Consider the following 123,656-nt stretch of genomic DNA (forward strand, 5'->3'; position numbering starts at 1 on the left):
CTTTACCTTCTTTCATATTGGTGACCATGTTTCTGTGTTTCTGTGTGTAACACATCTTTAAGTATCTTTTGCAGGGCAGGATGAGTGGCAACAAATTCTTTCAGTTTCTGTTTGCTATGAAAAGTCTTAATTTCACCTTCATTCACAAATGAGAGCTTTGCAGGATACAGTATTCTGGGCTGGCAGTTTTTCTCTCTTAGTACCTGGGCTATGTCTCGCCATTCCCTTCTAGCTTGTAGGGTTTCTGATGAGAAGTCTGCTGTGAGTCTAATTGGAGATCCTCTAAGAGTAATCTGACGATTCTCTCTTGCACCTTTTAGAATCTTTTCTTTATGTTTCACTGTGGTGAGTTTGATTATGACGTGTCGTGGTGAGGATCTCTTTTGGTCATGTTTATTAGGGGTTCTATAAGCTTCCTGTACTAAGATGCCTCTGTCCTTCTCCAAACCTGGGAAATTTTCTGCTAGTATCTCACTGAAAATGCCTTCTAATCTTTTCTCCCTCTCCATGCCTTCAGGAAATCCTAGAACCCGAATGTTAGGTTTTTTAATAGTATCCTGTAGATTCCCGACAATATTTTTTAGATTTCTAATTTCTTCTCCTTTTCTTTGGTTTGCCTGTTTCCTTTCCTGTTCTCTGTCTTCTAAGTCTGATATTCTCTCTTCTGCTTCGCCCATTCTGTTTTTAAGGCTCTCTAATGTGTTTGTCATTTGATCTATTGAATTCTTCATTTTATTATGATTTCTCGTCACAATCACCATTTTTTGTTCCACTAGTTGTTTCATTTCATTTTGATTCCTCCTTAATATTTCACTTTCACGAGAGAGATTTTCTATCTTGTCCTTAAAGGATTTCTGTAGTTCAAGAATTTGTTTTTGAGAACTTCTTAATGTTCTTATCAATTTTTTGAGATCCGCTTCTTGCATTTCTTCTATCTCATCATCTTCATAATCTTGAGTTGGGGTGTCTTTTTCATTTGGGGGCGTCATAGTGTCTTCCTTGTTCTTGTTACCTTGTAAGACCCCCAGAAAGGTGTCTCACGATCCGACCAACGCCAGATGCACGAACTCCACCCCAATCGATGCAAAGAGCATGAGGAAGTTTATTGCATTTGCGCAAATGGGCCGTCTCCAAGACAACAACACCCTCGGGTGCAGTGCAAAGAGAGGCCCCGATCATCAATCACACAAAGTTTTTAAGGCTTAAAACCACAACATTAGCATATTTTCACAGTATTATGAAAGATTACAAAATAAAGGGGTTTTTCAGGGTAAAAAGGAACAAAGTACAGGGGGTTTCCAAAAGGGAACAAGTTACAAAGTACAGGGGGTTTTCCAAAAGGGAACAAGTTACAAAGTACAGGGGGTTTTTCAAAAGGGAACAAGTTACAAAGTACAGGACATAGATTGGGTACATTTTCGGTTAACTTCTGTCTTTATGGTTCCTAAAAACTTAACATAGTTCCTAAAACGGTTATTACATGCCACAAGTTCAGCTAAAGTTCTACCATCTTATGAAAGCATTTTGCAAGCCCAGCCATTTTGCACAGAAGCAAAACAGTATGCAGTTAGCTCAAGCAACTCCATTTTAACCCTAACCCGCCTAATTCTTTCACCCCCCCTTTTCTTTTTGTCAAATTTTAATCTTAAAATTTAAGTTAAACCATGGGGATGAGTTATACCATTTAATATGATGCACCACAGCCATTAATATTAGGCCCAAGAGGCAGTCCCCTGTGCCCAGCCGCACAGCCAGAGACGCTGTCGGTGCGGACGATGCAGGTGGGGCGGCGCCGGGTCAGCATGAGGATCAGCTGCTGCCGCTCCTGCTCCAGCTCCCTGATCTGCGTCTTCAGCTCCGCGTTTCTGAGCTCCAGTCGCTCGGACTCCCGCTGCAGGGACTCTTTGCGCTCCTTCTTCCGGGCTGCCGCCGCTTTGTTCTTTTCCGAGTGCCTTTTTCTCTGCTCCTCTTCCTCGTCTAGCTCACTTTTTACAGGTTTGGGCCTCTTGCCCATTTTTACCTCGTTGGCGTTGCCGTTGGCGGGGGCGTCTTTCCCATTTTCTGCCTCCTCCACCATTTTCTTTTTTTCTTTTAAGTCCTTGGTGGTGATCTCGGAGCTGGTGTCCACGGCCGCGTCGGACATGCCCAGTTTTACCTCCAGGAAGTGCAAGGGCGCGATTATGGTCCCGATGTATTTCAGCTCCTTCACGATCAGAGCCGAGCCAGGCAGTCCGGTCGGGGGGCCGAGCCCTGGCAGAGAGCCCGCGGTCACAAAAGGGTCGGAAATCTGCCCCGGCATCATAGCAGGAGAAGCAGCAGGCCGGCCAGGCACAAAGCCTGGAATGAGCGTGGGAGCACAAAACTTTTCCTGTGATGGTGAAGATTAGGGTTGTTAACCAAGGGGATAAATTAAATCAACTTTAAAGCCAATAATGTAATTAAGGGTCCTGCAATGGTGGAAATTAGGTCTAAGAGGCGGGTTTCTTGTGCCCGGCCATAAAGCAGGAGACGAGCAGCAAGGACTCACAGTTTCCTCCATTGTTAGGGAGGGTGGAGATGTCGGGGTTGGGGTGCGAGAGGTCGGGGGTTGGTTCTTAAATCTTGGGGTTGTAACCCTAGGCGCAGGCTTTTGAACAAGCCTCGGCCTCCGATCCGCCAACCCGGCAACACTAGGTTGGGGCCTGTAGACCGGGGGAGAGCTTCCTCTTTAAGTCGGATTGTAAACAGGAACCCGGGATCGCTGCCAGTAAGGTGAAACCTCAACCCCCAAGTCCTTCCCAATTTCCAGTCGGCGATGCTGGCCTTTTTCCCTTGTTCTGTAAAGGTAATGTTTAGGGGCACACAAAGTGGTTGACTGGAACAGGGCTTTGTTCTTAGATCTACGCAGTTTTCCCCTGTGGGAGTGAAATTACGACCCACAGAGATCCAACTGTCTCGGGAAGATGGCCTCCAGTAGGCTGCTCCGGTGGTTTCGCATCCCCAAGCCTTACAATAGAAGGATTCTGGCCCTCCACATCGCCACTTATCTGCCGCAGACCTGCCATCCCCGGGGCACACATAAAACTCAGATTGTCGGAGATAGCATCTAAATTGTGGATTCCTGCACCCGGGATTATTTGCATTGGTTAAGTACACGCCCCCGTCCGGTCCCTTGTTCCATAGGGCTATCTGATCATGAGACATGCTAGGGATGTCCCAGGTGTCTAATCCTGCAACCAATTGACAAACATCCGGGTGCAAGGAGGGCCACCACGTCCCAGAAGGGGCCACGCTGGTAACGGACCACACGACATTGGCGGTGGCAGACTTCACCTCCCACGTGAGCCTCTTTGGGATATGCGGGCTGCCCACAATAGGGGTAAGGAAAATTAAAAATATTACAAGCACTAAACAGTCTTTAAGAGTCTTATCTTGAGTGGGTTTTGAGTGCGTTGTGCCTTCCATACTGTCTGGTCAGCAGGGCAATCGTCCTGAGTTTTTGTCTTTCTCCAGTAGGGCTCGCTTTACACGAAACGCGTGGACCCAGGTGATGAATCCGCACCGCTGTTGGGGTGGTCCAGCGCGAGGACACCGTCTACGCTCGCAGGCACAAAACCACAACCCCTGAGCCGCGAACGCAGTCGGTATCCTCAGCCCGGAACGAGTGTGGAAGCACGAAACCCCTGCAAAACCTTTCTTGAAGGTCTGAAATAAAAAAGAGAGCAGGGTGTTTCTCTGTAGGCCCGTCACTCACCCACAAGCTCATAACTGGCTTCCTGCCTAAAATTTTTTCTCAAGAGGAATACCCAAAATTTTTGGGATTATGGATGAAGTTCCGTCTTCTGTAACTTCTTCAAAGCTGACATGTGGGCGTCCAGGGAGATTTGGGTATTTCCTCTTGCTATCTGTCTTATGGTATGTGACAGTGGCCCTGGAAACACTGTGCTGCTCGGTCCAGCGGGATGGGCTGGAAGCTTCATTTAACGACAATCTGGAGTTTAACAGCTCTTAGTCTGCTAGAGACAAAACAAGCAAAGGCATTAAAGACACTCAGTCCGAAAAAAAGAAGTAGCAAGATTGCAAAAGTTATTGGGCCAAGGAGAAAATAGCCAGGATTTTCATAACTAGATGCTAGGCCAGAAATTATCCAAAAGAGTCAGTTAAAATACCCCTTGGAGCAGCAGTTAGTAGGGTTAATTTTTTTTTATTTTTTATTTTTATATAACTTTTTATGACCTTTACACACCCTCTTTAACTTACTTTAAACATTTTACCGTTTTCATTTCAGTCTAGAGTAAACTAGCCATCAGGATAAGGTCATTCTTACAAACCATGTCCTTTTTTTTTATTTAAAAAGCTCTTTTCTTTTTTTAGCCCTTCTTACCAACAACACTTTTTACCAAGTACACACTTTTATACTTGATGTTTTCCATGGAGCCTGGTTGGCTCCAACACTCAGTCAATTAAAACAGATAGTTAACTTTAGCTCCTTTTCAGATTTAGTCCTCGGACAATTAAAGTCTAGCAACAGTAATATTATGAGCCTTTGACAAAGCCATCGGCAGCAACTTGACCCAGTCCCCAGAGCCAGTCTTTATAATTAATTTAGTTAATGTTTCTTTAATTATTTTGTTTATACGTTTTTTTTTCTTCTGACCCAAACTCTGGGGTCTATTTACACAATGTAATTTTTAGCCGAGAATGGCCTCTGTCTTAGTTGTCCTCAGTCATCACTGCCCTTACCCGTCATCGGTAACTCTGGCAGCTTGGCCTAGAGCCCTGTCTTAGGTTGGTGCAGGATGCTGAGTGACTTACCCGTCTTCGAGTACCATTCCAGTCCAACATTAGGTCCAAATATTATTTATTTTAAAACATACCTTAGCCGAATTGATAGGGCGTCCTCCTGCCCTTTAGAACCTGTTAGTCAAAGTCTGGCGATAGAGACGGAGTCGTTTCCTACCGACTGTCGTTTTTATCTGGACAATCTTTATGCCAATGTCCTCTTTTTCTGCAGGATGCACATTGATCTCGATCCAGCCGCGATTTTTTATTGTTCCCCGAGACGCTCTCTTGAGCCTCCGCAAAAAGAATCTGTAAAAGCTTTTCTTCCATATTTAAAAGGGCCTGAAAAAGCTTCCAATAATCATCCCAGGTCAATTGGCGGGTTAAAAGTATGGATTCAAGCAACTCTATCGCAAATAGGGGCGTAGTGGATTTGGGGCCCATCCCCGCCACCGGGGTGGCCGTTGGCGGCTCTGGGCTGGGCTTCAATTTTGGGGCGGTGACGGGAGTGGCAAAATCGCGCTCCGCCATTACTCTGTTGGTTACCCGTTTTGGGGGATTTTTCGCCTGGTTCCGCGCCTCCTGCTTTATTTTGGGGAAAAGAAAATAAATCATAACCATAACACAAAACATAACTCCAAAACACACAGAACACACAAGCATACTGCACACCACAATAAAACAAAACAAAACTGAAACCAAAACTCTCAATGAAAGCGGCTGCCTAGACAGCCTTCTCCCAACGGAGAAGGTTTCCCCTATCAAATGGTGAGAGCGGCCTAGCCTGCCTCTCCCACAGACCACCACTGGAGCGTCCTCCAGGGCCCGAGCCAGGGGTCTTGGACACGTCTGTCCTTACCTACTACTGGCTCTACTTTTTCGGCGCCTAGCGCCCGGACACCTAGCGCCCGTACAGCTAAACAATAAAACATGCAAAAATACACATAATAATAAAGACTTACCTCCGATTGGAAAATGGAGCGTGGGTCTGGGGTCTCGAATCCCGGACGAGCCCCCAAAATGTAAGACCCCCAGAAAGGTGTCTCACGATCCGACCGACCCCAGATGCACGAACTCCACCCCAATCGATGCAAAGAGCATGAGGAAGTTTATTGCATTTGTGCAAATGGGCCGTCTCCAAGAACAACAACACCCTCGGGTGCAGTGCAAAGAGAGGCCCCGATCATCAATCACACAAAGTTTTTAAGGCTTAAAACCACAACATTAGCATATTTTCACAGTATTATGAAAGATTACAAAATAAAGGGGTTTTTCAGGGTAAAAAGGAACAAAGTACAGGGGGTTTCCAAAAGGGAACAAGTTACAAAGTACAGGGGGTTTTCCAAAAGGGAACAAGTTACAAAGTACAGGGGGTTTTTCAAAAGGGAACAAGTTACAAAGTACAGGACATAGATTGGGTACATTTTCGGTTAACTTCTGTCTTTATGGTTCCTAAAAACTTAACATAGTTCCTAAAACGGTTATTACATGCCACAAGTTCAGCTAAAGTTCTACCATCTTATGAAAGCATTTTGCAAGCCCAGCCATTTTGCACAGAAGCAAAACAGTATGCAGTTAGCTCAAGCAACTCCATTTTAACCCTAACCCGCCTAATTCTTTCAACCTTGGTTTTTGCATTTGTTGTATGGCATGTTGGAGATATTTGGTTTCTTCACTGTGGTGTTTTTTTTTTCTTGTTATACTATGACTCTAGATTAAGTGGACTGTCTGCTTTTGGTGGAGCCTTAGAGGCTTGAGATGGGTGTGGACTGAGAGCTGTGTTTGGTTCCTCAGGGTTGAGGGTGTGTCAAGATGACACTCCCAGGTTAGGTGTGGTAAATGTCTCTTTCTTTTGTTGATTCAAAAGGGAAGTAATTCCACACAGCTGAATGTAATTGGAGGTAGTTAGCAGGCAAATGATATACCCACAGGAGCCAGAGATTGGAAGCTCTTTCCCAAGGACCACACAGGGAATCTCTGCTGCCCTCGGTGTGGGCTCCAATTCTCCTGCAGTCTCCCACTGGGTTGCCAAGTTAGATGCTAATCTCCAGTTATTTCACCCCTACCCCCAGAGTCAGGTTTTTCTGCTAGGCTCAGGCCCGGTGCAGACCTGAGGTCGCCCTGCTTATGACGTATGTCCAAAATGGCACCTGCTCTTTGTCTTGCTCGCCCTTGAGGGGTGAGCGGAGAGAGAGAAACTCGTGTCCGTTTCGGTCACTTTTTTTTTTCCCTCTCTCTCTTCTATTTAGCCTGGTGAACTTTCCCCCACGGAGTTTCAAGCCTTGTTCCCTCTCGCCTCCTCTTTCCACTTGCCCGCTGGTGTCTCGGGCTATGGACGTTCGGCTCACCTCGCGTTCCAGCGCTGGTGCGTTGAGTCTGCTGCTGGTGTCCCGAACTTGGGCTCCCACGCTCTCCACGCAAGTCTACTGTGAATCACTAGTTCCGGAAGAGTTTTCTCTGCTGTTTCTTCCCCTACTCTTCCTTGACCCTGCAGTATCTCCACTTTTATTAACCTGTGTCTTGCCGAAGAATATCAATGTGCTCCCTTCCTATTCCGCCATCTTGGATTTCTCCTCCTATCCTTGCCTATTTTTGAGGGCTTTAGTTTAGTTTTTTTTTTTTTGACAGGCAGAGTGAGATAGTGAGATAGTGAGGGAGAGACAGAGAGAAATGTCTTCCTTCTGTTGGTTCACCCCCCTCCGAAGCCAGGAGCCAGGTGCTTCCTCCTGGTCTCCCTTGTTGGTGCAGGGCCCAAGCACTTGGGCCATCCTCCACTGCACTCCCGGGCCACCGCAGAGAGCTGGCCTGGAAGAGGGGCAACTGGGACAGAATCCGGCGCCCCTAGCAGGACTAGAACCCGGTGTGCCAGTGCTGCAAGTCAGATGATTAGCCTATTGAGCCACGGTGCCAGCCAATATGGTTTTATTTAATTATGGATTTATTTTGCTTATTTATGGATTATCGGTATGGGTAGAACGAAGACTACTGCTGTGGTTTTATTTATTTATGGATTTATTTAATTTATTTATGGATTATTGTTATGGGTAGGACTAGGGTTAACCTGGACTAGGGGTAGAGCTTGGGTTAGGTTGAGCAAGAAGGCCAGGGCTAGAAATAGGTTTTGGGCTATGGCTAGGGATATGACTGTGCTTAGGGATGGGGTAAAACTATTGATAGGGTTATTAATAGGTTTTGAGTAAGGGTCATATTTAGAGCTTGATTTAGCTAGGCTAAGCTTAAAATTAGAACATCTAGGGTGAAAATGATGTCTAGAGTTAAGCATAGGGCTCAGATTAGTACTAGGATTAGTAGTGAAAAAAGGGTCAGCTTGAGGTTTATGGTAAGAAACAGAGTTAGTGTTAAGATTAAAGTTAACTAGAACTGAGACTATGGCTAGTTTTAGAGTGAAGGTTAGGAAAGGATGTAAGCATAGGTTTCAGGCTAGAGTTGGGATTGTTATTAGGCATTTTATTATGACTAGCATTATATTTATGGTTAGGATTAGTTAGAGGGGTAGATACAGAGCTCTGTTAGGTTTAGTGTTAGGATTACGGTTTTTATCGTTCAGCTAGTGTTATGATTAGGTTGCTGCCTAAGATGAAATTTAGGACTAGACTTATGTCTAGAGCTACAATTTAATATAGTACTAGGTCTATGCTTCAGTATAGTGTTAAGATTAGGAGTAGTACTAGGTTTAGACTAGGTTTACGATTAGTGTCATGATTACGGTTAGGGTTATATTTAGGATTAGAATCAGTGGTTTTATTTATTTATTTATTAAACTTTTATTTAATGAATATAAATTTCCAAAGTACAGCTTATGGGTTACAATGGCTTCCCCCCTCCCATAACTTCCCTCCCACCCGCAACCCTCCCATTTCCCGCTCCCTCTCCCCTTCCATTCACATCAAGATTCATTTTCAATTCTCTTTACGTACAGAAGATCAGTTTAGTATATATTAGGTAAAGATTTCAACAGTTTGCCCATATAGCAACACAAAGTGAAAAAACTACCATTGGAGTACTAGTTATAGCATTAAATAAGAGTGTACAGCACATTAAAGACAGAGATCCTACATAATATTTTTTTAAAAATTAATTAATTTTCTATGCCATTTCCAATTTAACACCAGGGTTTTTTTTTTTTTCATTTCCAATTATCTTTATATACAGAAGATCAATTCAGTATATAATTAGTAAAGACCTCATCAGTTTGTACCCACACAGAAACACAAAGTATAAAAATACTGTTTCAGTACTAGTTATAGCATCACTTCACATTAGACAACACATTAAGGACAGATCCCACATGGGGTGTAAGTACACAGTGACTTCTGTTGCTGACTTAACAATTTGACACTCCTGTTCATGGCGTCAGTAATCTCCCTAGGCTCTAGTCATGAGTTGTCAGGGCTATGGAAGCCTTTAGAGTTTGCTGACTTTGATCTTATTCCGATAGGGTCATAGTCAAAGTGGAAGTTCTTTCCTCCCTTCGGAGAAAGGTACCTCCTTCTTTGATGGCCCCGTTCTTTCCACTGGGATCTCACTCACAGAGATATTTCATTTAGGTCTTTTTTTTTCCAGGGTGTCTTGCCTTTCCATGCCTACAATACTCTCATGGGCTCTTCAGCCAGATCCGAATGCCTTAAGGGCTGATTCTGAGGCCAGAGTGTTGTTTAGGACGCCTGCCATTCTATGAGTCTGCTGTGTATCCCGCTTCCCATGTTGGATCCTTCTCTCCCTTTTTGATTCTATCAGTTAGTATTAGCAGACACTTGTCTTGTTTATGTGATCCCTTTGACTCTTAGACCTATCAGAGCCATCAATTGTGAACTGAAATTGATCACTTGGACTAGTGAGATGGCAATGGTACATGCCACCTTGATGGGATTGTGTTGGAATCCCCTGGCACATTTCTAACTCCAACATTTGCGGCACGTCCGATTGAGCATGTCCCAAATTGTACATCTCCTCCCTCTCTTTTTCCACTCTGAAATTTAACAGGGATCACTTTTCAGTTAAGATTTAAACACCTAAGAATAATTGTGTGTTAATTACAGAGTTCAACCACTAGTACTAGAACAACAACAACAACAACAACAAATACTAAAAAGGATAAAGTATTACATTGTACATCTAGAGTCAGGACAAAAGCTGATCACGTCATTATTTCTTATAGTGTCCATTTCACTTAACAGGTTTCCGCTTTGGTGCTCAGTTGTCACCGATCTGGGAAAACAAATGGTAAGTGTCTCTTTGGGACTGGCTTAATTCACTCAGCATGATGTTTTCCAGATTGCTCCATCTTGTTGCAAATGACTGGGTTTCGTTGTTTCTTACTGCTGTATAGTATTCTATGGAGTACATGTCCCATAATTTCTTTATCCAGTCTACTGTTGATGGGCATTTGGGTTGGTTCCAGGTCTTACCTATTGTCAATTGAGCTGCAATAAACATTAATGTGCAGATGGCTTTTGTATTAGCCAAATTAATTACCTTTGGGTAAATTCCAAGGAGTGGGATGGCTGGGTTGCATGGTAGGGTTATGTTCAGGTTTCTGAGGAATCTCCAGACTGACTTCCATAGTGGCTTAACCAGTTTGCATTCCCACCAACAGTAGGTTAGTATCCCTTTTTCTCCACATCCTCTCCAGCATCTGTTGTTGGTAGATTTCTGGATGTGAGCCATTCTCACCGGGGTGAGGTGAAATCTCGTGGTTTTGATTTGCATTTCTCTGATGGCTAGTGATCTTGAACATTTTTTTATGTGTCTGTTGGCCATTTGGATTTCCTCTTTGGAAAAATGTCTATTGAGGTCCTTGGCCCATCTCTTCAGTGGGTTGTATGTTCTGTTGTTGTGGATTTTCTTGATTTCTTTGTAGATTCTGGTTATCAACCCTTTATCTGTAGTATAGTTTGCAAATATTTCTTCCCATTCTGTCGGTTGCCTCTTCACTTTCCTGACTGTTTCTTTTGAAGTACAGAAACTTCTCAATTTGATGCAATCCCAAATGTTAATTTTGGTTTTGATTGCCTGTGCTCCTGGGGTCTTTTCCAAGAAGTCTTTGCCTGTGCCTATATCTTTCAGGGTTTCTCCAATGCTCTCTAATAATTTGATGGTTTCAGGTCGTAGATTTAAGTCTTTAATCCATGTTGAGTGAATTTTTGTGTAAGGTGAAAGGTAGGGGTCTTGCTTCAAGCTTCTGCACGTGGAAATCCAATTTTCCCAGCACCATTTATTGAATAGGCTGTCCTTATTCCAGGGATTAGTTTTGGATCTTTGATCAAATATAAGTTGGCTGTAGATGTTTGGATTGATTTCTGGTGTTTCTATTCTGTTCCATTTGTCTATCCATCTGTTTCTGTACCAGTACCATGCTGTTTTGATAACAACTGCCCTGCAGTATGTCCTGCAATCTGGTATTGTGATGCCTCCGAATTTGTTTTTGTTGTACAAGATTGCTTTGGCTATTCGAGGTCTTCTGTGTCTCCATATGAATTTCAGCATCATTTTTCCAGATCTGAGAAGAATGCGTTCGGTATCTTGATTGGTATTGCATTGAATGTATAAATTGCTTTTGGGAGAATAGACATTTTGATGATGTTGATTCTTCCAATCCATGAGCATGGAAGATTTCTCCATTTTTTGGTATCCTCTTCTATTTCTTTCTTTAAGGTTTTGTAGTTTTCATCATAGAGATCTTTAACGTCCTTGGTTAAGATTATTCCAAGGTATTTGATTGTTTTTGTAGCTATTGTGAATGGGATTGATCTTAGAAGTTCTTCCTCAGCCGTGGCATTGCCTGTGTATACAAAGGCTGTTGATTTTTGTGCATTGATTTTATATCCTGTTATTTTGCCAAACTCTTCGATGAGTTCCAGTAGTCTCTTAGTAGAGTTCTTTGGGTCCCCTAAATAAAGAATCATATCATCTGCAAAGAGGGATAGTTTGAGTTCTTCCTTCCCCATTTGTATCCCTTTAATTTCTTGCCTAATAGCTCTGGCCAAAACTTCCAGAACTATATTGAATAGCAGTGGTGAGAGTGGGCATCCCTGTCTGGTACCAGATCTCAGCAGAAATGCTTCCAGCTTTTCCCCATTCAATAGGATGTTGGCCGTGGGTTTTTCATATATTGCTTTGATTGTATTGAGGAATGTTCCTTCCATACCAAGTTTGCTTAGAGTTTTCATCATGAAAGGGTGTTGTATTTTATCATGTTTTTTCTCTACGTCTATTGAGAGAATCATATGGTTTTTCTTCTGCAGTCTGTTAATGTAGTGTATTACGTTGATTGTTTTGCGAACGTTGAACCATCCCTGCCTACCAGGGATAAATCCCACTTGGTCTGGGTGGATGATCTTTCTGATGTGTTGTTGCATTCTATTGGCCAGAATTTTATTGAGGATTTTTGCATCTATGTTCATCAGGGATATTGGTCTGTAATTCTCTTTCAATGCTGCATCTTTTTCCGGCTTAGGAATTAAGGTGATGCTGGCTTCATAGAAAGAATTTGGGAGGATTCCCTCTTTGTTGATTGTTTTGAATAGTTGAGAAGAATTGGAGTTAGTTCTTCTCTAAATGTCTGGTAGAACTCAGCAGTGAATCCATCTGGCCCTGGGCTTTTCTTTGTTGGGAGGGCCTTTATTACTGTTTCAATTTCTGTGTCAATTATGGGTCTGTTTAGGTTTTCTATGTCTTCCTGGCTCAATTTAGGTAGGTTGTATGTGTCCAACAATCTGTCCATTTCTGATAGATTTCCCTGTTTGCTGGCATACAAGTCCTTGTAGTAATTTCTGATGATTCTTTTTATTTCTGTGGTATCTGTTGTTATGTTTCCCTTTTCATCTCTGATCCTATTGATTTGAGTCTTTTCTCTTCTTTTTTTACTTAGTTGGGCCAATGGGGTGTCAATTTTGTTTATTTTTTCAAAAAACCAGCTCCTTGTTTGGCTGATTTTTTGTAATGTTTTTTTTGGATTCAATCGTGTTGATTTCTTCTTTGATTTTAATTATTTCTCCTCTCCTACTGGGTTTGGGTTTGGTTTGCTGCAGATTTTCTAGATCCTTGAGATGACTTGAAAGCTCATCTATTTGGTGCCTCTCCAATTTCTTGATGTAGGCACCTATTGATATAAACTTTCCTCTTAACACTGCATTTATTGTATCCCATAGGTTTTGGTATGTTGTTCTTTTATCCTCATTTACTTCCAGAAAATATTTGATTTCTCTTTTGATTTCTTCTATGACCCATTGTTCATTCAGGAGCATGTTTTCAATCTCCATGTGTTTGCACGTGCTCTAGGGATTCCCGAATTGCTAATTTCCAATTTCATTCCTTTGTGGTCTGAGAAGCTGCATGGTATGATTCTAATTCTTTTGAATTTGCTGAGACTTGCTTTATGGCCTAGTATGTGGTCAATCCTAGAGAAGGTTTCATGTACTTCTGAGAAGAATGTAAAGTCCTTAGATGTAGGATGAAATATTCTGTAGATATCTGTTAGATCCATTTGGGCTATAGTGTCGTTTAAATCTACTGTCTCCTTGTTGATCTTCTGTCCTGTTGATCTGTCTATCTCTGAGAGTGGAGTATTGAAATCCCCCAGTACTATTGTATTGGGCTCTAAGTCTCCCTTTAAGTACCTTAACAAGTCTTTTAAATAAGCTGGTGCCCTGTGATTAGGTGCATATACGTTGATAATTGTTATATCTTCCTATTGAATGGATCCCTTAATCATTAAATAGTGCCCCTCTTTGTCTCTCCTAACAGTTTTTGTGGTAAAGTTTATGTTGTGCAATATTAAGATGGCTACGCCCGCTCTTTTTTCATTTCTGTTGGCATGGTATATCTTTTTCCAGCCTTTCACTTTCAGCCTGTATGCATCATTGTTGGAAAGATGAGTTTCTTGTAAGCAGCAACAAGATGGGTTTTGTTCCTTAACCCAATCAGCCAATCGGTGTCTTTTAACTGGACGGTTCAGGCCATTAACATTCAATGTGAGTATTGAGAAGAAGTAACTTTGCCCTGCCATTTGCCAAAGATACTTTCTAATATATGGTTTGAGATTCCTGTGATCCTTTGCTGTGATGTTTCCTTCCTTTACCTTCTTTCATATTGGTGACCGTGTTTTTGTGTTTCTGTGTGTAACACATCTTTGAGCATCTTTTGCAGGGCTGGACGAGTGGCGACAAATTCTTTCAATTTCTGTTTGCTGTGAAAGGTATTTCTTTCACCTTCATTCACAAATGAGAGTTTTGCAGGATATAATATTCTGGGTTGGCAGTTTTTCTCTCTTAGTACCTGGGCTATATCTCGCCATTCTCTCCTAGCTTGTAGGGTTTCTGAAGAGAAGTCAGCTGTGAGTCTAATTGGAGATCCTCTGAGAGTAATCTGGCGTTTCTCTCTTGCACATTTTAGGATCTTTTCTTTGTGTTTCACTGTGGTGAGTTTGATTACGACGTGTCGTGGTGAGGATCTCTTTTGATCATGTTTATTAGGGGTTCTATGAGCTTCCTGTACTATGATGTCTCTGTCCTTCTCCAAACCTGGGAAATTTTCTGCTAGTATCTCACTGAAAAGGCCTTCTAATCCTTCCTCTCTCGCCATGCCTTCAGGAACTCCTAGAACCCGAATGTTGGGTTTTTTAAGAGTATCCTGTAGATTCCTGACAGTATTTTTTAGATTTCTGAATTCTTCTTCTTTTCTTTGTTTTGCGTGTTTCCTTTCCTGTTCTCTGTCTTCTAATTCCGATATTCTCTCTTCTGCTACACCCATTCTGTTTTTAAGGCTCTCTAATGTGTTTGTCATTTGATCTATTGAGTTCTTCATTTCATTATGGTTTCTTGTCACTATCACAGTTTCATGTTCTACTAGTTGTTTCATTTCATTTTGATTCCTCCTTAATATTTCATTTTCACGCGAGAGATTTTCTATCTTGTCCATTAAGGATTTCTGTAGTTCAAGAATTTGTTTTTGAGAACTTCTTAATGTTCTTATCAATTTTTTGAGATCTGCTTCTTGCATTTCCTCTATCTCTTCATCTTCATAATCTTGGATTGGGCTGTCTTGTTCATTTGGGGGCATCATAGTGTCTTCCTTGTTCTTGTTACCTCGGTTTCTATGTATGTTGTTTGGCATGTTGGAGATAATTTATGTTTTTGTTTTTTTGTTTTTTTTTCCCTGTGGTGCTTTTTTTTCATTATACTATGCCTCTAAGTGGGCTGTCTGCTTTGATGGATCCTTAGAGGCTGTGATGGGTGTGGCCAGAGAGCTCTGCTTTATTCTTCACGTTTAAGGCTGTGCAAAAAGTGACTCACCTAGATTGTTCTGTCCCTTGCTCCTTACTGGATCGCACTCTCTGTCTTTGTTTTTTTTTTTCACTCAGTCGGGAAGTAATTTGGCACAGTTGATTGGAATTGAGGGTAGTTGAAATCTGGCCTCTGTGAGTATTCGTTTGATCTACCCCTGGGACCACACAAAGAGTTTATGCAGCCCTCAAATTGTTCTCAAGTTTCACCAAAGTTCCAAAGTTACTGAGTTTGTGTACTAGTTGGCGGCGCTTTACATATGTAAAATGGCACCTGCTCTTTGTTTTGCTCCGTGAGTGAAGAGAGAGGTTTCTGGCTTTCCCCGCCAATGTCTCGGGTTTCTGATGTCTTTGTCTTACCTTCTGTTCGTTCCCGCGCTGACGAGATTCTGCGGCTCAGCTCCCGTGGTTGGGTTTCCATGCGGTGGGCTCCCTGTAGGTCCTCTGTGTCACATCCACTAGATCCGGAAGCGTTTCCTCTGCAGTTTTTTTCTTGAGTCTTTTCCTGAGGCTATAGTAATTCCACTTTTATGAAACTTTATTTTCCCCAACTACAGCGCACGTCCTCACTATCTGCCATATTGGCTCCGCCCTCCTCCCTCTCTTTTTCCCACTCTTATGTTTAACAGGGATCACCATGAGAAACAGTGACTTGATCAGCTCTTGTCCTGACTGTTGATGTGCAATGCAATAATTTATGCAGTATAGTATTTTTTTGTTCTAGTACTATTGTTTTTTTTTTGTTGTTGTTGTTCTAGTACTGTTGTTTGAACTCTGTAATTAACACACAATTATTCTTAGGTGTTTAAATTTTAGTTGAAAAGGGCCAGGGCTAGGTTTATGATTAGAGCTAGGGGAAGGGTTAGGGTTAGCATAAGCATTAGTGATAAGGTTAGGGTTAGGGTTATTTTTAGGTCCAGTGCTAGGGATAGGTTTACGGATAGGTGTAGGGCTAGTGCTAGGGTAAGGTTAGGTTTAGGACTAGGGTTTAGGGTTAATTTTAGGGCCAGGGCTAGGGTTAAGACTAGGGCTAGCATTAGGGTTATGGTTAGGGCAAGTGTTAGGGTTAAGGTTAGGGTTAGGGTTAGTTCTAGGGCTAGAGTTAGGGTTCAGGTTCACATTTGGGTTACGGCTGGGGCTAGGGCTATGTTGAGGTTTACAGTTATGGTTAGGATTAGGTTTAGTGTTAAGGTTATTGTGAGGGTTAGATTTAGGGCTAGTATTTTGTTAGAGTTATTGTTAGTGTTCAGGAAAGTATAGGGTTAAGGTTAGGGCTAGGGCTAGAACAATGGCTAGGGTTAGGGTTAGATTTGGTTTAGGGTTAGGCTTGGCGTTTGGCCTAGGACTAGGGCTAGGGCTTGGGCTAGGGTTATGGTTAGGGATAGAGTTAGGATTATGGCTAGAGTTAGTTTAGGTTTAGGGTTATGGTTTTGTTAGAGTTAGGGTTAAGTTTAGGTTTAGGGTTAGGTTTAAGTTTAGGGTTAGGTTTAGAGCTAGGGCTAGAGTTAGGATTTGGCTTAGGGTTAGGGTTAGGTTTAGTGTTAGATTTAGGGTTAAGGTTAGTGTTAGGTTTAGGGCTGGGGTTAGGGATAGGCTTAGGGCTAGGTTTTTGGTTTGTGCTAGTGCTAGGGTTAGGGAGAGGTTACGAGCTAGGGCTGGGTCTAGAGTTTTGGTTAGGATTAGCACTAGGGTTAGTGTTTGGGTTAGCATTAGTGATAAGGTTAGGGTTAGGGTTATTGTTAGGGCTAGGACAAGGTCTAGGTTTATGGATAGATGTAGGGGTAGCGCTAGGGTTAAGGTTAGGGTTATGGCTAGCTTTGGAGTTAGGGCTAGGGTTATGATTAAGGTTAGGGCTAGGGTTAGCGTTAAGACGATTGCTAGGGTTATGGTTATGGTTAGGGTTAGGGTTAGGCAAGAGTTAGGGTTAAGGTTATGGTTAAGGTTAGGTTTAGTGTTAGATCTAAGGATAGAGTTAGGGTTCAGGTTCATGTTCAGGTTAGAGCTTGGGCTAGGACTAGGTTTAGGGTGAGTGTTAGTTTAAGGGTTAGCCTTTGGCTTAGGGTTAGGGCTTAATTTAGGGCCAGGGTTATGGTTAGGGATAGGCTTAGGACTAGTGCTAGGGTTAGGTTTATCATTAGGATTTTGGTTAGAGTTCAGATTAGGGCTAGATATAGGGCTATGGTTAGGGTTATTGTTAGGGCTAGGGTTATTGTTAGGGCTAGGGTTAGGGTTTAGGTAAGGGCTCAGTCTAGTTCTAGGCTAGGGCTAGGGCAAGGGTTAGGGTTAGGGTTAGGTTTATGAATAGGGCTACACCTTGTTCTTGGTCTAGAGTTAGGGTTAGGTTAAGCACTAGGTTTAGGGCAAGGGCTTGTGCTACAATTAGGCTTAGGATTATTGTTGTGTTAAGGCTACATTTAAGTTTAGGGTTAAGGTTATCTTTAGGGTAAGGGTTAGGAAAAGATTTAGGATGTAAGGCTAGGGCTAGGACCAGGGCAAGCTTTCTGGTTAGTGCTAGGGATAGGGAAAGGGTTAGGGTTACTGTTAGGGTTAGATTTATGGATAGGGCTACGTCTTGTTCTCAGTCTAGGGTTAGTGTTAGGTTAAGTTCTAGGTTTAGGGTAAGGGCTTGAGCTATGGTTAGGCTTAGGATTATTGTTGTGTTAAGGTTACTTTTAAGTTTAAGGTTAAGGTTAGCTTTAGGGTAAGGGTTAGGATAAGATTTAGGATATATAAGCCAGGCAGCAAGATGGCGGAATAGGCAGGAAGCACACTTAGTCCGGGGGGAGAGAAAGTTTAATATAAGTGGAGATACTGCAGGGTCAAGGAAGAGTAGGGGAAGAAACAGCAGAGGAAACTCTTCCGAAACTAGTGATTCACAGTGGACCTGCGTGGAGAGCGTGGGAGCCCAAGTTCGGGACACCAGCGGCAGACTCAACGCACCAGCGCTGGAACGCGAGGTGAGCCGAACCTCCATAGCCCGAGATACCAGCAGGCAAGCAGAAAGAGGAGGCTAGAGGGAACGAGGCTTGAAACTCCGTGGGGAAAAGTTCACCAGGCTAACTAGAAGAGAGAGAAAAAAATAAAAAAAGTGACTGATACGGACACAAGTTTCTCTCTCTCCGCTCACCTCTCAAAGGCGAGCAAGACAGAGCAGGCGCCATTTTGGACATACGTCATAAGCAGGGCGACCTCAGGTCTGCACCAGCCCTGAGCCTAGCAGAAAAACCTGACTCTGTGGGGAGGGGTGAAATAACAGGAGATTAGCATCTAACTTGGCAACCCAGTGGGAGACTGCAGGAGAATTGGAGCCCACACTGAGGGCAGCAGAGATTCCCTGTGTGGTCCTTGGGAAAGAGCTTCCGATCTCTGGCTCCTGTGGGTATATCATTTGCCTGCTAACTACCTCCAATTACGTTCAGCTGCGCGGAATTACTTCCCTTTTAAATCAAAAAAAGAAAGAGAGATTTACCACACCTAACCTGGGAGTGTCATCCTTGACACACCCTCAACCCTGAGGAACCAAACACAGCTCTCAGTCCACACTCATCTCAAGCCTCTAAGGCTCCACTGAAAGCAGACAGTCCACTTAATATAGAGCCATAGTGTAACAAGAAAAAACACCACAGTGAAGAAACCAAATATCTCCAACATGCCAAACAACAAACGCAAAAACCAAGCTAACAAGAACAAGGAAGACACTATGACACCCCCAAATGAAAAAGACACCCCAATTCAAGACTATGAAGATGATGAGATTGAAGAAATGCAAGAAGCGGATCTCAAAAAATTGATAAGAACATTAAGAAGCTCTCAAAAACAAATTCTTGAACTACAGAAATCCTTCATGGACAAGATAGAAAATCTCTCTCGTGAAAGTGAAATATTAAGGAGGAATCAAAATGAAATGAAACAACTAGTGGAACAAGAAACTCTGATAGTGACTAGAAATCATAATGAAATGAAGAATTCAATAGATCAAATGACAAACACATTAGAGAGCCTTAAAAACAGAATGGGCGAAGCAGAAGAGAGAATATCAGACTTAGAAGACAGAGAACAGGAAAGGAAACAGGCAAACCAAAGAAAAGAAGAAGAAATTAGAAATCTAAAAAATATTGTCGGGAATCTACAGGATAATATTAAAAAACCCAACATTCGGGTTCTAGGAGTTCCTGAAGGCATGGAGAGGGAGAAAGGATTAGAAGGCATTTTCAGTGAGATACTAGCAGAAAATTTCCCAGGTTTGGAGAAGGACAGAGGCATCTTAGTACAGGAAGCTTATAGAACCCCTAATAAACATGACCAAAAGAGATCCTCACCACGACATGTTGTAATCAAACTCACCACAGTGAAACAGAAAGAAAAGATCCTAAAAGGTGCAAGAGAGAAACGTCAGATCACTCTTAGAGGATCTCCAATTAGACTCACAGCAGACTTCTCATCAGAAACCCTACAAGCTAGAAGGGAATGGCGAGACATAGCCCAGGTACTAAGAGAGAAAAACTGCCAGCCCAGAATACTATATCCTGCAAAGCTCTCATTTGTGAATGAAGGTGAAATTAAGACTTTTCATAGCAAACAGGAACTGAAAGGATTTGTTGCCACTCATCCTGCCCTGCAAATGATGCTTAAAGATGTCTTACACACAGCAACACAGAAACATGGTCACCAGTATGAAAGAAGGTAAAGGAAGGAAACCTCACAGCAAAAGATCACAGGAAGCTCAATTTCTCTTTGATATAGAATTAAACTCTGATGCTCTGTTAAAGCAATGTGTTAAAGTAATCTATTATGTTCTCTTGATGTCTGTTAAATTCTAATTGTTCAAAAACAGCTGAATTTTTATTAAGAGCTATGGGTTATTTAAATATGTGCTTTTTTCAAAAATTTGAATAATCACCTTGTAACAATGATCAAATTTGGTCTATGTTATGTCATGATTTTAAGAAATCTTATTCAACCAGATATTTTGGAGACATGATAATTATCTTAATGAGAAAGCCCCAGAGGCTTAAAGGGTTAAATACTTGTAAAATCCTACAGGTGCTTTCAAAAATACTGTGAAGTAAGCAAGTGCCTCTTGTTGGTTGATGAGTTTATAATTTTAAATTGTCAGCAAGCGATCTAGGACTTGCTCCCTCATTTCTCTATTCTAAGCCCAACTTGTTCTTTCATTTCTCTATTCTCTTCAAGGTAGGAAACTAACTCTATTATGAAGGAATCTGTAGGATGCACAATTTAATCTTTAGACCTTATAAAAGAGATGGCTAACATTTTTCTGCAATAGCATAGCCAAAATAAGAACTCAAATAATAATCTCATAGCTAGATTCTCTTCGCCATCAGCAAAGTATACAGTAAGTAGAAAAAACCTCCCTTTCAGACCAAAGGGAAAGAAAGTTTTTAAGTGAGAATATAATTTTCCTCATGGGCATTGTCTACCTTAGAAAAACTACTACAGAACATGCCTGTGACTATAGACTTGAAGTTCAGGTCACCGAAGATTAGAGATGGGAAACGGGCACTCCCTTGACTTGCATCCTCTGGTCTGCTTTAACACAAACCAGGAGGAAAAGAAAGCTCGGCATCAGAAGCAATGGGTGGCAGGCCTATTAATGGCTGATCTGTACAATGATCTGCCCTCAAGGAGACCCAACAGGCCAGTCCACTGCAGTGGCTTTCAATGTGGTAAGCCTGGGCTTCAGCAGAAGTCAGCTTGTGAAGAGCCCTGGCAGCTCTGCCAAGTGTTGGGTCACTGGAAATGGACCTGCCCTGGAGTCGAAGGATGCCCAGGTCAGAGCCACAGATCTTATTGGCTCCAAGCTGAAAAGCCCTTCACTCAGCCCAACTTCCAAAGTGACCACTGCAGCTGAGGGGATGGTCAAGTAGGGTCAGCAACATTGCAGGCAGAACTGTAAATTTCTTGTTAGAGATGCCCCCTGCCTTTACCTGGCCAGCTCTCCTCCCAGGCCAGCCAAGTAATGAAAGTCAACAGAGTGCCTTCCCCTAGGAGGTTCACACCTCCCTTAGGATATACCCCATGTGAAGAGATAGATAGGTCTGGGCCTCTGAATTTACAAGGCCTGAAGCCCACCAGATTATTATCAAGCCCCTTCTATCAGGTTCTATTTGCCTCTCAATCAGAAAACTTCATTGTAGCTTAGACAGCACCTTTCTTAGCTCCTCTAATAATGACTCTGTCCTTTGTTCTAGGCCCTGTCTAGTGCACTTGGGCCTCATTCCTTTGTAATCATAACCTCTACTCTACCACCAATGGCTCTACTCCCAACCTGTGTGTACTGATGGTCCTCTTCCCCACTTAATGCTGTATAATTGTTCAAACCTGGTAAATGCCACTCTTAGGATCATTGGTTACTATCCTCACTCTGTCTTTTATGACCTTGTCTAAATATGATCAGAGTCGGTGAACTTGGAAGGCTTCCATAGCCTTGGCAACTCATGACAACAGCCTAGGATGGTTACTGGCGCCATAAACTAGAGTGTCAATTTGTTGGGTCAACAACAGGAGCCACTGTGCAGTTGCTCCTCATGTGGGATCTCTGTCCTTAATGTGCTGTCCATTTTGATTTAATGCTATAACTAGTACTCAAACAGTATGTTTCACTTTGTGTTTCTATGTGGGTGCAAACTGTTGAAATCTTTATACTAAATTGATCTTCTGTATATAAAGAGAATTGAAAATGAATCTTGATGCAAATGGAAGGGGAGAGGGAGCGGGAGAGGGGAGGGTTGCGGGTGGGAGGGAAGTTATGGGGGGGGGGAAGCCATTGTAATCCATAAGCTGTACACTGGAAATTTATATTCATTAAATAAAAGTTAAAAATAATGATTTAGGATATAAGGCTAGGGCTAGGACCAGGGCAAGCTTTCTGGTTAGTGCTAAGGCTAGGGCAAGGGTTAGGATTAGGGTTAGGGTTAGGTTTTGCATTAGGATTAGATTTATGGTTAAGGTAGGGGCTAGTATAGGGCTAAGGTTAGGGCGAGGGCTAGGACATCAGCTTGGGTTAGGGTTAGGGTTAGGATTAGAATTTGGTTTATGATTAGGCTTGGTATTAGGTCTAGTACAAGGCTAGGACTTGAGCTAGGGTTAGGATTAGGATTAGGATTAGGTTTCGGGTAAGGGGTAGGGTTATGGTTAAGACTAGGGCTAGAGTTAGGGCTATTATTAGGTTTAGTGTTATGGTAGTGTTATGTTTAGGGTTAGGTCTAAGACTAGGGTTAGGGCTTGGATTAGTGTTCGAATTAGGGTGCGGTTTAGGATTAGGGTTAGTGTTATTATTAGGGCTAAGGCTAAGGCTAGGGCTAGGGCTAATGTTAGGGTTACGGTAAGGCCTTGGGCTTGCATTAAAACTAGGGCTGGGTTAGGTTTAGGTTTACATTTAGGGTTAGAGCTATGGTTAGGTTAGGGATATGGTAAGTGGTAGTGCTATGATTAGGATTATGCTGAGGGCTAGGGTTAGGGTTAGGGTAGGTATTTTATTTTTTTTTATTTTATTTTTTAAAAATTTATTTGACAGGTAGAGTTATAGACAGTGAGAGAGAGAGAGAGACGAAGAGAAAGGCCTTCCTTCCATTAGTTCATCCCCCAAATGGCTGCTATGGCCAGTGCTGTGCCGATCTGAAGCCAGGAGCCAGGTGCTTTTCCTGGTCTCCCATGTAGGTGCAGGGGCCCAAGCACTTGGGCCATCCTCCACTGCCTTCCCGGGCCACAGCAGAGAGCTGGACTGGAAGAGGAGCAACCAGGACTAGAACTCGGCACCCATATGAGATGGTGGCACTGCAAGTGGAGGATTAACCAAGTGAGCCACAGTGCCGGCCCCTAGGGTAGGTATTTTAAGGTTAGGGTTATGCCTAGGGCTAGGGCTAGGGCTAGGGCTAGGGCTAGGGCTAGGTTAGGTTTAGGGTTAGGGTAAAGGCTAAGTTTAGGGCTAGATTAGGGTTAGATCTAGGGCTAGGGCTAGGGTTAAGGTTAGGTTTAGGCTTAGGGTTAGTGTTAGGATTAGGGTTAAGGCTAGAGCTAGATTTAGGTTTAGGTCTAGGGCTAGGGTTAGGGTTAGGGTTTGGGTTAGGGTATGTGTAATGCTGGATACTGTTAGGGCTAGAATTAGGGTAAGGGTAAGTGCTACGCATAGATTAAGGGCTTGGGTTAGAGTTAGTGTTAGGGTTAGGGTAAGTGCTAGGTATAGGTTTAGGGTTATGATTTTGGTTAGGGTTAGTTTTAGGACTAGGGTTAAGGTTAGGTCTAGGGCTATTTTTATTGTTATGCTTAGTGTTATTTTTAGGGTTATGGTTAGGGTTAGGATTAGATCTAAGGCTTGGGTTAGGGCTATGGTTAGTGTTAGGATTAGTGTTAGGGCTAGATTTAGGGTTAAGATTAGAGTTAGGGTTAGTTTAAGGTTTGGGCTAGGGCTAGATTTAATGCTATTGCTAGGGCTAAGACAACAGCTAGGGTTAGGGTTAAGGCTAGGGTTTGATTTAGGTTTAGGGTTAGGCTTGGGGTTATGCCTAGGACTACAGCTAGGGCTAGGGCTATGGCTAGGATTAGGTTTAGGGTTAGTGTTAGGGTTAGGTTTAGGTTTAGGGTAATTGCTAAGTTTAGGTTTAGGGTTAAGGTTAGAGCTAGGGTTAGGGTTAGGCTAGGGCTAAGATTAGGGTTTGGTTTGTCTAGGGTTAGTGTTAGTGTTAGATTTAGGGTTAGGTTTACGGTTATGGTTATGTTTAGGTTTACAGCTAGGGCTAGGGTTAGTGTTGGGCAAAACTAGGGCTAGGGCTAGCGTTAGGTTTAGTTTTAGGGTCAGTTTCATTGTTAGGACTAAGGCTAGGGCAAAGACTATGGCTAGGGCTAATTTTAGGGTTAGGGTAAGGTTGGGCTAGGTCTAGGGCTAAGGTTGGGTAGTGTTAGGGTTAGGGTTAGGTTAGGTTTAGGGTTAGGTAAGTGCTAGCAGGGTTAAGGTTTTGGTTAGGTTAGATGTAGGGTTATGGTTAAGGTTTCAGTTATGGTTAGGGTTAGGGATAGTGTTAGGTTTAGGGATATGGTATGCGCTAGTGTTAGGATTATGCTTGGGGTTAGGACTAAGGTTACAGTTAGGGTTAGGGTTAGGTTAGGTCTAGGCTAAGCTTAGTGTTAGGGCTAGGAGTAGTGCTAGAGTTAGGGTAGTGTTAGTGCTAGTTAAGGTTAGGGTTACTACTAGCACTAGGACTAGGTTTAGGGCTAGTGCTATGGCTAAGTCTAGGGCAAAGTTTAGGCTTAGGTTTAGGGTTTGGGTAAGGGTAAGAGCTAGTTTTAGGGTTAGGGCTAGGGTTAGGTTTATGGTTAGTGTGAGGGTTAGGGTTAGGGTTATGGTTGGGGTTAGGGTTCAGGTTAGGGTTAGGGCTAGTGCTAGGTTTAGTGTTAATATTAGGGCCATGGCTAGGATTAGACTTAATGTTAGGGTTAGTTTTAGGGCTAAGGCTAAGGTTAGGGCCTGGTTTAGGTTTAGGTTTAGCATTAGGGTTAGGATTAGGGTTAGATTTAGAGTTAGGGTTAGTGTTAGAGTTAGGGTTAGGGTTTGGGCTTGGGTTAAGGTTATGGCTGGGGCTAGGACATATCTTGGATTAGACTCAGGGTTAGGTTTAGATTTAGGGATATGGTTAGAGTTAAGATTAGGCCTAGGACTAGGGCTAGGGCTAGGGCCAAGGTTACAGTTAGGGTTAGCGTTAGGGTTAGGGTTATGTTTAGGGTTATGGTACATTTTAGGGTTAGGATTAGGGTTAGGTCTAGTGTTAGGGTTAGGTCTAACGAGTGGTTTAATTTTGGGGGTTGGTTTATGTTAGAGTTAGGCTTAAGGTTAAATTTAGGGTTAGGTTAGGGCTAGGGCTAGGACTAGGGCTAGGCCTAAGAGTATGGCTAGAGCTAGGGTTAGGTTTAGAGCTAGGTCTAATGCTAGGGATATGGTTAGTTAGGTTTCAGGTTAGGTTTAGGGCTAGAGCTAGGGCTAGGTCAAGTGATAGGATTAGGGTTAGGGAATGGGATACAGCTATAATGAGTGCTAGGGCTAGGATTAGGGTTAGTGTTATGGTTAAGACTATGTCTAGGGCTAAGTTTTGGTCTAGGTTTAGGGTTATGGTACGGGTTAGTGCTAGGGCTAGGTTTGGCTTAGCTTTATGGTCAGGGTTAGCGTTAGGGTTAGGTTAAGTTCTACGTTTTGGGTTATGATTATGGTTAGGGTTAATATTAGTGTTAGGTTTAGGGCTAGGTTTAGGTTTAGGTATAGGTTTATTGTTATTACTTGGGCTATGGCTTCTGCTAGGGTTAATGCTATGGCTATGGCTAGGGCCAGGGCTGGGTTTATGGTTATGTGTAGGGTTAAGCTTAGGTCTAGTGGCAGGTTTAGGGTTAGGGTAGGATTCAGGTTAGGGCTAGGATTATTAGGTCAGAAATAGGGCTAGGGCTAGCATTAGGTTTAGTGTTAGGGTTAGTGTTAGTGTTAGTGTTAGTGTTAGTGTTAGGGCTAGGGCTAGGGTTAGGGTTAGGGCTAGGTTTAGGGTTAGGTTTAGGGCTAGAGTTAAGGTTTGGGTTAGGACTAGGGCTAGTGATAGGGTTAGGATTATAGGAAGCTTTAGGTTTAGGGTTAGGTTTAGGTTGAGAGCTAAGGTTAGGGTAGGACTTCTGCTAATGTTAGTGCTAGGGCTTGGGTTATGGTTAGTGCTTGGTTTAGCATTAAAGTTAGGGCTAGTGCTGGGGCTAGGGTTAGAGATAGGGCCAGGGTAGTGATAAGGTTAGGGCTAGATTAATGGTTAGGTCTAGGGCCAGGACTAGTGCTAGGGCTAAGGGTATGGCTAGAGCTAGGGCTACGGTTTGGGCATGGGCTAGGGCTATTTTTAAGGTTAGGTTTAGATTTAGGGCTTAGTATTTAGATTTAAGGTTTGGGTTAGGGGTTAGGGTTAGTTTTATGGTTAGGGTTAGTGTTATATTTAGGGTCGGGGTTGGGTTTATGGTTGGTGATAGGGTTAGGATTAGTGTTAGGATTGGAGTTAAAATTAGTGATAACTTTAGCAGTGAGGCATCGTGTCAGTGTTAGGGTTTGGGGTTATGGTAATTAAGTAGGGTTAGAATTTAGGGGTTGGGGTTAGGTTTAGGGTTAAGTTTAGTGTTAGGGTTAGGGTTAACATTAGGTTTAGGCTTACGGTTAGTGTTAGGTTTAAGTTTGCTGTTGGGGTTGGGGTTGGTGTTAGGGTTAGGGTTAGGGTAAACTGTAGTGTTAGGGTTAGGATTATGGCTAGGGCTAGGGCTAGGGTTAGGGTTAGGGTTAGGTCTAGGGCTAGCGTTAGTGTTAAGGCTAGGGTTAGACCTAGGGCTAGGGCTAGGACTAGACCTAGAGCTGGTCAAGTCTTGGGATAGTGCTAGGGCTAGAGTTAATTTAAGGGCTTGGTTAAATTTAGGTTTATGGTTTGGGCAAGAGTTAGGCTAGGTTTAAGGTTATGGTTAGGGTTAAGTTAGGGTTAGGGTTTAGGGCAAAGACTAGGTTTAAGGTTAGGGTTATGGATGGGTTAGGGTAGACTTAGGTTTAGAATTAAGGTTATTGCTAGGGTTATGGTTAGTGTTGAGGCTAGGGCTCAGGTTAGGGCTTGGGATAGGGCTAGGATTAGGGATACAGCTAGGATTTGAGCTAGTGCTAGGGTTAGGGTTAAGGCTAGAGCTAGGTCTAGGTCTTGGACTAAGGTTAGGGTTAGAGTTACAGATTAGATTTATGACTAAGTCTAGGGCTAGGGTTACTGTTACAGTCAGGGTTAGGGTTAGAATGGGGTTGTGGTAGGGCTTGAGTTAAGGTTAGGGCTAGGGCTAGGGCTAGTTTTAGGGTTAGGGCTAAGACTAGGGCCAGGTTAGTGTTAGAGTTATGGTTAGGGTTAGGGTTTAGGGTTATGGTTAGTGTTCAGGATTAGGGTTATTGTCATAGTTAGCATTAGGGTTAGGGTTAAGATTAGGGTTAGGGTTAGGGTTAGGGCTATGGCTAGGGCTTGGGCTAAATCTAGGGCTAGGACTAGGGATAGGGTTAATGCTAGAACTAAGGCTAGTGTTAAAGTTAGGGTTAGGGTTAGTGTTCAGTATCAGAGTTAGGGTTAGTGTTAGGGTTAAGGTTAAGATTAGGGTTAGCTTTAGGGTTAGGTTTAGTGCTCAGGCTAAGGGTAGGGCTTGTGCTAGGGTTAGGGTTATGGTTAGCATTAGAGTTAGGTTAGTAAGGTTAGGGTTAGGGTTATGCCTAGGCTAGAGCTAGGTTAGTGTAATGTTAGTGATTGGTCTATGGTTAGGGCTATGTTTAGGGTTAGGGGTAGAGCTAGGTCTAGATCTAGGGCTAGGGTTAGGGTTGGATTAGAGTTAGGGTTAGGGCTAGGTCTAGGTCTAAGTCTAAGGTCAGGGTTAGGTTTAGGGTTAGGATTAAGATTAGGTTTAGCATTAGATTTAGGGTTCAGTGGTTAGAGTTAGTGTTAGTGTTTAGGGTTATGGGTTATAGGTTTTTGTATATGGGTTATAGGTTTTGTATATGGTTAGGGTCAGTGTTTGGTTTAGCATTGAGGTTAGGGTAAATGTTAGGGTTATGGTTAGGGTTAGGGTTAGAGTTAGCCTTAGATTTCAGTTTAGAGGTTAAGTTTATGGGTTAGGGTAATTGGTTAGGGCTTCGGTTTTGGGGCTTATGGTTAGGTTTAGGGTTAGGTTTAGTCTTAGTTTTAGAGTCGGTTTGGGGTTGGGTTTGGAGTTAGGGTTAGGGCTAAGGCTAGGGCTTTTGCTAGTGTTAGGGCTAGATTTAGGGTTAGGGCTAGGGCTAGGGCTAGGGCTATATAGCTAGGTGTAAGTTTAGGGTTAGGGCTAGGGCTTGGGATAGGTCTAGTGCTGGGGCTAGGGCTAGAGATAGAACTAAGGCTATGGTTACTATATAGAACTAAGGCTAAGGGTTAGGGTTAGGTTTATTTTTAAGGATGGGGTTAGTTTTAGCACTAGGGTTAGGGCTAGGGCTCAGGTTAGGGTTAGGTCTAGGGTATGTTTAGGGTAAGGGCTAGGGATAGTGCTAGGTCTAGGCTAGGTTCATGGTTAGAGCTAGGGTAGGGTTAGGGCTAGGACTATGGCTAGGTTTAGGGCTAGAGCTAGAGCAAGTGCTAGGGCTAGGGTTAGAAATCTGGCTAGGCTTAGGGTTAGGGCTAGAGCTGGGTGGAGGATTAGGGCTAGGGTTATGGTTAGGGCTTGGGTTAGGTCTAGGGCTATGGCTAGGGTTACAGCTAAGGCTAGAGCTAGGGTTAAGTTCAGAACTAGTGCTAGGTCTAGGACTAGGGCTAGAGTTAGTTTAAGTGTTATGGTTTGGGTTAAAATTAAGGTTTTTGATAAGTTAGGGTTAGAGTTATGGCTAGGACAAGGGCTTGGGTTTATCTAGGACTCAGGGTAGGGCTAGGCCTCAGTGTAGGTTTAAGGTTAGGGCTTTGGTTAGGTTTAGTGTTAGTGCTAGATCTAGTACTAGGGATAGGAGTTGGGTTATGGTTAGGGCTGGTGGTAGGGATAGTGCTAGAGCTAGGGCTGGGGCTAGGGCTGTGGCTAGGGCTAGGGCTAGGATTAGGGATAGGCCTAGGGCTAGGGCTAAGGCTACTGGTAGGGCTATGGCTAGGGTTAGGTTTAGGTTCATGCATTAGGGTTAAGGTTAGGGTTAGGGGTTATTAGGTTTAGGGTTAAGATCAGGGTTGGGGCTAAAACTAGGGTTCAAGATAGGCTTAGGGTTAAAGTTAGGGCTAAGGATGTGTTAGGGTTAGGTTTAGGGCTAGGGCTAGGTCTAGTGCTTGTGTTAGGATTTTTTTATGGTTAAGGTTAAGGTTAGGGCTAGTGTTTAATTTAGGGGTTAGTATTTAGGGTTAGTATTAGGTTTAGGGGCTAGAGTTAGGGTTAGGTTTTGGGTTAGGGTTAGCGTTAGGTTTGATGTTTAGTGGTTTGTGTTAGTTAGGGTTAGGTGTTAGAGTTTGGGTTAGGTTTGGGTTAGGTTTACACTTAGGGTTAGTGTTAGGTTTAGGGTTGGGTTGGGGTAGGGGTTTTTGGTTAGGGTTAAGGTTAGGGTAATGGTTATGTTTAATGTTAGGGTTAGAATTAAGGTTAATGTTATGTTTAGGGGTTAGTGTTAGGTTTACAGTTAGGTTAATTGGTTAGGGTTATGGTTTATGGTGTTAGAGTTATGTTTTAGGTTAGGTTTGGTGTTAGTGTGGGTTGGGCTTAGGGATAGGGGTTAGCTTTTGGTAATGGATAGGGTTAGGGTTAGGATTAGGGTTAGTGTTACCATTAGGTTTTGGGTTACAGTTAGTATTTGGTTTAGATTTGCAGTTGGGTTTGGCTTTGGGGTTAGGGTTAAAGTAGGGTTAGGGTTAGGGTTAGGGTTACAGGTTGGTTTAGGTTTGTGGTTAGGTTTAGATTTGGGTTTGGGGTTGGCGTTGGGGTTAAGATTAGGGTTAGTGTTGGGTAAGGTTTGGGGCTAGGGCTAGGGATACAGCTAGGGTTAGGGCTAGGGATACGGCTAGGGTTAGGGTTAAGTGTAGGGTTAGGTCTAGGGCTAAGACTATGACTAGGGCTAGGAAAAGGCTAGTGCTAGGGATAGTGCTAGGGTTAGGCCTAGGGCTAAAGCTAGGTTTGTGGTTATGGTTAATTTAGGGTTCAGGCGGGTTAGGATTAGAGTTAGGGTTAGGCTTAATTTAACACTAGTACTAGGGCTTGGGTTAGAGCTAGGGCTAGGTTTAATACTACAGCTAGTGCTAGGACTAGGGTGAGGTTTAAGTTTAGGGTTAGGGCTAGTGTTAGGGCATGGCTAGGGCTAGGGCTTGGGTTAGAGTTAGGGCTAGGGCTAGGGCTAGGAGAAGAATTAGGGTTAGCATTAGGGCTAGGGTTAGAGTCAGTGCTAGAGCTAGGGCTAAGGTTAGGGTCAGGGTTAGTTTTAGGGTTAGGGTTAGTGTTAGTGCAAGGGCTAGGGCTAGGGTAAGTGCTAGGGGTAGGGCTAGGGTTAGTTTAGGGTTAGGGTTATGGTTAGTATTGGATTCGGGTTATGGTTAGCATTAGTGTTTGGGTTAGGGTTAGGGCTAGGGCTAGGTCTATGTTTGGGGTTAGGGCTTGGTTTAGTGTTAGTGTTAGGGCTAGGGCTAGGACTATGGTTAGGGCTAGGCCTTAGCTAAGGTTAGGTTTAGATTTAGGATTAGGGCTAGGGCCAGGGCTTTGGGATAGAGTTATGTTTCGGGTTAGGGTTATGGCTAGGGTTAAGGTTAGGGCTAGAACTAGAGTTAGGGCTATGGCTAGGTCTAGGTTAGGGCTATGGTTAGGGTTAGAGCTAAGGGTAGTGCTATGGCTAGGATTAGGGATAGAGCTAGGTCAAAGGTTAGGGCTATGGCTCGGGCTAGCATTGGGCTTCTGATAGGCAAGGCGCTTGATCTATTGTTAGGTGTAAGGCTAAGGTTATTGTTAGGGTTAGGTTTAAATTTGGGTAAATTTAGGTTTAGGTTTAGAATTAATATTAGGGCTAGAGCTAGGGTTAGGGTTAGATTAAGGGTTAAGTTTATGGTTAGGGATGGTTTAGTGTTAGTGCTAGGACTAGTGCTAGGTCTTGGGGTAGATTTAAGATTAGAATTATGGTTAGGATTAGTGTTAGTGTTAGGTTTATGGGTTACTGGTTATAGTTAGGGTTAGGGGTTAGGGTTAGGATTAGGTTTATGGTTAAAATAGTTACATTTATGTTTGTGTTGGAGTTGGTGTTCTGGTTAGGGTTAGAGTTTGAGTTAGAGTTTAAGGGTTGGTGTTAGGGTTAGAGTTAGGGGTTAAGATAATTTGTTAGTGTTAGGGTTTAAGGATTAGGGTAGGTTTAAGGTTAGGTTTAGTGTTGGGCTTAGGATGGGTTGGAGTTAGTGATAGGGGTTAGGGGTAGGATTAGGTTTATAGTTACCATTAGGTGAAGGGTCATTGTTAGTGTTAGGTTTAGGTTGGTTTGGGGGTTGGGTTTGGTGTTAGGTTTAGGGTTAACTTTAGGGTTAGGGTTAGGGCTAGGGCTAGAATTAGGGTGAGGTCTAGGACAATGTTTGGGATTAGGTCTCAGGTTAGGCCTATGGCTAGGGTTAGTGCTAGACTAGATCTTGGTTTAGGGTTAGGTTTAATGTTATGGCTAGTGCTAGGGCTAAGGCTAGGGTAATGTTTAGGGCTAATGCTAAGCTAGGGCTATGGCTAGGATTAGGGCTAGGGCTAGGGTTAGGGTTAGGATTAGGGTTAGAGTTCGGGCTAGAGCTATTGCTAGGGCTAGGGTTAGGGCTAGGGCTAAGGCTAATGCTAGGTCAATGTTAGCACTAGTGCTAGGGCTAGTGTTAGGGTTAGAGTTAGGGTTAGGGTTAGGTTTAAGGTTAGGGTTAGGACTAGAGCTAGGGCTTAGGGTTAGAGTTAGGGTTAGGTTTAGGGTTAGGGTTAGGTTTAAGGTTAGGGTTAGGACTAGAGCTAGGGCTATGGCTATTGCTAGGGCTCAGTCTAGAGCTAGGATTAGGGATAGGGCTATGTCTAAGATTAGGGTTAAGGCTAGGTTTATGTTTAGGGCTAGGGCTTGCTCTAAGGCTAAGGCTAGTGCTATCATTAGGTTAGGGTTAGAGTTAGGGGTTATGGTTAGGTTTAGGGTTTGGGTTATAGCTACAGCTAAGGCTAGGACTAGATCTAGGGTTACATTTAGGGCTAGAATTAGGGCTTGGTGTAGGGCTAGGGCATTTGTTAGGTTTAGATCTAAAGCTAGGTTTCGGGCTATGGCTAGATCTAGGTTTAGGGTATGGCTAAGGCTAGAGCTATGGTTAGGCTTAGGATTAGTGTTCAGGTTAGGGGTTAGGGTTAGCATTAGGGTCAGGGTAAGGGCTAAACTAGGGATAAGGCTAGGTAATGTTCTAGGGCTAGGCCTCAGGCTAGTGTTAGGTTTAGTGTTAGAATTAGGGCTAGGGTTATGTTTAGATTAGGTATAGGGTTAGTTTTAGGGTTAAATTATAGTTGGGACTAGTGATTGGGTTTGGTTTAGGCCTAGAGCTAAGGCTAGGGTTAGGATAAGGGCTAGGGCTAGGTTTCATGTTAGGGTTAGATTAGATTAGGGCTAGGGCTAGGGCTAGGATTAAGGCTAGGCTTAGGGTTAGGATTAGGACTAGGCTGAGGCTAGGGCTATTTTTATGTCTATGGCTAGAGCTATGGTGGGCTTTGTTAGGGCTGGGTTAGTGTTAGGCTTAGGGTTAGGGCTAGTGCTATGGCTAGGGTTTGGTTTAGTTTTAGGGTTTGTTTAAGGCTAGTGCTAGGAATAGCATTAGGGTTAGGGTTTGTATTTGGATTAGGTTTAGGGTTAAGGTTAGGGCTAAGGTTAGGGCTATGGCTAGGGTTAGCATCAGGTTTAGATTTAGTGTTAGGTTTAGGGCTAGAGCTACAGCTAGTTCTAGGGCTAGGGCTACAACTAGGGCTAGGGTTAGGTTTAGGTGTAGGGCTAGGAATAGGCCTAGGGTTGGGCTGGGCCTAAGGCTAGGGCTATAGCTAGGGTTAGCGTTAAGTTTAGGTTTAGTGTTAGGGCTATGGCTAGTGCTAGAGCTGGAGTTCATGTTATCGTTACAATAGGGTTAGTTCTAGGGCTAGAATTAGGGTTAGGGTTAGTGGTAGGTTTAGGACTAGGGCTAGTGCTAGGGTCATGGTTAGTGTTAGGGCTAAGTGTATGGCTAGGGCTAGGGCTAATTTATGGTTAGGGTTAAGACTAAGGTTAATATTAGGTTTAGGGTTAGGGATAGTTTTATGATTAGTGTTAGACTTAGTGCTAGGGCTAGGGCTAGTGTTAAGGTTAGAGTTGGGTTTTTTGCTACGTCTAAGGTTAGGGTTAGGTCTAGGGTTAGATTTAGTGTTAGGGTTAGAGTTACAATAGGTGTAGGGCTAAGGCTAGGCCTAGGTTTTGGGTTTGGGCTAGGTTTATGTTATTGCTACTGTTAGTGTTAGTGGTAGGTCTAGGGCTAGGGCCATGAGTAGGACTAGGGCTAGTGTTAGGTTCAGGAGTAGGTTAGGGATAGGGATAGGGCTATGGCTAGGGTAGGGCTAAGGCTAGAGCTAGTTTAGGATTAGGGTTAAGATTACGGTTAGGGTTAGGTTAGAGGTAGGGCTAGGCCTAAGGTTAGGGTTAAGGGTAGGGCTAGGGCTAGGGCTAAGCCTGGGCTAGGGCTGGTCCCAAGGCTAAGTCTTTGGCTAGGGTTAGAGTTATTGTTAGGTTTAGTGTTATGGTTAAGGCTAGAGCTAGAGCTAGGGCTAAGTCTAGAGTTTGTGTTAGGGTTAGGGTTAGTGTTAGGGCTAGAGTTATGGTTTTGGTTAGTTTTAGTTTTAGTTTTAGTTTTAGGGTTAGGGCTTAGACTAGGGCTGGGGCTAAGGTTAGGGTTAGTGTTAGGTATAGGGGTATGGTTAGGTATAGGACTAGGGCTAGGGCTAAGTTATGTTTAGTATTATGTTAGGGTAGGGTTACTGTTAGGGCTATTGTTCGTATTATGTTTAGTATTAGGATTTGGGCTAGTGCTAGGGCTATAACTAGGGCTAGGGTTTTTGTTAGGATTAGGGTTAGGGTTAGTGCTAGGTCTAAGGATAGAATTAAAATTAGGATTAGGGGTGGGGTAGTTAGGGCTTTGGCCATGGTAGGATAGGGCTAGATTTAGAGTTAGGATAAGGGATAGGTCTATGGCTATTGTAGAGCTATGGGTAGGGCTAAGACTAGGACTATGTTAGTGTTAGGTTTAAGGTTATGGTTAGGGGTAGGGGTAGGGCTAGGCCTAGGGCTTAGGTTATGCCTAAGGTTAGGGCTAAGGGTAGTGATAGGAGTCAGGTTAAGCTTATGGGTAGGGTTAGGGCTAGAGCTAAGGCTAGGGCTAGGGATAAGTTTAGGTCTAGGGTTAGGGTTAGGATAGGGTTAGGTTTAGTGCCATTGCTTTGGCTAAGCCTAGGACTAGTGTTAGTGCTAGGACTTGGGCTAGGGTTAGGGCTGGGCTAGGGCTAGGACTAAGTCTAGGGCTAAGGCGATGTTTATGGTTTTGGCTAGGGTTATGAACATGGTTAGATTAGGGCTAGGGCCTGGGCTAGGGTTAGGCTTAAGCATAGGGTTGCGTTAGTGTTAGGGTTAGGTTTAGAGTTAGCGCTTGGGTTTGATTTAGGGTTAGGGTTTGGTATAGCATTGGGTTTAGAGGTATGGTTAGTGCTAGGGTAAGGTTTAGGGCCAATGCTACTATTAGAGTTAGGCTTAGAGCTAGGGCTAGAGCTAGGTCTAGGTTTAGGTTTAACACTAGGACTAGTACATGGGTTACAGTTAGGGCTTTGGATATAGTTATAGTTAGGGCTAGGCCTGGACTAGGTTTATGGTTAGGCATATGGTTGAGGTTACTTTAGGGTTAAGGTTAAGGCTAGTGCTTGTGTTACATTTAGGCCTAGGGCTAAGGATAATGTTAGGGTTAGTGCTAGGGCTAGGGCTAGAATTAGGGTTATGGTTAGGGTTACAGTTAGGGATAGGGAGGGTTAGGTTTATTAGGGTTAGGGCTATGGCTAAAGTTAGGGCTAAGGTTAGCATAGGGCTAGGGCTATAGTAGGTCTATGGCTTGGCTAGATTTAGGTCTAGGTCTAGGGCTAGGGTTAGGGTAGGGCTTGGGCTAGTGTTGGGATTAGGGTTAGGTTTAGGGCTAGGGCTATGACTACCGCTATGGCTATGGCTATGGCTATTGCTAGGGTTAGGATTAGGGATAAGGTTAAGGTTAGGGTTAGGGTTATTGCTATCACTAGGGCTAGTGTTAGAGTTAGGGTTAATGTCTGGTCTGGGGTTAGTGGTAGGGTTACACTTGGTGTAGGGCTAGTGCTAGGCCTAGGGCTAGGTCTTTGGCTATGTGTAGTACAGGGTTAGCGTTTAGTGTTAGCATTAGCTTAAGTCTATGACTACGGTCATGGCTAGGGCTATGGCTAGGGTTAGGATTAGGGCTAGTGCTAGGATAGGGTTAATATCAGAGTTAGAGTTAGGGTTAATCTAGGGTTAAGGCTTGGGATAGTGTCAGGGTTAGGGTTAGATTTATAGCTAGGTATAGAGTTAGGGTCAGGGTTATGGTTGTCATGCATATAAGGTGTTCTATTTGCTTCCTATACTTGAACGTCCCTTTCTTTCTCCAAGTTAGGGAAGTTTTCTGTTATTATTTCATAAAATCCTTCTAATTCTTTATCTCTTTCCACACCTTTATGAATTCCCGGAACCTGTATACTGGGTCAGTTGATAGTATCCTATAAATTACCAACAGTGGTTTTTAGTTTTCTAATTTACTATTCTTGTTTTTTGTCTGAATGTATAATTTCCTATGCTTTATATTCTAAGCCAGATATTCTTTCTTCACCAATTCTGTTGTCAAGGCTTTCCATTGCATTTTATATTTGTTCTGTTGAATTCTTTATTTCCAAGATTTCATTTTGATTTCTCTTTAATATATCGATTTTGTGGGAGAAATTTTCTCTCATGACATGTATGGATTTCATTAGTTTGTGCATTTGCTTCTGATAGCTTCTATGTACTCTTATGACCAATTTTTTTATTCCATTTCTGGCATTTCTTCAATCTCATCATCTTCATAACCTAGTATTGAAGTGTTGTGTTCTTTTGAAGGTGTTATGTTGTCTTCCTTATTCTTGTTTCGTTCATTGGTGCATTTGTTATTTGGTATTTGTGAAGATACTCATTTATTTCTTCTTTGTTTATTTTGCAGTGAGGGCTTTCATTTTTGAACTATTCCTGTATAGATTAGTGGAGTGTCTATTTTCTGACAAACAGAGGCATGTGATGGGTATAGTCAGAGAACTCTGTTGAGTGATTGAGGTTGAAAAGTGTGCTAAGGTGACATCCAGGTTGAGTGGGGTGAGTTTCCACTTTTTTTTAAATCAAAGGGGATGGTTGTTCTACTCTGTTGGCATAGACTCAGCTCTCCTCCTCTCCTCAAAGGACACCAGTGCCTGGGTGCTAGCTCTAGTGGGCATAATATTTGTCCACTCTACCACAGGACCACACAAATGATCTGTGCAGTCCTTGGTATAAGCAGAAATTCCCCAGCTATGTCCCTCACCAGGGAATTCAGGAGCCTTGAGCATGTGGAGTCTCCCACTGTGACTGCCCAATGTCCCAGCCACACTGTGAATCCTCCCACACACCTTCAATTTTTTTCACAGTCCTGGTACAGGAGCCTCACGTGATCACAAGCTCCTATCCCCCAGTTAACTCTCCCCACCAGAGTCGGGAGTACCCATTTGGCTGGTTGATGATCACAAACACAAGGTGCTGCAGCTGTTATGTATGTCCAAAATGCCACCTGCTCTGATTGTTACAGCATGCCATTGTAAAGTGATTGGGGAGTTAGAAATGTGTCAGTCTCATCTGTTTTTTCACCTCTAGTTAGGCAGGTACACTAAAACCCCATGGAGCTGCAAGCCAGGTTCCCTCTAGGCTGTTCCTACAGCTATTTTACCAGTGTCTTGGGCTGTTGTGGTCTGGTCTCACCTCACTTTCCAACAGTAGTACATAGGCTCTCAGCTGCTAGAGTCTCAACTTGTTGGCCTCTATATCCTCCACATAGATCCACCATGCCCCTTTAATTTTGGTAGCATTTCCTCTGCTATTTTCTTCCTAACTCTTCCTTGAGACTACACTCTCTCCAATTTTTTTAAACTTTCTTGTCCCAGACCTGAGCAGTAATCTCCCTCCCTACTCCACCATCTTGGAACCACTCTCATGTTGCTTAGTGTTGTGTCTGCTCTTGCAGTGGATACCCAAAGGTGTGTAGTGAGTGGGGCCTGGGAGCTCCTGTCAGTGCTTGAGTGTGGGTCAAGAATCCAGGGTGACATCCAAATTGGGCATGATAGATCTCTATTGTCAGCACAGAGTGAGAATGTGATATCAGCTAGCATGATCACAGCATCCCCTCCTCTCTTTCAAGGTGGTCAATGCCAGGGGTTAGCACACAGTGCCTACACACCCCACATATGCAGGTGCACGAACCACACAAAGGATCTATGCAATCCTCAGTCTGAGCATGGAATCCTATGCAGTGACCTACCCCAGGTGCTCAGGTAACTTTGAGCCTCTGAGCACCCAGAGACCCAGCTATAATGCATACACTATTGTGCATTTATTAAAATCCCATAGTCATAGTGCTAATGGCTCCCACAGTCACAGGAAGTAGGCAATCTACTCTCAGTCCCATGAACCTCCCTCACCCTCAGAGAAGAGGCATTCTCAGAGCCAGCTGCCTGTTAGTGCTCCACCTTGACAATTTGAGTCCAGATGCCTAGATAGAACTGGGGGAGAGGAGCACCTCACACTCCTAAATTATATCAAAGTTATTGGAGATTGTTGATTTATCCCTCTGATAAATTGCCTAGTGATATGTGTGCATAAGTTGCAATAGCCTCTACTCATTTCATTGAGATGGCACTTCCTCCTTCTGTTTCTGGGTCCCCCTGTAGAGGATTGGGCAGAAATAAATATGCTCTCCCTTCACAGGGTTACCCTGCCCCCAACTAACACTTCAGTCTACTCAGTATCAGGATGGTCAGCAAAGTTCTTTCTCTGTACCCTGAGCCCTGAATGATGAATGTTTTTATGTAAGATTTATTTATTTGTTTGAAAGGCAGGGTTACAGGGAGGCAGAGGCAGAGAGAGAGAGGGAGGGAAAGAGAGAGAGTTCTTCATCCACTGGTTCACTCCCCAAATGGCCACAACAGCTGGAGCTGTGTAGATCCAAAGCAAGGATCCAGGAGCTTCTTCTAGGTCTCCTACATGGGTGCAGGGGACAAAGGACTTGGCCATCCTCTACTGTTTTCCCAGGCCATAGCAGAGAGCTGGATTGGAAGTGGAGCTGTGATGGGACTTGAAACAGTGTCCATATGGGATGCTGGCACTGCAGGCAGGGGCTTTACCAACTACATTACAGTGCCAGTCCCATGATGAGTGCTTTGTCCAGGATAGGAAGTGAGTCTCCAGTGACCTCTATAATCATAGGAATCACAGACTTGTCTCTGTAAATGCCTGCATTTTCCCACACCACCATCAATTTGTTTATAGGTTGGAGAGTGGCCTAGCATTCAGGTAATCTTACTGAGATTGATTCTCTGCCAATGTTTATGCTTATTTTTGTTTCTTGCGCTGTTCTCCTTCCATGCTGTTGTGGTTGGTTGCTTCTATTTGTAATTGAATACTTACTTGATTGGACTGGAATGATTCTCATTCATGTTTTATTTCATTTACTATTTCCGGAAAATACAGGCAGATCACTGGAGAGCACTGAGAGGAATGCCTACAACAGTGCTGCTGCCTGTGCTACCCAAAACCCACCCCTTCTTGCAGATGTTACAATGTGCTACACAGAAATATCCAGCATATCTTCAGGCTCAGTGTACTCCCAAACAAGAGTCTGAACTTCACTTCCCATCATGCATCACATCACACAGCACTTCCTAGTACCCAACTTCTGCTCTACAGCCACACATGAACTAGATCCTATGATAATTCTGAGATTTCCAAAAAAATGAGTATGAAATGGACAGTACTCAAGCTTTACCCCAATCTCTGCCATATTTGAATATTCAATTAGATGCTACCCTACACACGATCCTCTATCCTATAAAATGACAATCCTAAATCTTATAACATTTTTAATATTGCCTACTTTTTTCAAGATTTATTTACTTACTTGAAAGGCTTGTATAAACAGTTGAGGAGCACGTCTCTTAGGTTTTTTTTTTACTCCATTTCTTCTTTTTTTCTTTTTATTTTTCAGATAAAATAAGAGAGAGAGCAGGAAGTGGGAGAAGAGGTGAGAGGGCAGGCATGGTGGGAAGAGTTACTATGTACATAACGTATTTATGAGACACATACAAACAAAAACTAAAGAAATATTAAATAAATTACTTCTCTTTTTTTCCTGAGAATTCCCACACTCTTAAGAATGTATTGCTCCTGAAATAAATCTTTGTTTCCTGCTCTCCTTTATCTAAATATCCTCCTTGAATTCCCTCATGTAGTAATAAAAACATGGACTGAAGTCAAGAAAATAGATCTCCCCCACAACAGAGTCTCGAGTATATAAATAAAATACTGATACTATTTTAATACTTTTTATTTCATTATCCTTTCCCAGTCACTGTGACCTTATTTTGTTTATATTTACTTTCCTTCCCCATCCAAAAAGCTCTTTCTGGATTAGTATTGGATTTATATTCAACTCAAATCTTAGCACATACCACAGAAGATGGATACTTGACCCAGGTTGCATGTCCATTTCTATGTGACCAACCTAAAGATGTGATGACGGATAATCTAAATGAAGTTTCTCCTTTGTTACTTCTCATACTGAAGACAGTTCTGCAAGTCATCTCTTCCACCTCAACTGCCATCCACTGGGGACAGTTCACTGGCCTGGGTAATGCCCCTGGGAATCTCCCAAGTGCCAAACATGAAATGAAAACTTCAAATCCTAAGATAAGCAGTTTAAAAGCCAAGTAAATGCTTATGTATATTTCATTTAAAAAAAAAATAGGAGCTGGCACTGTGGCATAACAGGTAAAGCTCTCTCCTCTAGTGCTAGTATCCCATATGGGTGCCATTTTGAGACCTGGGCTGCTCTACTTCTGATTCAGCTCTCTGCTATGGCTTGGGAAAGTAGTCAAGGATGCCCAAGTGCTTGGGCCCCTGCAGCTGAGTGGGAGACCAGGAGGACTCCTGACTCCTGACTTTGGATTAGCCTGGCTCTGGCTATTGTAGCCATTTGGAGGTGTTAACCAGTGGCTTGAAGCTCTCTCTACCCTGGCTCTGTCTCCCTGTAAGTCTGTGTTTCAAATAAATGAATAAATCTTTTAAAAATATTTTTAAAAATCAAAGTAGAGACAAAATAGCCAAGCTCATTCCAGAATGTTTTCATAGGCAAAATGCTTTCAGAGAAAAATGAACTTAAGTGCTGCTAAAGAATTGTATGTCAAGGTGACATAAAAATTCAAAGTGTCTGTGATCTTTCCAACTTGACATATATAAGGTGAAAATTAGACAACACAATGGAGGAGACAATCATAGTGGGAGTGAGTTGTAGAAAAGGAGATAAAGTGATAAATGGATACTGAAATGTCTGTTATTAGCAACATTCAAAGCAAAATTCCCCAAATATTGAGTTTCATTATGCCAGGAAAATATTCAAAAGCACAACAATCATTCTAAAATTAGGAGAATTTATCTTCTGAGCTATAAGAACTCATGGAGGCCAGCGCCGCAGCTCAATAAGCTAATCCTCCGCCTGCAGCGCCGGCACACTGGGTTCTAGTCCCGGTTGGGGTGCTGGATTCTGTCCCAGTTGCCCCTCTTCCAGGCCAGCTCTCTGCTATGGCCCAAGAGTGCAGTGGAGGATGACCCAAGTGCTTGGGCCCTGCACCCCATGGGAGACCAGAAGCACCTGGCTCCTGCCTTCGGATCAGTGTGGTGCACCGGCTGCAGCATGCTGGCCACAGCGGCCATTGGAGGGTGAACCAACAGCAAAGGAAGACCTTTCTCTCTGTCCCTCTCTGCCTGTCCAAAAAAAAAAAAAAAAAAAACCACCTCATGGAAGGCGCTGGTGTTGTGGCATAACTGGAATAGCTACCGCCTGCAATATCACTATCCCATATAGGTACCAGTTTGAGATCTGGCTCCTGCACTTCCCATCCAGCTCCCTGCTAATGGCCTGGGAAAAGCAGAAAATGCCCCAAGTGCTTGGACCCCTGCCACCCATGTGCAAGACCCAGAAGAAGCTCCTGGCCTCTGGCTTTGGGATGGCCCAGGCCCAGTCATTGCAGCCAATTAGGAAGTGAACCAGTGGATGGAACATATCAATGATTCTTTCAAATAAACAAATAAATCTTAAGAAAATGGGAGCTTGATACAGTCCAAATTCTGCACATCCCAGAAGAATCACAGTATCATTAATGTTGAAGATATGTTGCTGGTCCTACCCTAGAGCTTTTTTTCAGCAGGTCAGCCTCTTGAAGTCTGTAACTGCTTAGCTTACCATGGAGGCTCTTTCAGGCAGTCTGAGTGATTTCCAGGCTCTCAAGGCGGTTCAGAAGTAAACAAAAGGGGGGTGGTGCACTTGGATGCAGCAGGAACTCTGGTGACATGAAGAGAGCCTACTTCTGGCCCAGTACTTAGGGCTGCAAAGATCAAAAATAGGATCGGGAAGCTGGTGGGAGTGGCTTGGAGTGATATGACCCACTGTGCATGGTCATGTATAAAGGCATACTTCAGACCTAACAAATGATCTGCAGACTGTGAGCCTTGCTCTGTTGCAGAGAAGTTTCAGTTATTGGATGCCTGGGCAGCTGGACATTAAAGATCTCTACGATGAGAATTATAAAACCTTAAAGAAAGAAATAGAAGAGGACACCAAAAAATGGAAACATCTTCCATGCTCATGGATTGGAAGAATCAATATCATCAAAATGTCCATTCTCCCAAAAGCAATTTATACATTCAATGCAATACCAATCAAGATACCAAAGACATTCTTCTCAGATCTAGAAAAAATGATGTTGAAATTCATATGGAGACACAGGAGACCTTCAATAGCTAAAGCAATCTTGTACAACAAAAACAAAGCCAGAGGTATCACAATACCAGATTTCAGGACATACTACAGTGTAGTGGAATGAGAAGGCCATGCCAAGGTGGCCACTGGCAAGCGAGCGTCAGTTAGTCAGGAATGGCTTTGAAACTGCCTGGTGACAGGCTGTGATTGGATGGCTATGGAAACTGCCTGGCAACAGGCTGTGATTGGTTGGGGTATAGACCGCCCCTTGACCAGATTGGCTGGTCTTGGCTATATAAGCTTTGTATCAACTGTAATAAACGAGTCTGCAGGCTGCTCGCCTCAAGCCTGCTCTCACCAGACTCCCGGGGTCTGTGTGTTGACTCTGCGCCTCTTGCCCCCACCACGCTGCTCTTCTCAGAAACGAACCCACTGCAACATTGTAGAGAATTCAACGGCTACACTACAGGGCAGTTGTTATCAAAACAGCATGGTACTGGTACAGAAACAGATGGATAGACCAATGGAACCGAAAAGAAACACCAGAAATCAATCCAAACATCTACAGCCAACTTATATTTGATCAAGGATCTAAAACCAATTCCTGGAGCAAGGACAGTCTATTCAATAAATGGTGCTGGGAAAACAGGATTTCGATGTGCAGAAGCTTGAAGCAAGACCCCTACATTACACCTTACACAAAAATCTACTCAACTGCCCGGTGCCGCAGCTCACTAGGCTAATGTTCCGCTTGCGGCGCCAGCACCCTATGTTCTAGTCCCGGTTGCGGCACCAATTCTGTCCCGGTTGCTCCTCTTCCAGTCCAGCTCTCTGCTGTGGCCCAGGAGTGCAGTGGAGGATGGGCCCGGTCCTTAGGCCCTGTACCTGCATGGGAAACCAGGAGGAGGAACCTGGCTCCTGGCTTTGGATCAGCACAGCATGCCTGCTGCAATGCACCAGCTGTAGCAGCCACTTGGAGGGTGAACCAATAGAAAAAGGAAGACTTTTCTCTCTGTCTCTCTCTCTCTCTCTCACTGTCTCACTCTGCCTGCCCCCCCCCAAAAAAAAAAAAACTCCACTCAACATGGATTAAAAACCTAAATCTATGACCTGACACCATCAAATTGTTAGAGAACATTGGAGAAACCCTGCAAGATATAGGCACAGGCAAAGACTTCTTGGAAAAGACCCCAGAGGCACAGGCAGTCAAAACCAAAATTAACATTTGGGATTGCATCAAATTGAGAAGTTTCTGTACTTCAAAAGAAACAGTCAGGAAAGTGAAGAGGCAACCAACAGAATGGGAAAAAATATTTGCAAACTATACAACAGATAAAGGATTGATAACCAGAATCTACAAAGAAATCAAGAAAATCCACAACAACAAAACAAACAACCCACTTAAGAGATGGGCCAAGGACCTCAATAGACATTTTTCAAAAGAGGAAATCCAAATGGCCAACAGACACATGAAAAAATGTTCAAGATCACTAGCCATCAGAGAAATGCAAATCAAAACCACAATGAGGTTTCACCTCACCCCGGTGAGAATGGCTCACATCCAGAAATCTACCAACAGCAGATGCTGGAGAGGATGTGGGGAAAAAGGGACTGTTGGTGGGAATGCAAACTGGTTAAGCCACTATGGAAGTCACTATGGAAGTCAGTCTGGAGATTCCTCAGAAACCTGAACATAACCCTACCATACAACCCAGCCATCCCACTCCTTGGAATTTACCCAAAGGAAATTAAATTGGCAAACAAAAAAGCTGACTGAACCTTAATGTTTATTGCAGCTCAATTCACAATAGCTAAGCCCTGGAATCAACCCAAATGCCCATCAACAGTAGACTGGATAAAGAAACTATGGGACATGTACTCTATAGAATACTATACAGTAGTCAAAAACAATGAAATTCAGTCATTTGCCACAAGATGGAGGAATCTGGAAAACATCATGCTGAGTGAAATAAGCCAGTCCCAAAGGGACAAATATCATATGTTCTCCCTGATTTGTAACAACTAACCGAGCACCAAAAAGGAAACCTGTTGAAGTGAAAGGGACACTATGAGAAATGGTAACTTGATCAGGCCTTGCCCTGACTGTTGATGAACAACTTAATACTTTATCCCTCCTAGTATTTTTGTTTGTTTATTTGTTCTACTTAATACTATTGGTTTAATTCTGTAATTAATACACTGTTTTACTTAAGTGTTGATACTTAACTGAAAAGTAATCCCTGTTAAATATAAGAGTGGGAATAAGAGAGGGAAGAGATATACAGTTTGGGACATGCTCAATCAGACTTGCCCCAAACAGTAGAATTAGAAACATACCAGGGGATTCCAATTCAATCCCATCAAGGTGGCATGTACCAATGCCATCTCACTAGTCCAAGTGATCAATTTCAGTTCAGAATTGATAGGAGTAAGAGTCAAAGGGATCACATAAACAAGACTAATGTCTGCAAATACTAACCGATAGGATAAAAAAGGGAAAGATCCAACATGGGAAGCGGGATGCACAGCAGACTCACAGAATGGTGGATGTCCTAAACAGCACTCTGGCCTCAGAATCAGCCCTTAAGGCATTCGAATCTGGCTGAAAAGCCCATGAGAGTATTTCAGGCATGGAAAGCCAAGACACTCTGGGGGAAAAAGAAATGACCTAAATGAAAGATCTCTGTGAGTGAGATCCCATTGGAAAAAAACAGGCCATCAAAGAAGGAGGCACCTTTCTCTGAAGGGAGAGAACTTCCAATTTGACTATGACCTTATCTAAACAGGATCAGAGTCCGTGAACTCAAAAGGCCTCTATAGCCTTAGTAACTGATGACAAGAGCCTAGGGTGATTACTGATGCCATAAACAAGAGTGTCAATTTGTTAAGTCAACAACAGGAGTCACTGTTCACTTACTCCTCATGTACAATCTCTGTCCTTAATGTCCTGTACATTGTGACTTAATGCTATAACTAGTACTGAAACAGTACTTTACACTTTGTGTTTTTGTGTGGGTGCAAATTGTTGAAATCTTTACTTAATATATACTAAAATGATCTTCTGAATATAAAGATAATTGAAAATGAATCTTGATGTGAATGGAAGGGGAGAGGGAGTGGGAGAGGGGAGGGTTGTGGGTGGGAGGGAAGTTATGGGGGCAAAAGGCATTGTAATCCATAAGTTGTACTTTGGAAATTTATATTCATTAAATAAAAGTGAAAAGAAACACCAATGGGTAATTAGTACTAGTTATAGATGAAGGCAATTTTATTTTTAACTGAATTCAGACATATAATATCGGCATCTTAAGTCATTTAGGGGTAACTGCTAAATGTAAAATTGGGTAAAGGCAAGTGCGATAAATGCATCTAAAGTTAAACTTTAGTACTCTCAGCACATTATATTCTATAGAAAAAACTATTTGGGTTTGTTAACAAATGTTTTCTTAAACTATCAATGAAAAATAGTTCAGCACTTCTTAAAAGTAGCTTAGGCTGAAATTTGATGTTACCTTATTTTAAAAATGTCTTAATTTATAGAACAGGTTATTTTAAAATGTATATGAAGGAAGGTGAAGAAGGAAAGAGTATTCTTGATAAGGAAGGGTAAGAAACTTAAGAGTTTTTTGAATAAAGAAAGAACATGGTCTGTAAGAATTTCTTTATCCTGATGGAATTTACTCTATACTGGAATGGAAATGATAGAACATTTCAAGTAAGTTGAAAAGTGTGTGTGGAAGTCACAGAAGGTTATGAAAAAAAATTTTTTTGGATACAAAAAGATATTAATCTTTCTCTTTGATATAGAATTAGAATCTGATCCTCTGGTAAAGCAATGAGTTAATCTATGTTCCTAATCCTGTATATATATGAAATACATGAAACTTGTATAACAAATAAAATTTTTAAAAAATAATAAAAGTAAAATAAAACATGTTGAAAATTTATGGGTTACAATCAAATCACTTAACATAAGGATATTATTATTGCAGGTGTGGAAAGAGAGACTGGTTTAGTCAAAGGCTTTCCCACAGTTGTTCCATTCATGAAATTTCTTCCTTGTGTGAATTTTCTGATGTCTTACAAGGTGTGCCTTCTTGCCAAACACTTTTCCACATTCATTACATTCATGAAATTTCTTCCCTGTGTGAATTCTCTGATGCATTTTGAGTTGTGACTTATTGCGAAAAGCTTCTCCACAGTCATTACATTTATGAAGTTTCTCCCCTGTGTGAATTTTCTGATGTCTTATGAGGTGTGACTTAGGGCCAAATGCTTTTCCACAGTCATTACATTCAAAAGGTTTCTCCCCTGTGTGAATTCTCTGATGCACTGTGAGATGTGACTTATGGCCAAAGGCTTTTCCACAGTCATTACATTCAAAAGGTTTCTCACCTGTGTGAATTCTTTGATGCAATATGAGATTTGACTTCTGGCCATAGGCTTTTCCACAGTCATCACATTTATAAGGTCTCTCTCCTGTGTGTGTTCTCTGATGAATTATGAGGTTTGCCTTCTGGCTATAGGCTTTTCCACAGTCATTGCATTCATAAGGTTTCTCCCCTGTGTGTTTTCTCTGATGAATTTTGAGTAATGTCTTATGGCCATAGGCTTTTCCACAGTCATTACATTCATAAGGTTTCTCCCCTGTGTGAATTCTCTGATGAATTATGAATTTTGACTTCAAGCCAAAGGTTTTTCCACAGTCATTACAGGCAAAAGATTTCTCCTCTGTCTGAATTCTCTGATGTTTGCGGAGGTCTGACTTGCACAAAATGGCTTTTCCACCATCATTACATTCATGAGACTTCTCCCCTGTGTGAATTCTCTGATGTGTTATGAGGTATGATTTCTGGAAAATGGCTTTTCCATGCTCATTACATTCATGAAGTTGCTTCTTTGTGTGAATTTTCTGATGTCCAATGAGATCTGCCTTCTGGGAAGTAGGTTCTCCATATTCACTACACACATGGGGGTTTTCCTGTGTTTGAATACTGTGATGGATGGCATGGCAGGACTTAAAATTGAATGATTTTCCACAAGGTTTACATGCATAAGGTTTTTTCCCTATATGAGCTCTCTGATTTATTGTAAGACCTGATTTGTAAGTGAGAGGTTCCATACACCATATGTCTTCATAGAGTTTCTCTCCTGTGTTAGTTTGTTGGTGCTTATTGAGGTTAGTATTTTTATGGAAACTTTTTTCTATTTGACTTTTCTTTCCAACAGTTTCTTTCCAACAAGTTTCTCCCATATGAACCCTCTCAAATATCTTCTTCTTTTTGAAACCTTTCCCTTTTCCACTATGTTCAAATGACTGTGCCACAGTCTTCATCTTGTGATACTGATGAAGAGACTGACAGCACTGGAGAGAGTTCCCAGGTACCTTAGCAACATCAAATGTCCCTCCAGCTTGCAGCTTATCAAGCCCACTGGGAGGATACACATTGTGACATACATTGAATTCCTCAGGTTTCATTCCTGAATAATTCTCCTTTTTGATAATTGGTTTTAGAATACGACTTGAACATAAATTAAATGTTTTTCTTAATCCAAGCCTCTTGGGAGGTGTTATCTTGTTATTCATCACAACATTATGATTTAATTTTTTTTCTTGAATCTCCTGGTTGGCCCTAATTATGTCATCATTTTTCATGGCAACTGAAATGAGAAAAAAAAATGTGTCACTGAATCACATACATATGCTTCTCCTGGAGTACTAATGTAAAGGGAATGAAGTTACTTGTTATCTAAGTGTCTTAAGACTTTAGCTTAATCAATAAAAGATACAGATTTATGACTATAATATGGTTTTTCTCCTTAATACATTAATATATTAAACTGTATCAATAGATTTTGCAATGTTCAATCGTGTTCCTGTTTACTATCAGAATTTTTTTCAAGTATGGCAGAATGGCTTTTCTGGTAGGGTGTGTTAAAGTCACTGCTTGGGATGTCTGCATGCCAAAAAGTGTCAGTTTGAGCCCTGGTTACTCTGATTCCATTATAGCTTTCTGCTTATGTAAATGGGAAGCCTGTGCTTGGGACTAGATGAAATTCCAGCCTTGTGGCTTCAGGCTAGTCAGACCTAACTGTTGCAGGCATTGAGGGAGTGAGCTAATAGACCTCTTTCTCTCTCTCCTCTCATTGCCACTTGGCCTTTCACAACAATGAAAGAACTAGGTAAGGTTTTGTGGTTTTTTTTTTTTTTGACAGGCAGAGTAAGATAGAGAGAAAAAGGTCTTCCTTCTGTTGGTTTACTCCCCAAATGGCCGCTATGGCTGGTGTGCTGTGCCAATCTGAAACCAGGAGCCAGGAGCCAGGTGCTTCCTCCTGGTCTCCCATGCAGGTGCAGGGCCCAAGCACTTGGGCCATCCTTCACTGCCTTCCCAGGCCACAGAAGAGAGCTGGACTGAAAGAGGAGCAACCGGGACAGACCTGGTACCCCAACTGGGACTAGAACATGGAGTACCAGTGCCACAGGCAGAGGATTAGCCTAGTGAGCTGCGGCAACCAGCCCAATAGGTAAGTTTTTAAGAATAGACAAATATTTAGTAAAATTTCACACATTACCAAGCAATCGATTTTTTTCTGTCTTTTTTCTCCAGCTTATTTTTATAACATTTTTATGTTTTGTGCTTCTCTGATATTTCAACCATAAATATGGGGAAGTTTTATTGGATCATTTACTTGCAGGTGGAGGAGAGTGAAATATGTCTGTACTCTAAGCAGGACTACATTTAAGGATGAAGATTTGAATCCATGGTTGTCTCATGTTCAGTCTTCTTGAGGAAACAGCATTTGTGGGATTATTCAAATGAAAAGCTCTGCTTTTATATGCACTCCATGGCAGCTTCCCCATATTTCGAAGGAAATTTTTTTTTTTTTTTTTTGACAGATAGAGTTAGACAGTGAGAGAGACAGAGAGAAAGGTCTTCCTTCCACTGGTCACTCCCCAAATGACTGTTACAGCCAGAGTTACGCCGCTTCACAATCAGGAACCAGGTGCTTCTTCCTGGTCTCCCATGTGGGTGCAGGGACCAAAGGCCTCCACTGCCTTCCTGGGCCACAGCAGAAAGCTGGACTGGAAGAGGAGCAACTGGGACTAGAACCTGGCACCCATATGGGATGCCAGCACCACAGGTGGAGGATTATCCAAGTGAGCCCTGGCAGCAGCTCCTCCTAAGGAAATTTTACAGTTTCAGCTTCTCAGAGTTACAACAGGTACAGAAAGGTACCAATATATCACCTTGGGTGCACACTTTCTATTAGTTAAACAATTTTTTGCTGCAACCCAGGGTGTGTTCACTTTCTTTGATAACCCTGGTTATCTCCTCTCAATTCTTTCTATAAACATTCCTGTGTGATAATTTGAGTTTCTGGAGGATTTTGATTAGCTGCCTCCTATTTTAAAGAAAACTTCATTTCCTATGCTTTTCTTATCTTCTTTGTTTTTCAATGAAACTGAAAAGTAAGAATTCATACTTCAATCTCCACTGCTAATCAAATCTGATCCATTCAACATGAATCCATGAAATTACTTGACCTGGAGACTATTCCTTTATAAGTTCATGCTCAGCTTCATAATTTCTGATGTCATAGCAGAAAGTCTTCCTCCTGACCACTTTTTAGCATTTGCTTATTTATTTACTTGAGGGTCAGAGGGAGAGCAATGAGACACAAAGAGAGAATGAAACAGAAAGTTTGCCAGTCACAGGCTCACTCCTCAAGTGTTTCCAACAACCTATCATTTTCTTATTTATTTGAGAGGTACAAAGAGGAAAAAAGAGAAAGATTAAAGAGAGAGTTTACATTTACTGGTTCAATTGTGAGATGCTTAAAATAGCAAGTTCCATGTCTGGTCAAAACCACAAGTGGGAACTCAATATGAACAACAAGTAAGAAACAAAGTTTCTATAAGTTGCCCAATTAACAGGTACTGAAGGAAAATATATAAAAGTGTAGAGTAGGACAAATTAGAATTTGGGAAATGTATCTGACCTAGAAAAAACGCCTAACACCAGAAAAGGATTGGAATTTTTTTTTTAAATCAAAGAGTATCTTCACTAAGAACAAAAGAGTTAGGGAGATACTGGTATCCCTAGATACTTTAAAATGACTGTCTAATGCACAAAACCAGCTGTATTCAGGAATAAGATGGGAAAAATTCATGCAAAGAGCACCAGTCAACATCTGTTACACTCTTTCTGCCTTGGTTTCTGCCATTATTTGCATACTGACCTGGAAGGCTCTGACTTAGGCATTCTTCTATCATCCACGGCTCTGCTCCTTGCTCCAACTTGTAAATCAAATCAGGTTTGGTCCTACAGTACCCTGTTAATGGAAACAATGTAAGACATTGTGAAATCACTATCTTAGGTTATTTAAAGGAGTGCAGCTTGATCCAGGAGCTATGCAATAAATGTTCCAATTTGAAATCTTTCCTAGATGGTAGACTTTCACATTATCATGGACTCAAACTCTATACCTGCTAATTAAACTTTATAAAGTCTTCACTTATTTGTCAAATAGCATGAAAGTGTTACCATTGGTCATGTGATAGATGTCACTCACCCAAAGAAAACAGGCTGCTGTAGGTCTCCAGCATCACATCCCTGTATAGGATTTTCTGAGCTTTGTTCATATTCTGCCATTCCTCCCAGGTAAAGTACACAACCAGATCTTCAAATGCTATCATCACCTATGATAGAAAACTTTTGGTCAACATATCAACTTGGGCACATAACAAACACTGACAGTTGTATATCTTGTATATGGCTATGAAGGAAGAAGGAAGGACATAGTTTTATTTTAGACTTGTATAGCATTTGGACAATGACATAGAAGCATTCAACAGAAAGTCAAACCTATGGCTTAAAAGCTGTGAAAAATGCCCGAGCTGGAAGAAAATAAGAGTTTCAGATCACAATGGGCCACATTTGTCAAGGGAAATTTCACAGCAGGCTGAAATGGGGGAAATATTGACTCTTGAATGAGCAATGTTAAGCAGAATAATACAGAAGTTCAAGGAAAAATATAAGAATCAATCAATGAAGCTATGATGGGTATGAACATAGAATCATTTCCATGAGAACAGCATGCACAGGCAGTTCAAATATGGCAGAGAAAAAAATATTTTAAAAGAAAGGACAGACATTTAGTTTAGTGTTTATGATGCTAGCTAAAATAGCCTACTTCTACCTCAGAGTGCCTAGATTAGATTTCCAGTGCCAGCTTCAGATTCCAGCTCCCAGCTAATGCTGGGGAAGCAGTGGTGATGTCACCAAAGAGGGAGGCCTAGATTCTATTCCTGACTCCTGGCTTTATTCCTGCCCCACCTCTGCTTGGTATGGCTATTTGGGGAGAGAATAAATACATGGGATCTTTCTATCTCTCTATAGGTCCATCAACTTCTTTCTCTATCAATCAAGCTCATAAATATTCTTAAATAAGAGAGAAGATTCAAGTAAGACAAACAATAGAAAAAAGCTTTTTGCTTTCTCTATGATTATTCTACTGATAAAGATTTGAAGAATTGAAAAACATTACATCAAATTAAAGTGAAAACAATGGAATTATTTGCCAAAATACAGAACTTTGGACAGCTTGCATTTGTGACTAAGAGAAACCCATAAAGATTTTAAGAACATGCAGTAGGCACCATCTTTGTGGTGCAGATAAGGATCCACCTGCAATGCTGGCATCCCATGTGAATAGACTATTTTAGTCCTGGCAGCTCTACTTCCCATCCAGTTCCTTGCTAATATGCCTGAAAGAGCAATGAAAGATGACCTGCATGTTTGGATCACTTCTACCAAAGTCAGAGTCCTAAATAGAGTTCCAGGTACCTAATCTACCCTAGACAAGTCTGAACTATTGTGGACACTAGGGAATGAACAAGCAGATGGTAGGTATCTGTTTCTCTTCATCTCTTTTAATCTCTGTAGCTCTGCCTTTCAAAGAAATAAATAAATCTGAAGTAGATTATTTTTCCCACATATTCCTGATCCTATCGCTGAATCCAGTTCAGCTCCTCAAAACTCTTAAAGACTGCATTACTATAACAATTAAAAAATAAAGTTAATTAGGGGAGACGAGCCGAGCGGCGGGAGAGGAGCTGAGCGGTGGGAGAGGAGCCGAGCGGCGGGAGACGAGCCGAGCGGTGGGAGACGAGCCGAGTGGCGGGTGACGAGCTGAGTGGCGGGAGAGGAGCCGAGTGGCGGGAGACGAGCCACAGAATCTCGCCAGCGCGGGAACCAACGGAGGAGGGTAAGACAAAAACCTCAGAAACCCGAGACATTGGGGGGGGGGGGGAACAGAGGCCTCTCCCTTCACTCACCAAGCAAAACAAAGAGCACCGCGATTTTACATATGTAAAGCGCAGCCAAACTCAGTAACTTTAGCAAAACTCGAGAACACATTGAGGGCTGCATAAACTCTTTGTGTGGTCCCAGGGGTAGATCAAATGAATACTCACAGAGGCCAGATTTCAACTACCCTCAACTCCACTCCCAGCTAAGTCAAAAAAAAAAAAAAAAAAAAAGAGAGAGAGCGTTCCAGCAAGGAAAAAGGGAGTGAGCAATCTAGGAGAGTCGCTCTTTGCACAGCCTTAAACTTGAAGAATCAAGCATAGCTCTCTGGCCACACCCAACACAGCCCCTAAGGATCCAACAAAGCAGACAGCTCACTTAGAGGCATAGTATAATGAGAAAAAAAAAAAACACCAAAGCAAAAAAAACAAACAAACAAACAAACAAACAAAAAAACCATAAATTATCTCCAACATGCCAAACAACAAACATAGAAGCCGAGGCAACAAGAGCAAGGAAGACACTATGAAGCCCCCAAATGAGAAAGACACGCCAATGCAAGATTATGAAGATGATGAGATAGAAGAAATGCAAGAAGCGGATCTCAAAAAATTGGTAAGATCATTAAGAAGCTCTCAAAAACAAATTCTTGAACTACAGAAATCCTTAATGGACAAGATAGAAAACCTCTCCCGTGAAAATGAAATATTAAGGAGGAATCAAAATGAAATGAAACAACTAGTAGAACATGAAACTGTGATAGTGACAAAAAACCACAATGAAATGAAGAACTCAATAGATCAAATCGCAAACACATTAGAGAGCCTTAAAAACAGAATGGGTGAAGCAGAAGAGAGAATATCGGAATTAGAAGACAGAGAACAGGAAAGGAAACAGTCAAATCAAAGAAAAGAAGAAGAAATCAGAAATCTAAAAAATACTGTCAGGAATCTACAGGATACTCTTAAAAAACCCAACATTCGGGTTCTAGGAGTTCCTGAAGGCATGGCGAGAGAGGAAGGATTAGAAGGCCTTTTTAGTGAGATACTAGCAGAAAATTTCCCAGGTTTGGAGAAGGACAGAGACATCCTAGTACAGGAAGCTCATAGAACCCCTAATAAACATGACCAAAAGAGATCCTCACCACGACACGTCGTAATCAAACTCACCACAGTGAAACACAAAGAAAAGATCCTAAAATGTGCAAGAGAGAAACGCCAGATTACTCTCAGAGGATCTCCAATTAGACTCACAGCTGACTTCTCATCAGAAACCCTACAAGCTAGGAGAGAATGGCGAGATATAGCCCAGGTACTAAGAGAGAAAAACTGCCAGCCCAGAATATTATATCCTGCAAAGCTCTCATTTGTGAACGAAGGTGAAATAAAGACCTCTCACAGCAAACAGAAATTGAAAGAATTTGTCGCCACTCGTCCAGCCCTGCAAAAGATGCTTAAAGATGTGTTACATACAGAAACACAGAAACACGGTAACCAATATGAAGGAAGGTAAAGGAAGGAAACCTCACACCAAAAGATCACAGGAATCTCAAACCAGATATTAGAAAATATCTTTGCCAAATGGCAGGGCAAAGTTACTCCTTCTCAATAGTCACATTGAATGTTAATGGCCTGAACGGTCCAGTGAAAAGACACCGATTGGCTGATTGGGTTAAGGAACAAAACCCATCTTGTTGCTGCTTACAAGATACCCATCTATCCAACAATGATCCATACAGACTGAAAGTGAAAGGCTGGAAAAAGATATACCATGCCAACAGAAATGAAAAAAGAGCGGGCGTAGCCATCTTAATATCGGACAACATAAACTTTACCACAAAAACTGTCAGGAGAGACAAAGAGGGGCACTATTTAATGATTAAGGGATCCATTCAACAGGAAGATATAACAATTATCAATGTATATGCACCTAATCACAGGGCACCAGCTTATTTAAAAGACTTGTTAAGGGACTTAAAGGGAGACTTAGACCCCAATACAATAGTACTGGGGGACTTCAATACTCCACTCTCAGAGATAGACAGATCAACAGGACAGAAGATCAACAAGAAGACAGCAGATTTAAATGACACTATAGCCCAAATGGATCTAAGAGATATCTACAGAATATTTCATCCTACATCTAAGGGCTTTACATTCTTCTCAGCAGTATATGGAACCTTCTCCAGGATTGACCACATACTAGGCCATAAAGCAAGTCTCAGCAAATTCAATAGAATTAGAATCATACCATGCAGCTTCTCAGACCACAAAGGAATGAAATTGGAAATTAGCAATTCGGGAATCCCTGGAGCACGTGCAAACACATGGAGATTGAACAACATGCTCCTGAATGAACAATGGGTCATAGAAGAAATTAAAAGAGAAATCAAAAATTTTCTGGAAGTAAATGAGGATAACAGCACAACATACCAAAACCTATGGGATACAACAGAAGCAGTGTTAAGAGGAAAATTTATATCAATAGGTGCCTACATCAAGAAATTGGAGAGGCACCAAATAGATGAGCTTTCAAGTCATCTCAAGGATCTAGAAAATCTGCAGCAAACCAAACCCAAACCCAGTAGAAGAAGGCAAATAATTAAAATCAAAGAAGAAATCAACAGGATTGAATCCAAAAAAAACATTACAAAAAATCAGCCAAACAAGGAGCTGGTTTTTTGAAAAAATAAACAAAATTGACACCCCATTGGCCCAACTAAGTAAAAAAAGAAGAGAAAAGACCCAAATCAATAGGATCAGAGATGAAAAAGGAAACGAAACAATAGACACCACAGAAATAAAAAGAATCATCAGAAATTACTACAAGGACTTGTATGCCAGCAAACAGGGAAATCTATCAGAAATGGACAGATTCTTGGACACATACAACCTACCTAAATTGAGCCAGAAAGACATAGAAAACCTAAACAGACCCATAACTGACACAGAAATTGAAACAGTAATAAAGGCCCTCCCAACAAAGAAAAGCCCAGGACCAGATGGATTCACTGCTGAATTCTACCAGACATTTAGAGAACTAACTCCAATTCTTCTCAAACTATTCAGAACAATCGAAAAAGAGGGAATCCTCCCAAACTCTTTCTATGAAGCCAGCATCACCTTAATTCCTAAGCCGGAAAAAGATGCAGCATTGAAAGAGAATTACAGACCAATATCCCTGATGAACATAGATGCAAAAATCCTCAATAAAATTCTGGCCAATAGAATGCAACAACACATCAGAAAGATCATCCACCCAGACCAAGTGGGATTTATCCCTGGTAGGCAGGGATGGTTCAACATTCGCAAAACAATCAACGTAATACACTACATTAACAGACTGCAGAAGAAAAACCATATGATTCTCTCAATAGACGCAGAGAAAGCATTTGATAAAATACAACACCCTTTCATGATGAAAACTCTAAGCAAACTTGGTATGGAAGGAACATTCCTCAATACAATCAAAGCAATATATGAAAAACCCACGGCCAACATCCTATTGAATGGGGAAAAGTTGGAAGCATTTCCACTGAGATCTGGTACCAGACAGGGATGCCCACTCTCACCACTGCTATTCAATATAGTTCTGGAAGTTTTAGCCAGAGCTATTAGGCAAGAAAAAGAAATTAAAGGGATACAAATCGGGAAGGAAGAACTCAAACTATCCCTCTTTGCAGATGATATGATTCTTTATTTAGGGGACCCAAAGAACTCACTAAGAGACTACTGTAACTCATCGAAGAGTTTGGCAAAGTAGCAGGATATAAAATCAATGCACAAAAATCAACAGCCTTTGTATACACAGGCAATGCCACAGTTGAGGAAGAACTGCTAAGATCAATTCCATTCACAATAGCTACAAAAACAATCAAATACCTTGGAATAAACTTAACCAAGGACATTAAAGATCTCTACGTTGAAAACTACAAAACCTTAAAGAAAGAAATAGAAGAGGATACCAAAAAATGGAGAAATCTTCCATGCTTATGGACTGAAAGAATCAATATCATCAAAATGTCTATTCTCCCAAAAGCAATTTATACATTCAATGCAATACCAATCAAGATACCAAAGACATTCTTCTCAGATCTGGAAAAAATGATGCTGAAATGCATATGGAGACACAGAAGACCTCAAATAGCCAAAGCAATCTTGTACAACAAAAACAAAGCCAGAGGCATCACAATACCAGATTTCAGGGCATACTACAGGGCAGTTGTTACCAAAACAGCATGGTACTGGTACAGGAACAGATGGATAGACCAATGGGACCGAATAGAAACACCAGAAATCAATCCAAACATCTACAGCCAACTTATATTTGATCAAAGATCCAAAACTAATCCCTGGAATAAGGACAGCATATTCAATAAATGGTGCTGGGAAAATTGTATTTCCATGTGCAGAAGCTTGAAGCAAGACCCATACCTATCACCTTACACAAAAATTCACTCAACATGGATTAAAGACTTAAATCTACGACCTGAAACCATCAAATTATTAGAGAGCATTGGAGAAACCCTGCAAGATATAGGTACAGGCAAAGACTTCTTGGAAAAGACCCCAGGAGCACAGGCAGTCAAAACCAAAATTAACATTTGGGATTGCATCAAATTGAGAAGTTTCTATACTTCAAAAGAAACAGGAAAGTGAAGAGGCAACCGACAGAATGGGGAAAAATATTTGCAAACTATACTACAGATAAAGGGTTGATAACCAGAATCTACAAAGAAATCAAGAAAATCCACAACAACAGAACAAACAACCCACTGAAGAGATGGGCCAAGGACCTCAATAGACATTTTTCGAAAGAGGAAATCCAAATGGCCAACAGACACATGAAAAAATGTTCAAGATCACTAGCCATCAGAGAAATGCAAATCAAAACCACAATGAGGTTTCACCTCACCCCGGTGAGAATGGCTCACATCCAGAAATCTACTAACAGCAGATGCTGGAGAGGATGTGGGGAAAAAGGGACACTAACCCACTGTTGGTGGGAATGCAAACTGGTTAAGCCACTATGGAAGTCAGTCTGGAGATTCCTCAGAAACCTGAACATAACCCTACCATGCAACCCAGCCATCCCACTCCTTGGAATTTACCCAAAGGAAATTAATTTGGCTAATAAAAAAAGCCATCTGCACATTAATGTTTATTGCAGCTCAATTCACAATAGGTAAGACCTGGAACCAACCCAAATGCCCATCAAGAGTAGACTGGATAAAGAAATTATGGGACATGTACTCCATAGAATACTATACAGCAGTAAGGAACAATGAAACCCAGTCATTTGAAACAAGATGGAGGGATCTGGAAAACATCATGCTGAGTGAATTAAGCCAGTCCCAAAGAGACAAATATCATTTGGTTTCCCTGATCGGCGACAACTGAGCACCAAAGGGGAAACCTGTTGAAGTGAAATGGACACTATAAGAAACAATGACCTGATCAGCTCTTGTCCTGACTCTAGATGTACAATGTAATACTTTATTCTTTTTAGTATTTGTTGTTGTTGTTGTTGTTGTTCTAGTACTAGTGGTTGAACTCTGTAAATAACACACAATTATTCTTAGGTGTTTAAATTTTAACTGAAAAGTGATCCCTGTTAAATTTCAGAGTGGAAAAAGAGAGGGAGGAGATGCACAATTTGGGACATGCACAATCAGTCTTGCCCCAAATGATGGAGTTAGAAATGTACCAGGGGATTCCAATACAATCCCATCAGGGTGGCATGTACCAATGCCATCTCACTAGTCCAAGTGATCAATTTCAGTTCACATTCGATGGCTGAGATAGGTCTAAGAATCAAAGGGATCACACAAACAAGACAAGTGTCAGCTAATACTAACTGATAGAATCAAAAAGGGAGAGAAAGATCCAACATGGGAAGTGGGATACACAGCAGACTCATAGAATGGCAGATGTCCTAAACAACACTCTGGCCTCAGAATCAGCCCTTAAGGCATTAGGATCTGGCTGAAGAGCCCATGAGAGTATTGTAGGCATGGAAAGGCAAGATACCATGGAAAAGAAAAAAAGAAGAAGACCTAAATGAAAGATCTCTGTGAGTGAGATCCCAGTGGAAAGAACGGGGCCATCAAAGAAGGAGGTACCTTTCTCTGAAGGGAGGAGAGAACTTCCACTTTGACTGTGACCCTATCGGAACAAGATCAAAGTCAGCAAACTCTAAAGGCTTCCATAGCCTTGGCAACTCATGACTAGAGCCTAGGGAGATTACTGACGCCATGAACAGGAGTGTCAATTTGTTAAGTCAGCAACATGAGTCACTGTGTGCTTACATCCCATGTGGGATCTGTCCTTAATGTGTTGTCTAATGTGCAGTGATGCTATAACTAGTAATGAAACAGTATTTTTACACTTTGTGTTTCTGCGTGGGTACAAACTGATGTGATCTTTACTAATTATATACTGAATCGATCTTCTGTCTATAAAGATAATTGGAAATGAAAAAAAAAAAAAACCTGGTGTTAAATTGGAAATGGCATAGAAAATTAATTAATTAAAAAAAATATTATGTAGGATCTCTGTCTTTAATGTGCTGTACACTCTTATTTAATGCTATAACTAGTACTCCAACAGTATTTTTTTTTTCACTTTGTGTTGCTATATGGGGGCAAACTGTTGAAATCGTTACCTAATTTATACTAAACTGATCTTTTGTATATAAAGAGAATTGAAAATGAATCATGATGTGATTGGAAGGGGAGAGGGAGTGGGAAAGGGGAGGGTTGTGGGTGGGAGGAAAGTTTTGGGAGGGGGAAGCCATTGTAACCCATGAGCTGTACTTTGGAAATTTATATTCATTAAATAAAAGTTTAATAAAAAAAAAAAGAAAACATATAGAAGTTTAAAAAAAAAATAAAGTTAATTATTTGTGGTTTAGCACTAATTATCCCTTACCCTTGCAGAATGCTAACAGTTTATTTCCTGGGTGGCAGTAAACCACTGGCAATAAAGACTGTTTCAGACATTATGACCCCCAAAATTTAGCATATTGCATTCTAAGTTCCAACTCAGAACATGTAACAAACACATATTTTGCTATAGCAGCAGAAAGACCAGAGACCAAATTTCCTTATGTTAGTTAACTGTACCATTTCATTAATCATGTCAAATTCATCATTCATCTTATTTGTGTATATTCCCTGAGAACAAATTTTGTGTTTATTTTTCTATTTTAACTTATAAACTATTATAAATCCTCCTAAAATGAAAACTGACAACAAGCTTAGGAGTAATTAAGAAAATAATTTATAAGTGATGTATTAATTTTCTTTGCTCTTAGAAATATATAGAGGTGCCCATAATAATACCTGGAACAGAAGCTGAATGGAAGGAGTTAACAGAGAACTTATCTGCTGGCCAGTGCTGTGGCTCACTTGGCTAATCCTCTGCCTGCGGTGCCAGCACCCCGGGTTCTAGTCCTGGTTGGGGCGCCAGATTCTGTCCCGGTTGGTCTTCTTCCAGTCCAGCTCTCTGCTGTGGCCTGGGAAGGCAGTGGAGGATGGCCCAAGTGCTTGGGCCCTGCACCTGCATGGGAGACCAGGAGGAAGCACCTGGCTCCTGGCTTCAGATTAGTGCAGCAGCCATTTGCGGAGTGAACCAACGGAAAAAGAAGACCTTTTTCTCTGTCTCTCTCTCTCTCACTGTCTTACTCTGCCTGTTCAAAAAAAAAAAAAAAATTACTTATCTGATTTCCTTTTACACTGAACTGTGAAAAATAAAAGAATGTAGAATGAATAAAGAATAATAAATACATTAACTGAGAAAACATCAGTTTCATTGTGGAGGAATAAACTTTTAAACATGTAATATTTCTGTACCCTCTTGTAGACTGATCTGTATTACTGTAAGGTGTGAGTGCTTTTGTTATATTCCTCAGTGATTTAAGAAAACATATGAATAGTGGATATCATATATATTATAATGGAGCTCAGATCTGATTATCATTTTTCTACTTCTCATGAGTTTTAGCTTCAAATATTCTATCTTATGGATATCTATATTGATTCTACATGCACACTACTATCAGTTATCTATATTCTAGTTTGTGTAGGTGAACACAATAATTTCTTGTGTACATGCATTCATCCAGGTTAGTCAGAGATAGTATTAAAATAATAACAAAAGGAACCCTGACTCACTTCCCACAGTAAGTCCTATTTGGAACTGGCTGCTCATGAGGCAGACCTCTGAGTGCCTTCCATTGTGATGTGTATCACAATTATGTATCCAAAAATTTCCTATCTTCAGTCTCTAACCTGCAGTGTGACTCTATGTGGAGATGGTACCATTAATGACACATTTAAAGTAAAAACAATCAAATGCGTGAGACCCTAGCCCAGACTGGTGAGCTTACAAGAAGAGCAACAAGAGATGGACATAAACAAAGGAAATATGAGATGATACAGCAAGATGTTTGACTGGAATCCAAGAGAGGAGTGTAAGGAGAAAACAAACCTTCTAACCCTTTCATCTTGGACTTCCAATTTCCAGAACTATGAGAAAATAAATTTCTGTGTTTAAACAATTCAACCTTCAGTAATTTGCTATGGCAACCTTGGCAAACTAAAGAATGTCCACTTCTGTCTGCATTATCTGCTTCCACCCCTGTGGTTCACACAACAAGTTATCAGAGAAATATAAAAATTACAAATTCTTCCATAGCCCTGGCAACTCATGACTAGAGCCTAGGGAGATTACTGACGCCATGAACAGGAGTGTCAATTTGTTAAGTCAGCAACATGAGTCACTGTGTGCTTACATCCCATGTGGGATCTGTCCTTAATGTGTTGTCTAATGTGCAGTGATGCTATAACTAGTAATGAAACAGTATTTTTACACTTTGTGTTTCTGCGTGGGTACAAACTGATGTGATCTTTACTAATTATATACTGAATCGATCTTCTGTCTATAAAGATAATTGGAAATGAAAAAAAAAAACCTGGTGTTAAATTGGAAATGGCATAGAAAATTAATTAATTTTTTAAAAAAATATTATGTAGGATCTCTGTCTTTAATGTGCTGTACACTCTTATTTAATGCTATAACTAGTACTCCAACAGTATTTTTTTTTTCACTTTGTGTTGCTATATGTGGGCAAACTGTTGAAATCGTTACCTAATATATACTAAACCGATCTTCTGTATATAAAGAGAATTGAAAATGAATCATGATGTGATTGGAAGGGGAGAGGGAGTGGGAAAGGGGAGGGTTGTGGGTGGGAGGGAAGTTTCGGGAGGGGGAAGCCATTGTAACCCATAAGCTGTACTTTGGAAATTTATATTCATTAAATAAAAGTTTAATAAACCCAAAAAAAAATTACAAATTGATGAGACCAACATTTTGGTAAACAGTTTAAGCCACTGACTATGGGGCTAGCATTCCATATGGATACCAGTTTGAGTTACAGCTGCTCCATTTCTGATCCAACTCCCTGCTGGTGCACCTGGGGAAGAAGTACAGAGTGGCTCAAGTATGTGAGGCCTTGCAACTATGAGATCCAGATGAGGCTCCTGATTCCTGATTTCAGGAATCTTGAAAAAATAAATAGGAGCTTGGGCCCAGCACCGTGGCACAGTGGGTTAATCTGCCTGTGGCACCGGCATCCCATGTGGGTGCTGGTTCTAGTCCTGGCTGCTCCTCTTCCAATCCGGCTCTCTGCTGTGGCCTGGGACAGCAGTGGAGGATGGTCCAAGTGCTTGGGCCCCTGCACCCGGATGGGAGACCAGGAAGAGACACCTGGCTCCTAGCTTTGGGTCGGCGCAGCTCTGGCCGTTGCAGCCATCTGGTGAGGAACCAACGGAAGGAAGACTTTTCTCTCTGTCTCTCCTTCTCGCGGTCTATAACTCTACCTCTCAAATGAATAATTTTTTTTATAAAAAATAAAATAAAATAGAGGCCATTGCTGTGGTGTAGTGGCTAAAGCCACTGCCTGCAAAGCTGGCATCCCATATGGGGTGCTGGCACTGCAGGTGGAGGCTCTACCTGCAGCATCACAGCACCAGCTCCAATAAATCTTTTTAAAATCTAAAGAAGGGCTGGTGCCGTGGCTCAACATGCTAATCCTCTGCCTTGCGGCGCCGGCATACCGGGTTCTAGTCCCGGTCAGTGTACCGGATTCTGTCCCGGTTGCCCCTCTTCCAGGCCAGCTCTCTGATATGGCCCGGGAATGCAGTGGAGGATGGCCCAAGTGCTTGGGCCCTGCACCCCATGGGAGACCAGGAGAAGCACCTGGCTCCTGCCTTTGGATCAGCGCGGTGCACCGGCCCCAGCGCGCCGGCCGCGGTGCCCATTGGAGGGTGAACCAACGGCAAAGGAAGACCTTTCTCTGTCTCTCTTTCTCACTGTCCACTCTGCCTGTCAAAAAATAAAAATAAATAAATAAATAAATAAAAATCTAAAGGAACATGTAAAATGTATACATTAGAGTTGTATATATGTATACATTTGTGAAAAGTACATAATTTGATCCAGTTGAAAATCTAAAATTTATTTTTAAAAGACATTGATTCTTATGTCTCTACAGCATAAGATATACATCAACTTTCCCAGATTCTTTATGCACTTATTAACAAAGTATCATAAGTGTAATCAGTGTGGCTCAATTAAGTCTTATCCAAGGACCCCATTAAATTTAAGCAGGGCAATAAATAGAAATTTTAGAAAAGTTCCAAACTATGTATCAGCAGAAAAATAAATAATTTACTTTGTACATCTCAATGTAACTATAAAATTACCTAATTTTTAATAGTCAGATGTACTCAAAAAAAATATCACAGATGGCAGAAATGGTTTAACATGGTGAGTAATAGAATAAATAGTTTTTAAGTTACAACTTGGCTAGAGAAAATAAGAATTCATGGATCCCAACTAAAATAAATAAGATGGCCCAATAAAAGAAAATACAATTTCTTCATGTATTAAATTTATTACATTAGACTTAATTAACAAAAAGGTGATTATGCCAACTATTTCCCATTTGGCAGCCCAATTTTATCTGTTAAATCTGAAAAAAATAAATAGCACCTCATGGCAGATTACTAAAATTGTAATGTTATATGCCATCCTTTATGTCCACTGTACCTTATATCAAATATTAAAAGATCTGATTCCTATCAACAGATAAATGATGTGTCTTGCCTATTAGAAAGTGTGGCAAAATGTGTTTGTTCAAAGCCTTTCCAACAGCCCCTCATCTCAGGTTACCTTCACCTTGAAAGAACACTTCTACAGTATATGTGGGCACCTCATTTTTGCCATCAAACACAATTTTTCTAATGGAAACACAAGCATACTTCACATTGATGACATCCTGCCTGAATAATACTATTTGACACAGTTGTGAAGAACATACAAGGATAATACCTTATAGTTCTTCTTGAGTTTTGGTGCAATGCATGCTGCATTTTAAAAATTACCACTGATGCAATAAATCAGTCCAGCTTATATGGGTCCCCCTCCAATGAAAGGGGCTACAATTGGTCAAAATAAATATAAGTACTGTCCTTAGTGCTCTCAGTGACCTATTCTATATAGGAGCTCACATGCCTTCAAATTCTCTGGATCATCTGTGATGTCCATTAGTTGTTTTTTTGTTGTTGTTGTTTTTTTTTTTTTAAGATTTATTTATTTATTTGAAAGTCAGAGTTACACACAGAGAGGAGACGCAGAGAGAAAGAGAAAGAAAGAGAGAGAGAGAGAGAGAGAGAGAGAGAGAGAGAGAGAGAGGCTTTCTATCTGCTGGTTCACTCCTTAATTGACCGCAACAGTCAGAGCTGCACTGATCTGAAGCCAGGAGCTTCCCCAGGGTCTCCCATGCAGGTGCAGGGACCTAAGGACTTGGGCTATCTTCTGCTGCTCTCCCAGGCCATAGCAGAGAGCTGGGTCAGAAGTGGAGCAGCTGAGTCTTGAATTGACGCCCATATGGTATGCTGCCACTTCAGGCCAAGGTGTTAACCTGCTGCACCACAGTACCAACCCCATGATATCTATTAGTTTTTAAGGGCTGTGATGACAGGAATTACCTCTCTTGGAACTTTGCTATGTTCCAGTAAAATTGAATTAGATTACTACTAACTGTGCTATACTGGAAATATTGTCTCCTACACAACTTCAACATGTGATTCCCCAAACCATGTTGTCTACCAGGACCTTGACCATAGATATGGAACAATAAAACCTGAGCATAGCTACCGAGACCTCCTTACCATAGGATGCACCCATACTTGGCATACTCCATTTGGCAGAGGAGATTGCCTCCAATGTCTACAGTCTATGTCCAGATGTCAATGTACTACAGGAGGTCACCCGTCTAACAGGAAAAGCCATTTAGCTGGACACCATTCTGCTGACTGTTAATCTCATTACCGGGGGCCAGCACTGTGGTGTAGTGGATAAAGCCGCCACATGTGGTGCTGGCATCCCATATGGGTGCTGGTTCATATCCTGGCTGCTCCTCTTCTGATCCAGTTCTCTGCTATGGCCTGGGATGGTGGTGGAAGGTGGCCTGGGTCCTTGGGCCCCTGCATGCACATAGGAGACCTGGAAGAAGCTCCTGGTTCCTGGCTTCAGATTGGCGCAGCTCTGGCCATTGTGGCCATCTGGAGAGTGAACCAACAGATGGAAAACTCTCTCTCTCTGCCTCTACCTCTGCGTCTCTGTAAATCTGCCTTTCAAAAAAATAAATAAACCTTTAAAATAAAATCTCATTACTTGTGGCCTGGGTGCTTTCATTTGTTGCAGTCAGAAATCCAAAGTTGCCATAGACATTATCATGGGCAAAAATGAAACTCTGCTAAAAAATCTTAAACCAAGAGTTATGGCTTAATATCTATTTTAACACAATTCTCAGAACCCATCTATCCCAAACTTTGGATAATTGGAAGCTGCTATACTTGGCCCACCATAAATGGGACTTTGTACCACATGGATTCTATATCCTTGAACTGCAATAAGAATATCATAGACAGTAATACCCCAAACAAATCTGACTCTCTATTAGTGTGACTTTGAAAGCAACACAGGATGGCTCAAATGCCTGGGCCCTTGTACCCTTGTGACAGACTTGGAAGAAGCTCTGTGCTCCTGACTTCAGTCTGGATTAGCCAAGACAGAGATTGAATCAATAAAAAGACCCTCCCAACAAAGAAAAACCTAGGACCAGACAGTTTCACTGCTGAATTCTACTAGATTTTTAAAGAACTAATTCCAATTCTTCTCAAGCTATTAGTAACAATTACAAGGAAGGGAGTCCTCCCAAACCTGTTTATTAGGCCAGCATCACCTTAATTGCTAAACCAGAAAAGGATATACAATAAAGAAAGAGAACTATAGAACAATACCACTGATGAACATAGATGCAAAAATCCTCATCAAAATATTATCAAATTGAATCTAACACACATTAGAAAGATCATTGAAACAGAGCAAGAGGGATTTGTCCTTGATATACAGGAATGATTCAACATAAGCAAATCAATAAATGTGATACATCACATTAGCAAAGTGAATAAAAACCATATGATGATCTCAATTGATGCAAAGTACTTGATAAAATAAAACATGCTTTCATTATAAAAAACATAAGCAAACTGGGTGTAGAAGAAACCTTTCTTAATACATTCAAGGTAATGTATGATAAATATTCAAGCAGCATCATATTGAATGAAAAGTTGGAAGCATTTCTACTGGGATCTGGGACCAGAAGAAGTTGCTCACTCTCACCACTGCTATTCAATACAATTCTTTTTTTTTTTTAAGATTTTATTTATTTATTTATTTGAGAGGTAGTTACACACAATGAAGGGAGAGGCAGAGAGAAAGGTCTTCCATCCACTGGTTTACTCCCTAAATGGCCACAATGGCTGGAGCTGTGCCTATCTGAAGCCAGGAGCCACATGCTTTTTCCGGGTCTCCCACACGGGTACAGGGGCCTAAGGACTTGGGCCATCTTCTACCACTTTCCCAGGCCATAGCAGAAGAGCTGGATGGGAAGAGGAGCAACCAGGACTAGAACAGGTGCTCATATGGGATGCCACCACTGCAGGTGGAGGATTAATCTATCATGCCACAGCTCCGGCCCCTCAATACAGTTCTAAAAGTTTTAGAGCAATAATGTAAGAAAAAGAAATCAAAGAGATACAAATTAAAAAGGAGGAAGTCAAATTATCCCTGTTTGCAGATGACATTATCCTATATATAAGGAAACCAAAAAGACTCCACTAACAGACAATTGGAACTCATAAGAGAGTTTGGTAAAGTTGTAAGATATAAAATCAACACACAAAAAAGAGTAGCCTTTATATAAACAATGTCATGGCTGATAAAGAACTTTTATCGCTCTGAAATAAATTTAATCAAGGATGTGAAGGATCTCTATAATCAAAATTACAAAATATTAAAGAGATAGAAGAAAGCACAAGCAAGGGAAAATATTCCATATTCATAAATTGGAAGAATATCATCAAAATTCTCATACTACCGAAAGGACTTTTCTATTTCTATTTCTATTTCTATTTCTATTTCTATCTATCTCTATCTCTATCTCTGTCTCTGTTTCTATTTCATTTCATTTCATTTTATGACCCATCCATTTATTTGAAAGGTAGAGTCACAGGGAGGCAGAGGTAGAGTCAAAGACAGAAAGAGTTTCTCCACCCACTCGTCCATGCCTTAAATGGCTGCAACAGACAGAGCTGAGCTGAGCTCAAAGTCAGGAGCCTGGAGCTTCCTCCAGGTCTCCCACATGGGTGCAGAGGACCAAGAACCTAGACCATCCCCCACTGCCCTCCTAGGCACATTATCATGGATCTGGATCAGAAGTGGAGCAGCCTGTCCATCCCACTCCTGAGAATTTACCAAAACCAGAAGAAATCAGCATATGAAAGTGTTCTCTGCTCCCACGTGTTCTAGCAGCTCAATTCACAATAGCTGACATGGAATCAATCCAGATGTCCATCAACTGGTGACTAGACAAAGAAGTCACAGTATATATACACTATGGAGTACTACTCAGTTGTGACAAAGAATGAAATCCTGTCTTTTGTGACAAAATGTATGCAACTAGAAACCATTATAGTTATTGAAATAAGCCAGTCCCAAAAATAAAGATATTATATTTTCTCTGATCTGAGGTAACTGAGTACCTGAAAATATAATGTATTGAAGTGAAATGGACATTTTTAGATTTTTTTTAAGATTAATTTATTCATTTGAAAGTCAGAGTTACACAGAGAGAGAAGGAGAGGCAAAGAGAGAGTCTTCCAGCCACTGGTTCAATCCCCAACTGGCTGCAACAGCTGGAGCTGTGCCTATCTGAAGCCAGAGTCAGGAGCTTCCTTTTTTTAAAGATTAATTTATTCATTTGAAAGTCAGAGTTGCACAGAGAGAGAAAGAGAGGCAGAGAGAGAGTCTTCCAGCCACTGGTTCAATCCCCAACTGGCTGCAACAGCTGGAGCTGTGCCTATCTGAAGCCAGTCAGAAGCTTCCTCATGTCTTCCCATGTGGGTATCAGGGGCCCAAGGACTTGGGCCATACTCCCCTGCTTTCCCAGGCCATAGCAGAGAGCTGGATTAGAAGTGGAGCAGCTGCGACTAGAAATGGTGCCCATATGGATGACGGGAATGCACGTGGCAGCTTTACCTGCTATGCCACAGCACCAGCCCCCATTTTTAAATCTTATGATCGCTTACAGCCGTGGTCTCTTCTATTGAGGAACAGTGCTATTTTCTTCATACTATTTGTTGAATTTTTTTTTACATAGTGTAGGGTTACCTTTATGATCATTGAGTAAATTAGGAAGAAATGGACAAGACTGGAGGTGACGGAATAAAGATTAGGTTAAAAAAATAAGTAAACTCCTTAAATCCTTAAAAACAGAAAAGAAGGAAGGAGGAGAAAATAAGTAGGAAAGCATGGTTATGTTCTTAGAATTGTATCCATTAAATACATGGAATCTGTTCTCTTTATGTAAATAAATATAAATACGTTTAAAAATTCAAAGTTTTTTTTTTTTTTTTTTTTTTTTTTTTTATTGCATCACTACTGCCTCACTCCAGCATAAGTTGCAGGGTATGGCACAGTGCAAGGAGCAGTGACAGCCCTACTTCTCTAACAGCAACCTCTGCACCCCAGCAAGCTTCTACCCACCACCCAGAATCAGCTTCATAAAATAAACCAGGGAGAAGGCTCACAGAAAATCAATGACCCTGCTATCTCTTTGCCTATAAGCATCTTAGAAATCATCACGCTGCTAAAGAAAGTGAGATTATGGCCAAGCTATGTTTAAAGAACATAGGGCAAGGGCTGGCACTGTGGCACAGCAGGTTAACACCCTGGCCTGAAGAGCTGGCATCCCATATGGGCACCAGATCAAGATCCAGATGCTCCACTTCTGATCCAGCTCTCTGCTATGGCCTGGGAAAGCAGTGGAGGATGGCCCAAGTCCTTGGGCATTTGCACCCATGTGGGAGACCCAGAGGAAGCTCCTGGCTCCTCGCTTTGCATTGGCGCAGCTCCAGTCAGTACGGCCAATTGGGGAGTGAACCAGTGGATGGAAGACTTCTCTTTCCCTCTCTCTCTGCCCCTCCTCTCTCTGTGTAACTCTTTCAAATAAATAAATCTTAAAAAATAAAAAAAGAACATATGATGAAAAATTGGGAAGCAGTTCGGTGGTTTATGAACACCCACAGTGAACTGCAGATGATGGAAGGAGATGGATTCCAGAATGGGAGCTAAAGTAGAAGTGATCAACAAGTGATCAACAAGCCTTTAAGATTTATAAGTGCCGGCACCCTGGGTTTAACTTGGGGTGCCGGGTACTAGTCCTGGTTGCTCCTCTTCCAGTCCAGCTCTCTGCTATGGCCCAAGAAGGTAGCAGAGGATGGCCCAAGTGCTTGGGTCCCCGCACCTGCATGGGAGACCAGGAGGAAGCACCTGGCTCATGGCTTCAGATCGACACAGCACTGGCTGTAGTGGCCATTAGGGGAGTGAACCAACGGAAGGAAGACCTTTCTCTCTGTCTCTCTCTCACTGTCTATAACTCTCTCTGTCTCCCTCTCACTATCTAACTCTGCCTGTCAAAAAAAAAAATTGGTTATACCTAATTTTGGCCAGCGCTGCAACTCACTAGGCTAATCCTCCACCTGCAGAGCCAGCACCCAGGGTACTAGTCCTGGTTGGGGCGCTGGATTCTGTCTCGGTTGCTCCCTTCCAGTCCAGCTCTCTGCTGTGGCCCAACAAGGCTGTGGGTGATGGCCCAAGTGCTTGAGCCCTGCACCAGTGTGGGAGACCAGGAGGAAGCATCTGGCTCCTGGCTTCAGATCGGCATAGCACGCTGGCCATAGCAGCCATTTGGGGGGTGAGCCAAAGGAAGGAAGATCTTTCTCTCTGTCTCTCTCTCACTGTCTAACTCTGCCTGTCCAAAAAAAAAAAAAATATATATATATATATAAAAGCAAAAAGTATTATATAAGTATTTATAAGTATTTTATTATTATAAGATATATAAATATTATATAAGTTGAGACGTATAAGTATTTGCAAAGTGTACAAATGAGTTCTATATACAGCAACAGTAATTTTTTTTCCTTAGGACACAAGGCAAAACACATGTTTTTCCCAACTTTTATCTATTTTTCATTTCATTTGAAAGGCAGATGGAGAAGGAGAGGGAGAGAGAGTTCTTCCATTTGCTGGTACCTCTCCAAATGCCCACAACAACTGAGAATGTGCCAGCCTGAAGCCAGGACCCTGTAACTCCATCCAGCCCTGGGTGAGATCAGATGATCCTGAGGACAGAGTCCTCAGTGATATCTGCCTTTATAAAGACACATCTCAGTACAAAATAACATCCTCTACTAAAGGCTTTTGGGTTCTGAGAAAAAATTTTATATACATCACAGATGAGAGCAAAACATTAATACAGAAGCTGCTGTGACCCAAGAGGTTTCCTGCCTACCTGAGAATCAGCCTGGTCACCAGGAAGACCAAGGAAAGAGGGCCAAGCAAAGCCACTTGGGATTTGTGTCCAGAGTCCATCTCTGGAGTAAGAAGGAAAATTCAGTCATAGGCAGTTATGGGCCCTCTTGACCCTGGAATGGATACACAAACTAGCCAACTTCAATTAGACTGAGTGAGCAGATGGGCAGGCTGGCCAAATATTGTGTCAAAGGGTCAGTACTGTGGCATAATGGTTAAAGCAGCCACCTGCAGTACCAGCATCCCATATGGGTACCAGCTGGAGTCCTGGATGCTTCACTTTTGATCCAGTCCTTTGTTATGGCCTGGGAAAGCAGTAGAAGATAATCTAAGACCTTGGGCACCTGCACCTGTGTAGGAGACCCTGAGGAAGCTCCTGGCTCCTGGCTTCAGATCAGCCCAGCTCCAGCCACTGCAGCCAATTGGGGAGTGAACCAGTGGATGGAAGACTTCTCTTTCCCTCTCTGCCTCTGCCACTCTGCCTTTCAAATAAATAAATATTTTTTAAAAAAATTGTGTCACCTATTCAGGAATATGGATACAAGAGTGGCCTAAAAGGCCAGTGCCGCAATTCACTAGGCTAATCCTCCACCTTGCGGTGGCACCAGCATACCGGGTTCTAGTCCCAGTCGGGGCGCCGGATTCTGTCCTGGTTGCCCCTCTCCCAGGGCAGCTCTCTGCTGTGGCCAGGGAGTACAGTGGAGGATGGCCCAAGTGCTTGGGCCCTGCACCCCATGGGAGACCAGGATAAGCACCTGGCTTATAAATAAATAAATAAATAAATAAAATAAAAAAAGAGTGGCCTAAAAGGAAACGTCACAAGATGCAGACAACAGGAGCCAGGGTGTGAAGAGGGTAATAAATGCACAGATTATAGCTCAAGACAGCAAATAATGTCAACCTTCTCTTCTGTTAGAAAGTTTCCTTACTTTATTTTAAAGACCTAGGGAAGGGCCAGCGCTGTGGCTTAACAGGCTAATCCTACGCCTTGTGGCGCCGGCACACCCCAACCGGCACCCACGTGGGAGACCAGGAGAAGGACCTGGCTCCTGGCTTCGGATCAGCAAGATGTGCTGGCCGCAGCGGCCATTGGAGAGTGAACCAACGGCAAAAAGGAAGACCTTTCTCTCTGTCTCTCTCACTATCCACTCTGCCCGTAAAAAAAAAAAAAAAAAAAAAAAACCTAGGGAAATATATCTGTAGACAATTCATGTGTAAGATATGGGGTATTCATAATTGCACTATAAATAGTAGTGTTCGTTCCCTGAATAATGAGTATCAGGAACTACCTCAGGGAGGAACAATTAAAGGGAATTACTTCAGACCCCTTCATTTGGAATTTTGCATCCTACATGAAGCAATTCTTACAAACCATTTCTTTGATTTTTCATTTAAAAACAATAGAATTTTTTTCTATATTCTATACTAGATAGGATTCCTGTATTTGAATCAATAGCTCATGATTTTTATCATTTTATTGTTATTATTTGTATTATTTTTCCAGGGGAAATAATTCATCCTTGAAGAGACTTCTCTTTTTTTTCATAGAGCCCAACAACTGCCTTGGAAATCACCTGTGATGTCAGATGAATGGACAAGCAAGCAAACTGGAGTTACCTTCTCGGAGATAGGATACTTTACCTAAGTTGCTATATTTCAATCTACAGAAAAATGCAACCTGAAATAAAGAACTCAAGTCCATCAGTCCCCTGGTTTAAGCAAAGGGCACATGTGCATTATTCCAGGTCCGCACCCCTTTTCACTATGCTCATATGTGGACTATCTGCAGAGGGATGTACAGCGTGAGCCAGGAGTGACTGCAGCAGTAGAAGTGATCAGTGTTTCCTTTATAAAACTAATTTCAATGACCTCAAATTCACTCATAAAACTTCTGCTCTTAGCAAGGGGCACACACACACACAGCTATATTCACCCTTCTATGAAAATTTCATAAATAGGAGTATGTTTTTGCATTTAATTACACCAGTACTCTACTGCTTATAAAAATAATAAATAAAAAAACTACATATAAAAACTGAAAAATGAGTCAACTATATCAGAAATCAACTTTAAAAATTTTTTAAAAAACCTTAAAAGATAAAAGGTTAATTTCATCAATCTGCACAAAGGACCTTTGTTCTATTTGTGTTTGTGAATACCTCTCTTCTGGACTTCTCCTCCTTCCTCACCCCTCACCCCCCTTTCTGCATCACTGCCCCACACATCCCCTGAAACTCTCTCCCTTTGGAGCAGTCTTGCAGACTACATTCAATCATGTGAGAAATGTTACTTATTTCAAAATGGTTTTGTAGGGCATGCCTGAATGGCATCCAATGGCAATAAGAAGTGCTTTTAATATCTTTTTTTAATATGTTTCCAGCATATGTAGGTCCAGCATTGTGGCATATTAAGTAAAGCTAATGCATGTGACAGTGGCATCCCACATTATGTGGTTCATGGACCAGCTACCCTACTTCTAATCCAGCTTCCTGGCAATGTGCCTGGGAAAGTATCAGCATAGTCCAAGTGCTTGTGTCCCTGTTCCTTTAGGGGAGACTTGGGTGAAACTCCTGACCCCTGCTTTGTCCCAGCCCAGCCCTGGCTGTTGTGACCACTGAGGAAGTGAACCAGTGGATAGAAGATTGATCTCTCCCTCTCTGTATGTCTGTGTTTAGGGGGGTGGGAGGAGGGGAGGTGTCTTTCCCTCTTTCTAAACCTGCCTTTCAAATAAATAAATAAACCTTTTTTAAAAAAAGTTTTGAAAAGGGGTCCATACTGTGTAGCAGCTAGTTAAAATTGTGGCCTGCAGCACCACCATCCCATGTAGGCACCAGTTCATGTACTGGTGGCTCCACTTCCCATCCAGATCCCAAATAATGGCCTGGGAAAGCAGCAGAGGATGGCCCAAGTCCTTGGGCCCCTGCAGCCACATCAGAGATCTGGCTCCTGGCTCCTGGCCTCAGTCTAGCCCATCCTAGGCTGTAATGGGTATTTGGGAAATGAATCAGCAGATGGAAGATCTCTCTCTCTTAGAATAAAAAAATAAATAAATAAAATTTAAAAAATACAAAAAAAATTTCCTGTCATTCTCCCTTTCTAGTTTAATAAAGTTCTATTAAAAAAAAACTGACCATAAATATTGAGTCAAGTTGACATATGATGGAGCCTAGAAAATTACTGCTTTGTCTAGCACCTCCTCAATCCTTTCCTACAGGAAGACTGTTTCTCTTGCTTTCCAAGCACTCAAAAAACCCAAAGAACCATTGCTACCAAGTACAGCTGTGTTTAAGGCTTCTCCAGCATTGAAGGAAATGAAAAGGAGCAAGGGGCACAAGTCCAACATGTCCTTAGGGTGACAGTCTCCTCCTTGCTTTGCACCTTGGGTTCTAATTAGAGGCAATCATAAAGGCAATGTGAGATACTGCAGTACTACACAAGCAGTCTCAATCAGAAACATGCCTATAGACTCCCTGTGTGCACACTGGAAGAAGAACACAAAGCACTCCACAAGGGAGGAAAACACTGAACAAAATTTCCCCACCCTGCTGATCACAATCTCAAGAAATCCCCAGTCAGAATTACATTTTTTTTTAAATTAAACTTTTATTTAATGAATATAAATTTCCAATGGCTTCCCCCTCCCAAAACTTCCCTCCCACCCGCAACCCTCCCCTTTCCCACTCCCTCTCCCCTTCCAATCACCTCATGATTCATTTTCAATTCTCTTTATATACAGAAGATCAGTTTAGTGTATATTAGGTAACCATTTCAACAGTTTGCCGCCATATAGCAACGCATAGTGAAAAAAAAAAATACTGTTGGAGTACTAGTTATAGCATTAAATAAGAGTGTACAGCACATTTCACTTTGAGAAGTAGACTACATGATTTTTTTCTCCATCCAGCTGTATTCCTGAATGAAGAATCCATCTCCATGGAGGATGCAAACACAATGCAAACCAGGCTAATAGCAGAGTTATGGATTTGATGCTCTGAGGGGAATGGATGGCATCTATGAGTTCTGATTTGACTAAGAAGTTTCCCCCTTTCTAGCAGTCTGATACAGATTTGAGCTAAGAAGATAGAAAAACATGGGGCCAGTACTGTGGCATAGCAGGTAAAGCCGCCCCATGCAGTGCCGGCATCCCATATGGGCGGGCACTGGTTCAAGACCCAGCTGCTCCTCTTCTGATCCAGCTCTCTGCTGTGGCCTGGGAAAGCAGTAGAAGATGGCCCAAGTCCTTGGGTACCTGCACCCATGTGGGAGACCCTGAAGAAGCTCCTGGCTCCTGGCTTCAGATTGACGCAGCTCTGGGCATTGCGGCCATCTCAGGCATGAACCAGCAGATGGAAGACCCTCTCTCTCGGCCTCTCCTCTCTCTGTGTAACTGTGACTATCAAGTAAAATAAATAAATATTTTTAAGAAAGAAGAAAAAAACAAAAACAGAGACCAGTTAGAATCTGTTAGGTGAGAAGAAAGAAATCTTGGTCTCCAGTACTTACTTTGTACCATATTAGCTTTGAGAGGATTTCACTTTCTACTTATATTTGAACAAACAAAAATGTTGAATCAGTGCTACCCTAACGCATGACAGCTTTAGCCACTGCTCACATTACAGTTAGCCCTGATCATTTATCTCCCATTAACAAATGATGACCAAAACAAAATAGAATAGTCCAACACAATGCTGACATATGTTCAACAGGCATCTCCAAGATCATGACACATAAGTCAACAGAAGGAGAATGAATGGTGGAGCTGGTATTGTGGTACAGTGGGTTAAGCCACCACCATTTCAAATGCTAGCATCCCATGAGTGCCAGTTTGTTTTAAAACTTATTTATTTGAGCTGGCGCTGCGGTTCAATAGGCTAATCCTCCACTTTGTGATGTCGGCATCCCAGGTTCTAGTCCCGGTCAGGGTGCCAGATTCTGTCCCAGTTGCTCCTCTTCCAGTCCAGCTCTCTGCTGTGGCCTGGGAGTGCAGTGGAGAATGGCCCAAGTGCTTGGGCCCTGCACCCACATGGGAGACCAGGAGAAGCACCTGGCTCCTGGCTTTGGATCAGTGCGGTGCACTGGCCGCAGCGGCCACTGGGGGGGTGAACCAACAGAAAATGAAGACTTTTCTCTCTCTCTCTCTCTCTCTCACTGTCCACTCTGCCTGTCAAAAAAATAAATAAATAAAATAAATAAATAATTTATTTGAAAGTTGGAGTTACAGAGAGAGAGGGAGAGACAGAAAGGAAACAGCTTTGTGGCTTAACAGGTAAAGCCAACACTTGCAATGCTGGCATCCCACATACGCATCAGTTCTTGTTGCAGCTACTCCACTTCTGATCCAGCTCCCTGCTAATGGCCTGGGAATAGCAACAGAAGATGGCCCAAGTAGTTGGCTCCTTATCACCCATATGGGAGACATGAATGAAGTTCCTGGTTCCTGGTGTGGGCCTGGCCAGGCCCTGGCCTAATCCTATCTATTGCAGCCATCTGGAGAGTGAACCAGTGGGTGGAAGATCTCTCTATTTCTCTCTGTAACTCTGCCTTTCAAATAAACAAATATATCCTAAAAGGGGGGGGAGGGGATCTCCCATCTGCTAGTTAGATGGCCACAACAGCCAGGGCTGAGGCAGGTGGAAGTCTGGAGCCAAGAGATTCATCCAGGTCTCCCATATGGCTGGTAGGGGCCCAGGCAGTTAAGCCACCCTCTGCTGCTTTTCTCAGGCCATTAGCAGGGAGCTGAATCATAAGTGGAAGAACTGGGACATGAACCATCACCCTCCTGGGATGCCAGAATTTTAGACAGTGGATTTAACCCATAATGCTAAAATGGAAGCCCCATGAGTAACTATTTGAGTCATGATTGCTCAACTTCTGATCTGCCTCCCTGTTAATGTGACTAGGGAAGAAGCAAAAGATGGTCCAAGTACTTGGGCCTCTGCTCCTACATGGGAAACTTAAATGGAATTCCAGGCTCCAGGCTTTCCACTCTCCCTGTTCATTATAGCCATTTGAAGAGTGAAAAAGCAGATGCAATATCCTCATCTTTCTGTCTCTCCTTCTTCCTCTGTAAATCTGCCTTTAAAATAAAATTTTTAATCTTACCCAAAAAAGTGGGAGGAAAAGAGTGAAAAAGGAGCCACATCCAAATAACAAGGCTACAGTTGTGCTATCCCTCAGCAGCCTTCTGCCTCAAATGGGAAGTCTCCAGCTTACAGACGCTGACATAAAAGACACATTCACAAAATAACAGATGAGAGGTTTACAAGGCAGGTTGATTTTATGATGACTTTTATTGAAAAGTTACACTGAGTTTAGGCAAATGCCTTTTAGTGCAAACAAGTTAACTCAGTGCCAAATTCAAGGAGACTGCCTGAGGAAGATGTGCTGACAGAAGAGAGAATCAAAACGTCTCCATTGCTGTTCTCAGCATCATAAAGAGAAGAAAAAGATGGTATTCATGTCTGTGGTTATAAAGAGGATGGTTGCACAAAAATTCCAGAAAGTGGGGAGCAAAGTTCAGATATAGTTTTCAGAAGAAAATAAAATGAAGTAAATCTCAGAAAATATTGTGGGATGGGAAAATACCATCAGCTCATCAATCCTCACAAGGAGCCAGGAAAACTGCCCTGTTTACTCACAGCTCAAACGTTTGAAAACACATTTTCTGATTAAATTCATGCAGAAGACTGCAGGACTCAGCACTCTGAGTCTCTAAGTGCCAAATAAAGATTTATTTCCCACTATAGGCAGGTATTACTCAAGCAGGCAATTAGGGAAAATGAGAAAAGCTTTTCTACAAGAAGGGACATAAAATATGAAAAAGTCTCACAGGATAACCATGTCTAGTATTCAATTTGAGCTCCAGAATAAGCACCCAGCAAACCTGTTAGGTCCCAAAAGAAATCAGCTTTCCAGTATTATAGTCACAAGGAAAACATAGCTACTTGAAACTCTTTATGGTGACTAGTAACACATTGTCCTTCTCTGATAAAATAGCCTGATGTGACAAGGGCTGAGAGTTAAGAAAATAGAATTATATGCAGTCTGTCAGATGTCTATCAATGAAAAAGCTAGAAAATAATACCAACACCAGAGAAATATAATGAGAAAAGCAATGAAATGAGAGGTGGATGAGTTTCTTCAGCCCTTCTCCTCCACCAAATTCCTGAGGAACCTACATTTGCTAAAGTAGTGGCATTCACTCCACTGTCAAAGGGTTGGAAGGCAGGACAAGCTGTCCACCTTAAAGGTTCCCAATGTGAGTTCATCAGAGTCTCTTCCAAAGACCAGTGTCACATAAGAAACAATTTTCCCAGGGAGATAGGCCAAGTGGCTTCTAGGATTAAGGCAATGACTATTCCTAGGCAATCATCCCCTTTGCATACCAGCAGAACCATCAAAGAGAAAATTGGGGAGGCTGGGGTCAGGGGAGGAAAAAATGGAAACCACAGGTGGTGGAGAAGACTCCATCTTTCTGGTGTAAAGATGCTCATGGAAGAGCCACCACAGCCTTTAGGAGCCACAGGGCAGCAGTAGCACACTACAGTCACTCAGAAAAAATGAGTTTCCTCTACATTTGAATTGGTACAAATTGTACACATAGATACCTAATGCACAGCTACCATAAACATACCATTTAAGATTCTTTCCAGAAACAGGTTCTCTGTGAGACAGCAACATCATTATTTTTTATGCACATTCCTCTTTTATCACACAGGACTTCTATTTCTCTTTTCTGAGAAGGAATAAAGCCATTTCAACAAAATCCCTGGCATCTCTGATAGTATTCAGAAACATAATTCATGTCTTTGGTATGTGCTATCTAAAAGTGTCTGTCTTCCATAGGATTGGTAATTGTAATTATTCATTCACTCTTAAACTGATTTGTAAACTGCCTTGGATTTTCATCTTTTGTAGGAGTGGGAATGCTTTTCCTTCAAGGCCATTTGGATATTTATGTCATTCATGGACCACACAAAATTACCAACTTAAAAATTAGCATGCTGTAGATTAATTATCCATTCCCACCTGCCACTGCCTTGGCAGGGCCAGAGCAATTTCATAGACCTTACATGACCCACAGGCTGGGTTTCCCCACCTCTGATTTGGAGCAAAATTGTAACTAAAGTTCTGACTTCTTTTGCTTCACTTATTGGTCCAGTCAGAACTGGTGTTCAATAAAGGCCCCTGAAACCAATGGGAGTTAGAAGAAACTTCTTTCCATTCCCCTTGTAATTTTAGATTGTGCATTTTCATAACCACTGGTTCCACTTCAAGATGTCTATTGATAGGCTACCCTTGTGGCACACTGTTTTAAGCCATTGCCTCAATGCTAGTATCTCATGTGAACACAGGTTAAGTCCCAGTTGCTCTACTCCCAAACCAGTTCCCTACTAATATGCCTGAGAAAGGCAGCAAAAGATGGCCCAACACTTGGGATTCAGCCACCCACATCAGAGTCCCAAATAGAGTTCCAGGCTTCTGGCTTCAGTCCAGTCCTGCCCTGGACATTGCAGCCATTTAGGGGTTGAAACAGATCTCTCTCTCTCTCTCTCTCTCTCTCTTTCTCTCTCTCTGTCACTCTGCCTTTCAAATACATAAAATAAATCTTTTTATAAAAGTATTTTAATGAGAGATGTGAGAATGTTTATTTATCAAAGCAAGGATAACATATGATGAATATTGACTCATTAACTTAAAAAATATACACTAAATAAAAATTTAATGAAACTCAAAATATTACCAAAAATCATCATCTACTACAAATTATAACCTTCATATTCAGAGTCATATCAGAAAAAAAATTACCCACTTCCTTGGAAAAAACCCACCTGGGGCTGGCATAATGGGTTAAGCAGCCTTCTGCAGTGTCAGCATCCCATATAGGCACTGTTTTGAGACCTTGCTGCTCCTTATCCAGTCCTCTACTACTTGCACCGGGGAAAACAGTGGAGGATGGCCCAAGTTCTTGGGTCCTTGCACTAAAATGGGAGACTAGGAAGAAGCTCCTAGCTCCTGGCTTCAGCCTAGTCCAATCCCAGCCATTGCAGCCATTTGGGGAGTGAACCACTGAGTGGAGTATCTCTCTCTCTTCTCTGTCTCTCTAACTCTGCCTTTCAAGTACATAAAATGAATCTTAAAAAAAAAATTTACAGTATAGTATTTCGGCTATTCTCTCACACAGAGAAACCTTTGATAAACTGTAGATGAATCCTCCTGGTTTAATGCAATTCGGAGATGATTTCCTTCTCCCAACATGTGGTAAATGTTAATGACTACCATTAATGGGAAGATGAATGGAGACCATCAGACTGCTTCCTCACATGGCACCTTTCCTTAAAAGACATCATTGCTATACTACCAATTATATATCTTATATGGAGCACTTTCCTCTTACAAATTTTAAATAACTTGATGGAAACTTATAGCTGTGGAGGGAATGATGTGCCAAGGACAGCTAGTTAGCCTGATGAGACAAAGAATCCTGATCTTGGCTGTTTCCAAGCATACAATATGATTAATCAGCATACAATATGATTGCTCAGAAAATGGTTTACAGTTGTTTCATGAATATGAATCAGTTCTTCCCAGCAGAAACACATAACTGCTTGTCCATTCACAAGCACTGTGATAGGAAATACATTGGAAAGATCAAAATCAATTCACTGGGGTTGAGAGAAGGAATGTTAGCACCCTAACACCTCATATCCAGGATTCATTTTCTATTTTTACTCCCTAGATAACCGATGACCTCAGTATGCTAAAGGAGTTTAATAACTAGTAATGTGGTGGCAGCACCACTCTGACAGAACACAAGAATCACTCAAACACAGTTCCTCTATGTGAAAACTTCATAATACTGAAGATTAATCAGCAATAATTTTCCAGTCCATATCTTCTACTCTACTATGTGGACAACTCTGTGAGGGGAGGGGACACATTTCTTTTTTTCTTTTTTATCCCTTCTCATATAACTTATATATAGGCTTCCACAGAACACAGTCATTATGAAAATCTATAACCAGGGGCTGGCATTGCGGTGTAGCAGGTAAAGTCCCTGCCTCCAGTGCCAGCATCCCATATGGACACCAGTTCTAGTCCTGGCTGCTCCACTTCCAATCCAGCTCTCTGCTATGGCCTGGGAAAGCAGTAGAAGATGGCCCAAGTCCTTGGGCCCCTGCACCCACATGGGAGACCCAGAATTACCTGGCTCCTGGGTCTGGGTCAGTGCAGCACCAGCCATTGAGGCCAAATGGGAAGTGAACCAGTAGTTGGAAGACCTCTTTCTCTCTCTCTGCCTCTCCTTCTCTCTCTGTGTAACGTTTTTTTTAAGTTATATTTATTTATTTATTTGAGAGGTAGAGTTAAAGACAGTGAGAGGAAGAGACAGAGAGAAAGGTCTTCCTTCCATTGGTCCACTCTCCAAATGGCCATAATGGCCATGTTAGGTAGGAAGTCAGTTATGAGCTTATGTGTGTGTAACAGGCCTAAAGAGAAGACATCTATGTCCAGTGTATGCTGCATCTCAAGGTCATCCCAATGGTGTTCCAGGGGCAGCCCAGAGTTCCCATCCTGCCCTGCCCCCTTCTACCTGATAACCTGCCAGGTGGAGGTTCCCACCCCTTCTGCCTGACAATCTTCCACAATCTCCTAGGTGCAGCCCAGTATCTGCATCTCAAACACCCTGCTCCCTTCCTCCTGCCTGATAACATTTGCATCCAAAGTCCTTTGTGTCAGACCTTCAAGAGAGAAGTTTTTCTATTTACATCCAAAAAGCCCTTTGTTCCAAGAGGAGCAGAGGTGCGGAAGCAAGACCCATCTCCTTAAAAACCCCCAGCCTTGACTGGACTGTGCGCTCAGCCCTCTGCCTTTCTGCTGAATCACCCGCCTGGCCTGGCCAGGTGTAATCTCTCCACTCAACTTGTAACCTCGCTCCTTGCCCCGCCCTCCCCCCCCCCCCCCCAGTCTCTCAGGCTCTGTCTGGAGAGGTGCCCATCCGCCTTATGGATGTCCCTTCCCTAATAAACCTTGCTATTTTACCTCCCACTACTCTCTGTCTCACGCCTGAATTCTTCCTTGCGCGAAGACAAGAACCCTGCAATTTCTCCGGTAACAGCCAGAGCTGCGCCGATCCAAAGCCAGGAGCCAGGAGCTTCTTCTGGGTCTCCCACATAGGTGCAGGCTCCCAAGGACTTGGGCCATCTTCTACTGCTTTCCCAGGCCATAGCAGAGAGCTGGATTGGAAGTGGAGCAGCCAAGACTAGAACTGGCACCCATATAGAATGCCGGCACTGCAGGCAGAGGATTAACCTACTGTGCCACAGCACCAGCCCCTCTGACCTTCAAATAAATGAATAAATCTTTAAAAATAGAATAAAATCTATAACCAATATTCTCTAATGTGAAAAATGTCATGGGCTTAAACACAGAACTTAAAGTAAGAAAAGTAATTGATCCTCTTAATTAAAACAGTATGGACCATTGGAGGAGTATTGGGTGACTGTAAAGAATTGGGCAGAGAAAAAGTGTTACTTTCCTGTATGTATGTTTTTATAATTCTCCACTTTATTCAAATCCAGATTAAAACAGCTCATTATTGGCAGCGCCGTGGCTTAACAGGCTAATCCTCTGCCTTGCGGCACCAGCATACCGGGTTCTAGTCCCGGTTGGGGCACCAGATTCTGTCCCGGTTGCCCCTCTTCCAGGCCAGCTCTCTGCTATGGCCGGGGAAGGCAGTGGAGGATGGGCCCTGCACCTGCATGGGAGACCAGGAGAAGCACCTGGCTCCTGGCTTTGGATCAGCGCTATGTGCCGGCCGCAGTGGCCATTGGAGGATGAACCAATGGCAAAAAGGAAGACCTTTCTCTCTGTCTCTCTCTCTCACTATCCACTCTGCCTGTCAAAAAAAAAAAAAAAAAAAAAAAAAGCTCATTATTAACCTGAAGTAGGCAGACATACAGGTTAAAATTGATTAGGTTTGTGAGCTGGAAGACCACGCCTTCACTATGCCCCTGTGTGACCTCATGCCCCTACCTGGCCACACCTGAGTGCCCACCAGCCAATCGGGTTAATTAACCACTTCCCTTTGAGAGTGGATTAAAAGCCTGGAACAGGGTTTGTCCACCCTTTTCCTCTATTTCCCTAGCCCTGGCCTCTAGCCAGTAGGGGGCTGGCTGCAGCCCAGCGCCTCAGGGCATGTGGCCTTTAGGCCACCCACTCTATGCTTCCTGGCCTAGATTCTCCTACATATGGCTGGTTCTTGGTACTTGATGAGCCCAGATCTACCTCTCTCCTATAGACAAAGCTCTCACTCTCCTATGATTTCTCTCACTGAATAAAAACTTAAAATGTACCATGCTGCCTCATTCATTTATGCTGGTATTCTCTAAATATTAGGCAAGAACCCACGTGGGTTTATTAATATTGGGGATTTATTAATAAGCATATGGTGATATTGTATGACACCCCAAATTCTGATAACATATGTGGCATCCAGGTGGGGCTTTTGGGAAACTTTAAGGGGTGACATCCAGATGTAATTTTAGGGGTCAAATTCCAATAACATATGTGGCACCCCAGGTGGAACTTCTGGAGAACTTTAAAGGGCCACATTTTGATATTATATTGTAGGGGTCACTTTTGACATCAAACCCACACAGTAGACTTGTGTTAGTAAAATGGCTAAGTCTTATCTACGGCACAATCTATAACTAGGGTCATCATCCTAGGCTCTAGCCCCCATAGCCATGGCTGGAAGCCAGGTCACCCAAGGCCCAACCACCCGCGTCAGCTCCACCTCCATCCTAATTGGATTTGCTGCTCCTACTTCCCTGCCCACCAAGAGTAAACTTTTAAGAGGACCTGTTCCTGGACAAGTGGCTCTCTCTCTGTCTAGATCTCTCTCTCTCTCACGCTCTCCTTCTGTCTCTTTTCCTTCTTTGCTCCTTCCCTCTGGTCTGTCAGGTTCCTCCCACCAATAAATCCTTTCCCTTACTCCGGTATTTGGTGTGTTTTGTGATGGCCTTACAACTTGCATTAACTTCAGTTTACTTCTCACTTTGCAATGGGATTAGTGGCAGGTAAAAATAGTTGACATCCTTGCTTCAGGAGAAGGGCTTAAGACAGAAATCAAAAAGCAACCAAATAAATTATGTTAAGCTTTCGTGGCCGCTAACTCCAGGTTGAAAAAAGTCTGTTAACGAAACACTGAAAAGGCATCAATTCCACAAAGCTACTGCACACCCTTCACGCAGCACCGCTGGACAAAAGCCAAAAAGCAGTACCCCTGCTGCCACGTGTGTCCGCGGGGACCCCCCACCAGGCCGACGAAGGGGCGCTTGGAGCAGATCCTCCTTCCCCACCCCATCGCCCGTCGCCCCAGGCTCCCGCCGGCCGCCTAAGGCCACCGAGCTCCGCCCTGCAGGAACAACCCTGGGATACAAAGGGAGTCCCAGCCAGATGGAATTCGGAACCAGGCTTATTTAAATAGAATGAGAGTCTCACTACCTTCATCTGCTGTCCTCTTGCCTGCTCTGCAAGTGCAGTAGCCCCATCCGGTACCATCTCTCTGGTAACCACTAAATAAAAGTACACTAAGGAAAGTTCAAGCAAGGTAGCGCACGGTCAGACGCTAGGAGGCTGGGGAGCGGCGGTGGGAGACACAACAACTTAGGTCCCAGCCCCTACCGTGCCCAGGGAAGCCACCAGGATCACTGGGAAGCAACTGAGCCACATCTGGGAGCCACCAGCCCACTCCCATCCACACCTGTCCCACGAATGCATCCGCACTGTCTTTCTGTTCTCCATACTTACCGTGAAAAGTCCCAGGAGCGCGTTCCCTTTCTTCAGGACACACGGGGAGCAAAGCGGAGAGTGTGAGGCAGGAAAAGTCCCTGGCACGTGGGACTCACTGGCTGCAGATGCAGAGGAACGGAGGATTCGGCTGCAGGTGTGTGCTTGCAAATTGCTTGGGATAGCACGTACAGATTAAGAGACGCAGTGATTGAAGGAGTAGCGTGGCCGCTCAGTGAATGAACTTCCTCTGTTCCCAACTCAGCCACCTGGGCAGGCACGCGCATGCGCACATTCTTGCACATTCACACGCACAGGCATGTGGAAAACAGAATACGTAAGAGCACCTGGTGACTCTGGGAAATGGAGTCCAGGCTAGGACATCCGTAGAGAGACCACTTGCTTCATCCCAAGGACTTCAGTCTGGGGCAGATAGAGACAACCTGGAGGGTATATGCTTTTTGCTTATATACTTTCTATTCTTGTTTCCCATCCCAAAATTTCAAGGATCAGTTGGTATTCTTCCTTTCCTGAACCATAATCTTAAAAGAGTGATACACACTGCTGCTAACTGATCCCCAAATCCTGACTCCTTCATAAACTGTCTTCTTCCAGAAAAATCTTAATTTCTGCTTTCTACCTTTAAAGGTTCTCTCAAATAATAAATGACTATAAACACAATATAACTTTTACCACAGGTGTAAAGGGCATAGTTTAACAACCAGATTCTAGAAAACAAATTTTATTTGTGTTTTATTGAGGTTTATAATTCTTTTTAAATCATTTTACACCATTCCTTAATTCACCAAGTACAGAAATGAACAAGGGCACTGGATACAGAACTAATATTGCTGGGTATCTTCTAGGAGCCAGGTTTAGAAATTAAATGCAAAGCCAGCACTGTGATGTAGCAGATAAAGCTGCCACCTCCAGTGCTGGCATCCCATATGGGTGCCGGTTCAAGTCCTGGCTGCTCCACTTCCGATTCAGTTCTCTGTTATGGTCTGGGAAAGCAGTAGAGAATGGCCCAAGTCCTTGGGCCCCTGTACCCACTTGGGAGATGTCCCATCCCGCGGGACGTCAACTAGGGCCAAGTACCTGGAATGGGGAATGAAAGGGACAGGAGACACAAAGATGACAGCAAGACAACATGGCTGTTCAAGCTGTCTTTATTTTTTTAACCACTCACTTATATATCGTAAAGGCAGGATGTTGGGCGGGGGGAGGAAGGTAGTTTACCTTGCAGCTACAATGCCTGTGCAAGCAGAGGGAGGTCACAAGGTTATCTTGCAACTGCAATGCTTGTGCAGGTGGGGGAATGGTCATAAACTCTTAAGACACAGGGTGGCGTTATCAGTACTTTCCAGCCTGGGCTACTTAGCTCTACTTCAATAGTTTACCTCTAAGAGGCCACATGTTGCGCGGTCCCCGGCAGGGAGACACGGAAGAAGCTCCTAGCTCCTGGCTTCAGATTGGCACAGCTCTGGCTGTTGCGGCTAATTGGGGAGTGAACCAGTGGATGCAAGACCTCTCTCTGTCTGTCTGTCTGTCCTCTCTCTGTGTAACTATGACTTTCAAATAAATAAATAAATCTTTTAAAAAAGAGAGAGAAATTAAATGCCATCATATAATTTATACTTTAGATTAATTTTTAAGACAGGATTATCAAGGGTTCACAAAGAGAAACTGAGGTAGAAAGAGCTTAGAATTTGTCCCTGGCAATGTAATTAAAAAGTCTAAGTTAAAACTCAACCACAATCTAATGCAGGTTTAAGAAATATTTCTTCTGTCTTGGGGCTCAGTTTCTAAACCCCACATTTCTCATCTGGAAATAAAAATGAGGGAGAGAAAGAGTACCTAAAATGATAATCTACATGGTAGAGAACCACTGTTACAAGTGCCTTCTGTCACACAGCCCGACAGGGCTTAAGGGTGATGTGTCAGAGCACAAGGAAGAAGGAGCACATGGACACAAGATTGTCTTTCTAATGAAAGGCTTTTTTATTGCTCAGATGATTTCACACTAGGGCTTTACCACTCTGCATGCCAATCTATATAGTTATATTCATTACTCCACAGATCATAACACACATCTAGCATCAAAGCAGTCTCAAAGGCAATCCAACTATAATAATATAAGTACAGCAAAGCATATAACATTATTCTTAATCATAGGGTCGAGGTGCATTCCTTCATATTACACATGGAGCAGAGGAGGAAGGGAGAAAAGGATGATTTGTCTGTTATGCCTGGTACTCTCCTAAGTATAATTGATAAAACATGAATGATGTGAACATAGTGCCTGTCCTAAAGGCACTTACAGTGCTGATAGACAGATGACAAGAACATAGATAATTACAAAACAACGTAAAAAAAAAAGCTGTATGTGCACAATAGAAACACCTACATCATTTGTGGATTCCATGATCATGTGAGGTAGGAACCATTGGGTTAATGTCAGATCTCAGAGGTAGCAGAGACCAGAAATGACACCATTGTCTGAAATGAAAATAGGCAGATGGTAGGCAGAGGCTTGGTAACTGAAGCAGTGGACAGAACATGGATCCTCACTGACTGGGAGGCTGCCCAACCCATCATTAACCTGGGCAATGTTGATGTTTCTAGCTTCTATCCTGGTGCTCATGTCTTTGCAGAGTGCATAACCAAAAAAGAAACTCATCTCTGTATTTGGCTGACTGCAGAATGTGTAACACTAAACGGCTTATAACTAGTGTCAGGATCAGGCCACCGGGCTTCTGCCTGACTGCGCTCTGGAGGTGAACTGTCCAAGCTCTGCACCCGGAGGCTCTTCCTTTGAACTTCTCCTTCTGTAGCTCATTTACTGGTATCACCAGGCTACACCTTGTGTGGAACATGAATGAAGCTGGCAGGAAATGTGGAAACTCCCCACATTTGAGGCCAAAATCACTTTACCCTGAGGCTCTTTGGTTTTTTCCTCAGTGTAAACCTCTCCTGCTACCAATCTGCCATAGGCCCACATCAGAGGGCAGATATGACTTGTTGAATGAACAGAATGTTGAGGTGTCATCTAAATAGAGGACTCATGAGTCAATACCCACCTTACAGGTATACTGCAAGGTGATAAAACTGAGGAAGGGGACTTTGGTCATGCTCAAACTTAGAGTCCTACTTAAAAAGCAAAATAAATAAATAAATAAATAAATAATCCTTTTCACAGCTCAGAAGTGCTCAGCTGCCAACCTCCTGAGTGCATGCTCCTGGAAAACAAGAAATCCCAAAGACCAGAGATGGGCAGGCACCATCTTAACCATCTTAATAGAAAGTATTTGAGGAGAAAAAGCCCTGCACCACTAAATGGAGCAAAAGCCTCAGAGGCTGGCCTCATCACACATTTGCCAACAGGGTAGGCCAGGCACAGAGAGCATAAAGGTGTGCTGTGTTTTGTAGGATCATTGTGCTGGCTGCAGCAATTGACACACCAGGAATGAATAGTAGGCTTTGGTTTTGTTAGGTAGGAGGTCAGAAATTTAGCCTATGTGTGTTTGTGAGATGGACCTGAAGAGCAGCACCTATGGCAGAAGCTCCAGAAGTCCAGCATCTTGCACTTCAAAGTCCTTCTCAGACTCTGATAACTTCCCAGGTAGTCCTAGCCCTACCGCCAAGGAAATCTCCCAAGAGAAAAAGAGAGAGAAAAAGGAAGGAGAGAAGAAGAAGAAGGAGAGAGAGAGAAGGAGAGAGAGAGAGAGAGAGAGAGAGAGAGAGAGAGAAAACTTTCATTTACTCATTTACTGGTTCATTCACCCAAAGGCCATTATTATGGGATTGGGCCATGTTAAAGCCAGGAGCCAGTTACTTCATACAGGTCTTCCACACAGATGGCAGGAGCTCAAACATTTGGAATACTCCATTGTCTTCCCAGGTACATTAGCAAGGAGCTGGATCAGAAGTGAGGTAGTCAGGGCTCAAACTGTTACCCATATGAGATGCTGGCACTGTGCAATATGTGTCAACCCACTGTGGCTCAATGTCAGACACTGGGCTCATTTCTTTGGGAAATTTTTCTGGAATCTGTCTTTAGAAAAGACAGCTCTGTGGTGTAGCAAGTAAAGCCACTGCATGTGGTACCAGCATCCCATATGGGAGATAGTTCATGACCTTTCTGCTTCACTTCCCCTCCAGTTCCCTGCTGATGTGTCTGGGAAAACAGTGGAGGATGGCCCAAGCACCTGGGCCCCTAAAACGCTATGGGAGACCCAGAAGAGGATCCTGGCTCCTGGTTTCAGCCCAGCCCAGCTTCAGCAATTGCAGCCACCTGGGAATTGAGACACCAGATAGAAGATCAATCTCTATATGTCTGTCTTTCCCACTGTCTAAAAAATAAAAAAGTAACAAAAGATGTATAACTAGGAGAGTGTGGAGGATACAAAATTATAAGCTCCATATCATTATACACATTAAAAAAAGTAGCATATTTTACCTATAGCAGACATAACAGTCACTTTGCTTTTCCCTTTCTTCTCCTTCCTGCTCTCCATTTAAGAAGTGGTTTAACACTGGGGCATTGGTGTAAGGATGTCTGAGACCTTGGAAGACAGGATCTGGATAAGAAATCCTGAAAGAAGAAACAATGGGTAAAAGGGAATATTATTTGGGAGCTGCCCATGCCATAGTTTTTCTGCTTCTTGCTCCTGTCTGTGCTGAGAGTCATCTCTGCTTTACCAAACTGCTGGTTTATTAAGCATGATGGGTGTGCTTGGTTGGTGGGTTATGAATCTGATGAACTAGATTTTGTCAATTTAGGAATCAAGTATCAATAATCTTAATACACCACATTATTTTTCTTACAGATACAGATTTCAGGAGCAAAGTAAGCCTTAGTGGGACATGAGATTAAAATTGCACAAATATCTGTTGTGTATGATTCATGCCCACCTGAACTCTCATAAATACTTGGTACTTCCATTATGGCATTCACTGCCTCCTGCTTCAAAGCACCTGCTTATATGTACATGTTGTAAGCTTGAAGTGGATTATAAACTCAAATAATTACAGAGCTCTGTTCTCTTCTCTTGAAGAGGGTCTCATCAATGTTTTTTTAGGTAAAGACTTATCTGTGTTTCAATTTGGTTCATCATGGGCAATTTGCATATCTCTCTCTAGGATATATATATATATATATATATATAGTTATGACACAATATAGTCCATATATTAAAGACAAGTATTATCAATTTCCTTTTTAAAATTTAGACACCAAGGCTTTCCAAATCTAGGCCAAGTTAGTTCATGAAGTTTCCCAGTATTTGGGCCTGATTAAAGATTATTTCCAGGGGCCAGTGTTGTGGCATAGCAGGTTAAGCTACTGTCTGTGAAAGTGGCAGCTCAAGTGGGTTCCAGTTTATCCTGGATGCTCCATTTCCTATCTAGTTCTCTGCCATTGTTTTGTAGCATGTTAAGCCATTGACATTTCTGATCCAGCTACCTGCTAATGCACCTGGGACAGCGGCAGAAGATGGCTCAATTCCTCAGCCCCTGAACCATCATAAAGAGATCCAGAAGAAGATCATAGCTCTTGGCTTTGGACTGGCCCATCCCTGACTGTTGTGGTCCTTTAGGGAAATGAATCAGCAAATGTAAGATCTCTCTCCTTGTCTTTTCCCCTCTTTCTTTGTAACTCTACTTTCAAATAGCTAAATAAATGAAACTTTAAAAAAAAAGAGCTTGTATTTTGATGGTGTTAGGTAGAATGTTCTTTATATGATTGTTAGAAAAGTTGATCTACACTGTTGTTCAAGTCTACTGTTCCTCACTGATTTTCTGTGTGGTTGTTCTATCTTTTCTTGTAAATCAGGTTTTGACATTTCCTTCTACTTATTCCATGTTGTCTGATTCCCCTTCTGTTGTGTCAATCTTTTCATGGAGTATTATTTATCGCAGAATAATTCACTGCAACCTAGATTTGGAAGGAATGTCACTTTAAAGATAAATCTGTGAAGAAAATATGATTCATGCACACAGTGGGATTTAATGCAGCCACAAGATAGAAGAAATTTCTTGACATGAATGAACTTTGGGGACAATATGATAAGCAAATAAGCCAAGCAAAGAAAAAATACTGTAAGATTCCATCCAGGCCGGCGCCGTGGCTCAACAGGCTAATCCTCTGCCTAGCAGTGCCGACACACCAGGTTCTAATCCTGGTTGGGGCGCCGGATTCTGTCCTGGTTGCCCCTCTTCCAGGCCAGCTCTCTGCTGTGGCCTGAAAGTGCAGTGGAGGATGGCCCAAGTGCTTGGGCCCTGCACCCCATGGGAGACCAGGATAAGCACCTGGCTCCTGGCTTCAGATCAGTGCAGTGCGCCAGCCGCAGCGTGCCGGCTCCAGCAGCCATTGGAGGGTGAACCCAGGCAAAGGAAGACCTTTCTCACTGTCTCTCTCTCTCTCACTGTCCACTCTGCCTGTCAAAAAAAAAAAAAAAAGATTCCACCCAAATAAGGTATTTAAATCAGTCAAAATTCTAGAAAGTAGAAATGTGGTTATGGATGGCAGGAAGGGTTTGCTCTTTGATGACATAAAGTACTAGCTATCTATTGCGCAATCTTGTGTTTGTGTGTGTGTCACTACTGAACTGTGCATGTAGATGTTAAAGATGGTAAAGTTAATATGTGCTTTTGTAGTAATTATAAATGAGGCTGTTGTTTTTCTTCTGAGATACTGTAACTAAGTCCTCTTCTACCTTACCCTAAAAAGATGACTCTGCCTGTGGTCTTAAGTCACTCTGAAATTGTATGTGGGCACAGCTGGTGACAGGTCACTCCTAGGTGCATGTTCAGCAACCCATGACTGGTGTGTCCAAGAATATTGAGAAACGCTGCAAGCCCATGTCTCTTTCTTCTTCCCCTAATCATATCTGTGTAGTTATCAGAATCTCTTTGCATGAGAATACAGGAAGCCCTAGAGGTTTCTGCTGAGTTCAATGGAGTAGGAACTTGCTCTATCTTATGAATGGGAACTTCCATTTTTAAGTAAAATGGGCAGTTTCCTCATCTTTGCCCAGGACTCTAAGTGCACCCAGGAAATATTAGTTTCAACTTTACTTCACTAAGACACTGGTAGATGTATATAGCAGAGCAGAAAATAATCAGGAAAGTATAGCCTTTCCCCACATTTTCACTAACACTTCATTCTCCATTAAGGATGCTCTTGAAGAGAAGGAACATGAGAGACTGGCATTTTTCTTTTCTATCCCTTGGCCTTGGTGAGTAAATAATCCACTCAACTCATTAACCATGGCAGTGACTGCAGTGGGCTGTGTGTGGTGAGCACAGGAGAAAGAGCTGAGTGAGAGAAATTCGCAGAGCCCTGCAGAGGCAGCGGTTTCCTCAGTGAGCTCAATAAACACAGTGGTAAAAGTGCTAGAAGAGGGCCATATGGCATTGATGGAGGAGAAATTGAGGGGTAAGTAGGCAACAAGAAGGGATCATGTGTTTTTGTTCCAAAATTTTAAATTTGTAAAAGTTTCATTTGGGATTTAATGGGAACATTTGTATAAATTCTTAAAAATATTCACATTTCCTCTCTTGTTTCCAACAAACCAGTTTAGTTTCCCTGTTGGTAATTAGTGTTTGTTACAATTATAATATAGTTTTAACTTACTTGAAAGACAGGGAGACAGTGACACAGAGAGAAAGCAAGCTCCCATTTGCTAGATCAATCCCCAAATATCTGCAATCACTAGGACTCAGCCAATACCAAAACTGTGAGTCAAGAACTCACATTGGTGCCCAGAACCCAATTATTTGATCCATAATGGCTGCCTCCCAGGGTCTTCATTAGCAGAAAACTGAAGTCAGAACCTGGAGGCAGTTATCAAACCTAGCCACTCTGATTGGAGTTGGGGTATCTTAACTGCTAAGCTAAATGGATGCTCTTTATCAAAAATTTTTAAATGCATGAAGTATATGGAAAATATCATTCCCTTACTTTTGGCCATGCAGTTAGTGTGTAACAAAATAAAAGTTAAGGTAATGTGACAATTTTTGAATGACTATTGAAGTCACATTAAATTGAGTTTGAGTTTTCTTCTATCCATTTAGCAGATAGATACATTAAGATACAAAAGAAATAATAACAACTGACATTTGGAAGCTCCAGAGAAGACAACAAGAAGTCTCAACTACTGGAGAGACCACAGGAAGTAAATTAGGACCATCCTTTTCTACAGCAGTCTTAGGGATCCAGGCCTATCTTCTGAACTGTACCTTATTTGTTACAATGAACACATGGTTGTTGTAGAGATGAGGAAAGCTGCACCCACTGATACATGTTGTGTTTAGACCATTTAACCTGAAGAATGCTGGATGCTGCTTCATTATAATTTGCCACATTAACAACTACAAAAAGACAATGGCTGAGATGCCAGCATCCCAAATTTGAGTACCAATTTCTGCATCTGACCCAACTTCCTACAAATATGCCTGGGAAGGCATGAGATAATGGACCACATGATTGGGCTCCTGCTGCCCACCTGGCAGACCCAAATGGAGACCCTGGCTTCTGATTTTGGACTTTCCTACCCCTAAGTGTTGCGAATTTTGTAGCATGAACTAGCAAATGTAAGATCACTCTCTTTTTCAAGTAGATGAAAAATAAACAAACATAAAAACAGTGTTCTTAAAAATATATGTTTTTGATTTGGGGGGTCAACTTTGGAAAGGTGTTGCTTTGTGCATGGCCCATGTGCCAGGATCTGAGCCTCCTATTAGTCCCTAAAGACTAGAACAAACAGCAATGAGACTCTCTGGTTATTTTTCCACTGACAGTTTCCAGAGATGACAAGATTTCCATTAGAGCCTCTTATTGGAATGAACCACTGTGCTTGTATCAGGTGTCACATTTCCATCAATGATACTTAAATACATATGCTGTGTAGTTGTATATACATTTATTTTAATACTCCTGTTTGGAAAGTTTAAAAATTATGCATGTCTATATAATTCATTTGAAAGTAAGATATGTCAATATATGTGTAAGTATACCCATATATAATGAAGTGAACTTAGAAGTATCTTATATGATATGATAAAATCATCCACTGAGAAATATGTGCTTGAATAAATATGTATTTCATAGACTCTCTAGGTATTTCCATTGTAATGTGTATATTTTTAATCCCCATTTATACATATTAACAAACATGTACATACATATTTGTGTCTTTGCTACTTCTTAATTTATAAATGACCACATGAAGATTGCTCACTACCACTAAAGTCCTTAATGTTATCTGAAACCCACCTAGAGCTAAGAAAAAGGGCCTCTGATGGGCCTGAACATACATGGCAACATGTCCTTTGCTTTGAGTATACACAGCAACATCCCCACACCATACCTCAAACATGATAATGAAACTCATGGCCAAAAATATGAGAGCCTCCATTAAATATACTCTTCATCCATAGACCTTCAAATGGGGGGAGGGGGCCTAACACTCTGATTTTGACACATTGATGTTGCTCCATCACAAGTCTTGCTAAACACAAAGATACCTATCATCCATCTGCAAGGTACCTGAAAAAAGGGAGCCCTATGACCCTTTGATCCCCAGCTTTGTGGAGTCTAGATAATGAGCAAGCCAACTACCCACTTACAGAGTAATGTCTGCATTCTTGTGGACATGGACAGAAATAATCAGACCAAGACTATGAAGACTCCAGAGTTAAGGTCCCTTAGTCTGGCTCTAGGGTATTTCCAAAAGGCCATAGACGCTTTAAACCCTGGCAAGATTGCCCCTCATTTTGAAGCTCTCTTCCCTTCTATGTCTTCCCACTATCTCCAGGGCTGCCTGAGATCCCAGAGTCAGCTACAGTTCTCCTCAGGGTAGAGCCTGAGCCCCACCCTCAGTATTGCCAGGCCAAATCTTATTACTTATTCAAAACATGGATTCTTATCCTGGGGCAACTCTGTATAAAGGAAACCAGTATCTTTTGTAGGCCTGGTTAAAGGGCCTGGCCCTGGTGTTTCTGCCAGCTAGAAATCAGCTGCAATAGGCAGCAAAGGCTCTCTGGATACTCTCTGGCAAGGTGACTATGAGCAGAGAACAAGAAGGGCTCACTGGCCCCTCTCCAAAATAAACAAACATGTTTGTTTCATATTTCATTTATTTATTTATGCTAGGCTTTGATTGTTTTTATTCTTTAGCAGTTGTACATTTTGTAGTGTTGACTGTATATTTTCTTTTTGTTCTTATATTTAGAAGACATATTAATTTCTTTATAGGCATATAATTTATTTCAAAGGAATATATGTTTATTAGGCCAAAATTTACATACAAATCTGTATTCATGCTCTTTCTTTATCCTCAAGGTGAAGCCCCTCAGACCCAGGAATTTTACTTCAATGGGTACAAGAATCTCCATTACATATATACACATTTTTTCATAATTTGATGCAGATATGTTACTATACTAAATCTATGCATACTCATGCAATAAATATACAATGTAAGCATTGCCCACACATTCATTCACGAGAGGCATCAATGGAGACTCTTGGCCAAGCCAGTAATTGACCTGATAGCCTCTCAGTCAGTCAGGACTCATCTTCTGGGATCTGAAACTTTGCCAATCTGAAGTCAGGAAACAGGAGCTTCCTCTGGGTCTTCCCACATGGGTGAAAGGGCCCAAGGCCTTGGGTCATCCTTTACTGCTTTCCTAGGCTATAGCAGAGAGCTGGATTGGAAGTGCAGAAGCCGGGTCTCAAACTGGCACCCATATGCGATGCTGACTAGTGTGAAGTGAACGGATAATGACTTAAAGATTCATAATTAGGCAACAATAATCCCATGAACTATAAGTCAGGAGTAGTCATTAACATAGAACTCCACATGATCCAGTTAACTATTTATTTAATGAGTTTTAAATAAAGATTTAAAAAAAATTTTTTTTTTCTTAAAAGCCAGAGTTACAGAGAGATGGAAGGAGAGACACAGAGGGAGATATCTTTCATCCACTGATCCACTCCCCAAATGTCTGCAATTGCCAGAACTAGGCCAGTCCAAAGCCAGGAACCATGAGCTTCTTCCAGGTCTCCCACATGAGTACAGTGGCCCAAGCACTTGGGCTATCCTCCACTGCTCTTCCAGCACATTAGCAGAGAGCAGGATCAGAAGTGGAGCAGCCAAGACTAGAACTGGCACCCATATGAGATGCCAGTACCCTAGCACTGGCCCCTTAAATAAAATTTTAAGATGTAAACAACATACATATACCTAAGCATTCATAATATTTAGATAGTACCTTGAATTTAAACATAATAAAAAGAGACCACATAGTAATAAATGAAGGATGAGATTTTGAATTTCATTCCTTTTTGAAATAATTAGTAATCCTATGTGGTTCTCCATAGAATGGGTTATCATTTCAGCTAGTGTTCCTCTCATTTTTTTCCCAGATGAGTAACCTTAAGTTCTAGAAACTGATCCAAAAGACAAAAGAATGATTTCTTAAATCACTATTAGATTTTGCTTAGCCTCTCTCCTAGACTTCCTACCATATTGCCATGGACAAACTGCAAAAAAAAATTTTTCTTTCACTTCAGTTTCCATGTAAACTCGTAAAAATATTGTCCCAGCATTTATCTAGGGGTTAAATGAGATGATACATGGTATTCACTCCCTTAACCTGACTTCTAGAAAATACTGAGTAATGTTAGTTGTCTATCTAGTTCCTGAAGATGGTGTAAAATAATTTGAAAAAAAAAATCCAGGAATAAAGCAGCAGGTGGGATTTTTCTGGAAGGTCTAGTTTATGAAGAAGCCAGGATTTGGCTCCCATTTAGCAGCAAAGGTATCACTCTTAAAGATTCTAATTCAAACAGGAAAAAGATCACCAACCAATCCATCAAATTTTTTGTTGATGGAGGGGCAAGAGAAGGATGGGTGTAAACAAAAGCAAATGCCTTCTAGTTTCCATTCTGTCTCCACCCACCAGAAGCTTTGAAGCCCTTGGGGAAGGCCAGCAGGTGAGCTCTCCAGGAAATGCCCTGGGGATGGACTCCATTTCCCAGAGTTCCTAGGTGTCCTAACGTATTCGGAGCTCTGAGAGGGTGTGCGTGTGTGTGCTTGCATGTGGCTCTGAGTCCCCGAGATAGTGGAAGTTAAATAATTAATGACACACAGCATTGGGAGACTGAGTTGCTCCTAATCCCAGGCAGTTTGCAAGCTCACACCAGGGCCAGCTCCCCGCAGCTTCCATTTCCGCTGCTTCTGCCTCTGCCTCCATGGCCAGCTCCAGGCGCCACAGACTTTCCTACCCCAAACTTGCTCTCGCGAGTCCTGAAGAGAGCAGCCGGTTCCCCGGCAATTTCCACTGCAAGCACTAAGACTAGGAAGGGACGCGGATGCGTTAGTGTGGGAGATGGGTTGCTGCCAGGGCTCATGGGGGCTCAGGACCAGGCTCATTTTCTGAATGTGCTTCCAAGTGATCCAGGTGGCTTCTATGGCAGAGGCAGGGGCTAGGACCCAGACTGTCGTGTCTCTGGCTGCTGCCTTCCAGCCACTTGGGGTCCAGCGCGCCTTGTGCGCTACAAGGTTCAAACTTTTCTTAATGTTCTTTATTTAGGGGGCTCAATGGAGACGGACCCACACGGAAACTGGACAACTAGGACGGGCGAGAGGACAGAGAAGAAAGGCATCGGGACTCACGTTCTCCATATCTTAATAAGCCCCGTTGTCACTTTAGATAGGTGGCAGGAATGCCTTCTGGCCCGACTTGCAGGTGTATAGTAATAGTTCTGGTGGTGCTGGGAGGCCCTCAGTGGGGAACCCGAAGCGGCAGGCTGGATGGGGAAAAAGGAGATGAGGATCTGCCACAGCCGGTAGCTGAGCTGCGTGCTCAGCCGACTTTTTCTCAATGGAAGTAGCGTGGAGTGTGCTGTGGCTTTGTGGATTAATGTCCTCTCTTTTTTTTTCTTCCAAATATTGAATTTGAGGCTGTGGAAAAGTAGTTGATGATTTGTTTGGCTGCTTTTCCATTTCTGTTTTCAGCCCTTCTCCTTTTAGCAAGGATGTCAAATGTAATTACTTCTACTGATCCCTTTGTAAAGTGGATGCACTCCACATGGCTCAATAACTGGAGCTATTTCCACCTGGATTTGCATGAAGTGTTAAGCTACAAAAACATCCACACAGAAAAATTACGCTTTTCCTTTGCCCGGTTCTTTATAATCACCCAATATTCCACCTACCTGATAATCATACAATCCACATTTTTTAATTAAGAGGCTCAGTTTTATTTTGTGTTCTTTGTTTAAGCCCATGCAATTTTTTAGATTTTATTTAATGAATGCATTTCTTATGGGTACAACTTTAGAAAAATAGTGGTTCTTTCCCCTATACCCACCCTCCCACCCCGACTCTTGTCCCATCTCCTACTCCCTTCTTCACTATGGTTTATTTTTAGTTTAACTTTATATATAGAGGACCAACTCTACACTAAGTACAGATTTCAACAGTTTGCACACACACACACACAGAAACATATAAAGTACAGTTTTAGAACAACTTTTGCAGTTAATTCTCATAGTACAACTCATTAAGGACAGAGGTCCCACATGGGGAGTAGTGCACAGTGACTTCTGTTGTTCATTTAACAATTAACACTCTTATTTATGATGTCAATGATCACCCAAGCTCTTGCCATGAGCTGCCAAGGATATGGAAGCCTTTTGTGATAACAGATTCCATGAGTATTTGGACATATTTGGACTCCATCATATTTGGCTATCAGCAAAGTAGAAGTTCTCTCCTCCCTTCTGAGAAAAATATGTCCTTCTTTGATGGTCCCTTCTTTCCATTGGCGTCTCACAGAGATCCTTTGTGTAGAATATTTTTTGCCACAGAGTCTTGGCTTTCCATGCCTGAAATATTTTCATAGGCCTTTCAGCCAGATCAGGAAGACTTAAGGGTTGATTCTGAGGTCAGAATGTTATTTACAGTGAATGTCAACTTAGGAGTCTGCTGTGTGTACTGCTTCCAATATTGGACATTCCCTCCTTTTGAATTCTATTATTTTTTTAAAGAATTATTTTATTTATTTGAAATACAGAATAACAGAGAGAGGTAGAGCCAGAGAGAGGTCTTCTATTCCTCTGGTTCACTCCCCAAATGACCACAATGATCAGAGCTGAGTTGATCTGAAGTCAGGATCCAAGAGCTTTTTCCAGGTCTCCCACATGGGTGCAGGGGCCCAAGGAGTTCAGCAATCTTCTACTACTTTCCCAGGCCATAGCAGAGAGCTGGATCAGAAGAGGAGCAGCTGCGACTAGAAATGGTGCCCATATGGGATGCTGGCGCTTCAGGCCAGGGCTTTAACCCATGGCGCCACAGCACTGGCCTCCACTTTAACAATTAAGATGGCATTTTTACCATTCCATGACAATGTTTTAAGCTGTACCCTTAGAAGTAAGTCCATAGGACTATATGCAGAACTATACAGCTTTACAGTTATAAACTACCTCCTCGCTCTCTTATTGCACCTCTTATTTTTTACTGGAATCTACTTTCAATTGACTTTATATACATATGATTAACTCTATGTTATGTAAAGAGTTCAATATATAGTATGAAGAAGAAAAAAGAAAAGAAAGAAAAAAAGAAATAAAAAATAAAAAATCTGTCCCTTGACAGTCAGGACAAGGGCTATTCAAGTCATTGTTTCTAAAAGTGTCAATTTCACTTCTATAGCTTTCATTTTAGGAGTGCTATTAATTATCACAGATCAAGGAGAACATATGGTATTTGTCACTTTGGGACTGGGTTATTTCACTAAGTATTAAGTTTTCCAGATTGATCCATTTTATTGCAAATGGCCAGACTTCATTTTTTGTTACCGATGTGTAGTATTCCATAGCATACATATCCCATAATTTTTTTATCCAGTGTTTGGTTGATGGGCATTTGGGTTGATCCCATGTCTTAGCTATTGTGAATTGAGCTGCAAATAAACATGGAGGTCCATGCAATTTTTGACATCAGAAACATATTAGCTATATATTTTCATAATGATCATTTGTGGAGCAAGGACGAAAAGTCTTAAATCCAAGTTGACTTCACAAAACAATAAGCAGACCCCCAGTTCTCTGCCCTTTTAATACAGTCCCCACCATGTCTTGCCCAGCCTCACCCTGCCTAGGTTGCTGGGCACACCACTATCTGAAGAGTCCAGCTATCAGTCTGAGGTCTCCCCACTCTTCCCAAGCTCTCTGTAAGCTCAGCCTCAGCCCAAACCTCTTCTAGCTCATACTGTGATCACACAGGACCTTTACAGCAAGTCCAAGATCTCCCTCCATCTTGGCAGCCCAGCTTTAGCTCAGGCCCCTAAACCTCTTCCTGCCACTTTGAACAATATAAACCACAAGTCTGTAAGGGAAGGGCCTCTCTCTCTCTCTCTCTCTCTCTCTCTCTCTGCTGTGTGTTCTCTGGCAACTCTGTGCCATGCATTCACTTGGGAGTGAGCCCCTTCCAGGCTTTATTCTATAAATGTGATCTGACTGTGGCTTCATACACTCTCTCTTCTTTCCTGACAACTGTCATCTGTTGAAGCCTTTATACAAGTTATTCATGTGTAGGGGTGCAGTAAGAAGGAAACTGGAAAAAAAAGTTCCCCCCTTTCCACATGGAGCTGCCCACACAATAGAGTAAAAAAAATGTGGCCTTCAAAAATATTAGTGCCTTTTGGGACCAGTGCTGTGGTGCAGTGGGTTAAAGCCACAGCCTGCAGTGCTGGCATCCATATGGGTGCTGGTTCAAGTCCCTGCTGCTCCTCTTCCAATCCAGCTCTCTGCTATGGCCTGGGAAAGAAGTACAAGATGGCTGAAGTCCTTGGGCTCCTGTATCCATGCGGGAGACTGGAAGAGGCTCCCAACTCCTGGCTTTGGACAGGCCAAGCTCTGGTAATTGCAGACATGTGGGGAGTGAATCAGTGGATGGACAACCTCTCTCTCTCTCTCTTGCTCTACCTCTCTCTGTAATTTCTGTCTTTCAAATAAGTAAAATAAATCTTTTAAAAATATTACTGCCTTATTATCAGTGAGATATTTGCACATGAATACCCAGGTTTGATTTGTTGGGGAATAAAACAGTCACAGTATTGACAAGTTTGAGGCCCTGTACCTGCATATGGTCAACAGAACCTTAAGTAAGTAAAGAGGGCACTGAACACAGTGAACTCTGTCCTGTTCCACAGAATACTGCATGCTACAGACAGTGAGAAGGAGAGACTGAGAGACTGAGAGACTGAGAGAAAGGTCTTCCTTCCATTGGTTCACTCCCCAAATGGCTACAACAGCCATAAAATATTTATAAGTTTATTAGCATCATACCTTAAATGTTATAGCATTCATGGGTTTAAATTGCAGCCTACTTGACTTAGGACCATACTTCCAATGGTCAGTGGGTCCAGTATGTTTGTAAAAGAGATACTAGGGACAGATTTATTAGGACAGATTTATAACTAGAGTTTATAGAAACAGAATGTAAGACTTCTTCACTCCCTAGACAAGATAACAGTGGGCAGCTGCTTCACTAGTTAATTGCAAGTAGCCATTATTCAAGGATTATTTTGGAAGGGTCTGCTTTTCTTTCTTTGTCTCTGGTTACAGCCATATTTCCTCTACAGTTAGTCTAGTTGGAACTTGGGTACATCTGTGCCCTCAGTGTTGAGTACCACATCCTGTTTCAACAGTGTAAATATCCAGGTGACAGGTAATGATATGGTGGGGTTCTGATCTGGTCTTAAGATGGAGACAGTCTGGTCTTTTGTTCCAGAGGGTGTTGGGGGTGCCTCTCATTGGTAATTCAGCAATGATGTCTTTAAGGAAAGGCACCAAAGAAGGAAGCCATCAATGTGCCCATTCATCTTTCCATTAATAAGTCATTGTAGTTTGCTACAGGATGGGAGAAGGAAATACTCTTTGAAATATATTAGTTCAGGATTTTCTATAGTTTAACTGACGTTTCTCTGGAGGAATAACTAAAATGCTTCACGCTCAATAGGCTAATCCTCCGCCTTGCGGCGCCGGCACACCGGGTTCTAGTCCTGGTCGGGGCACCGATCCTGTCCCGGTTGCCCCCCTTCCAGGCCAGCTCTCTGCTGTGGCCAGGGAGTGCAGTGGAGGATGGCCCAAGTGCTTGGGCCCTGCACCCCATGGGAGACCAGGAGAAGCACCTGGCTCCTGCCATTGGATCAGCGTGGTGCGCCGGCCGCAACGCGCCTACCACGGCGGCCATTGGAGAGTGAACCAACGGCAAAAAGGAAGACCTTTCTCTCTGTGTCTCTCTCACTGTCCACTCTGCCTGTAAAAAATAAAATAAAATAAAATAAAATACTTCACTATATAGGTGGGATTTTTAAAATGAGGAATACATTTTTTTGGATATGACTCTTAAAGATTACAATTTGAAGTAAATGGTGATTTTTGGTTACATTTTGAGTTTAAGTTTGCAGGTTGTATATATTTTTAAAAGATTTTATTTATTTATTTGAGAGGCAGAGTTACAGAAAGAGAGAGAGAGAGAGACAGAGAGATGTCCTCCATCTTTTGGGTCACTCCCCAAATGGTTGCAGCAGCTGAAGCTGGGCCAATCCAAAACCAGGAGCCAGGAGCTTCCTCCTGGTCTCCCATGTGGTACAGAGGCCCAAGCACTTGGGCTGTCCTCCACTGCCTTTCCAGGCCATGATCAGAGAGCTGGACTGGAAAAGGAGAAGCTGGAACACAAACTGGCATCTACATGGGATTCTGGCACTCCAGGCAAAGGCTTAACCTACTAGCCATAGCACCAGACCATGATTGTGTATTTTTGAAGTTAATGAGTTCTAGTATTCACTTTATGCTATCCTACCTTTTGATGAATAACTTCTTTTATTTCATCTCCCACTCAGTATACTTTAAATATTTATTATTTTTGGAAATTCAGAATCATATATACACACACATACACACAGGGGGCGGGGGAGAGAGAGAGAGAGAGAGAGAGAGAGAGAGAGATTTTCCATCCACTCACTCATTCCCTAAATGGCCACAGAGGCCGGAACTGGGCCAGGCCAAACCCAGGAGCCTTGAACTCCATCTGTGCCAATGACATGAGTGGCAGGGACCCAAATACTTGGGTCATCTTCTGCTTTCCCAGGAATAACAGTAGGGAGCTGGATTTGAAGTAGAATAGCTGGGACTGAAATTGGTTCTCATATAGGATACTGGCATTGCAGATGGTGGTTAATTTGCTGATGCACAAAGGCAACACTTCCATATACATTTCAAAATGGAATCAGTGGCTATGAAAATGTTGAATCTAAATTTACAAGTGAATTGAGAAGAATTCTCTCGTTTTTAAAAAGATTTATTTATTTGAAAGATAGAGTTACCTGGAGAGGTAGGAAGAGAGAAAGGGAGAGAGAGAGAGAGAGAGAGAGAGAGAGAGAGAGAGAGAGAGAGGTGTTTCATTCACTGGTTCACTCCCTAAATGGCTGCAACAGCCAGAGCTGAGCTGATCTGAAGCCAGGAACCACAAGCTCATTCCAGGTCTCCCATATGGGTTCAGAGGCCCAGGGACTTGGGCCATCTTCTACTGCTTTCCCAGGCCATAGCAGAGAAATGGATCAGAAGAGGAGCAGTTGGCACTAGAACCGGTGCCCATATGGGATGCTGGCACTTCAGGCTAGGACTTTAAACCAGTGCACCACAGTGCCAGCCCCTTAAGTTGATAATTTTGTACAGCCTCATAATGATGTTGTAAATATTCAATGTCCCTTGGCAAATCCCAAGGCATATTACAGATCTATATGAGTTAGTGAAATAGTAACTACAATGACCAATCCTCTGGAAAACAGATACTTCTAAAGAACACATGCCAAAGATACCCATTATGTTTTTAAATATTGTCAAAGATGCCTAGCATTTTGTTTTAAATATTGTTTTCCACCTCAGAAAAAAGAGATAGGAATCCTGTGTGATGAGAGTGGCATGTGTATCAAAAATAATCTTGTCACTGTTGGCTCATCTAGAACCTGTTTTGGATTTAGATAAACTCGAGTTGGGGGCAAGTTGATCCCAGTCTGGGCTCTGGTTAATGCATGCAGAATATGGTTCATGGTACCACCGGTTTTTGGCTGGTGTGCTTGCCCTGGACGATTGAGCAATTCTCTCCTCTCTGTCTCTCTCTTACAGTCTCCTTCTCTCTTTTTCCCTCTTTTTCCTTCGCTGCCCCACCTCTCCAGTCTGTTGGGTGTTCCCCAATAAACCTTTTCCCTTAACTCCGGCATTCGGTGTGTTTTGTGATGGCTAACATTCCCTTCAGTAACAGGTACTCCACTTCATATCCAGACCCTAAATCCTCCTGCACAGCATATCTCACTTCAATTTCTAGGGAAATCAAGTGGCCAGTAGTTCTTTCAACACACCACAAAAAAGACTGCTTAATAAATGTTAGTTTAATAAATGACACACCTGCTTTTTTGATTGCTCTTGTTCACATATTTCACCCCTTTATAATTATTAGTATGCCCCTTTTAAGGATCAAGCTTGTCTTAGAAAATAAATTTTATGTTCACCTAATTGTGGTAGTCATCAAATAGAATTATAACTCTTTACCATGTAATCTACTAGTGCCAGAGACCCCAACACCCTCAGGAATGAAAGACCAAACTCCGTCTTAGGACCAGATCTGAATTCCACCATCTCGCTGCCTCTTGCCCACGTGTTCACACACAGGCTATAAAAGCAGGATATCGAGCCCAATCCTGAGGGGCCCAGCCTCACTCAACTGGTCTAACCACCAATGTTCTGTTGAATAAAATAGAAAAGTTCCTTCTACAACCCTGATTATAGGTCCACTACCCAGTAACAACATCCATCACAACAGGTGTTAATTAGCTGCAGTTCCATCTTCCTGTAGAAACCAACCAATATGAGAATCATAAATACCCCTGGACTCCCTCAGCTTGGTCCTTTTCCACCAGCCTCTGCCACTGGTGGGAGACTTATTATTGTCTAATAAAGCTTGCTTCTTTTCTCACCATTGTATCCAGCCTCATCATTCTTGAATTCTCAGAGACCAACCCAGATCTGATCCACAAAATTCCCACAACCATAGTTAGTGAGCTATTCAGGGCCAAAGATTTTGTTTGTTCAGTTCTTAAATCTTCATTCATGTATTAATTAAGAGACTGACTCTCTGGTGTTGAGTTTACAATGTCAAATATTGCAAACATGGTTTGGGGCTTGGGGTCTGCGCTAAAGCTGAGCTTCTGAGATAGAAGCAGAGCTTGGGCTAGTTCTAAAGGTCCCTTGAGATGACTGTGTGAGCTGGGAGGGGTTTGGGTTGAGGCTGAGGCTGGACAGCAGGGTGGGGCTGTATTAGCAGGACAGCGAAGTGGGGGCCTGCTTGTTGTTATGTAGGTGAGTGGTCAACATTGGATCTAAGGCTTTTCTTCCTTGCCCCATCAGTATTTGGGGGTGGGGATGGGGGCAGGACTGGGGTAACGGTGGGGGTAGCACAAGCTTCTGCAGCAGCAGCTAGTTGCTTGGGCCCATGGGACCTGCAACACAGAGGGGCAGGCGCTAAGGGACACCCTGCGGTGAACCACAGCTGGGGTTACAGCCCCAATAGTATGCCACAGGCTACCGTGCTGCCAGCAGGGGAACTTGGGGTTGGGGCTGGGTTGGGGGGGACGTCAATGGCGGGCTCTCCTGTTATCTTTTGTTGGGCAATCATCCTCCACCCTCCCCGCCCCACTCAGGAACTTGATTTCCATGGCTGCTTTCCCATGAATATTAGATTTTAGTTAGCCTTTCTTCTGAACTTACTAACCATATCCTCATTGGCAAATTATAAAACCTTATTAACTTCAATTTCCTTTTTGGAAACTAGTGATGTTATCTTCTCCATAACCCAGGTCAGTTCTGGTCCCCTGCACACACTGGTCCCCTGTGCCATGGTCCTCTCATGCCCCACACTCTCCACCTTGCTCTCCTTCTTTCCTGAAGGCAGCTTCTGTGTCCCCCAGGAATTTTCATGGCAAGTATAGAGACTAACAAGGGTTATGGATACGTGTATATGGGAGGGGGTGGGTGCGCAGTGGCTGGAGTAAGAGATACAGCCTGGAAAAATATTGCTGGCTTATTTTCAGTATAATGAAGTTAACACATGGATAACCAGGTTTTATTGATTCATATATTCTTTTAGAGAGTTTGGTGCTGTCACCACTAATTTATGAAATTCAATCCCCATTGTGTTCATCTAGAAAGTAAAAATAGAAAGTGAATCCTAGGTGGTAGAGAGTGTTAAAGTGACAGCATTCCTCTTCTCAATCCCAGTGTGTGAATTTTGTCCTTTGTTCCAACATGCTTCTTACCCTGATGTTTGTGGATGGACAAGCACTTATGTATTTCTGCTGTGAAGAGCTGCTTCACACTAGCCAATTGCTTATTTTCTGAGTAACCATGTTGTGTGACCATTCATCTCACTTGGAAACAGCCAAAAAGAGGAGTCCTATCCTTGGCAGATCTTTCCCTGCACTGCTGTAAGTTGGCAAGCAAGTTATTTAATAAATTGGAAGTGAGAATTTTTTTAAGTGTGAGATATATAATTTGATAATTTAGCAATGATATACTTAAGAAAGGCGTTAAATTAGGAAGGTGCCTCATGGTGTTCATTAATTTTCCCATTAATAATAGCCATTATGTTTGCTTACAGGATGAGAGAAGGAAATTCTTTGAGCTGCATTAATTCAGGAGGATTCATCTACACTTTAACTGAGATACTGAGATTTCTCTGAAGGAATAGCTATAAATATTTCATTGTGTAGTTTTTTCAAAGGAAGAGGTGAAATGTTTTCTGATATGACTTCCCATGTAGAATTATAATTTGTAGATGTTGATTGTTGTTTGAGCTTCATAAAAATTCTATTTAGTGTACTTTTAAGTTAATGAGTCCTAGTATTTATCTTATGTTATCCTGGCTTCTGACAAACAATCTTTTCCCTATCTTTCATTCAATATATTCTTTTGTAAAAATATATTGTACTGGAGCCGATGCTGTGTCATAGTGGGTTAATCCTTTGCCTGAGGCGCCAGCATCCCATATGGATGCTAGTTATAGTTCCAGTTGCTCTTCTTCTGATCCAGCTTTCTGCTATGGCCCGGGAAAGCAGCAGAAGATGGCCCAAGTCATTGGGCCCCTGCACCATTGTGGGAGACCCAGAAAAAGCTCCTGGCTTCGGATCAGCTCAACTCTGACTGTTGCGGCCATCTGGGGAGTGAAACAGCGGATGGAAGACCTTTCTCTTTATCTCTATCCTCTATCTCTCTCTGTAACTCTAATATATATATTAGAGTTATAAATATATATAATATATATTAGAGTTATATATATTATATCTCTATATATAAGAGAGAGAGTACTTATTTGAAAGGTAAAGTGATGGAAAGACAGAGATCTCCCATCTGTTGGTTCATTTCTCAAATGGCCATAATGGCTGGGGCTATGCCAGGCAAAGGCAGCAGCCTGGAACTTTATCCAGCTTTCCCAAATGGGTGGCAGGGATACACCTACTTGGGCCCTCTTCTGCTCTTTCCTAGGCAAATGATCAGAGAGCTGAATTGGAAGTATGCAACTAGGTCTCAAATGGGCACTAATATGTGTTGCTGACACTGCAGATAGCAGCTTAATCTGCTCTACTACAATGCCAGTCCCTCAATATACCTTTTGTAGTGGAATAAATGGCTATGAAAATGTAGAATCTAAATTTATGAGGAAAATGGAAAAAAATTTCTTCCAGGGACCTGTCTTGGCCAGTAAGCTGAGCAAAAGAAGTCAGAAACTTTAAAATTTTGCTCTAAGATGAGATGCAGGGGCATCCAGCCTGCGTGGCATATAAAGCCAATGAAATAATCTGATCTGACCCTGCCAAAGTAACTATAGGTAAGACATAATATTCAATAAATCTAAAGCAAACTGATTTTTAAGTGAGTATTTTTTATGGCTGGTGAATGATGTTGTAGATATCCAAATAGCCCTTGGGAGGAATGAATGGAAACAACCTCCAGCGACAGAGCCCTGTTCTCAGGCACTGCAGGAGAACCGATTCCGATTTCTTTCACTTTCCCCTCATTTGTGCTTCTCTCCTGCCCTCCGCCTCTAAGCCCTGCAGCATATCTTAAGGCTTAAAGTGGCAGTCTAAAGGCAATTTAAAAATCATGCCAAGTTCAATTGAACAGAAAAAAGGGCCTACAAGACAGCGAAAATGTGGCTTTTGTAAATCAAATAGAGACAAGGAGTATGGACAGTTACTTATATCTGAAAACCAGAAGGTGGCAGCACACCATAAGTGCATGATATTTTCATCTGCTTTGATATCATCACACTCTGATAATGAAAATCTTGGTGGATTTTCTATTGAAGATGTCCAAAAGGAAATTAATAGGCACAAAACTGATGTGTTTTTTGTGCCATTGTCTTGGAGCACAATTGACTGTGATGTGAAAAAAAACATAGCACATGAAAAAATGTTCAAGATCACTAGCAATCAGAGAAATGCAAATCAAAACCACAATGAGGTTTCACCTCACCCTGGTGAGAATGGCTCACATTCAGAAATCTACCAACAACAGATGCTGGAGAGGATATGGGAAAAAGGGACACTAACCCACTGTTGGTGGGAATGCAAACTGGTTAAGCCACTATGGAAGTCTGTCTGGAGATTCCTCAGAAACCTGAACATAACCCTACCATACAACCCAGCCATCTCACTCCTTAGAATTTATCCAAAGGAAATTAAATTGGCAAACAAAAAAGCCATCTGCACATTAATGTTTATTGCAGCTCAATTGACAAAAGCTAAGACCTGGAACCGACCCAAATGCCCATCAACAGTAGACTGGGTAAAGAAACTATGGGACATGTACTCTATAGAATACTATACAGCAGGGTGGAGCCAAGATGGCGGATAATGAGGACATGCGCCAATAGTCTGGATAATAAAGATTCATAAAAGTGGAATTACTGTAGCCTAGGAAAAGATTCAAGAAAAAAACTGCAGAGGAAACGCTTCCGGATCTAGTGGATGTGACACAGAGGACCTACAAGGAGCCCACCGCGTGGAAACCCAACCGCGGGAGCTGAGCCGCAGAATCTCCCCAGCTCAGGAACGAACAGGAGGTAAGACAAAGACATCAGAAACCCGAGACATTGGCGGGGAAAGGCAGAGGCCCCTCCCTCCACTTGAGCAAAACAAAGAGCAGGCACCATTTTATATATGTAAAGCGGCAATGAGTACACAAACTCAGTAACTTTGGGTCTATGGTGAAACTTGAGAACACATTGAAGGCTGCATAAACTCTTTGTGTGGTCCCAGGGGTAGATCAAACGAATACTCACAGAGGCCAGATTTCAACTACCCTCAATTCCACTGAGCCATTCGGAATTACTTCCCAACTGAGTCAAAGAGAGAGAGAGAGAGAGAGATCCAGCAAGGAGCAAGGTGAGTCACTTTTTGCACAGCCTTAAACCTGAAGAATCAAGCACAGCTCTCTGGCCACACGCATCACAGCCTCTAAGGATCCATCAAAGCAGACAGCCCAATTAGAGGCATAGTATAACGAGAAAAAATCACCACAGCAAAAACAACAACAACAAAAAACCCATAAATTATCCCCAACATGCCAAACAACAAACGTAGAAGCCGAAGTAACAAGAGCAAGGAAGACACTATGATGCCCCCAAATGAACAAGACACCCCAATGCAAGATTATGAAGATGAAGAGATAGAGGAAATGCAAGAAGCAGATCTCAAAAAACTGATAAGAACATTAAGAAGTTCTCAAAAACAAATTCTTGAACTACAGAAATCCTTCATGGACAAGATAGAAAATCTCTCGCGTGAAAATGAAATATTAAGGAGGAATCAAAATGAAATGAAACAACTAGTAGAACAAGAAACTCTGATAGTGACAAGAAACCATAATGAAAAGAAGAACTCAATAGATCAAATGACAAACATATTAGAGAGCCTTAAAAACAGAATGGGTGAAGCAGAAGAGAGAATATCGGAATTAGAAGACAGAGAACAGAAAAGGAAACAGTCAAATCAAAGAAAAGAAGAAGAAATCAGAAATCTAAAAAATACTGTCAGGAATCTACAGGATACTCTTAAAAAACCCAACATTCGGGTTCTAAGAGTTCCTGAAGGCACGGAGAGGGAGAAAGGATTAGGAGGCCTTTTTAGTGAGATACTAGCAGAAAATTTCCCAGGTTTGGAGAAGGACAGAGACATCCTAGTATAGGAAGCTCATAGAACCCCTAATAAACATGACCAAAAGAGATCCTCACCACGACACGTTGTAATCAAACTCACCACAGTGAAACACAAAGAAAAGATCCTAAAATGTGCAAGAGAGAAATGCCAGATTCTCTCAGAGGATCTCCAATTAGTCTCACAGCTGACTTCTCATCAGAAACCCTACAAGCTAGGAGAGAATGGCGAGATATAGCCCAGGTACTAAGAGAGAAAAACTGCCAGCCCAGAATATTATATCCTGCAAAGCTCTCATTTGTGAATGAAGGTGAAATAAAGACCTCTCACAGCAAACAGAAATTGAAAGAATTTGTCGCCACTCGTCCAGCCCTGCAAAAGATGCTTAAAAATGTGTTACATACAGAAACACAGAAACACGGTCACCAATATGAAAGAAGGTAAAGGAAGGAAACCTCACAGCAAAAGATCACAGGAATCTCAAACCATATATTAGAAAATATGTTTGGCAAATGACAGGGCAAAGTTACTCCTTCTCAATAGTCACATTGAATGTTAATGGCTTGAACTGTCCAGTGAAAAGACACCGATTGGCTGATTGGGTTAAGGAACAAAACCCATCTTGTTGCTGCTTAAAGGAAACTCATCTTTCCAACAATGATGCATACAGACTGAAAGTGAAAGGCTGGAAAAAGATATACCATGCCAACAGAAATGAAAAAAGAGCGGGCGTAGCCATCTTAATATCGGACAACATAAACTTCACCACAAAAACTGTTAGGAGAGACAAAGAGGGGCACTATTTAATGATTAAGGGATCCATTCAACAGGAAGATATAACGATTATCAATATATATGTACCTAATTACAGGGCACCAGCTTATTTAAAAGACTTGTTAAGGGACTTAAAGGGAGACTTAGACACCAATACAATAGTACTGGGGGACTTCAATACTCCACTCTCAGAGATAGACAAATCAACAGGACAGAAGATCAACAAGGAGACAGTAGATTTAAATGACACTATAGCCCAAATGGATCTAACAGATATCTACAGAATATTTCATCCTACATCTAAACACTTTACATTCTTCTCAGCAGCAAATGGAACCTTCTCTAGGATTGACCAAGTACTAGGCCATAAAGCAAGTCTCAGCAAATTCAAAAGAATTAGAATCATACCATGCAGCTTCTCAGACCACAAAGGAATGAAATTGGAAATTAGCAATTCGGGAATCCCTAGAGCACGTGCAAACACATGGAGATTGAACAACATGCTCCTGAATGAACAATGGGTCATAGAAGAAATTAAAAGAGAAATCAAAAATTGTCTGGAAGTAAATGAGGATAACAGCACAACATACCAAAACCTATGGGATACAACAAAAGCAGTGTTAAGAGGAAAGTTTATATCAATAGGTGCCTACATCAAGAAATTGGAAAGGCACCAAATAGATGAGCTTTCAAGTCATCTCAAGGATCTAGAAAATCTGCAGCAAACCAAACCCAAACCCAGTAGGAGAAGAGAAATAATTAAAATCAAAGAAGAAATCAACACGATTGAATCCAAAAAAAAAAACATTACAAAAAATCAGCCAAACGAGGAGCTGGTTTTTTGAAAAAATAAACAAAATTGACACCCCATTGGCCCAACTAACTAAAAAAAGAAGAGAAAAGACCCAAATCAATAGGATCAGAGATGAAAAGGGAAACGTAACAACAGACACCACAGAAATAAAAAGAATCATCAGAAATTACTACAAGGACTTGTATGCCAGCAAACAGGGAAATCTATCAGAAATGGATAGATTCTTGGACACATACAACCTACCTAAATTGAGCCAGGAAGACATAGAAAACCTAAACAGACCAATAACTGACACAGAAATTGAAACAGTAATAAAGGCCCTCCCAACAAAGAAAAGCCCAGGGCCAGATGGATTCACTGCTGAGTTCTACCAGACATTTAGAGAAGAACTAACTCCAATTCTTCTCAAACTATTCAAAACAATCGAAAAAGAGGGAATCCTCCCAAATTCTTTCTATGAAGCCAGCATCACCTTAATTTCTAAGCAGGAGAAAGATGCAGCATTGAAAGAGAATTACAGACCAATATCCCTGATGAACATAGATGCAAAAATCCTCAATAAAATTCTGGCCAATAGAATGCAACAACACATCAGAAAGATCATCCACCCAGACCAAGTGGATTTATCCCTGGTATGCAAGGATGGTTCAACATTCGCAAAACAATCAACGTAATACACTACATTAACAGACTGCAGAAGAAAAACCATATGATTCTCTCAATAGACGCAGAGAAAGCATTTGATAAAATACAACACCCTTTCATGATGAAAACTCTAAGCAAGCTGGGTATGGAAAGAACATTCCTCAATACAATCAAAGCAATATATGAAAAACCCACGGCCAACATCCTATTGAATGGGGAAAAGTTGGAAGCATTTCTGCTGAGATCTGGTACCAGACAGGGATGCCCACTCTCACCACTGCTATTCAATATAGTTCTGGAAGTTTTATCCAGAGCTATTAGGCAAGAAAAAGAAATTAAAGGGATACAAATAGGAATGAAGAACTCAAACTATCTCTCTTTGCAGATGATATGATTCTTTATTTAGGGGACCCAAAGAACTCAACTAAGAGACTGCTGGAACTCATCGAAGAGTTTGGCAAAGTAGCAGGTTATAAAATCAATGCACAAAATCAACAGCCTTTGTATACACAGGCAATGCCACAGCTGAGGAAGAACTTCCAAGATTATTCCCATTCACAATAGCTACAAAACAATCAAATACCTTGGAATAAACTTAACCAAAGACGTTAAAGATCTCTACGTTGAAAACTACAAAACCTTAAAGAAAGAAATAGAAGAGGATACCAAAAAATGGAGAAATCATCCATGCTCATGGATTGGAAGAATCAATATCATCAAAATGTCTATTCTCCCAAAAGCAATTTATACATTCAATGCAATACCAATCAAGATACCAAAGACATTCTTCTCAGATCTGGAAAAAATGATGCTGAAATTCATATGGAGACACAGAAGACCTCGAATAGCCAAAGCAATCTTGTACAACAAAAACAAAGCCGGAGGCATCACAATACCAGATTTCAGGACATACTACAGGGCAGTTGTTATCAAAACAGCATGGTACTGGTACAGAAACAGATGGATAGACCAATGGAACAGAATAGAAACACCAGAAATCAATCCAAACATCTACAGCCTACTCATATTTGACCAAAGATCCAAATCTAATCCCTGGAAATAGGACAGTCTATTCAATAAATGGTGTTGGGAAAATTGGATTTCCACGTGCAGAAGCTTGAAGCAAGACCTCTACCTTTCACCTTACACAAAAATTCACTCAACATCGATTAAAGACTTAAATCTATGACCTGAAACCATCAAATTATTAGAGAGCATTGGAGAAACCCTGCAAGATATAGGTACAGGCAAAGACTTCTTGGAAAAGACCCCAGGAGCACAGGCAGTCAAAACCAAAGTTAACATTTGGGATTGCATCAAATTGAGAAGTTTCTGTACTTCAAAAGAAACAGTCAGGAAAGTGAAGAGACAACCGACAGAATGGGAAGAAATATTTGCAAACTATACTACAGATAAAGGGTTGATAACCAGTATCTACATAGAAATCAAGAAAATCCACAACAACAGAACAAACAACCCACTGAAGAGATGGGCCAAGGACCTCAATAGACATTTTTCAAAAGAGGAAATCCAAATGGCCAACAGACACATGAAAAAATGTTCAAGATCACTAGCCATCAGAGAAATGCAAAATCAAAACCACAATGAGGTTTCACCTCACCCAGGTGAGAATGGCTCACATCCAGAAATCTACCAACAGCAGATGCTGGAGAGGATGTGGGGAAAAAGGGACACTAACCCACTGTTGGTGGGAATGCAAACTGGTTAAACCACTATGGAAGTCAGTCTGGAGATTCCTCAGAAACCTGAACATAACCCTACCATACAACCCAGCCATCCCACTCCTTGGAATTTACCCAAAGGAAATTAATTTGGCTAATAAAAAAGCCATCTGCACATTAATTTTTATTGCAGCTCAATTGACAATAGGTAAGACCTGGAACCAACCCAAATGCCCATCAACAGTAGACTGGATAAAGAAATTATGGGACATGTACTCCATAGAATACTATACAGCAGTAGAAACAATGAAACCCTGTGATTTGCAACAAGATGGAGGAATCTGGAAAACATCATGCTGAGTGAATTAAGCCAGTCCCAAAGAGACAAATATCATTTGTTTTCCCTGATCGGTGACAACTGAGAACCAAAGGGGAAACCTGTTGAAGTGAAATGGACACTATAAGAAATAATGACCTGATCAGCTCTTGTCCTGACTCCAGATGTACAATGTAATACTTTATCCTTTTTAGTATTTGTTGTTGTTGTTGTTGTTGTTCTAGTACTAGTGGTTGAACTCTGTAATTAACACACAATTATTCTTAGGTGTTTAAATTTTAACTGAAAAGTGATCCCTGTTAAATTTCAGAGTGGAAAAAGAGAGGGAGGAGATGTACAATTTGGGACATGCTCAATCAGACTTGCCACAAATGGTGGAGTTAGACGCGTGCCAGGGCATTCCAATACAATCCCATCAAGGTGGCATGTACCAATGCCATCTCACTAGTCCAAGTGATCAATTTCAGTTCACAATTGATGGCTCTGATAGGTCTAAGAGTCAAAGGGATCACACAAACAAGACAAGTGTCTGCTAATACTAACTGATAGAATCAAAAAGGGAGAGAAGGATCCAACATGGGAAGCGGGATACACAGCAGACTCATAGAATGGAGGATGTTCTAAACAACACTCTGGCCTCAGAATCAGCCCTTAAGGCATTCGGATCTGGCTGAAGAGCCCATGAGAGTATTGTAGGCATGGAAAGCCAAGATACCATGGAAAAGAAAAAAAAGAAAAAGACCTAAATGAAAGATCTCTGTGAGTGAGATCCCAGTGGAAAGAACAGGGCCATCAACGAAGGAGGTACCTTTCTCTGAAGGGAGGAGAGAACTTCCACTTTGACTTGACCCTGTCAGAATAAGACCAAAGTCAGCAAACTCTAAAGGCTTCCATAGCCTTGGCAACTCATGACTAGAGCCTAGGGAGATTACTGACGCCATGAATAGGAGTGTCAAATTGTTAAGTCAGCAACAGAAGTCACTGTGTACTTACACCCCATGTGGGATCTGTCCTTAATGTGTTGTCTAATGTGAAGTGATGCTATAACTAGTACTGAAACATTATTTTTACACTTTGTGTTTCTGTGTGGGTACAAACTGATGAGGTCTTTACTAATTATATACTGAATTGATCTTCTGTATATAAAGATAATTGGAAATGAAAAAAAAACCTGGTGTTAAATTGGAAATGGCATAGAAAATCAATTATTTTTAAAAAAAATATTATGTAGGATCTCTGTCTTTAATGTGCTGTACACTCTTATTTAATGCTATAACTAGTACTCCAACGGTAGTTTTTTTCACTTTGTGTTGCTATATGGGGGCAAACTGTTGAAATCTTTACCTAATATTACTAAACTGATCTTCTGTATATAAAGAGAATTTAAAATGAATCTTGATGTGAATGGAAGGGGAGAGGGAGAGGGAAAGGTGAGGGTTGCGGGTGGGAGGGAAGTTATGGGAGGGGGGAAGCCATTGTAACCCATAAGCTGTACTTTGGAAATTTATATTCATTAAATAAAAGTTTAATAAATGAAAAAAAGAATACTATTCAGCTGTCAAAAACAATGAAACCCGGTTATTTTCAACAATATGGAGCAATCTGGAAAAAAAACATGCTGAGTGAATTAAGCCAGTCCCAAAGAGACTAATATCATTTCTTTTCCTTGATCGGTAACAACTAACTGAGCATCAAAGGGGAAACCTGTGGAAGTGAAATGGACACTATGAGAAACAGTGACTTGATCAGCTCTTGTGCTGACTGTTGATGAACAATGTAATACTTTATCCATTTTAGTATTTTTTTTTGTTCTAGTACTAGTGGTTGAACTCTGTAATTAACACACAATTATTCTTAGGTGTTTATATTTTAACTGAAAAGTGATCCCTGTTAAATTTAAGAGTGGAAAAAGAGAGGGAGGAGATGTACAATTTGGGACATGCTCAATCAGACTTGCCCCAAATGATGGAGTTAGAAACGTGCCAGGGGATTCCAATACAATCCCATCAAGGTGGCATGTACCATTGCCATCTCACTAGTCCAGGTGATCAATTTCAGTTCACAATTGATCACACTGATAGATCTAAGAGTCAAAGGGATCACACAAAGAAGACTAGTGTCTGCTAATACTAACTGATAAAACAAGGAGAGAAGGATCCAACATGGGAAGGGGGAGACACAGCAGACTCATAGAATGGCAGATGTCCTAAATAGCACTCTGGCTTCAGAATCAGCCCTTAAGGCATTTGGAACTGGCTGAAGAGCCCATGAGAGTATTGTAGGCTTGGAAAGCCAAGATACCATGGAGAAGAAAAAAAGAAGACGACCTAAATGAAAGATCTCTGTGAGTGAGATCCCAGTGGAAAGAACGGGGCCATCAACAAAGGAGGTACCTTTCTCTGAAGGGAGGAAAGAACTTCCACTTTGACTATGACCCTGTCGGAATAAGATCGAAGTCGGCGAACCGTAAAGTCTTCCATAGCCTCGGCAACTCATGACTAGAGCCTAGGAGATTACTGATGCCATAAACAAGAGTGTTAAATTGTTAAATCAACATCAAGAGTCATTGCGTACTTACGTCCCATGTGGAATCTGTCCTTAATGGGTTGTCCAATGTGAAGTAATGATATAGCTAGTACTGAAACAGTATTTTTACACTTTGTGTTTCTGTGTGGGTGCAAACTGATGAAATCTTTACTTAGTATATACTGAATCGATCTTCTGTATATAAAGATAATTGAAAATGAGAACAAAACTTGGTGTTAAATTGGAAATCACATAGAAAATTAATAAATTTTTTAAAAAAAATGTCATGTAGGATCTCTGTCATTAATATGCTGTACACTGTTATTTAATGCTATAATTAGTACTCCAACAGTATTTTTTACTTTGTGTTGCTATGTGAGGGCAAACTGTTGAAACCTTTATATATACTGAACTGATTTTCGGTATATGAAGAGAATTGAAAATGAATCTTGATGTGAATGGAAGGGGAGAGGGAGCGGGAAAGGGGAGGGTTGCGGGTGGGAGGGAAGTTATAGGAGGGGGAAGCCATTGTAATCCATAAGCTGTACTTTGGAAATTTATATTCATTAAATAAAGGATTAAAAAAAAACATGTCATAGGAAATACCACTACCACTGTGCATTGCATGATAAAGCTCAAATCCAAGAGAAACCTTCACAAGGAATTTACATGGTTTATTGCTGAAAACGTAAGAAAACTGCACATAACTCTGAAGCTGATTTAGAAGAAAGTTTTTTTTTTTTAAGGATTTATTATTTATTTATTTGACAGGTAGAGTTACAGAGAGAGAGAGAGAGAAAGGTCTTCCTTCTGTTGGTTTACTCCCCAAATGGCCGCTACAGCTGGCACTGCACCGATCAGAAGCCAGGAGCCAGGAGCCAGGTGCTTCTTCCTGGTCTCCCATGCGGGTGCTGGGCCCAAGCGCTTTGGCCATCCTCCACTGCCCTCCCGGGTCACAGCAGAGAGCTGGCCTGGAAGAGGAGCAACCGGGACTACAACTGGCACCCATATAGGATGCTGACGCCGCAGGCAGAGGATTAGCCAAGTGAGCCATGGCGCCAGGCCCTAGAAGAAAGTTTTAATGAGCATGAACTGGAGCCTTCATCACCTAAAAATAAAAAGAAAAGTAGCAAAGGAAGGCCACAAAAAAACAATTTAAAAGGGCTGTCAGAAGATATGAAGTCCACATCCTCCCATGGAACAGATGAAATGGACAGTAGTTCTTACTGAGATAGATCTCCACATAAGAGCAGCCCTAGTGATACAAGGCCCAAATGTGGACTTTGTCATGTAGGGGAGGAAGAAAATGAAGCAAGAGGAAAACTGCATATATTTAATGCTAAAAAGGCAGCTGCACATTATAAGTATATGCTGTTTTCTTCTGGAACAGTTCAGCTCACAACAACATCAAGAGCAGAATTTGGAGACTTTGATATCAAAACTGTTTTTCAAGAGATTAAGCGAGGAAAAAGAATGAAATGTACACTTTGCAGTCAGCCCGGTGCTACTATTGGATGTGAAATAAAAGCCTGTGTTAAGACTTACCATTACCGTTACCGCGGCTCAATAGGCTAATCCTCCGCCTTGTGGCGCCGACACACCAGGTTCTAGTCCCGGTCGGGGAGCCGGATTCTGTCCCGGTTGCCCCTCTTCCAGGCCAGCTCTCTGCTGTGGCCCAGCAGTGCAGTGGAGGGTGGCCCAAGTCCTTGGCCCCTGCACCCGCAGGGGAGACCAGGAGAAGCACCTGGCTCCCAGCTTCGGATCAGCGTGGTGCACCAGCCGCAGCGCGCGGGCCACAGTGGCCATTTGAGGGTGAACCAATGGTAAAGGAAGACCTTTCTCTCTGTCTCTCCCTCTCTCTCACTGTCCACTCTGCCTTTCAAAAAAAAAAATAACAACAAAAAACCACACACAAAAAAACACATTACCACCGTGGAGTACAAGACAAAGCTAAATACATTGAAAATATGTCATGAGGAATTTACAAACTGTATTGTAAAAATCATAGTGGAAATGATGAAAGAGATGAAGAAGACGAGGAATGAGAGAGTAAAAGCCAGGGAAAGATAGAAATTGATCAGCAGCAACTAACTCAGCAGCAACTTAATGGAAACTAGGTTCATGGGACAGAGTGAGAAAACTGGGAATGAATAAGACAACCATAACTACTATTATTTTTTTCACTATTTTCTAAAATCTAAAAGGATTTGTAACTTTTTACTGCCCAACTCTTAGATCCTTCACTGAACTGCTTAAAATCATCTTGTTCATTTTATGAGCTTTTGCTAGATGGCTGAGTTTGATGTGTTGATATTACATAGCTGTAGCTTGCAGTTTCTGGGACACAATTGAAATACTATTAACCCTGTGTATAGTGTCAACAGTTAAAGCAGGCCCCAAAATGAAGTAAGCTATATTTCTAGACTGAACAAAGTTCTGCCATTTAGAGTGAGTTTGTTTAGTGGATTGATGCTCAAGGGAAGGCATAAGCAGATTTTACTTTACAATGCAAACATGCCCTAGGGGCAAACATGGTGATTTGTGGATTTTTTTCTTCCACACTCAAGTAATGGAAGCTAAAACTGAAGAGAACTTTTCTTTTTCTCTTTGCTTTGCCAGCACATACTAAAAATCTTATCCAAGAAGTGTGCTGAAGCTTTTCATTGGGTTCCTGTTAAAGCTGTTCTCACTGATCAGCTTAGACTTGGGCAACTGCTGATTATAAGCTATTAGCTCCAGTGCTTATGCCAAAATTCTCTTGACTACACACCTCTTCTCTTTCCATGTTGTACAGAGAGCTTCTGGTAAAATGACTGAATGCTTTCAAGTTTAAAGTAATGTTTGCCAACCGCAAATTAAATTTCTTTACGATTTAAAGGGTTACCATTCTCTAAGGACTTGCAATACCATGTCTGAAACCTGTTCCTCTTAAATGCCCTGTTGTGTGGAACACTTCACATATTGGCCCAAAGTGTATAAGGAGATGTTGTGTGCTATAGGAGTGAAAAACAGTCTTTGCATAGAACAGTATTTATTTTTTAACTTTGTGACTACTATTTTAGAAACCTTATTATTTTAAAGATTTTATTTATTTATTTGAGAGGGAGAGACAGAGAGAAAGGTCTTCCTTCCATTGGTTCACTCCCCAGATGGTTGCAATGGCCAGAGCTGCACTGATCTGAAGCCAGGAGCAAGGAGTGTCTTCTGGGTCTCCATGTGGGTGCAGGGGCCCAAGAACTTGGGCGATCTTCTACTGCTTTCCCAGGCCATAACAGAAAGATAGATCAGAAGAGGAGCAGCCGGGACTAGAACTGGCGCCCATATGGGATGCCGGTGCCTCAGGCAGAGGATTAACCTATTGCACCAGGGTGCCGGCCCCAGAAACCTTATTTAATATTTGTAATGTTTTCAGTCATTGCTTTGGTTATCTATTAAACAGTCTTTTGTGCCCTGTTTCTCTTCTGATAAGACTTAGTATTTTATTAATCATCAGAATTGTTTATGAAAGCCTAAGAATTCAGCTTTTTAGAAAGGATTTTCACATCAGTATTTCTAGCTTGTGATATTTTCTTCTACTTACCTGCTGAAGCACATTTATATATTTCTTTATGATAATACCAAAAACTTTAGTTGTGATCTGCCTAATAGTACCATAGCTCCTTAGTATCAAGAGTAGGAATTTGATTTATGGATTGTTAGTTACCCTTCCACAATAAAGCAAATTTGCAAATAAGAAATTACCATGTTAACTAGACTGTACTTTGAAACAGTCTGCCACTGATAGAATAGCATTTATAAAATGTTAACAGGTGGAAAATTACACTGTGCTTAATGACTGAATTTTTTAAACTGTTAGTCCCTTAAAGTCATATCTGTCAAGTGTGTATTCACACGTCTATGTAAAACAAGGGACTCAATGGTTGCTTTTTTTTAACTGCATTATATTATTATTTTTAGAAGGAAACTAGCTTTAGTAGTGGTTTGCCCTGTATGTTTTATCCTTTTGCTGTTACTATGCTGTCATGTGTATGTGATTAATTTTCAAAATTCATCATGACTTGAAGTGCAAGACAGATCTAGATCTTTGTTTACCAAGCTATGTGACTTTTCCCAAAGGATCTGTACTTTATTTTCTTACAACAGCTTGAAAACCATTGTTTTTTAAATCTTTAGATCACTGTGTCTATATCATTCGTATATTGTGTGCCATAGAATTTACCCATGAAGAAATAGAGCTCCTTCATTTCTGGACAACTACTGTAATGACTTTCTTAGGGAAAATGGAAGGTGCCGGGGTAATCATGGTCAGTCAATAATTATGTAAAGGACTTCAAATACTATAAGCTGTCAGTTGATGGATTTGTTATGTAGTAAAATGTCTGACTTTATATGGGTTTCTTTAGCCCTTTCTCTGCCACTAGCAACCAGAATAGCACTTTCTTTTTGGTTGGCTAGACAAGTGGCTGACTACCTGTTTTCCTCACTGTGGTGTGGTTGGCTAAATCATCTTTCATTACAAAATTGAAATGTAAACGGAAGTCACATGAAAAATCATCTTTGGTCGTAAATCTCCAATATACTGATTCTCTATCTATGTTTTCATCACATGCTGAGTAAAAGTGCCTTACAATGTAAAAATTGTACAGTACTTCTATTCCCAAGTAGCATCATCATCTTCTGGGTAGTAATTACATTGTGGTATTAATATTTAGAAAATATTATATATATATATATTTACTGTACATCTCTTAAGTCCTTAACTGTAGTTTTAATAAGTATGACATTTGATAAGCATATAACATTTACATCATTTCAGAAATACTGCCATTAATGTCTTTTATGCATATTTTAGCCTGAAATTTTGAGGGGTCTTTTCTTCCTTTTTTTTCTTTTTTTTTGTTTTTTGTTATTGATATTAAACAGTATAATCTTTGCAAGCATATACTGAAGAATATTCTGTAACATTTATTGCCTTACCAGTAATGTTAGTAAGAAATGTTCTTTAATTGTAAAGATAAGGAATGCATCATGGGTCAAATATCAAACATTCCTCTCATTTGTATATTTTGTTCCTGTTATATTGGCTTTATTTTCAAGATTATAGTTTGTAGTATTTGTTTCCTTTTATTGGTATTCTTGCATATACTATTCACTCAATAAATGAGTTATGACTTTCAAAAAAAAACCCAAATAGCCCTTGGGAGAAAAATGTTCCTACCCACCCCCCAGCAAAATGTTAATGGAAAAGCCAAAGGAGATTACAGATCTATGTAAGAGTGAGTACTTGATTAACTACAATTACCAGTCTTCTGGAAGATAGAGACTTCTAGAGAATACTGCCATAACATCCATTATGTTTTCAAAAGTTGTCAGAGATGCCAGGTATTTTGTTGAAAATGTTTTATTCCTTCTCAGAAAAGAGAAATAGGAATCCCATGTGATAAGGGAGGCGTGTGCATAAAAAATAATGTTGCTGCTTCGGCTCACATAGAACCTGTTTCTAAAAATGGTCTTTGACAACACATGAAGATGCATGTTTATTTCCGTGCCAGTGTGTATGTGGTATTCACATGTGCAATTTGTACCAACTCACATTTGTACAGATGTCCCTTGTCTGGATGTGCATGTTGTAGGGATTTCTCAGTGTCAGGGCCTTGTTGGGAGAGATGAAGAGAGGATACATATCTAGGGGAGTTGCATAGCTAGAAGTTGGTCTCTGAATATCAGGCCTGCCATGAGTGGCACTTCTTTAGAATATACATCCCCACCTGTCCTACTGGGTGACTTGGCCTTGTAAAGCTCATTTCCTAGGGAATATTGCATTTGACAGATTCATAATTTTTTTCCTTTGGTTGGCTCAGGTGCATTTCATCTGAAATGTGTTTAGATGTGTGTGAACTCTGTGTAGATCACAAGAAGTTGTCTATTGATTTTCCTGAATGAAAATGGACTGTACTTTTGCCCATAGGCTCCTAACGCCACTGTATCTCTTGCCTGAGCATCTGTAAGCCAAAAAGATGGAGTCCAAACCACTTGGCATTTTCCTTTTTCTCTCCTTTTTTCCCCCTGTCTCTTTCTCCCTTTGCTGTTTCTGCTGCTCTGCAAAGGAGATGATTCCCAAGGAATATTTGCAACCCAGGTCCAAGATGCCACTCAGCATCTCTGCCTGGGAAGACTGCTCCTTGTGAAACACTGGCCATTGAAAGAGACTTTAGACTTACATTGGATATTTTCCAGATGTACAACTTATTCTACCTTTCCAAACCTTTAACATCGCAGCCCTAATGATTTTGGCATCCATAGTTGAGTCCAGCTCTGATGCTTCCATCTGTTGTCAGCAGTCTCTGTCTTTGTAGACAATGATGAGCATATTCCATTCACTGATGGCTCCTACACCTTTGCCTCTATGTACCATCGGCAAGGTGGAGTACCAGGCACCTTTGGCAGTTGTGGTTTATTGCCTTTCTTACTATACCTTTGCCCTTTGTACTTCCCTATTCCCAATGTGTTCTCATTGCTATGTAGTCAGTATGATGAATCACAATGATATGGTTTCCCATCTCTTTTCTTCCACTGAAGATCAGAAGATGAGTCAACTTTTATGCCAGTCTAGCCACATAAGAACTGCCATGACACAGATTCCCCCTTCTTGCACTTCTTAGGAGCAGATGGTAAGGTATAGGACTTGAGGTCAGAACTCCCATTTGGATTCCTCAGTTCACTTGATTTTGATGACATTGATAAGACTTTTGCTGTCTCTGGCCTCATTTCTAATGGAGAATTCTCAGCTGTCTCAGTGGATTGGCATGGCTGGTGTCAGTATTTCACTTGAGCCCTGCCTTTCCCCAAGTAAGCTTTTCCTAGCAGTCATATTCAACATGCTGTGGCATTATGTATACTTCTGGTCATCAGAAGGGCCAACTCCTTTCATCCAAGTAGCTGTGGTATGCTGACATTCACTTGTCTTTCACCAGTAAGCATAGATAGTTCTTGTAGAAAGTGTTTTTTATGGGTCTGGTGCTGTGGCAAAGTGGATAAACCTGACACCTGCAGTGCCAGCATCCCATATGGGCACTGGTTCTAGTCCTGGTCACTCCACTTCTGATGCAGCTCTCTGCTATGGCCTGGGAAGGCAGTAGAAAGTGGCCCAAGTCCTTGGGCCCCTGCACCTATGTGGGAGACCTTGAAGAAGCTTAAGGCTCTTAGCTTCAGAACAGCCCAGCTCTGGCCATTGTGGCCCTTTGGGGAGTGAACCAGAAGATCAAAGACTTCTTTCTCTCTCTCTGCCTCTACCTCTGTCTTTCAAATAAATAAATTGTTTTTAAAAAAGTGTTTTTCTAAAAGTGGCCAGAAGCAAATTGGCCTCAATGCTATCTTTCCCCTAAGACATGGCTGGTTTATTGGCAGAGATGCAATGGAGTGAATCTCACCGCACCTAGGAAATTTGGTGGGGAAGAAGTGATAATCTCATCATCCCTCGTTTCTTTGTGTTCTTCATTATGTTTATCTGGTCTTGGTATTATTTTCTAGCTTTTCCATGGAATTACACCCAACAGACTGCATGTGCTTCTATTTTCACCATTCTGAACTTCTGACCACATCAAGCTAATTTTCAGAGAACAAAATTGTCATCAGTTTCCATAAAGCATTTCCAGTTTCTTTGTTTCCCTTATGACTGCAAAGGAAGAAAACTGACTTCTTGTCACCTAGGAGATTTCCTGAGTGCTAATCCTAGGGCTAGTTTAGAGGATGAGGCACAATTGTTCTGTGTGACTGCCTCATACTTCAGGTTTACACTATTATTAATTCCTGCTT

At 41.8% G+C, this 123,656-nt stretch overlaps 2 protein-coding genes and 1 pseudogene across 2 annotated transcripts; 1 reads left to right on the forward strand and 2 right to left on the reverse strand.

The window, feature by feature from the left end:
- Positions 1–1,684: 1,684 nt before the first annotated feature.
- Positions 1,685–2,143, reverse strand: LOC133768089 (jun dimerization protein 2-like). The gene has a single exon (XM_062202498.1). The coding sequence runs from the start codon at positions 2,141–2,143 to the stop codon at positions 1,685–1,687; it is 459 nt and encodes a 152-aa protein (XP_062058482.1).
- A 2,792-nt stretch (positions 2,144–4,935) lies between these two features.
- LOC133768090 (zinc finger protein 717-like) lies at positions 4,936–83,791 on the reverse strand. Its single transcript, XM_062202499.1, has 7 exons — positions 83,751–83,791; positions 83,269–83,416; positions 50,242–50,368; positions 49,909–50,001; positions 46,381–47,328; positions 5,637–5,677; positions 4,936–5,346 (listed from the first exon to the last, which is right to left on the reverse strand). The coding sequence occupies exons 1-7, from the start codon at positions 83,789–83,791 to the stop codon at positions 4,936–4,938; spliced, it is 1,809 nt and encodes a 602-aa protein (XP_062058483.1).
- A 23,218-nt stretch (positions 83,792–107,009) lies between these two features.
- Positions 107,010–117,960, forward strand: LOC133767795 (PHD finger protein 6-like; annotated as a pseudogene).
- The last annotated feature ends 5,696 nt before the right edge of the window (positions 117,961–123,656 follow it).

Source organism: Lepus europaeus, chromosome 10, assembly GCF_033115175.1.
Source record: "Lepus europaeus isolate LE1 chromosome 10, mLepTim1.pri, whole genome shotgun sequence".
NCBI classification, from domain to species: domain Eukaryota; kingdom Metazoa; phylum Chordata; class Mammalia; order Lagomorpha; family Leporidae; genus Lepus; species Lepus europaeus.

Bases quoted from the DNA above. Each gene is read 5' to 3' on its own strand.
- LOC133768089 (XM_062202498.1), bottom strand. From the start codon at position 2,143: ATGTCCGACGCGGCCGTGGACACCAGCTCCGAGATCACCACCAAGGAC.
- LOC133768090 (XM_062202499.1), bottom strand. From the start codon at position 83,791: ATGGAGAACAGAAAGACAGTGCGGATGCATTCGTGGGACAG. The intron at 50,002-50,241 runs GTGAGTGACATC...TTCCATTAACAG, and splicing joins CAGCAGCCTGTTTTCTTTGG to GGTACTGTAGGACCAAACCT. The intron at 47,329-49,908 runs GTCAGTATGCAA...TTCTCATTTCAG, and splicing joins CCTAAGTCAGAGCCTTCCAG to TTGCCATGAAAAATGATGAC.